Genomic DNA, 103,923 nt, shown 5'->3' on the forward strand with positions numbered 1-103,923 from the left:
GGCAATGGCAGTAAAACAGAGGCCATCTGAAAAAGGCCCCTATTGACAGGCTGCAAGGCGTGAACAATCTTCTCTGCCATAAAGGCACCAGCTCGCTGCATGGCCCATGGGAGACAAAGGGAATGAACCAGCCCAGAAAATGCTATTCACCCCTTTTACTTGCAGTGATTAAAACCCATATCCAAACCCTGTCTTCCCCCCTCCCCGTCGTAAACTCCTGGCCACTGGCACCCTTTACACACCAGCCCTGCAAACTCTCCGTGCAACAGACACACGCACACTCTGTTCCCACATCCAGAGCAATCCCCCAGACCACTACGGACCTGTCCACACCCAGAGCTCACTTTCAGACCTCTATGTCTCTATCCCTCCACACAAGCCCAGCCCTACGGCCTTCCCCATACAGGTCCCTGGCAAGGCTGCCCAGGGACATTTCCTCAGACTGGACACAAAAATCAATTGGTCTGTAGGTAACACCACTTGTGCATAGCAGCATAACCCACCTAGTGCCGACTAGTGCTCACCCTCTGCTAGTCAGTGCTCAATTTACAGTCACCACCAGCACTGCCCCAGTCACACACACTCTGAGCCCAGCTCACCACTGCCCTGCGGTTTGCACTTGTCCTAGTGCAAAAGGCTGCCTCTGCCTGTCATTCTGATTGGGCAGCATTTTGCACAGGCCTAAATGGCTGTGCAAGGCACAGAGCAACAGAGGAACTGGGCCCTCCCAGTCCACTCTTCTGCCTCCTCCTCACCTAGACAGACAGCAACTGTCCAAGCCAGCCTCTGCAGGCCTCTCCACTCCAGAGCTCCTCCTTTGTTCTTCTTGTGGCCTCTGCCTAACCCACACCAACCTCTGCCACCGGCACTGTGCAAAGGGGCCCTGAGCTGATGCTGGCTGCAGAAAGATGAGCCAGACAAGAATGCCCCCGGAGCAGAAGAGCTCCATTTGAGGCATGACAAGAATGGCTGTGTGATTATTAGGATGGGGGAAGGAAGGTGCGAGTGAGCCCGTTTCTGCAGAGGCTAGCAGGAACCTCTTCCTGCCCCATTTTGGGAAAGCCTGGAGACCACACTGGCAGCTGTAGGAACTGGAAGGCCAGGAGAGCAGAGGGAAAGGAGGCGGAGAGATGGAGGGGGCTCTGGGAAGGGGCTGCAACAGGAGGGTAAAGGGAACAATGGGTCTGCAACTGCCTGGAAGATGAATGGAAAAGATTTCCCCCGTCACTGGTGTGTGTGGGTCGTCGCCATCCCCCCCGCCTTTCACCCAAAGGGATGGTAGAAGCACAGCGCAGCATCTGCACTTTGCACCGGTGATCTGACCGCGGAGTGCACCGGGACCAGGGAGAACATGCACCCGGGGGCCTGACTGCACTGCAAAGTGGGGGCGTGCAACCGGGACCTGACTGCACCGTGCACCGGCCAGCGGGCCGCGCAGCTGGGGGCCGGACTGCTCCCTGCACCGGCCGGCGGGGCGTGCAACCGGGACCTGACTGCACCGTGCACCGGCCAGCGGGCCGCGCAGCTGGGGGCCGGACTGCTCCCTGCACCGGCCAGCGGGCCGCGCAACCAGAGGCCGGACTGCACCAGCCCAACGTGAGCCCGGGATCCGACGGCCACTTGCCCTAGGACCGGGGGAGCCCGCCACCGGCACCAGCACTGGGCCCTTCGAGGCACCTGGGGACGGCCCGCTCGGACTGCAGTCGAGCGGTGCCCCGCGGAGCAGGCGGCCGCCGTTGCCGGGCCGCGGGGTAGGAGCGCAGGCTGGAGGCGGAGCCGGCCGCTGGAGCGCATGGAGCCCGGGGCGCCGCTCGCTCCATGTGGCTGTTCCTGCCGCTGCTGCTGTGCTGGGGCCGCGCCGGCGCCGGCGGCGGCGTCCCGGGGGAGCCCTGCTGGGAAGCGCTGCTCCGCTGCCAGGACGAGCCGGACTGCGGCTCCGCCTACAGCCAGTCGCAGGCGGCCTGCGAGCCGGTGCTAAGCGGGGCCGGGGCCGGACGAGGGGAGCCCCCCGGCGGCTGCCCCAGCCACTGCATCGCGGCGCTGGGGCGGCTGAACCGCAGCCGGAGCGGCCCGGCCCTGGAGCGCTGCGAGTGCGGGCAGGACGCGCGCTGCCGGCTGACGAAGGCGGCCATCGAGCCCTGCCTGCCCCGGCCCTCCCGCAGCGGCCTGGGCTGCACGGCCGCCCGCTTCCGCTGCCAGCAGGAGCCCGCCTGCCGAGAGCCGCTGGCCGCCTACTTGGCCCGCTGCGGGCAGCTCTTCAACGGGCGGCGCTGCACGGCCGCCTGCCGGGCCGCCATGGGGCAGCTGCTGGCCGCGCCGGGGGGGCCCGCGCTGGAGCGCTGCGTTTGCGACGGGCCCGAGCGCCCCTTCTGCCAGGTGCTCAAGGCCAACATGGGCCGCCTGTGCTCCGGGCCGCCCGCCGAGCCGGGCCCGGACGAGGACTACCGGGACGAGGAGCGGCCCCTGCGGGAGGAGGACGAGGGGCCGGGCGCGGGCGGCGCCTGGGTGCGCTCCGGGGGCCGCTCTCGGGACGCGCCGGCCTGGCGCGCCCTGGCACTGGGAGCCCTGCCGCTGGGGCTCCGGCTCCTCTCCTGGCCCTAGGCCGGGCTGCCCGGAGCCTGGCCCGGGGCTGAGGCAGGGGGGTCGGAGCGATCTGATGCGCCGCCCCACGCGGAGGGGCTCCCTAGCGTTGGAGGCGGCCGCCGGGAGCTGGAGCAAGGGTCCCGGCTGACACTCAGGGACGCGAGCCACGGGAGAAGGGCCCCGCTTAGAGGCGCCTTTCCCGGGCCACGACTCCGGCTGCTTGTCCAGCATTTCTCCACGGGCTGAGGTTCCCACGGGGTAGAGGTGGCTGGAGAGGCCGAGATGCCACCTTTTCCTTGGACCCCGGCAACATCATTTTTTCTTTCGCTGAAGGAGACATGCAGCAGGTGACTAAAGCCTACCAGGGTGAGCCCTGCCAGGGACTCGGGCTGTTCTCTGTGTACTGATCCCCCTAAACTCTCAGCTCCAGGGGTAGAGCTAGTTTGAGGGGCACTGAAGGGATCAGAAAATGCTATAATCCCCACAAGATTCTTGCTCTTGTGTGTGGTTCATACCTGTGGACATAGGTATTCAGCCAGAGGGGAGCTCTCCATTCCAAACACTAGGGCTAATAGAAGCCGGGAAATCTTCAAATATCTGGTTACAAAGCACTAAATCGAAGATGGCCCCACACTGCCCCATCTGTTCAGGGCTCATGAGTCAGGCACCAAGAAATCGAGACTGGCTAGAAAAAATTGTGAGATTTAAAAAATTAGGAGTTATTTTTCTTTGCCTTTGGGTTTTGAGCCTTTCGAGGGTCATGTTTTTACACCCAGCCACAAGGGCTAGACTTTTCCTTCATTAAAGAAATGAAAATTTAGAGTCTTATGTGATGACAGATTTAAGAACAGCGCAAGAGTTGCAATAGTTTCGCAATGAGTTGGCAATACTGTGTTGGGAAGAGTGTGTCTTGTCTCCTGCTTAGACCAGAAGATGAGGAATCTGGATGCTTGGATTCTATTGCCAGCATTTCACTGGTGACCTTAAGCAAAATTACATAAATCCAACAGCAAGATTGAGAGTGGCTTTCAAAGCACAACGGCAGCAAAACAGAGTTAGCAGAGGCACATTTTCCAGACACAGGTTTGCAATGTCAATAAGGCCTGGCCCGCTCTCTGGCTTAGTTTACCCCATCTGTGAAATGGGTTTTATCTCACAGAGGTATTGGCAGAATGAACTAAAATAATTGACAACGCCCTGGCTAGGATGATTTAGTTGGGATTGGGATTGCTTTGAGCAGGGGGTTGGACTAGATGACCTCCTGAGGTCTCTTCCAACCCTAATCTTGTATGATTCTAATTACCTGGTTGATCCCCACTAGCAGCCTATGGCAAACCTGCTCTTGCAACCTCCTAGTTGCTGGGGCCTACAGGCCAGGGCATGAAAGGCGCTAAAAGCCCATCAGTGGTGAGCACCCCAACCCCTGTTTGGCCATCACAGATCTAGGGAAATAGGAGAAAGAGGAATCCAATAGTCCGGGGTGAATGTGAGCACCCTTTTGCCATCCAAGCTGAGCACTTCGCTTCTTATTCCCTCCTGCTCCTGTGTGTCCATAGCCTGGAAACTTCTTGGTATGAATTAATTTTAGCAGAATTTTTATAACCCTGACAGTAACTGTTCAGTGATCACACCAAGGCCTGCAGGTCTGTGTGGTAACCCTAGTTTCTCGTACCACACACCTACGGGGATTCTGCTGTTTCTCTGTAGCATGCTTCTTCCTTGTAGTCCTGTGCTTTCCAATGACTTCAGATGGGACGCTGGGTGTACAAGTAATACACTCTCCTGTGGCTCACATCCTGATGTGCCACAACAGGGACATCCAGACATACGGACCACTCCCCAAAGTGTGCTGGGAGTCTTAGGGTTATGCCCAACTTCTATATAAGCTCACAATTTGTTTTAACTAAAAAACGAATGTACTGAGTCTCAGAGCCTGGGTCAATTGACTGAGGATCGCAGGGCTTGGCTGTGGGGCTAAAAATAGCAGTGCAGACCTTTGGGCTCAGGGTGGAGCCCAGGCTCTGAGACCTACCTGCGCTCACAGGGTTTTTAGAGCCGAAATGTCCACACTGCAATTTTTAGCCCCACAGCCCAAGCCCTGTGAGCCCAAGTCAGCTGACCCAGGCCAGTCACAGCCATCTGGTGGGTCTCTTATTGCAGTGTAGATGTAGCCATAGACTCTAGAGCATGCCATAGGTTTGAGTTGGTCCAAGGGTCACCCTCTGGTTACTCATGTTTTGTATCTACTTTAAAAAATCCATCTGCCCTCTCTTGTAGGTGCTCCATCGCTTTTAATGCGTGCAAAGCCGCAGATCCTCAACTGCAACCAGACTTTGGCTAACCGTTGTGAATATGTATATTGCTTGGAACTTCCTTTCCTGAACACACATTTTGTACAGAAAGTAGGGGGCCAACCTGAGGTTATTTAAGTTGTAAAATAAGCATAACCCTGTCACTGTAAAATCTTTTTCGAATTCAGTGTTAGAACATGTATTTTTTGTACGATTTTGATAAAGTTTTTGACAATGTTAAAATTCTGGTTTGGGTGTCTTGAATCTCTTTAGAATTCTTTCTGGAGTTGTGGGAGAGGGGAGTGGACACAGAATAATTGCAGGTGCCCAAGACTGGCTTTTGTTTAAGGGGTTCCCCCAGTAAAGTTATTCTTGGTGGCTGACAGCAAATGTGGGCTGGTGGGTTCGCTATTCCCTCCCCAGCTCACAGAGCTGGGGCTGGGTCAGTACTGGGAACAGGGGCTGCAAGGTTCATTAATCAGACCCTGTGTGAACAGAGACGCTCATCACCTACAAACTGCAATATCTGGTCTGTGTTCAGCTGAATAAATGATGGTTCTGTGTCTGAGCTGGGCCCTGAAGAAAGGAACTGGGGACTAGAGTATTTGGAAAATTATTTAATAAAGCCAACAATAAATTACATTTTCTTTAAACGCAGCAGACTTTGAGAAAAGCTCCGAGCAGTGCTGGGCCCGTTCCCAGAACGCCGCCTCCTGCCAAGCAATTACTGCAATTTACATTTCCCTCCCACACATTTAAAATGAACAGTGCACAGAGCCAGAGAAGCTGCCCGTGGCTCTGAGGAGCTCACACATCAACCCAGCCTTCTCCAAGCAGAACAGAAAGAAAAATCATAACCAAAAATAAGAGATAAGGTAAGGGTCAGTTCAGTCCAAAATAAGGCTGGGGGTTTCAGGGTTAAGTGATGTCTATAAGTAAGATTGTCACAGGGAGGAAAGGATCAGTCAGGATTGTGGCTCAAAGCAGCTCCAAACAGCAAAACCCAATAAACCCAGTGCTAGGAGGAATGGTGGTTAGCAATTCAGCACCCAGGGATAGGAGCATGGGAATAAGGCCAAATCCTGATCCCAATCAGAATTTTGTCATGACCTCCAGTGGAATGAGTTTGGTCCAGGAGCCTGCAGCATTTCAGGGGAGTGCAAGAGCGGGGGAAAGTTGTCAGCATATAGAACATTATATATGATTTTATTATATCCTGCAAAGTAGGGGCGGGGGAGAAATGGAGCATATAGACGTATGAAAAGTCAGGGCGGAGGGCAAATCAAGGTCTGGGAGGGGTAACTGCCCCTTTGCCCCATAGCAAATGACTCCCCTTGTCTGGGATAGTCCAGGATCTACAGAAATAAAGGGCAGGAAAATTAGGATAAATTCAAGTTGGCATATTTGGCTTCAAACAATACAGTACACAGATGTAGGACCAGTGCTTTTAGGGTTGGCATGAACCATTCTGGTCCCCTAGCTTGCTTATTCTCTCCCCAGCCATTTCAGGACAGTGTTGCTACAGACTGAGAGAATGCTTGTTAGGGACACAGTATTACAGAAAGAGACTGTGGAAGAACACACGATGCACATAGTGAAATTCGGCTCCAAAACAGAGCGACTGGACTGATTGAGATATCTGATGTAGGAGCAAGGAGCTGACTGATCCATTGATGAAGGCACATCTGCAGTTCTCGAGTCAGGACTAGAGCTGGGCAAATCGATTTTTTTGGTTCACTAGCAAGTCTGGAAGGTCAACGAAAAAATGGTTTTGGGGCAAATGAAATTTTGTTTTGAGAAAATCAAAACATTATATTTTGATTCTGACCACGTTATAATAAAATTCAGAGACAGAATGGAACTAAAAGCAGTTTCAAGCCCATCCCCCCTTTTTAAAAAAAAAACAAAAACAATTCAGCAGAATCACCATGAATTCGTGAAACAATTCAGCATTGCTGAATCTGCATTTTTAACTGGAAAAAATAAAAGTTTCTTCACCCAGCTCTAGCCATGACCGACCTGGAGTGCTGCGCATGTCAGTGCTCGGTACGGTACAGCACATCAGCCTCCACTCAGAGATCCATTGCCCACCTAAGCATCCAGCTCATGGATCTCTCCCCAGCCCTCAGGAGCAACCTTGCACCGACTCAACTGCAGTTTTAGCTGTTGTTTGGCTTTCCCATACCAGTCAGTGTTTTCTAAGTGGCTGGCTGGATTTCCAATCCAGTCAGTCTTAAAAACAAGCTACTACTGACGGGTCTGTTTAACAGTCAGTTTAGGATTCAATTTAAAAAATTAGAGCTCTGAATAATTAAAACACAATTGGTAAAAGCTCCACCAAATAGATTCCAGTCGCTGGGAGATGCTCTGGTGTGGCTTTTACCAGGATTAAAGGTGCACAGTAGATAATACTAAGACTATGGGCCTGATCCATTGATTTGGATCAGGCCCTTCTAAGTGCTTTTCTTCCATAGATCCCAAGGGTCCTGATCCTCCAAGGTGCTGAGCGTTCTCAGCTCTCGCTGATTTCAGGAAAGATACCAGGACTCTCACAAGAGGTGCTCAGCCCCGTGGGGCCAAGGAGGGGCAAGCTCCCTCCTTTCTCTTCCCTCAGGTTGTGGACAGGGAGCCAAGTGCTGGCTGTACATCACCGGCCAATCAGGAGACAGGATTTTGTTAAAAAAGGTGTCCTAGAGGAGGATTTTTGAGGAGAAAGGAACATGTATGGCCCAAAGGAAAGATGGCACATGGTGCAGGGGATGATGGAGAGTTTATGGAGGGGGGCGGGGGAGGGGGAAGGAATCTGCAGGAGTTAAAATTAAGAAAACAATATTTATCCCGCTTTTTAAACAGCGAAGGAGATGCGAGGATGGAATAGGCCGTCTGCCGCAGTCACGGAGCCTCTGCTTGGAGGGATCGAAGCATGCTACTGGGGATTAGGCAGAAATACATTCATACCATCCTGCAGCCAGGGGGATGGGACTTAGACCCTTTTCTCAGATCCCCCTCAGACCTTTCCCAGCCCCTCTATCCACGACTCTGTTGCGGAGAGGCAGTGACTGTGGAAGGAGCAGCCACAGGGAGCAAATCCTTAAGGAAGGTACTGCTAAAGCCCCCTGCCTTCTGTTATCATGTCCCTCATGGGGTCCCTAAAGGCCAGTAGTCTACAGCAATACCATACAAATGCCCTGTTTGTATGATCAACCCTTTAAGCTCTAAATCTTGTCATTATCCCCTAGCTACCCAGGCAGGGGTCAGTAATGGAACTAAGGTTGTTCCTTGACATTAAATACTAAAAGCTCTTCTTTAATTCTCTCTTTGCTTAACATAGGACAAACCCATTTTTTACAATGATTTGTACATATGTACTGCATATTTACATACGTAAAATCACCAGACAGTGCATATAAGTGAAACCCTCTAGATAAACTCATGTTCTGGAACCAATGTGACAGCATGTATAGAAACCATCCAAGTGTCTGTTAATACATGTACACAAACCGCGATGCACGCACATGATTCCTGGATGGGAAGTCAGATGAGGAGGCTGATGGCAAGGAGGTCGGACAGTATCTGTTGCCTTGGGTGCCGTACTGATCCCCCGGAGATCCATGCTCACCTGGGGTGTTACTGCAGAGTACAGGCTGTGACACAGGAAACAAAGGGGGGGGGGCGGGAGAGAATGGAAGATTATTTACTTAGCTTGTGAACTCTTCAGTGCAGGCACTGGAGTGTCACATTGGGGCCATGATCTGCTATCACGGAACAACAAAATAATAAATTACATGGTTGAGACATCAGACTGAATATTTGTTCATTCCTGGCCTGCTGGACTCCAGGACAATTATTGATCATGCTTATTATGGTACTGCCTACAGACCAACCAAGATCGGGGCCCCATTGTGCTAGACATTGTACAGACAGTGCTCCTCTGAATTACAGAACTCAAAACTTTCTACAGGTTGTATGGATCTGGATTTTTAGCGAGGCACCAGAAAACACAGGCAAGCAAGGTTTTAAAACCAATATAACCACAAAACATCAGGGCCTTTCTAAATTATTTCCCAGCCTTGCTGATCATGGAAAGTTCTGTCTGCAATCAGAAGCTGTTGCCTTTAAAACTGAACCTCCAGCCCAGCTCCTTCAGGAAGAACGATTCTCAGAGCTACTCTTAAGCCTAGCTGTGCTCCCTGCTAATGTGGGGAAGGGAGCAGGAACCAGGATGGGGGAAACTGGACAGAGTGACATGTTGCATCCTTCTCCTCCTTTTCATTCTGTAGGGATAGGGGTTCACGGTCAGGAAGGCAGTGGGAGATAAGGGCCAGGGAAAGCCATCCCCACAACAAGGTTTAACAGCATCCAAGTGCAAGCCACGCTGGTGCTGAATCTGACCTGAAAGGGCCCAGTGATTAAGGGCCTTTGGAACGAACTAACTTTGGTGTTTTTTAATCCAGCATTGAACGGTGCAGGCTGCTAAACCAACAGGAAGAGCAACTGTTCTGCAAGGCCATCAGGAGCTCAAAGCTTATTGCTTGTGCAACACAATTCACCGCTTTCCATAAAGACGCAGCTAATTTCCATCGCGGCCCCGCTCACCTCATTTCAGAATCCTAAGGGCCTGTTCCAATGAGCGTCCATGCTCTGGCTTCAGCAGGTGTTGGATCAGACCCCAGATTTTCTAGGGCAGAAGGGAGAGCATGGCCAGGGTCACAGCTGCCCTCGATGACATGCTCACAGCCTGGCCAATAGCCACCTTAATTCCTCTCTGGGCACCAGGGGGATTTGGGAGCAAAGGAAGCTGCAGCCCCACAGCAAGCAGATCTCTGCAGAGATAGCTGGCTTGTTGCTCTTTGACAGCCCGGCTTCTGCCATTTGCTCTCCCTTCTGCCCTAGGAAATCTGTGTCTGATCCAACAACACCTGCTGAAGCCAGAGCAAAGACTCATGTGCTTCAATGGCCACTGGATCAGGCCCTTAGGATCTTGAAATGAGGCGGGATGTAAATGCAGTGAGTTGGGTTTGCATTGCCACGCCCCCACAATGGGAACAATCCCAGGAAACTCTGGAAGGTCGACCCACAAGAGCTGGGTTAAATCCAAATCATATGGGGCTTTTCCACTGATTTCACTGGGCTTTAGATCAAGTCAACAGCGCTGTTCCTTTTTTTAAAAGGACATCAACTTTAAAAAACATCACTTCTGTTGGAAATTGGTTTACTTGCAATTGTAAGTAACGTTTTGGAGTGACATCTACATTATAACGAGGCTTGGTGGAATTCGATTTTATTTTTTGATAATTTTGACATACGTTTATTTTAAAGGATTTTTAAAGATTTTTATCTATTTTAAAATGTTCTCACTTGCACAAAATTACAGGTTTTCAGCTTTTTTTTTTTTTTTTTTTTTACTTTTATCAATTTAAATTGTCCAAGTTTTGGGAAATGACAGCAGGGAGTGGGGAGAGACAGTAATTACTGAAGGATGAGAATTGTTGAGATTCAAAAAGTTAACAATTTAGAACTGTGAAAACACAAATTGTCAACATCACATTCAAATATACAAAGTAAATATCCCGGAGTCAAACTAACAATTGCTCATAGCAGCATTTTTGATTTACTTTGCCTATCTGTACATTTTGGTTATTATGGATGGAAATATTTTTTGGTTTGTGTGTGTACGGTAAAATTGATGCATTTCAACATTTACCAATAAAATTGAACCCTTCCAAGACTACTTCTTATAAGAGAGAAATAGCATTCTGTTTTTGTCTTCGCTTTGCATATTGTGAATAGTCAATTTCATTTTTACCCTGTTTCATCACACAGATTCCTCTGTTTATGTGGGTCTTACACAGCAAAGGAAGGGAAAAAACCAACAACTTAAATTGGGCTGTACGATTACTAACCAATCACAAAATCTGACCATGGGAACTAGGGGCAGGACCTGAAACCACTAAGTCACTTTAAAAAAAAACAGACAAGATTTCAAGCTGACATTGCTCCTGTAGGAAGTGAATTTTTAAGGGTGGTGAAAGGAAACAGAACACCAGCCCTAAAGTCCTCTGTTTATCTACAGAACAAGTACATCACATGCGGTGCAAGCTTCCAACACCCTGTTCAAAGGGATTCCTGTAGGAGTGACTGGATCAAGGTTTCTTAAACCATTCGATTCTTATTAAGGCTGCCAATGAGGCAGCTAGAGCCAACAGCGAAGGCAGGCTCCTGTCATACAGAGACCTATCTGTTAAGAATAGGACTGGAACCAACTTACTTCAGAATATGTAACCAGCTACCCATCAGGTGGAAAATGCTTTTGGTCACTTCACCACTGGGCTGAAGGTCAAGTGATCTTGAGCTTACGTGATCAAGGGGGCAGGGAAAGACTTCATATCTTCTTACCAACCCTAGGGCTCCCTGGTTCTCTGCTTTTAACTCTCCACACTGCATGTAAGATATGCAGATCCATCCATACTGATGAGACCAAGCAGTAGAAGATACTCCTATAATACAGCATCATTTTACCAGATGCCGAGCAGCACCGTCCTGAGTTTGCTAAGCAGATGCACCCAGGGGACAGAGAGCTCTTGTGCATGGATTACCCCAGACAGAAAGATGGACGGTCACTTGTAGTCAGTATGCCTGACACACAGGACTATCCCCACAGCTGTTGCAAGAGGAGCTTGGTTTATGGCACCATGCCCACTGCAGAGCACAAATGCCGGAATCCCATGGCTACCCCATTCAACTCCGCTCAAGAGCTTACTGCGGGGAAGATGTAGGATTAAAATAATCATCATCATAATAAAATGCACCCTCCAGGCCTCAGGAAGGATTTTTATGTCAAATGTGATGAGCTGAGCCCTTCATTTCCTACCCATCCCAACCTTATAATGTCTAAATCAAATCCCCACTCCCCATCTGCTCCCGTATGAGGAGAGCTGGTGGTACAGGGGCCTGCAGCCGAAAAGCTACTCTGCTCGCAAGCTCCATTAGCCCCTGACCTCCTTCCTCTGTTGGCATGTCAGTAAGGAGAGACGGAAGAAGAAAGAGAGAGAAGTAGAGGAAGGGGGTGAAAGCACTTCCCTCCATTCAGTGTTAAATTCACATGCCCTCATGTTCTAGGTGCTGATCAATGGCCTGGTCACATGGGGATTGAGAGACAAGGGTGCGGGGGCGCACAGAAAGGCTACAACCCCATTCGGAAGCCCAGCCTCCCATTTTGCAGGTGCAAATGATTGTGGGTGCAAACACATGGGATACCCACCAAAATATCACTTGTTCCTCTGAAAATCCTGGCCTTCACTCATGTCTTCAGATCGTAACAGACATCTAAGAGACCTCTACTGAGAGTCAAGCCCCTGTTCAGGTGAGCAAGGTGCCACTTTCCTCACTACACATACTGCAAGGACAACAGCTGGGTCCTGTCATTTATATAGCGCCTTTCCTTGGCCAAGGAACCCTGGGAGCATGAGGTGAGAGCCAACTAAACATTAAAGGGTTAAATCCTCTTGACACCCAGCCAGGCTTCCTGGACTACTCCTGGGGCTGCAGCAGAGCTCTCCCTCTGCAGTGCCAGGCTGTCATGCATGTCACAAGCTCACAGCCCCCCTCTTCCCCGCAGCCTGGGATGCAGCAGGGGAGAAAAGAGCTCGGGGGTGGGGAGGCGGTCGGCAGGTTTGCATGGCTGTGCAGAGCAAGGAGGAGAATCTGTGGGAAGGGGATACAGGTAAACCGGGGGAGAGCAAGTCCCATGGTAGCAGAGAGAGGGCGTCCCCTCCTGGCTCTCCATGCTGCATCCCGGCAGGGAGAACAAAGCTCTTATTTTTCAGCTCAGCGGATTACACAGATTTGCTGGACTCCCAAGTGCTGAAAAATCTGGACGACGGGTCAGATCAGCCAGTGCAGAAGTACTTGTAGGGACAGCACCCTGCTCCCCCCATCCCAGTCCCAACACATCACCTGGGCCGGGAGAGGCACTGAGCCATCCATGCCCCTTAGCTTCTGCCCCAGCCCTGTTGGATCTGGTCCATGTCCAGTGGCCAGGGGCCCGTCCTTATAGCACATTCTCTGGAGCATTATCCTTTCCAACTGGCCCTTCCCATGGATGCACAGAGCCGAGCGCCTCATGTCTATTTCAGTTCTAAGGGCTGCCTCTGGGGGCCCCTCTAAACACCTGCCCACCCCCCTCCGCCCATCCCCTCTGCTGACAGGACAAAGGGAGAGGGCATCCCCCTGTGATCTGTCAAGCGTAGGAAAGGGACGGAGGACAGACAGACTCCTGCCTCTCCTTATGGCTCCAGATCTGTTCAAGAAGAAATAAAAGGATCCCCACAGCAGCCTCCTGCCCCCACAGGAAGCTACCAGCCTCAGGGACAGAGAAATGATCCCACCCGGCAGCTTATTCCAATTAACCAGCCAAGCACAAAGAGGATGGGGATTAGCAGCTACCTGTGGATTCCCCCAAGCTGCAGAGAGAAGGCACAAAGGCCTGATTCTACCCCACTAAAACGGGGCGGGGACGATCGCTCCCCCTTCCTCATCAAACCGTTCCAAGTTCAGAGGGGGACAAGCACCAAGACCTTCCCTACACCCCATCCCCATGCATAGGGATGCCTGCCCTTCCCCACTGAACAGAGGGGAGAGGCTCAGCCCCTTCCCCACCTCTGATCCCAGGCAGCCAGGAACTGGGGAGACACGTGTAGGCTTCAACCTCTTCTCCATTCCTGGCTCTGGGTAATGCTGCTTCTCCTGATTCCAATGTAAGGATCCCAGGATGGGATTTTGAAAAGTGACACGGCGGGTCAGGAGCCTGGAGGGGTGGGGCTGGACGGGCACCTGCTCTTAAATCCTGCCATTCTTCACCACCTGGGCTGATTGTAAGCAGCACAAGGGAGGCGTGGCATTTTAGAGCCAGGCACAGACACCCCGTCTCTTCCCCACAGGGCGTACAGTCTAGATTAGATGCAACAGCCCGGGAGGACACAGCAGAAGGGGCACAAGACCTGTCAGGGGACGTGCCGATCGCTACGTGTGCATCTTGCGTGCCAGGCGAGGTAGATAGAGAGGAATGGCTTAAGCAGCATTAAGACATTTGGATTTTTGTCCATGACGTAGGAACTGGGAGAGTCGGGCGAGGGCCTGAGGGGGGTGGGCAGCGCTGAAGCTGTGTCTGGAGGCTGCAGAGAACCCAGGCCGAATCTAGGCTATTCCTGGTCTAGGGGGTGGTGCGAGAGGATGTGTGGAGCCACTGGGGGCGAAGGAGATCTAAGCTGAGGAGCTGGCCAGGCAGCAGATGGGAGTAGGGGTGCGGTGCGATCAGACAGGCAACGGGCAGGATGAACACACATGGGGATAGGACCGAAAGCAGGGACTATTGGAGTGGCTGATGCAGGGCTGAACGGGGGAGCAGAGGCATATCTGGAAGTTGTAGCAAGGAGTTGGCAATTGGTGGCGTGAGAGCGGATGGGGTCGCCCAGGGACGGAGCATGGCAGGAGCAGGAGGGGACCAAGGATGGAGCCTGACAGGAAACTGATGGACAGCAGGACATGGGGCCACAGAGAGAGACAGTGAAGGAGCATCTGGACAAACCCACAGAACCGGCCAGGAGCAGGTCACTGGCTGTCTCAGTGAGAGCTGGGCCAGTGGGGGCAGAAGCCAGACTACAGAGGATGCAGGAGAGAGCTGGGAGAGGGGCAGGAGCAGGCAGCAAGTTCGAGGAGGGGACGAGGAGGAGGAGAGCGGGTAGTTGCTGGAGAGGCAGGAGGGGTTGTGGGAGGACTTTAAGGAGCCATTCAGAAGTAGAAGGGAGACGGGAGAGAGGTGAAGATGGCGGGTGGGTGTGGATCTGTAGTAGGAGCAAGTGCAGCCAAGGCCCCAGGTGGCAGCTGGCGAGACAGCCAGAAGGTGGCAGTGGGTTGTGGGGAGCCAAAATCAAATGCTGAGCGGAGGGGTCAGGAGCCTTGGGGGGCAGAGGGGCTTAGCCAGGGAGATGGCAGCGGAGGACAGTCACATGGGTCCTGCACATTCTCCACAGAGGCTCCATGGGGTGGGAGGCGGAACAGAGGGAAGGGACGGGAGGGGAGACCCCACGGACAGGGTTAGCGGAGCAGACAGAGCAGCGAGAAGCTGGCGGAGCTGAAGGAAACACAGCCAGGTGGAGAAGGGAGGGCAGCTGGTATGGAGCTGAGAGCTGTGTAGGGACTGGTGTGGGGGGCTGGGGGGGAAACAGTGCTAATGGGAGGCAGAGGGGAGCTGGCGGTGGGGACTGGCAGTAGGGAACAGCGAGGGGAACAGGCCAGTGCTGTGTAAGGCACAATCACACTCACAGCTCCGGACAGACTCTGACAGCATCTCCTTGCCCATGAATTGCGCGTCCCTCATCTGGAACACAGAGGGGGGTTCTCGTCACACCTTGCATCCAAGAGCCAGTCTTTGTCTAGTCTCCAGACACCCCAACTTACCGCCCCCACCTTCCCACACCTGGCAAGTGCCCCAACATCCCCCCATACCACTCAGGCCATTCTTTTACGTTCCCAAGTATCCATTTACACCCCAGCCCCCACCCCACGCATGAATCCTCCCCCACAACCCCCAGCCCTGCTGTACCTTGATCTGCTCTTTCAGGTACTCAGCCCGGCCCATCAGAGTCTGAATCTGCGGGCGAGACACAAACAATCACTCGTCCCGCTCTGCGACTAGGAGTCACAGCTGAGCGTGAGCCAGCAGCTAAATGATGCTGGCTCAGGAGGATGGGAAAGGCTGGCTTGGCAGCTTAGTGGCAGGGAGCCTGGTTTGGTTCCCTGGGAGAAGGCAACATGGTTAGCCTCAGGAGAGAGCTGGGTCCAACCTTCCTCAGCCAGGAGGATCACCTGGGGAGGAATTGGAAGGTGGGGGAGGAAGGACAGCTGGGATCCAGGAGACTCTACCAGTAGCTTTGAGGACCACCATGGGAATGCAGCTGGGAGGTGAAGGGTCAGCGTTAAGGAGGCTGACTTGGATTAATTGAGCTTGTTTAGTGCAAGGGAGGCAGTGCTGTCTAGTGGTTAGGGCACCAGCCTGGCTCCTGGGGGCCTGGGTTCTGTTCCCAGCTCAGCTGCAGACTACCTAAGTGATTTCCTCCTGCCTCAGTTTCCCCATTCATAAAATGGGATGGAACGTGCTCTATAACAGGTGCTAAGTACTGTTATAATCCACTCTAGAGCAGTGCTTTTTATCTGAAAACAACAACAAAAAATTGTCCTGTGACCCAGCATATCCCACAGTCCTTTGCAGCTGCCAAGGTTTGTGGGCTTTGGGTGCCAGGAGGAAACCAGGGAAGGTGACGGAGGGCTGCTGCTGGGCTGTGGGGCTGTTCCTCCTCCTCTCCACCACTCCAAGAAGCGGAGGCAAGATGGGGCCTATGCGGCAGTTCTAGAACTGCGTAGCAGGTAGGAGAGGCAGCAGCCCCATGTGAGTTCTTCCTTCCATCTCCTGCCCAGGTTCCTGCTAGATCTTCCTGAGCCAAGGATACTGCTGCTTTCACACCTATTGGGATGTGATCCACTGAGCTCCCCCGCAAACCCACCCCTGGCTTACACCCCACTGAAAGCCTGATCTAGCTGTCCCCAGGGGGATCAGAGCAGGATTGTCCCTGACCCAGAACTTGGCCTGGAGTAATGAAACTTCTGCCACTCCCCTTGGCAGAGATCTCGCCACTGGCAAAGGGCTCTCAGTATCTGGCTGTGGGTCATCCCATCAGCCCTAGCAGGAAGGAATGGAGGCAAACGCTAAAACCAAGGGAGCCTATAACCGAAATCCCCATTGGACTGCTCTTCCGGGAGAGCAGGTGAAGGGAACAACCCCATTTCATACCTCAGAGTGAAGCAGCTCCCGTCTCCTGCCCACAGGTTCTGCTGGAGAGAGAGCAGGCAGCGTTAGCCTCCAGCGCTGCACAGAATAGCAGCATGCCCGATCTCTGTTACTAAGCAAGATTCCAGCAGCGCCAGCTGGAATCCCACTGCAGGCTGTAACTCACCAGCTAACATAAGCAGCAGCTCCCCCAGACTCTGTTGGTAGAGATCAAGTGTGTCAGAGTCATCCTTGCCCTCTTCCTCCTGGAACACAAACCCCAGAAGGTTACAGACAAGCTCCCGGACACTGCATAACATCAGTGAGGGGAGGCAGAAGAGAAAGCGCATACAATGACAGTACCAAGCTCTTATCTAGCACTACTCAGCAGTAGACCTAAAAGCACTTTACAAAGGGAGGGCTGGATCATTATTTCCATTTCACAGATGGGGAAACTGAGGCACAGGGCAGTGACGTAGCTTGCCCAAGGTCACCCAGCACATCTCCTGAGCCGTGGAGAGAGAAATCCTCAAATAGACAGAGATATGAGCACAGGCCATTCGCTTCTGTGAGCATGTGTAAAGGATAGGTTTCAGAGTAGCAGCCGTGTTAGTCTGTATTCGCAAAAAGAAAAGGAGTACTTGTGGCACCTTAGAGACTAACAAATTTATTAGAGCATAAGCTTTCGTGAGCTACAGCTCACTTCATCGGATGTAAAGGATGTTGCTTGTAATATTCCATGGCTATTATAAGTCTGTCTGTGTGTTTGTTTTATGATTACAAAAGGTTAACTCAGGCGTTAGTTTGCCCACTAGGCAGGAAAGCAGACAGACATGTCTAATAGCTCTCCATTCCCTGACACTTAAAGGGACAATGCAGTTATCAGTCCCTTTGAAGTTTGCCTCTGGCCATGCTGAATTCAACAGTCCCTGGACTGGTAAAGGGAAGGGGGAAATCCAGATGGGAAACTGAAACAAAGAACTTTGGAGTGGATAAAAACTGAGCCCGTGGGGCATGGTGGGGGGAGACACAGAGTTATGGGGAAGCAGATTAACCCCAGTCTGAGAAATGGGGGTGTCTAGAGAAGCTAGGCCTACTCAAGCCTTAGCTAAAACAGATATGCTTGTAAACTGTTTGTTGTCCTTTCTCTTGTCCCTTTGTTCCTGCTGTTGAGATTAAACAATACTTTGTTTTGAAAAGGCTGCTCTGAAGCATTGTTTTCACCACAGCTCCCGACGGGAAGTCCTAAAAGTTGCCAAGCCCAGTTGAACTTGCTGAGCAATTCCAGCTAGTACACAGGGGGCTGCAGCTGAGATCTAGTCTGAGTGGGAGACTCCAGGGGTTCCACCCCAGCCCCGGTGTGGGCAAGAGCCGGAATGAGAGGGATCAAAGGTGCCGCTAACCCTGAACCATGACACTACGTAACAGGGCGGCCAGGTGCCCACAGGTCTCAGCAGGGTTCAGACCAGGGATCTTCAGCATCAAACGCCCACCTCTCTGTTACTTAAGCTAAAGGAAAACTTCTGTAACTGTGAGTAAGGACGAGGCTGTCGCAGATGCTTGGGTAGCCACTAGAGGGAGACATCGCTTTCACACACACTGTTCTAGTGTACAGTAACTCCGCACTTAACGTTGTCCCAGTTAACATTGTTTCATTGTTACTTTGTTGATCAATTAGGGAATATGCTTGTTTAAAGTTGTGCAATGCTCCCTTATAACGTCGTTTGGCAGCCGCCTGCTTTGTCCACTGCTTGCAGGAAGAGCAACCTGTTGGAGCCGGTGGGGGGGGGGGGGAGGGCTTGGAACCAAGGTGGACCGGCAGCCCCCCCATCAGCTCCCCTAAGTTCCCTGTGCAGCAGCCGTCCAGCAGGCTACCAATTGCCGGCAGTTCAGCTGTCCATGTGCTGCTCCTGCCCTCTGCCTTGGAGCTGCTCCCGGGAGCCTCCTGCTTGCTGTGCAGGGGTGGGAGAGGTGCTAATGTCAGGATGCCCCCCCACCCCGTACCCTATTTCCACAGAGCAGGGGGGGACACGACAGGACTCAGGATGGAGGGAACTTGCTGGCAGCAGCTGCTGTCTCAACTTGCTGATCTACTTAAAAAGGCAATGTACTTAGAGTGGAGTCAGTGTACTTAAAGGGGCAAAAAGAAAAGGAGTACTTGTGGCACCTTAGAGACTAACAAATTTATTAGAGCATAAGCTTTCGTGAGCTACAGCTCACTTCATCGGATGCACGAAAGCTTATGCTCTAATAAATTTGTTAGTCTCTAAGGTGCCACAAGTACTCCTTTTCTTTTTGCGAATACAGACTAACACGGCTGCTACTCTGAAACCTGTCATTAAAGGGGCAGTGTGTGTGTGTCTCTCTCTCTCTCTCTCTCTCACACACACACACACGGTATGTGTCTCTCTCTGCCATGCTGTGTCTCCTCCCTCCATTCGTGCTGCTCTGTAGAACGTGAGGCTACATTAACAACGTGTTCCCCCTTGATGGCTCAGCTGAGTGCTAGTTCATCATTTAACAGCAAGGCATTCCCTGGGAAATATCCAACCCTCTGACTCCACCACCTCAACCAAGCTTCACAATCTTCATTGCTGTGTACAGTATTAAATTGTTTAAAACTTATACTGTGTATATGTGTGTGTTATATATATATATATATGTATATATATATATATATATAAAAAAAAATAAAATATAGTCTTTTGTCTGGTGAAAATAATTTCCCTGGAACCTAACACCCCCCCCCATTTACATTAATTCTTATGGGGAAATTGGATTTGCTTAACACTGTTTCGCTTAAAGTCGCATTTTTCAGGAACATAACTGCAACGTTAAGCAAGGAGTTACTGTATTACTACATCTCCCATCCAATGGAGCTCTGGGGTAGAATAATTAACTGGGTGGTCTCAGCTCTCGTTCTCTCTCTCCAGTCCTGCAAAATAAGACACAAATCAGTCTGTGCTGCAAGGTTACGTTCAGACCGGCTCAGATGGCCATCCCTGGCGTGCATCTGCCATGGAAGCAGAGGGACAAACCTGGCCTCTGCACTTCTGTTTCTGCCCCTCTCCCAAATTTAGCTGGGTTCATATTTTGCAAAGAGCTCTCTTAGGTCAACGCAGAAGTGTTGTTGTGTTAAGGGTGGAGCGTAAGGACTGTTGAGTGGCAACTGATTCCCCCACCTGCCATATAACCAACCAGCAATTCTGGGGGAGGGACAAGTGGGTGCCTTTTAAAGTGTAGCTTACACTATGTTTGATATGAAAGAACAGCTGCAGCAAGACAATGGGCTTAAAGAGGGTCTGCAGGCAAGACAGCAGTTTGTGGCTCTCAAAGCTGATCAGTTTTCCCCCAAGGCATGGAATACATGGAAGGGAGGTTGCCTTTTGGTTGGACATTGTTGCAAATCCTACAAGAGGAAGCGATGTAGTGGGTGATGTCACAGGAAGGGAATTTTCCCTATTGGCTGGAGGACTGGGCATTAGAACTCCTGGGTTCTTTTCCCGACTCTGCCACTTATTCACTAGATTACTTTGGGAGATATCTTTCGCCACCCTCAACCTTAGTTTCTCCATCTGTAAAATGAGGATAGCGATAGGGTTGCTTTGTAAAGTGCTGAATAAAGTATTATTATTGTTACTCCAACACCTATGGCCCTTGCTGATTTGGGATCCCAGTGCCCACCAATTCCTTCCTTGCCCTGGCTGGTTCCTAGCTTTGCCCCTATCCGTGTAGAGGTCTTAACTCTGTCTCTAGGCTCCTCCGCTGCCAGTGTATCTGGTGGCTAAGGAGGGACAGCAATGATCCAAAGCAACATGCCCTGTCCCTTAACCCCGGGACTCACCTTAGCAATGGCTGCGGACGCCACCTCCAGCGCGGCATACAGGCGGGGTTTGTCCCTGGACATCTCTGTAACGAGATGGTCCAACAAAGGGTGAGGACTCAGAGCAGCACGGACAGAAGGAATGCCCCGCTAGGGGAGGGAAACTAGGATTCGCTACTGCAAGGCGATGGGGCACTGAGCAGCCCTCTCTGTGTGCTACCAGCATCCCTGCAAGCCCCACCCTCCCAAGTGGAGTCAGCATTCTCAATCCTTTCAAGTCTCACCCGCTGCACTCTGGTCATATGGTACAGCCTCGATGGGATTCCCCCTACAGACAAGCTGTCTTGGGCCCATCCCTGGGGGTGGAAAGGAGGTTTTGCCCATCCAGTGTGTTACCTTTGAGGATGTCCCTGGCGGGGTTGCCCTGCTGCAGGAGGGTCTTGTTGTTGGATGTTACCAGTGTCTTTAGCTCCTCCGCTCGCGAGATGTACTGACCCACCTTAGGAAAGCAGAAGCAGTGGCAAGCTTTAGAGGTGCCCTAGCATGTTATCCCCCCCAGGCTGGCTCCAAGGGCACAGCACCCATAGCTGGCTCTCACAGGAGAGGTGTGTGGAGGAGAATGGAGGCAGCAAGAGACCCCCATACACAGGATCCCACATGAGGCGCCAGATGTACCTGCAGCTAGTGCAGGACCCACTGTTCTGTTGGTCAACCCTCCCGTCTCACCCTCACACAACTCCCAACCCAGCCCACCCTCGTTGGATGCTCCCTCTCACGTTCATGCCAGTTCCCAACCTTCTTCAGCCTGAGCTCCCATTTGACCTACCTCCCCTCCCAGCCTCACCCATCCAACCTGGAAAGATCTATGTAGCTAAGGAAATAATACAGCCTTCATCACTGCAGCATCTGAGCATCTCACAGTCTTTGGTGTATTTATCCTCACACTCACCTGGGAGGTAGGGCAGCACTGTTATCCCCACTGCAGTGGGGGAAACTGAGGCAAAGAGAAGCTAAGTGACTTGCCCAAGGTCACACAGTCTGGCTGAACAGAGACTTGAACTCTGGTCTCTCAAGTCTCCGGTTAGCACCCTAACCACTGGACCAACCTTGCTCTAGCATGGTCGGTCACTGACCTTTGACCTGATCGCTTCTTTCCTGCGAGCATCAGTTTCATCTGCGGAAGATAAGATAGGGGATGAGTTCACACTGACAACTCCAACCCCCAGCCCAGGGTGTCAGAGTCTCCTCTAGCTCTAATGACCCTCAGAACATAACTCCCCCACCCCACGCAGAACACTTGGGGGTCAGGGAGCCCAGCCAACACCTTGGCCTTTTCTGGGCCGCACGGAGCTCCTTTTCTTAAGGTGGTTTCCTGGCCTGGGGTGAATGGGGTGTGTGTGTGTGTGTGTGTGTGTGTGAGACCCACACACTGATTAGCCCCATCTGCTTCCAGCTTCCTCCCAACCCCCAAATAAGAGTTTCAGCAATCCTCAAATCCCCACTTTTCCCCTGAGAGACCATTCCCAGACTGGTGGGCCGGTCCCAGCCAGAGCAGAGTGGGGCGATGATAAAGGCCCCAGAGGAGAAGGGATTCAGGTGGAGGGATCATTTTACAGCGAAGCTACTTGGTGACATGCAACAGGCGAGCCCTTGTCGCCAGCGACTGTTGTGGGCAGCATTCCCGCGGGGCCTGGTACCATTCCTACCAGCCACGAGGACCAAGAGGCAGATGGGGGAGAAACAGGGTTAGTCACTCACAGTGCAGGGCAGGGACAAAAAACTCCAGGGCCTTGCAGTAGAGAGAGAGGGCAGCTGAGGGGTCTCCCTGCTGATCCTTCTTTACAGCTTCAACTACCAGCGCGGTCTGGCACAGATAAGAGGGCAGGGGAGGGGGTTAGAGAGGCGGACAAGGCTAGGATTTGCACTGCACCAGCAGAGCAATCAGGCTCAGATCTGGTATACACCAGGTCTACTGCACTGTGACCTCCTCTCACAGCAGTGCCCCGGGTCAGTGCCTGGCAAATCCAATGGGAGCTCCCCTCAGAGCCATGCCCCCAAGTGATCTCTTGGCATCAGTCAGACTCACCGCTTTGCATAGGCTCTCTGTGCTGGGCATGTGCTCCATGTCCACGAAGGGATGGGTGAAGAACTCCTCGAAAGAGATGCGCTGCAGCGGGTCCCTCTCCAGGAGGCACTGCAAGAGATCCCGGCACCCCTGGGAAAGCCGGGGCCGGCAGGGCAGCTGGGGACAGAGAGATACAACAGGCAGCTGCACATGGCGACTTTGAATGGCTGAGGCCTGGCCAGCTTGAAGGAGCCAGGGTCACCCCTGCAGATACAACTGCCCTTGTACAGGGGCCCAATGGGGACAGGAGGCCCCCTAGGAGATCTCGCAGCCACTCCTCCCCTGCCCCTCCTCTGATCACTTCTCACATCTGGACATGGCTCTCCAAGGTTATCAGTGTCTCCATCATCAGAGGCAGGGCACAGAACAGGGCATGACAACCTTGCAGTGGTGCCCGATGCAGACACTGGATCCCCAAAGCCCAGGCCTATGGATGGCTCTCCCCTTGCTCTGGGCAGGGCCTCTGCAGCCATCAACAACTGAAGCAGTGATAAAGTGCGCTCCTTCCCTGCAACCCCAGGGCTCAGCAGGCTGTCAGCTCCTGCCAGCCTGAGGCCAAGAACAGGAGCTCTATACCCTTTTGGGCTACACCCCATCTCTGGGCTTTTAGTTACACAGGTGTGATGCTGCTTAACGTCAAGTTTGCCTGGTTCCAGGGGAGTCCATGCAGAATTCACCTGCTGTGGGGCCAGCCTGCCCCCCTGCCAGGCCTCACTCACCCACCACCTCCTGTCTGAGGCATGTTCTCGCCTTCCACTGATTACAGGCCTACCAGTGGATGGCAGAGGCACAAAAGGTGGGGCAGGCGGCCTAGCAATGAAATCATCATCATCCCCTCATTAAAGAGAGCCTCTCAGGTAGCGCTGCCATGGGCCGTTAAGACAGCTCTGGAGTGGAACACAGCTGGAGTCTGCACTGCAGTGATGCGATTCCTGCCTAGAAGGCCAGCCAAGCGCTTCGTGATCCCTTCGGAGGACGGGGGCCGTAGGAAGGTGAGATGATATTGTCTCCATGCAGACGTGCCTGGTTACCATGACCACAACCACATCCAATGTTTGTGGGATTCATTTACCTCCCCCGTGGGACTCTGCTCTGCTTGTAACAGATCTGTTGTCTCTGATAAAGCCCTTGGGTTGCCCTCCAGCAGAGCCAGTCATGTCTTTTTACCCATCAGGGTCACAGGCTGAGGCTGGGAGTTAGTCTGGTTTTTAAACAGGTGATCACTTTGAGCAGCAATGACAGGGTAAGCAGGGCTGGGGCATGCAGCTTGCTCAAACTCTAAGACAGAGGTGAACACAGCACGGTCTCACTGAGACAACAGGCCTTGTCTCTCTGAAAGGGACACTCAGCTTTGCCAACTTTCACAATATTTGGTGTTTTCGTAAAGCCCCAGCACCTGAATCTGGACGATTATGTAAGAATCTCAGCTTTCATTTGTTTTAAAAAAAAAATAAAAATAAAAAAATCCAGCCCTTTGATAGTAGGGAAAAAAAAAGCTTGAAAACCCAATCCCTTCAAATCACCAAAGCCAGGGGAGAAACAAAAAGAACACAGCATTTATTATTGTTAAAAATCTCTTAATCTTCAAGCCAATCTCACAGTTTCTCAGGGTCTTGACTGGTGATTTTTGAACCTTGGGGGCTGGTGAAAACTGGACGTTGTCAAGCCAAAAAATTGCAGTTTGTTCCAATTGCCTTATTTGGGCTACACCCAAGATTATTCAGAGGATTTTGACGCTTCTCACTTGCACTAGGGCTGCCTTCGACTTTTCCTTCTGCTCAGCAGACTTGTTTGCTCTTCTCCTTCACCTGCCCTCTCCTTCCACCCTGAAGTCCTCTCTCTCAGACTCAGGACTGGAATGCAGACCCAGGTCTCTAGAGCCACACAGTGCTCCATGGAGCAGCAAGCTACGGCGCAAATCCAGATCAGCACAGATTGTCTACGTCCTTGGGTGGACACACACTCCTGCTGCCCGCGCAGGCTCCTTGGTGAAAGCAGAGTTGCCTTCGCCTGCCCTGATTGAGTCATATACATTAGAATAGTCATTGCTGCAGTGTGCTGGATCAGAGTGCTTCCTGTTTGCCAGTTCTACCTATACAAGCTCAGACATCACCCGCCCCGAGACACCCTGGCTGGCCCAATGTTACCTCGATCACCCGGTTGCTGTGGATTTTCTCCTCCAGCTCGGCAAATGATTTGGAGAAAAAAGGCGGCCTCCCGAACAGTGCCTCTGGGAAGGTGGAAAGAAACACTGGGGGTTAGTCCTTTCAGTACAGAATGAGGGGAGCAGCTGCTGCCTTATTCAGAGAGACAGTGCAAACACAGCTCAGACTTGGGATCATCTGATGAAGGGAGGTGAGGAGAGGAGGAAATCACTGTAAATTCTGAAGTCCCAAAGGCTGTTTCGGATGGTAAAAATTGGAGGAGATCTCACAACGACCTCGGGATTAAGGGCGGTTTTATGGCTCAGGCACTGGACTGGGTCTCAAGAGACCCAGTTTAGTTCCTGGTTCTACCACAGACTCCCTCCTGTGTGACATGGGCAAGTTATTTAGGCCTAAATCCTCAAAGGTATTTAGGTTCTTAACTTCTAGAGCCCTGCATGGATACAAAATTTGTATCCACATCCAATCCGCTCTCCACAAACACAGTACGTGGATATAAAGCAGAGATCTGCAGATTTGCAGAGCTCTACTAACTCCCATTGAAATCAGTGAAAACCTTTGAGGATCTGGGCCTTTGTCTCTCTGCATCTCTGTTCCCTATCTGTAGTACGAAAGTAATAGCACTTCCTTATCTTCTAGGGGCAAAATTCATCGGTGTTTGTGCGACAAACGCATAGCACAGAAACAACTACACAGAGAGTGGGAAGACCCCAGATCAAGTACTAGATGTCTGTTTCAGTGAGATTTTCAACTCTGACCCAAGAAACCCAGACTTTGGGGAGATTATCCAGACTGAAACTTCAGATCTCCTGGGGTTTGCCCAGCACTTGGTACCAGGTACGTAATGGCAACATTAGTAGATCCATGGCTCCAGCAGGTCCTGCTGTAACATACAGGCAGCTAGAAGGCAAAGACTGAAGAATCTCACTTATGCAAACAGAAACAGACCCCTTCACCCACCAGCCCAGAGGCAGGGAGACCCACCATAAAGAATGACCCCCACGGACCACAGGTCCACGCGGGCGTCATACTGCCGGTGGCACACCATCTCGGGGGCCATGTAGAGCGGGGATCCCCTAAGCATATGCTTCTCGTCCCATGGAGACATGTACTGCGCAAAGCCAAAATCTGCGGAAAGCAGAAAGAATAGAGAGGGGTACGGCCAAGGAGATGCAACAGGCCACATTAGAACAAGCTCACTAGGGGCAGGATGGACGGCTCAGGGGACTGGTAATGGGATATGGAGCCTTTCGCCCAGTTCAAATCCGGCCCAGGTCCAGAGTGGCTCAAAGTTATTACCATCCAATGGCGTGGGTGGAACGAGCTGGCAGGTCTGAGTCCAGCTACGCAGGACAGTAACCACCGGGCACCTTGCTGGCAAAGAATCCAAGGGCCGAATGGAAGCCAGAGACTGAACTCTCCTCAGCACGGGGGCGAGGGACGGCACGTGAGGAAGCCAGCACGCTACCACCCGTGCTCGGTGGAGAGTGGACGCAGAACCCGCAAAGGGGTTTTCACTTTACTGGAGTGGGAAGCTGAGGGCTCAGGCCCATTCCCCGTGGGGATCCAGAGACCTCCCTTCCCCTTAAATCCACCCACACCCACCCGCCAAGCTCCCCATTATAGCCATCAGCAAAAAGGGCGGCAGGCTACAAAGCTTGTCAAGGCCACTCATCAGCTGGAGGAGTGCCCCGAGGCATCTCCCTTTTCCCCTGCTCCTGCCTGCAATTCCAGGGAGCAAGGCCTGAGACTGTGACACACACCCAGCCACCCCTCCGCAGACTCCTGTCCCACCCAGACCCTGCCCACACGCTGACCTGCCAGCTTGAGATGAGGATTTTCCACGGAGCTGAGGAGAATGTTCTGAGGCTTCAGGTCCAGGTGGGAGATATTCCTGTCGTGAAGGAACTTCAGGGCGCATGCTGGTAGATCCAGCGTGAGATAGGAGGGACAGCAGAACATCATCTTCACCCCATTCTGCACCTCCCCACCTCCAAGATTCCACTTCCTTCAGCGACTCCACCCGACCAGTCACTCCCATTCCTTCTTACCCTGCTTTCCCTCCCCACCCTGATCCAAATGCCCCCTGCTTCCCCATTGCATTAGGGACCCCAGGGCATTTGACACAAGAGCAGAGCTGCTGCACCTGGGAAGCAGTGAAAATATCATGCAATTACCCCCCAAGGACGAGGGAGAGCTCAGTGGTTTGAGCATTGGCCTGCTAAACCCAGGTTGTGAGTTCAATCCTTGAGGGGGCCGTTTGGGATCTGGGGCAAAATTTGGGGATTGGTCCTGCTTTGAGCAGGGGGTTGGACTAGATCTCCTGAGGTCCCTTCCAACCCTGATATTCTAAGATTCTATGATCTGCAGCCAAGGGCTGGTGGGAGGGGAGGGGAGGGGTGGGGTGGGGTCCCCTCACCCATCTGCTGCAGAAAGAACCGCGCCACCTTCTCTGGGAGTATCTTCCGCATCCGGATGAAATGGGACAGATCCCCCCCAGCGCAGAACTCCATGATGAGGTAAATGTTGTCACTGTCCCACTGCAAGACACACACAGAGTCCATCACGCTGATGGGTGCTGGGTTATCTTGTATCCAAAAGTGACACAACAGGGATGGGGAGCGGGAAAACCCAACCTTTAACTCCAAGGTGGGAGTACCAGGCATTAGCCTGGCTGACTCCTGCTTCTCCAGGGCTCCAGGCAGGGGGCCTGGCTTCATCCACACTTACACCCCAGGGAAGCCAGTGAACTTGTGTATGTGGCCTAACCACAAGCATTGCCCAGGTGCCTCCCGCCAACCAGTCCATGGAAATGGCAGGGCAGCTGGCTCAGGAGGCCCCTTGCTCCAACACTTCAGTCCCAAGGCACCAACTTCCCCAGTTCCTGGGGGGTGCTAGACCCCCACTCCACCCCTTCCCCCAAGCTCCCATCCAGCTTCTTCCTGCCCCCACTCGCCCCTTCCTGCCCCATCCCATTCTGTTCCCTCCCCCTGCCCTCACTCCTCTCCCTGGAAGGGAGGGGAAAGAGCTGATCCGCAGGGCTGCCCGTGGGTGCTGAGCACCCACTGTTTTTTTCCTCAGCCCCAGAGCACCTGCAGAGTCGGCTTCAGTCACACATCCCCCCACTGAGCCCCCAAGCTAGCCCTCCAAGTCCTCAAGAAGCTGGAGAGACCCACTAGCCAGCCCGCAGCAACCCCCGCATCTTCTACAAAGCCCCAGTCAGCCCTGGCATTGCTGCTCTTCACCTGGAAGTCCTTCAGCTCCACGATGTGCGGGTGGCGGATGGTCTTCAGGATCTCGATCTCTGTCAGCAAGTTCTCCACCGACACCCGGTTCAGGCTCTTCTTGTTCACGCACTTGATGGCCACCACTTCCCGGGCGTTCTTCTGGAAAGGGAATGGAAACCATGCAGGCTTCCTGCATGACCTTGGGCAGGTCATTGAGGGTCTGTCTACACCACATTGTAAACCCACATCTGTAGGACACAGCATAAGCGCCAACTTCTGCTGGCACTGGTGGGTGCTCGACCCCCCTCTGCCCCCAGCCCCACCCCTTCCCACCCTTGCCCCACCCCCATTCCCCAAAGTCCCCACCCCAACTCTGCCCCTATTGGACTCCTTCCTCAAATCCTCACCCGGCCCCGCCTCCTCCCCCCCCCCCCGAGCGCGCTGTGTTCCCACTCCTCCCCCTTCCCTCCCGAAGTTTGTTTCACAGCAGCAAGCGCTGGGAGCTAGGGGGAGAAGTGGGGACACAGCATGCTCAGGGGAGGAGGCGGAGGTTAGGTGAGGCGGGGGGACAGGGAGTGGAGCTTGGCTGCCGGTGGGTGCTGAGCACTCACTAATTTTTCCCCATGGGTGCTCCAACCCCAGAGCACTTACAGAGTCAGCACCTATGGGACACGGGCTTGTGGACGCATTGTTTTCAAGCCCACGCTTGAGGGTCCACACTGCACTGTAAACCTGCGTTTACAATTCTGGACCCGGGTCTCATAGCAGTGCTACCACATCCGCCATACTGCACTACGCAGCCCTTCTGACTCAGGTCTGCGGCTTGAGCTGTGCCCACACTGCAAAATGACAGGGCATGAACCCAAGTCACAATGGGACTTGGGCTCTGACACCACCACCCCCAGCAGGATCTGGACCTCGATCTGACTCAAGTCAGACTGATTTGTGTGTGGAAGGAAGCAGGGCTTGGGCTCAGACCTGAGGCAAAGCCTGGGCTTAGCATGCAGTGGACATAACCTTAGCATCTCTGTGCCTCAATGTCCCCATCTGAGCAATAGTGATAATAACACCGCCCAACCCCACAGGGGTGTGTGAGACTAAATAAATTAGCGAGCGTAAGGTGCGCAGGTACTGTGGTAATGGGGCCAGGTAGTACCTAAGCGATTCAATCCCACATCAGTCGTCCATACCTCCTAAGTCAATCATACCACATGGCACCTGCATAACCCAGAGGAGCCCCGGCTCAGCCGCCCCTCTGCAACCACGGAAGATGCAGTGCTGGGGGGGGGGGGGGGAAAGATGGAGAAGAGGCAGGATTCAAGGCACTGCCTGGTTTAGAAATACAGCCTCCAAGAATGGGGCATGATGGGGCTCTTGACCAGGAAACCTCATGGGGAAGGAGAGCCCCTGACCCCAAGGAAAAGTAGGGGGGCAGCAAAATGGAAACACCTCCCCATAGGGTAATACAAGTGCGAATCACGCCAGGCAGGCATTCCTTTAAGGGGAATCATTACCCATAACACTCTGACCCGCTGTAGCCCCTTCCCCAGAAGCTCTCACAGGGCATGGCAGGCAATAATGATACTACACACAGCCGCCCCCAGGAGCGTATCGCCCTCCGCTTTTCACAAAGGGGGAAGCTGAGGCACGGGGCGAGGGCTTGCCCACAGTCACCCAGGAGAGCCAGGGGCCGAAGGAGCAGCCCTGCTCTCCCTGCCAGGGGGAAAGCGCTTCAGCTCCGTGCCAGGGAATGGGTCTGTACTGGCAGACCAGCTGTCAGGGCCGGGAAGGGGGGGGGGAGGTCTGCTCAGAGCCCGCCTCCTCGGTCGGGCCCCCGTGGCAGAGCCAGAGAGGCTCCCTGGGGAGACACGGCCTCTTCGCGGGGGCGATTTAAAGCAGGCTCCCTCCCACTCGTGCTCTTCCTCTCTCCACCCCCCCCCCCTTTGCCGATCCCCCTCCGGCTGTGCGCGGCAGCCCCATTACCTTCCTGTAGGCTTTGTAAACAGTAGCATAGGTGCCGCTGCCCAGCCTCTCGGTCAGGATGAACTCAGCCAGGCGAGGCGGCGCCCAGCCAGCCCCGGCCATCCCGCCTGCCCCGTGCACGGCCCCCGGAGCACAGAGCCCTCTGCACGCCGCTCCCCGCAGCGCCAGGCCGCTCGCTTCCGGAGCCTCTGCCCTGCCCCCAGCGGCCACCGCAGGGACTGCGAGGGGCCCTGCTGCAGCCCCTGGAGGGGGCCTGAAGCCTCACAGCTGGCGGGCAGGGAGGACTAGCCCCGTCCCCCGCCGCAATCGCAACCCCGGAATCCGGCCTGGGACGGGACAGTTTGCAGGATCAGGACCCAAGGGCCCAGTTCTGCCCCTGGGCCCTTTTACTCAGGCGTTGAAGTCAACGGGACAGATTATGTAACCGGCGTCGATGTTTGCAGGTTAGGGACTAACTGACAAGGGGGCGTGAGTGAAACGGACGAGACAGAGGGCGGGCACGTGCCCAATGTAAACTGGGAAAGAGGGAAATCTCCATATCATCTCTTGCGCTTGCAGTGGATGTAGGTGTTATTTGTAACAGCAGCCAGTAGAAAGAAAAGCAGGACTTGTGGCACCTTAGAGACTAACAAATTTATTAGAGCATAAGCTTTCGTGAGCTACAGCTCACTTCATCGGATGCATAGGACATTCTTCATTTTGCCTTGGTTGTGTCCCTTCAAGATTTTAAATGGACTGACATATTCAAAGACCCAAGCTTTGCATATTTAAATATGTTAGATGCCAGCCTGGCAACCTAGCTACATTGTTAATCCTTGAAAAATCCAGTTTTTTTAAACCATGCCCCCTTTCTATGTATATAGTGTCCTGTAAACGCCAACACCCGCCCCCCCCCCCAAACTCTGGACCTAAAACGAACAAGTGTTCTTGGATTAGAGTGAGAGGAAATTGTGCCTGCGACAGTGCATTGGGAGCAGGCAGAGAAGGGTTGTTAGGAGACAAGGAGGGATTCTGCTGAAATATTTTTGCAATATTGAGTAACCACTGTTTTCCCCACTGTTGCTTTAGAGCTTGCCCACCTCTCATCTCCACCACTAAGTGCAAAGCACTAGTGCTAGCAACCTGACTAGAAAGTGGTAAGATTAATCATAACCAACTCATTTAAAAGCCAGGAAGTGTCACCTTTTTAGAGGGGGATTAGTGCCAGACATAGTGCTGTAATGAAACAGGTGGGGTATGAAATCAATGAGAGCTGGTTACATTGGTACCCTTGGCAAGGATAGCACGTGATGCATTGAGCCATGGTATTTGCTCCTTTCTCCCAGCACCCCACCTGAGCAACTATGCTATCTGCCTTTCCTTCAAAAAGGCGCCGTCTTCTCTGCTCAGTCCTGTTGGGTGGGAAGTACTTTCCAGTCTCACGCCCAGTAGCACACCATAGACCTACTGCAGAGATGGTCCTAAAGGTCGTGGAGCACGTTTGTGCTCCAAGGACATCCACTGCTTACAACTGAGCAGTGACAGATATAAGCTTGAGACCCACTCTTTGGGAGTGGCCTGTTGGCAAACAGAGGGATCCCAGGACAAGGCACCCATGCCCCTGTAAGAAACAATACCCCAAGCTGCCTACTCTCTCCCCACACTTACCCCCTCTTGAAGGCATGAGGACTGTAGTGTGAGAGGGTTGGCCCCCTCCCCCTCAGCACTGAAGAGGGAGAGACTAATTTAAGTTTTCCTTGCATCTCCTAGCAAAGTTAACTTTTCATAGGCTCGTTAGACACAGACTAATAATACCGAGAACACTTCATTCTCCTCCCATGTTGCTAGGTGATTGTTAAAGCAGTTTTTAGAAATAAGCAGCCAGATTCAGATCAAAGTTAGGGGCTGGCTACAAATCTTCCTGGGAACCTTAGCATTTAAACACATGGTGTTCACATTTAGACACATCGTGTTCACAGCACAGATATAATGTATTTAAAGATGAGCAGATTACGCTCCCATCAAATGCTGTGTGGCAACCTCTTTTAGCTTAAATACTTGTATCCTCTATGTGGGGTCCGGAGGAGAAGGATCCAGTTCCATCCTCTCCTTTTAAATTTAGGGTCAGGCTAACTAGCATAGATTTAATCTCCTGTCTCTTCCCTTTTACTGATTCCTCAGCTAGGAGGAAGATGGTGGGTAGAAGTTTGGGAGCTCAAGGCCACATTATCCATAGGGCAACACCAGATCATCACTCACAATGCCATGGTTACATGGAAGAGGAGCTCTCGCTTTCTCAGACCAGCCCAACTCTTCATCTCTATGCCTCTTGTACAGCCATTTCCACCCATGCAAAATGGATGTTACATGCATCATATCGATTTGGCAGCACTTTGCACTTACTTTGGGCAGGTTTCAAGGAACACCCAGGAGCAAGGCCATGGAGCATAGGGCTGTAGAGCAGCAACTCCCAAACTTTATTGTTTGACGTACCATAAAGTGACCTTGCAAAGTGAATGGATGGAACATGGAGCTCACATACCACAGCTGGAGAAGCTCTGCTCTAGAGATCATGGGCCACTATGGCAGAAACAGCACTACACCTACTGAGTACAGCAGCAGAGCTGCTAAATCGGTTTTCATCGGAACAGTTTTTGTCCATGCCATTTTGATTCAACTGAAATTGTTCACAAACTTGATCGATTGACACTTTGTACAAAAAACAAAAACAAAAAGTTTCAAAATTGTTAAAATGTCCCATGTTGGTGTTTCAGAACAAAAAATTTTTGATTAAAAAAAATTTGACTTGAAGATCAAAAATCAAAACCAAAAAAATTGGATTGACCTAAAATGAATATTTTGCACTTTCACTTCCTGACACATTTCAGAAATGTTGGCTTTTCATTCCATATTGGGAGGAGAAAAATTTCAAGCCTCAACATTTTTTGTGGGGTGGAAATCACCACTCCAGACAGCATCCTACCCACTTATACCTTTTGCTCCTACATTGAGAAGGCAGCCTTGTGCATTTGAGGTGGTTCATGTGGCAGAAATGTTACACAGCAAACCCAAGTCACCACTGGAGCCATGTTCTGGCTGTCATCAATTAAGCCAGAATTGCTTGAAACGTGGGGTGGCAGATCAGAGGCGCTCAGGAGATGCCACATGGTGAAGCTGAAGCGAAGGGGACACAATCGGGGCTTGCCTACACGTGGAAGTTTACTGAAATAGATATTCTGGAATTATTTTGGTATAAGCCTCTGTGTGAACACTGTCTGGAGTTTTTCCTGAGACTTGTTCAGACGGGAATTAACTCAGGGAAGTCCTGGGACCTACGTAACACAGGCCAGACAAGATGACAATGGTCCCTTTCTGGTTGTAATCTATGAATACCAAAATTAGAGGGTTTATGCTACAAATAACTACTCCAGATACTCATTTGTATTATCGTAGCACCTAGCAGCCCCACTCATGGACCAGAAACCCATTGCGCTAGCTGCTGTATAGATACAGAACATTCATTCTGGAGTAGTTATCTTGATAATTTTCAAAGTGTAGAGAAGCCCTTGGTTTCATTGTCCTGACGGTGAGCTTGGCTTCCATAAACATGGTAAACCCTGAAGCAGAGGCTGTCTCAAGAGTGCACATGTGGACAGAGTAGGAGGAGGGTTTCATTCGCAATGGATCTCTGACACCACTTTGCTCTCTGCAAGCCGGCTCAGGAAAAATAACATTTCCACTTCAATTCTCACCCCATGACCAGTGTGCCAGAGAGGTGCCCACCCCAAAATGCACAGCACTGACAGCAAAATGCTTCAGATGAATCTTCATATGGCTCTCCTCTGAGCTAGCCTAGGACTTCTGTGGCTAAGGTATGGAATGGACGTGTGCGATCGCTACTAGTTGAAACACAAGAACGTCCATACTGGGTCAGACCAAAGTATGGGACCATCTAGCCCAGTATCCTGTCTTCCAACAGTGGCCAATGGCAGGTGCCCCAGAGGGACTGAACGGGTAATCATCAGGTGAGCCATTCCTGTCACCCATTCCCAGCTTATGGCAAATAGCGGTTAGGGACACCCTCCCTGCTCAATAGCCATTGATGGACCTATCCTCCATGAACATATCTAGTTGTTTTTTGAACCCTGTTAATAGTCTTGGCCTTCACAACATCCTCTGGAAAGGAATTCCACAGACCGACTGTGTGTTGTGTGAAAAAATATTTCCTTTTGTTTGTTTTAAACCTGCTGCCTATTAATTTCATTGGGTGACCCCTAGTTCTTGTATTATGAGGAGTAAATAACACTTTATTTACTTTCTCCACACCAGTCATGTTTTTAATACACCTCAATCATATTCCTCCTTAGTTGTCTCTTTTCCAAGTTGAAACGTACACTCTGCTCATACGGGAGCCATTCCAAACCAGCATAGATGCTCAGAAAGGTTGGGGGGTTAGTTTTATTTTGTTTTTTATTTAAGCACAAAAGTGTGACTTGACATATACATTTTTACATGAAAAGATTAGAGAGGGAAATATATCAGAAGGGGAGGGGGATTTTAAAGTCTAATTTTTCCATCATCATGTACATTCAAATGAGGAGAAGGCTAGAGGAAACTTCACCAGATGCACTGGATCAGCTCAAAAAGACCTGGTCTGCCATTACCCTGGAAGGGGGGTGGTTAATGATGAACCAGTCACTATTTCCATAACACACCCACACCATGGAAACTAACCCCACCTTTGTTCACATGAAAGTATCAAGCACTTTGCTCCTCCCAATTTTTCCCCTGCCCTTCATCTTCCTCAGAGCCCACAAACCAAATGGCCTGGGCCCTAATCTGATCAGGATTAATTAACTATGTTTTGATTGGTTAACCAGATCAAATATGGATGTAAGCAAACCCCCAAGGATCCCAATTCTACAGTAGACTCCCCCCGCCCCAACTTCACTTAATCCCTCTGCAGAAAGGGCAAAATTCTCAGACTGCGTGGCACGGATGCCAATAACAGCGACAGCAGGGAGCAAACAGCTCAGGGTCCTGGAGGCTGGCCTTTTTCTCCTTTCTAGAAGGAGAAATAGCTCCACGGCTGAATAATTACTTTGAACACACTTCAGACCAGGAGCTTCCAGATGCACTCAGCAAGCCCTGAAGAGTTTCCATAGCCACTGAAGAGAGAGACATCAAGGCTGAATCTGGGGAGGAGTTTCCGCACCGCATAGCCACATCGATGATGTCATCATCAATTATAAGCAATTTGCAAATGATCACACCATTATTTTCAGGGCTTTTACCCACTCTGTCCCAGAGTTCCTGGATTTCTTCAGTTCATAGGAGCGCTCCTGCTTTCCCCTCTCCTAATCCCTTTTCAGCCTGCTGGTGGAGAAGCAAACCTCCCCCACCCTTTTCCCTGTTAGAAAAGGGGCTTGTAAGACCAGGATACTAAAGATTCAACACCCATCAAGGGGTGGGGAGAGAGAAAGTAGCTGGTGAAGGGCAGGTATTTTTTTCCACTGCAAAAGTCACAAATCTAAAGAAAGAGCAGATTCCACACACACACCCCCCACCTCAAGAGCTCTCAGGACTGCACCTCAGGAACTAACCAGTTGCTCAAGGTCAAACAGAAGCAAGCAGTCCAGAAAAGATGGCAAGTGCTTCCAGCAACAGCCCCGAGAGGGTTTTGCGCAGACACTGCTTTCAAAACGGAAAATGCTGCAAGCAAGACTCCTCTCTCTTGAGAAACGTACGAATTCCCCCTGGAATCACAAAGCGCCATGGGAGATTTCTCAAATGTGGAGAACAAGATGGGCAGGGAAAAGGAAGGGCCAGCTGCAGGCATATGTAGTGTTCTGAACTCTGCACCACACTCACCAGGGGCTGAGCAAGCTGTATAAAGTCTAGAGCACTTCCTCTCAAAACTAGTTTGCTGGCTCAATTCACTGCACCACGTCCTAAACCCCATGGGACACATATCCAATCCCGCAGAGTCCCCCTGAAGCCGCTGGCCTCTCAAATGCTGCTACAGTGGCTGGTGAGGTACAGAGATTATCCCCACCCCCACAAGACTTAAGGCTATGGTGAAGGCTGCACTCCATTAATTAACCCTCCATGCATCTCCTGGGGGCTACAGGAATAAGATTCCATAATACAACCTTGAGTAGGACCCTCCCCCAAGGTGAGAAAAAACAGAAGCGGGAGGGAGATTTGCACCATGATGGGTGGCAAAGAGCAGTTCCCCAACAATACTCTTTATGCCACATGTTATTCGGACCCCATGGGAGCCAGGCAGTAAGAGGTTTCAAATAAAGGGCAGCTTTCTCCCTTATTATTAACATCCACCTCAGGTAAGTTACAAAATAAATCCTTCAGAGCAAAGCCCAATGAAAGAGTTGCTAAAAAGTGATGAGATTCCTCTATCACTGGAGCACGGGCAAGCAGGAGAGGTAGTAAAAGAAATGTCAAACCTGTCCTGGATAAGGAGAGCTATATTTGATTTAAGAGAATATTTCCCTATCCCCCCACCCCAAAGCAAGGAAAGAAGAACTAGTCGCCAGAAATGCAGATGAGCTGATGCTACAGAGACCTCTTCTCATCTTAGCAGTTGGTGTCGTGGAGTTAGCATGGTGCCCGTGGAAAGTGCATCTTAAGATCAGGTTGTGATGAAAAAGGAAGGGGAAGGGTGCACGGTGGAGATGCCTGTGGGAAGGGCTAGTTTCCCCGGAAAGCACCCTGCGCGGCTGAAGAAGCAGCCCCGGCAGCTGCGTTTTGGAAGTTCCTGTTGGTGAGGATGCCTTGGGAGAACTCTTCCTGGGCCCTTTGGAAACTGGCTCCGGTCCGGCGATACAGAGAGTGCACCTGAGAAAGGACAGAGAATCTGTCAGCCAAAGGACTCTCCCTTTTGCCCCAGCACCATCTCTCTACGGGACTTAAGGCCGCTGACAAAACTTCAGGACAGCACACAGGAAGCTAGCAAATCCCTCTCCCCCTAGTTCCATCGCTAGCTAGCCTTGTGGGCATGAAGGGATGCCACAAGCAAAAAGAGGCTGGCAGTCAAATCACATCCAGCACGAGCTGTGGAAGATTCAGAAGGAGGAGATCATCACTCATTACAAATTAGAGCACTCAACTCAGCGGAGGATGAATAACCAGGGACCTCCATGCAACTAAAGGAGGGCGTGTAAGCCTGACCCCTGAACATTGTGTGTCACACAAGAGACCTGGGTATAATGGTACTTGATGGCACAGAGGCGGACATCATCCCAGGAGTCATTTAGAACTCAAGGAGGCAGCGACTATGGAATTCACTCGCCCCCCTGCCCTCCACCTCCAAGATTCCCCAGGTATCAAATCAGTTGCCTTTGAGATCTGGCAAACATTCATCCAGATACTGCAGGAGGAAGGCTGATGGGGTGTGTTTGGAGCAAAACTGGGACAGCAGGAGGTAGATGCGTTTCCCAGACAGCAGGCTGTAGAGGGAGGGAACTGGTTTGTGGCTGCAGGGGGCAGACCATGGCGTAGTTTAAATGGGCACCATGTGGTGGTGATGGTTTTGAAGTATTTGGCAGAGGAATGTAAGAATTACTTTCCCAGGTCAGCCCAGTGTCCCATATAACCCAGTGTCCCATCTTCAAAACTGGGCAGGACCAGATGCTTCAGGGGAAGGTCCAAGAAGCTTCTTGATGGATAATTATGGAATAATGTGCCCATAACTGATGGGCTAGGAAGAAGCTAACAAGTGGCGCATTCCCTGAACCAGGAAGACTCACAGCCCTTATATATTTTATCCTATCTAGTGTAACTGTGGCTGTTCTCATGATCCATGCAAGTGTTTGATCTTTTCTGAAATTCTACTTAGCTCTTGGCCCGAGATCTTGGGACAGTGAACAGGTCAATTATGCACTGGATAAAAGTGTGATCAGAGAGAGATGAGATTTGTTCTCTAGCCTATTCGTTATTTTGTCTACCTCTACCACAGCCCCTCTTTAGACTAACCAATCCCCATCTTTTCACTGACTCTTGGTATGGAAGTCTCTTGTGCATAGCTGTAATCTTTTCCACCACTCACCCCTGCTGTACAGAGCCAAGCACAGCGCTGCAGGCCAGGCTGTACCATCTCTCTCATTCACAGAGTGGCAGGATTCTGCCAATGTTCTTTTTTTTCCTACGCTTTATGCATCAGGGTATCGTTTGCTTTTTTGACTGCCATTACACACTGAGCACAGGCCTTCAGTGACCCAACGCCAATGAAGCCCAAACTTTCCCAAGTGGTTGCTGGGTTCTAGATTAATTGTAATGTCTAAGACCAGTTCATGCAATTCCTGCTAGTTCCATTTCCCTGCATTTGTCAATGCTGAATTTCATCTGCCCTCATGCTGGCCAGTCTCCTACTGGGTCTGGGTCCCTTTGAACTTCCTGACCATGTTCTACTCTCAATTAACCTAAATGGCATCTGCCAATCTTGCCACCTCACTGCTCTCCCCTGCTTTTCTAGATATTAAATGCTGGCCTTGTGGTAACCTTTTGCCATATAGAAAACAGACAACATATTCCTCCTCCTTTGTTTTCAGTCTCTTAGCTAGTTTCTCATCCACATGATTATTTACGTTTCCATCACAGCTTCTTGTGAGGGACTTTTACAAATCCAGGAGGAGGAACAGGAAAACATGCCTTCCAAAAGCTCTTGACAAACTTGCTACTTTCATCTTTCCTTCGAAACTAAGCTGGTTACTAACCACAAAAAACTCTAGAAGAGACTATGATTCAATACCAGGAAATCCTTTGCTACTGGTGGTGAACTGCCCCTAGGATGCAGGATCTAAGTTGGAGCTGCTCTTGTCTTTCAGTAACTTACCTTCTTTAGGAGGAAGAGTGAGAGGACAGCACACAGCGAGAAGAATGCGGCCACCACCATCATGATTATGGACACAGCCAAGTTTGTTCCTGTCTCGCCCAGAGCTGCAATCCAACCACTGTAAGAAAGAGGGCTCATCACATGAAGAGTACCAGGTATACACAGGGACAAGACTCTGGGAGAGCACTATGTTACTCGGGTTATTTGATGACAAGAGGACTGAGGGACCACAGAGGACATGCAGCCAAGTGGAGCTGCTGCAGGAATATAAGACCACAGGAAAAATTCCTTACTGAATGCAGTCTCTTGCAGGAAGTTACCCACTCTAGATGCTAGACTACTTTCAAAAGGACCACTGAGGTGCTTTCCCGTTCCCTTGTACAGTTCCCTTCTCACAGTGCAGTATGGGTATGTCTACACAGCAATGCAAGCCTAGGGTTAGTGGGACTCGAGTCAGCTGACCCGTGTCAGGGAACCCTGGGCTTCAGTGTCTACACTGCATTTTCACCCTAGGTTAAGCATTTTCAGACCTGTGCTCAAACCTAAGACTCTGGCATTCACACTGCAGTGCATGGACAAGAGTCAAAGTAACCCTATCCCACAGGGCCTAGCCCCCGCCCCCGCCCCCACCCCGTGTCGACATTCTAGCCCTAGGAAGATGGTGCATTGTGGGAAAACTCTACTGCCCACCCTGTTTCCTAATTGTGGTGTTGCTATTGATGGGACTCAGCTGCCCATAAGGAGCACAAGTTCATCCGCTACATAATTAGCGCCTCTCAATAGAGTGGCTGCCGTGTGAGAAGGCTTTATATTGAACGACCATCGAATCTGAGAAGTGGGCTCTCCAGCTCTAGGCTGTCACAGTAGTGGGAAAATCCCCTGGTGTCCACATTCTGACGAGAATTAGGACATTAGGCTCCAGGGCTGTCAAACTATTAAACTGAAACTTTGCAATTCTTAACTTTTAAAAGGGGCTGTTCAATGAAGGCGTCGTTGGTTGGTTGGTTTTTTATTTGTTTTGAAGTTTGAAACCTACATTTTATGTCAGAGGAAAAACATGCCCCTCCCCCCCACCTGGCTGCTGCTGGCTGCAGAGCAGTGAAGTGCATCCCTAGGGCTTGGGATGCAGTGTGCTCCAGCAGCCCTGGGGATCCCTTATCCCTGTCTCTGCTGTGCCCCAGGAGGCAGGGATAAGGGCTCTCTGGGGGGAAGTTTGGGGGCTGGCTCCCACTCACTGCCCTCAAAGTGCATGCAGCCCAAGCGCCCCTATGCACACAGAACCAGGGAGGTCCTGGGAGCCACGAACAGAGAGTGCAGTGGGACCAAGCAGCTGCCGGCACGGAGGGAAGTGGCAGATCTCCTGACTCAGCATGGCTGGGAGGATGACCCCCGACATCCTGGCAGCTGGGAGCTGCCACCCACTTGTCAGCTTTGCTCCCTGCTCCTGGCAATCTCCATGCACCAGCAAGGAGCCATAGCAGGATCAGGGAGCACAATCAGCCAGGCAGTAATGGTGCTTCCGGCCGCTGCGCTGGCTGCCTGCACTGCTGCTCCTCTGCCGTCTCTGAACTCTGGGATACGTCTGAAGGATTTCTGGGAGCCAGGTCAAGATGGGGCTGTGCGCGCACAGAAAAGCAATAGGGCTTGGACCCTAGGTCCCAGCTTAACATGGGCTCGGAACCTCCAGCCCTGCAGGGTCCTGGGACCCTAGATCCAAGCCCTAAATTAGCACAATTGGTGTGTGGAGGCGGACGTGGGGGAGAGGGGGTGTCGGCTTGACCTGGGTTTACATTGCTGTGTAGACATACCCTAAAAGTAAACCCAATGTGGAATGCACACACACAAATGGTTCCTAGCTGGAAAGGAATGGCCAAAAGCACAATGGACTTGGGAAAGGAGAAGAATCACTGGGCTCACGGTCACAGAAAGGTACAAAATCCAACTCCAAAGAGTTACCATTGTGGGATTTGAGGCCCAGAATGTAGCTGGGGCACTTGTTTGTAGCAATTCTGACCCACTCATTTTCAGAAGCAGCCTGTCTGACGCCTGCACAGAGTATTATGCTAACCCTGCCTGCCTCAGATATCCTCTGCATATGGTTAGAGCCCCCACACTAGTCAGGTTCTGCTGCAATGCATGAATCAAAGCACTTGGGACCTTCATAAACACCTTTATGGAGAAAGTATTCTTGTAAAATTCTACTCGCTAGAATATCATGAGAAAGAACAAGCAAGTAGATTTCTAGCCTGGCCAGTATTTTCATGAGTCTTGCAAGGCTGGGGAAATATTTGTGAGGAGTGGAAGAAACAAAGAAAATAGAATGAAGGAGCACAGTGCAAGAGCTGATAAAAAGCTCCTTAGTAGATGCCAGTTCCTGAGATTAATCCCTGGAGTTCCTTATGGCCATATCCCTGATAAAGTGCAAAGGGCTAGGTCTACCAAGACACCTCGCTAGAATCCAGAGTTATCTATTTGGACAAAGGTCCTCCTCTCACCGTTAGAAAAGCGCATTTAATTTCAACTGCTAAATAAACTGGATCATCTTTTGCCAAAGGAGACTGAGAAGCAATTGGCGAGAAGGAAATATTTGACGTGTTTCATTAGCTGTGTATTTTCCACTGTGTTCAAGTAGCATTCAACACAAATCACACTATTTAGCCACTGATGAAAATACTGTCTACTTGGGAGAGGCTTTCTCTACGGATCAGAGGGTTCTTGGGAACCAGAGTGCTTGCCCAAGTCAGACTAAAAATGGAGTTCCGACTGTGCCTCAAAAGGCAGTGATAGGGTCAAAGAACCAGGAGAGGGAGGGATGACTTTGCCCAGGAGCCATTCTCAAGGCTGTGGGCAAAAATAGGCTGTGATTTCACTGCAGTTGCTATCTGAAGGTGCCCCCACAACTAACCTCCCAGCTCTGACCTTTTCACTATTCTTCACATGCATAATGTGAACTGTGGGGGGGAAGGGGGAAGAAGAGAGCTGGAAAAAAACCACCCCACTTCTGTCTCAGTTTAATTTGCAGCCAACACACTAAGAAAGCTCTGCTCTCATTTTACAGGGGATCAGAACTGCTGACAGATGGATTCTGGTACCCAGTCTTTAGATTATTAGCACATACTGATCTATAGAACATCACCTCCACCAAAGCAGGCTACGTGGATTTTTAGAGTAGCCAGAAAGATCTCCCTTGAAGCCGTGGCACCAAATAGGCATAGAAAGACATTTTGAAATAAAGAGAGCAGGAGACAGCACAGTAAGGAGTGATTGGGAACTGTCAGGCAATATCAGCAGAGGAGATACATGCCTTTGACTTGACTAGAATAGGGAGCGTGGCGGAGAAAGGCACCCAGCTGAACTCTGCAGAAGACATGCACCAAGAGAGAAATGGAAGAGAACAGACAGCTTTAAGAACAAAAAGCAAAAGAACAGAAACTCTTCAGACAATTGCAGTCCTGTTGAGAAGGTGCCAGTTCAGGGCTGCATTGCACACACTCTAAGTCATGCTTACCTGTCCCCCCAGCCAGGAATGCCGACTGCCTGGATGATGTAGATTGCAATTTGGCAGAAAAAGACCAAGAAGAACACAAAGAAGCTGAAGGAGCTGTCAGACCTGCAAGGTGAGAGATGGGGTGAGTGAAATCCAGGAACCCCAGGACAGATGCACGATACAAATCACACAAAAGCATTTCGTAAATAAATGGGCAACAATTGCAATGAACCCTCCTCCAGCTGACGATTGCATGAGGGGTAGGGATTGCGGCACCAAGAGGAAGGCATGCAGCAAGAGAATTAAACACAGCGGCAGCAGTATGCACTCACTCATTCCATATGGGATGTATGACGGGAAAGCCCACTTCCTCAATACTTGTCATACAACCAGTCTGCTTTACTGGGCTACTACTGTCAAGAATTTTCTGAACATGAATAGTAACTAGGACCAAATAATTAGCTGGGGTTTGGACACTGGATATATGTTAATGTCTCATTGGCAGGCATTTCCGAGTTAGTTTAGGTTTCTACTGTGTCTAATATGGTACATTTAGGTGCAGTCAGATGATCTTTCACTACATTCATCTCAACAGGTTATAGATTTTAAGGTGAGAAGGGACCATTAAGATTATCCAGTCTAAGCTCACCACAGTGAGCACAAGAAGATCAATCTCTCTTCCACACCCCCAGCACATACCCTCAACATTAAGTCTGTAAGGGAGGTTTTGGTCTACCTAATGTACTGAAGACTTGGAAAATCCCCCAGGCATACACATTATGATCATATTAAACAGCACTTCCTCCCAGTAATGGTCATATCCTTGTTAAACTGAAAAATTGTACTTGCCTGAAAGCCTTGTAGATGGGTCGATACCAACAGAGGAAAGCACAAGGAGTGAACAAAATAAACCACAGGATTGAGAGACCAAAGTCTACTCCTCTGTGGGAGTGGATGGTGAACCATGCCAGGCAAGCAAGCAGGTTTAGAAGCAGGGTAACTGAATGAACTGTTCAGGATGGGAGAAGAAAGGAAACAGATTAATAATCTCTCGGAAAACCCACAAAGTACCAAAGAATCACTGCCCTCTCATGGACCAAAATGCACAACATTGTCTATAGAAACTAGATAGCATGTGAACCATAGTTTCAGTATTTCCCTTCCCTATCAAGGGCTGTCTGCATGGAAAGGTGGATCTTACTATAAGGGTCCCATCTGACACTGCTCTTTATCTCTCCAGCCTAAAGTCTTAATTCTTCTTAACTGGCTGCTGGGGCTGTGATTACAATATCCCACATGATTACTACTTAAGGTGGAAAATAGACAGGCTGTTAAACACCAAGAGGGGAGCATAGCTTGGGTTCTCTGATGCATTATAGTTAAACACATCCACCATCCTTTCAGATTCATAGATTTTATAGTCCAGAAGGGACCATTATGATTATGTAGTCCTACATAACACAAGCCATAGAATTTCATCTAAAAATACCCGCATTGAGCCCAATAATTAGGCGTTGAACTAGAGTCTTTTTTAGATCTGTCTTTAAAAAGCAGAGGACCAGGATTTTACAGCTACAAAGGTCACCTACAGATGACTTCAGCATCAGTAGCTACTATGGAAAAGCATTTGATAGAAAGCCTCCTGAGAAAGAGCCATTCAGAATTTTCCTTCCAGCTCAACACTATTTCCCCAATTGTGCCAGTTATAGGTGATTACTCACGCATCCACAAGTAATACAGCATCTTGCATGTTCGCTGGTAATCAGCTGGGATGTCTGCAGAGAAGTCCTGATAAAAACACGGCTTGATTGGACACCTCTTGGGAAAGGGTGGCCAATTGTTCTGTCTCGCTATAAAAGGAAACAAGGTGAGATCCTTCAAGAGAGTTCCCTAGTTCGACAGACTCCCTAAAGCACGATAATTCACAAGCAAGAAGACTAGTAGTCAGTATATATTAAGACTGGACTCTTGGAAGATGATGTAGCAACCAGACCATGGCAAGAAATTTGATTTGAATAGTCTGAGCCTTAGAAGTGAACCGCATCAGGGGCTTCACTCATGGATGGATAAACACTGCTAGGAACCTGATACCCAGTGAAATGGGTCAGGTGTTGTTTTAGAGGCCTCTGATACCATGGGGGTCGGGCAGAGACTGTGGAACAAACCCTCACAGGGACAAAGGACAATCACAAACCTCACCATCTTCCGCTCCAAGTGCGGAGCGCACTTCTTGGAACTGCCTTCTTTAACACACATAGCAGGGAGCACACACACAAAAAACCCTACCAGAATCTAAACACTATGATACACTACGCACACAATTCTCATCCTTAGCCACGCGTGACAGATGTCACCCACTTTGCGTAGTGTGCTACTGAAAGGTACTCAGATGAGACTATATCAAATTACATAAAAAAAATTCCAATAAAAGAATATTAAGGCTGCAGAGTCAAACATCCGAGTTAGGAAACGTCAGAATTAAGGTTACTTGTGCAACCTTAATTTGGCCTTCCTGTGTGTATGTGTTACAATAGTCTTTAATTACATGATCATACTATTTTTTCCCCTGCCTCATTCAGTGAATATTACTTTGTATCGTCCTCATTCAATGTGTGGCTGTCACATTGATTTATCTGCACAACATCCCTGTGAGAAAAGATGGTGGCATTATTTCCATTTTACAGTTTGGAAAATGAGGCAGAGAGATTAAGGCTAAAGTTGTCAAAAGTGTCCAATAATTTAAGGCGCCTAATGTGAGACACCTGAGGCCTGATTTCCCAGAGTACTTAGCATTAGGGCTGTCACGCGATTATGAAGATTAATCATGCTGTTAAACAATAACAGAATATAATTTATTTAAATATTTTTGAATATTTTCTACATTTTCAAATACATTGATATCAATTACAACTCAGAATACAAAGGATACAGTGCTCACTTTATATTTTTAATTACAAATATTTGTATTGTAAAAAACAAAAGAAATAGTATGTTTCAATTCACCTAATACAAGTACTGTAGTGCAATCTCTTTATCATAAAAGTCGATCTTACAAATGTAGAATTATGTACAAAAAATAACTGCATTCAAAAACAAAACAGTGTAAAACTTTAGAACCTACAAGTCCACTCAGTCCTACTTCAGCCAATTGCTCAGACAAAGAAGTTTGCTTACAATCTGCAAGAGATAATGCTGCCCACATCTTGTTTACAATGTCACCTGAAAGTGAGAAGAGGTGTTCGCATGGCAATGTTGTAGCTGGCATCGCAAGATATTTATGGGCCAGATGCGCTAAAGATTCAGGTGTCCCTTCATGCTTCAACCATCTTTCCAGAATATATGCGTCCATGCTGATGACGAGTTCTGCTTGGTAACGATCCAAAGCAGTGTGGACCGACACATGTTCATTTTCATCATCTGAGTCAGATGCCACCAGCAGAAGGTTCATTTTGTTTTTTGGTGGTTCAGGTTCTGTAGTTTCCACATTGGAGTGTTGGTCTTTTAAGACATCTGAAGGCACGCTCCACACCTCACCACGCTCAGATTTTGGAAAGCACTTCAGATTCTTAAACCTTGAGTTGAGTGCTGTAGCTATCCTTAGAAATCTCACATTGGTATCTTCTTTGTGTTTTGTCAAATCTGCAGTGACAGTGTTCTTAAAACGAACGAGTGCTGTGCATCATCCAAGACTGATGTAACATGAAATATATGGCAGAATACAGGTAAAACAGAACAGGAGACAAACAATTCTCCCCCAAGGAGTTCAGTCACAAATTTAATTAATGCATTATTTTTTTAACGATCATCATCAGCATGGAAGCATGTCCTCTGGAATGGTGGCTGAAGCATGAAGGGGCATATAAATATTTAGCATATCTGGAACGTAAATACCTTGCAATGCCAGCTTAAAAAAGTGCCATGCAAAGGCCCGTTCTCACTTTCAGGTGACATTGTAAATAAAAAGTAGGCAGCATTATCTCCTGTAAATGTAAACAAACTTGTTTGTCTTAGCAACTGGCTGAAGAAGAAGTAGGGCTGAGTGGACTTGTAGGCTCTAAAGTTTTACATCGTTTTATTTTTGAGTGCAGTTATGTAACAAAAAAAAAAATCTACACCTGAAAGTTACACTTTCACAATAAAGAGATTGCACTACAGTATTTGTATGAGGTGAACTGAAAAATAATATTTCTTTTATCATTTTTACAATGCAAATATTTGTAATAAAAAAGAGAAAATGACCACTGTACACCTTGTATTCTGTGTTATAAGAAAAATCAATATTTGAAAATGTAGACAAACATCCAAAAATATTTAATAAATTTCAGTTGGTATTCTATTGTTTAACAGTGTGATTAATTGCGATACATTTTTTTAATCGCAGTTGCTTTTTTTTAAGTTAATCGCGTGAGTTAACTACATTTAATCGACAGCCCTACTTAGCATTAGATAGCACTTTATATTAGAGCCAAGGAAATAATTGTTATTTTGGTTCCGTGGCTGAACCAAATTAAAAAAAAATAAAAAATAAATAATTTAGTTTCTAACCAAAACTCAATTTTTTGTTTTTTCTTGACACGGGAAAAAAAAAACTGTTTTGATTTAAAAACGTCAATTCAAAACAACATTTCAAAATGAACCATCGTTGATGGTTCCAGATTTCTTCTTCAGGGTTTTTTTTTTTTTTTTGGCTAACACTATTCACTGAATTTGCAAATAGCTTTGGTGCCCCCAAAAATGCATTTTTCAAGGAATTTACTGCACCACAAAAATTTCAGTCAGCTCTACAAGTGTGTCCAAAGCACAATTCTAGCTGGTTTCAGTTGCAGTTGTGAGTGCTCAGCACTTACGTAAATCTGGCTCCAGGTGTCTTATGTTGTGCATCTAGAAAGTTGAGGAACACACAATTAGGGGGCAACTGTGAAAAGCTTGTTTTAAGTGATTTGACAGGCATCACACAGGAAATCTATGGCAGAGGCAGGGATAGAATACCACTATGGAGAAATGGATTGTATTTTCTTATCAATAAGACTCTCTCTTTTCTTCTGCAATTCTCTGCCTCATTCACTACACATATACAGTGTAGTTGTAGTCTGTTGGTCCCAGGATATGAGGGGGGAGGTGTGTGAGGTAATATCTTTTACTTGACCAACTTCCGTTGGTAAGAGACAGCTCTGTAGCTCAAAAGCTTGTCTCTCTCACCAACAGAAGTTAGCCCAATAAAAGATATTACCTCACCAACCTTGCCTCTCTCATTCACTACACACATTCCAACTTCAACAACAAATAAGGCAAGTGTCCCAGACAACTGTCTCCTTAATTACACACAATCCTGCTGCATTCCCAGGGCACCATCTATCCTATACAGTGAAAGGGGCAGAGGTTCCGTGGAAGAAATAGTACGTGATCATGTAATTAAAGACTATCAGTGCGTATTCACAAGGGGGCTGAATTACAGTGACACGGGCAACCTTAATTCTGGCATTTCCTAAACTGAATGCTTGACTTAGCATTTAAAAAAAATTGTTAAAAGATTAAGGCTACAATCTCCTAATTTTTAAAAACACTGCAAAAAATCCCATTATGCGGAACCATACTGACCACCAGCTTGAGTCATCAGCAGGCTTCAAACCTTTAGATCTGCAGAACGGACCACTACCACTTGAGCTAACAGTGTAACTGGAAGTAGTAGCAGGCTGTTATCCTCTGTGTGGACCAGCTACTAGAAGGGAATGAGACAGACACTTTGCCAGTGAGTTCTGCAGTTCTTTGCAGACAGCAGAGGAACAGAAACTCAGAGCTCCTGGATGTGAAGTCTAGTGGTTATAGACTCTTCTTTCCCTGTGCCCTCTGACTGCCTTCCTCCTACGCCCTCTTTCTCTCTGGGCTGCAGTATGCTCAGTAGACAGACAGACTCAGAATTTTGCTGCCAAACAAACAAGGGCCTACTGAACATGTGATAACAGCCTTTTCAGAGGCTCAAAATTGGCCAAATTTAGTGAATTTTATGACTGACACCAGGGCAACTATGCTGCCAAAGCATGGAGCAACAGAGCTCCATAACAAGACAGTTGAAAGAATATTTTAACATGGGTAAAACAAGGAATTTTTCCTGAACCTCATTCTCAGAAATCACTGAATCATTTTAGCTAAAACTTTCCAAAAAGAAGTTAGCGTTAGGCATACATGCAGCATGGACAATTTTAGCCTGAACAGTAAAAGTTTGGCAAAGTTATAAGCAACTGAAAACAGGATCTTATAATGCAGGCAATCTTAACTGTGGATGGTACCACAAACTCCACCTATAATAAAACAGCCACTTACAGGCGAGTGCCTGAGAAAATCAGCATGTGTATGAGACAAATGGGTAAGAGGTGTCACATGGTCTAAAGGATTGAGTATGGGACTGAGCTAGGTAGCAGTACCCCCTCCCCCCCCGACACACACACATAATTATAGGAAAAATGAAGCACAAAGTCCAGTTGGATCAAGGTAACACACAGCCAGTCTCCTGAATCCCAGCCTTTAGTTTTTATCACTCTCCCCCTTGTGGGATGCCTCAGAATTGCATTAAAACGGTGTGTGTAAGTTTCCATTGCTGTGGCACTTAGACGTTTCTCATGCAAACTCAGCCCCAGCACAATATAATGGGGTCCGACACCCTTCAGAACGCACAGGACAGGGGAACTCTTGTACACTCTGGCTTAGACAGGTGTGATGCACAGTATGGGTTCTTAGATAGGGAAAGAAACACTACTCACAATTAAAGTTTGCTGCATTATTCTGCAACTCTCGCTCCTTCCTCTCCAACTCTGCTGCTTTCCTCTCCAGCTCCTCCTGTTGCTGAAGGAGTCCATCCTGGGCTGCTGAGACTACAGCCTGCATGGAGAATCACCGAAAAGCAATCAGAACCAAAGAGCAATTCAGTGGGGAGAGGGTCCCTTCCTAAGGGAAGTGGGGGATGCACACACACTAATGAATGTTCCAGCAACATTCAGAAGGCTTAGGACATCTCAGAAGCAGAACATTCATGGTTGGTCTGAGACCTTCTTCAACTTTCTGCCTGCATCGTGGTAGGATGTTAGTAATAGATTTCTACAAAATCCACCAGCAGCTCCCTTCTCATTGCCCATCTCTTCCGTGAGGGTGACTCTGACAAAGTGGGAATCTTCTGGAATATTTTTATGAAGCCTGTGTGCGCGCCTCAGTTTCCCTTTATACTTTGCATTGCTACCCAATGGGGGCAAAAGGGTTAACAATGCTGCTGGAACTGCATAGGAGACACAGGTGCATGTGGCACCTCGCTGTCTGGGAGGAATGAATGGAGTAGGCAAGGAACTGTTTGAAACCGATTCAGATTAACAAGGGGTCCAGAGAGATAATTCAAGCTCCATGACTCATGCATGACCCTGCCTGGAGAACAAAGACTGGGGGGTGACCAGCAAGGAATACAGCGTGAGCTTCTGGTTCTGGCTGCTCTCCTGGGACCGACTATGGAGGTCAGGGAGAGATAGAGAGCCTGCAATGGAGCTCACTACAGCTTAGCTGTGAATCATGCTGGTTTGGCCAGAATGGCTTATCCTTTAAACCTTCATTTCTCTATGCTAACGTAGGGACTTCTAGTGCCGTGTTCCAGCCAACTAAAAAATTCTACTCTGTTCTGAAAATGCTGCTTGGGTGTCACTGCAAATACTGGCTTGGGTTCATTAGTCCCTGAAGACAGGACAAGTCTCTACACAATCTACTTCAGTTGGACTCACTGGGCAGAGCTCATGGTGTGAAACAGGTGGGCTGGAGCCCAGACACTCAGTCTAAGAGATAGTGAGGCTGCATGACCAAGCCTCAAGGAAAGAGTGGGATCCTTTCGGGTTCTGCCATGCTAAAGGGGCTCTCCAACAGTCGGTTTAAAGGCTCAGCACAGAACAGATCCTGTGGATCTGTGACTCCACAGCTTCTCTGGCAAGTTATTCTACTGTCCAGTAAACTTCATTCTTGAGAGTCTTTTGAGCTACTTCATCCACTTTTCCTCTTTCTTTAAGGCCATTACTTTTTGCTGTCCTCACATTAACTACTGAAAATCTCAGCATGCCCAGAGGCTTGTGATTCTGGACCAATATCCTTTTGCTGCTCTAGTTTAGCTGTTATGCTTTCTTCCTGGGTCTCCTAGAGGCTTTCAGCCCTAAGTTTTGGGTTTAAACTCAGCCCAGGCCAGCTATGACCAAATCACTTTCCCATGAAATCCATTTTGTGGTCTCTGAAATGTGTTGCTCAACGAGGGACTAAAGGGAGACAAGCACCTACACCATGACCCCCTTCCCCAGTTGACTCAGCAGAGAGGTCAAAGGCTGAATGAACCATAAGACAGTCTCCCCTTTAAAAGGGCACATTGGTGGGGAAAGCTTGCACTGCTGCTGCCCCCCACCCTCCCATGGATAACTAGAGGGCTTCAGAGCTGCTAACTGGGACCTTTCACCAGCACTAAGATAATTTAAACAAAACAAACAAGATAAGAACTCCCTCTTCCCAAGAGTCTCTCTCATTACCCATTTTGGATCCTTTCCAAATTAGCACCAATTTGTTTCAAGAGCCAGGAGCCCGAGTCTGCTCAGGCGGTGAGGTGTAAAGGCAAAGCTAAGAGGTCCTTACAATGAAGGGTAGACAGTGGGCTCCTGGGATTTATGGAGTATGGCGATAGCACTCAGACTCTAAAGAGAGGCAACGTCGTTTAGGAGATTTTGGAGGTCCAAGAAAAAGGCCGTGAAGCCCTCTCTCTTCTCTGTACTTTGCCTACCTTCCCCTGGATCTCTTTTACCTTGTTGCTATTCTGAGAACTGAAATCTTCTCCTAGCAGCCTCTGTCTCTCTGAATTCTTGCTCGCTGAGATGAACCTTGGCGGCTGGTACTTGCTGGCCTGTCTAAGCAGCAGCTGCAACACACAACTGCACTGTGTCCACACTCACAGAGCTGAGTGTGGCTATTCACTCCCTGAAACTAAGCTAACACCGTTAACAAGTTATGGGTGGTACTGTGCGAAAAGCCAAGCAGAATGGGACAAAAAACAGTCAGTTTCAGTAGCAGAGGGAAAGACATGGGGGCTTTATACGGTCTACTTCTCTGAATTATTTGCAAGGCTGTTAAATATTCCGCATTGCAATGCCAATCAAAGTAATAAATACAAATGAGGGCAGAGCTGGTCAGCTGCAGCCTCCCATACCCCACCCAAATGAATCCAATCCCTATAGAAAAGTCTTGTTGATAGCCTGTAAGACGCATCAAGACTCATTTGTATTCCAATAGTTTTGCTTAGCAGAAGCCAAGGTATGAGCTCTACAGACATTCAGCAGAAAGGTGGTGGCTGGGTATACTACCTGTGGAGTGGGTTCCACAGATGGCTGTAGGACAGCAGGTTGCGAAGGGCCAGCGGGCTGTGTCACTGGAACTGTCTGAGCTCCATTTGTCTAGACAAAGAGAGACACAGCAAATGAGCATTAGACATACTGCTTCAATTAGCTCTGGGAACCGCTGAACACCAAGTGCCTTCAAGTAGGCGTGTGCCAAATTGGAAGGCAGGTCTGGAGTCCCAGGAACACCAGGCACCATCCTGCATAAGCATCTTTATTTTATGTTTCTGAAGCATGGATTGTGAAATCTGATCTCCCCTGTGAAATCTGGCTAGTGTAGGAAAGGGGCAGGGCTGGGGGCTCTTACCATGCTCCGGTCTCCAAATGCTAGTCCCAGCAAAGCTGGGGAGGGATGGGACTTCCTCTTCCCCATAGGGGTCGCTCCCGGGTCCAGGTCAGACCTATCTCCGAGAACCTCCCCCAGCTGCAGGTAGCTCTGCGGCTGCTGGCTAGGAGCCCATCTCTGAAGGCAGAGCTGCCACCAGCAGCAGTGCAGAAGTAAGGGAGGCAATACCGCAACCCCTACAATAGTCTTGCAACATCCTCTATGGCCCCCTTTTGGGTCAGGACCCCCACAGGTACACCACCATGAAGTTTCAGACTTAAATATCTGAAACTGAAACTTACGATTTTAAAAATCCTATCACCATGAAATTGACCAAAATGGACTGTGAATTTGGTAGGGTCCTAATTATGTCCCTTGGCATGAGACTTGTTCTGCTTCACACTTTGGGATTGCATTGGCCGTGAGAATTCCTGCAGGGAGCTCACGAGTGCTCTGTTCTTGAGATCTCCTGAGAAGTGTATTGTACATGTATGTAACACTGTCCAGTAGGGACAGATCTATGAATGCCTCATTCATCTTATAGTCCCCTCTATCAGAGGACCTAGCTGCCTGATACAACAGGTATGTAGATATTTGATGCAATCACATGAGCCACATACCAGCCGGGAGTTCTCAGAGAAGGGATTGAATTCATCCAAGCTGCCTTGGTTAGCATGTGTCAGCTGTGTCACTGAGGGATCCTGAAAGAGAAAGCGGAAAGGCGCTTAAGACAAAGATAGGAGTTAAAGGGAAAAAAAGAGACAGCCTCTAGACAACCTGTTCCACATGTTCCTTACATTTGTTAAGCTAAACAAAACCAGTGACTGATCAGAGCTTCCGAAAGCAGTACCACGTTGCAAACATTTAGTGCTTTTTACCCAGTTTACAGATAGTGAAATTGAGGCAGAGAGATAAATTTACTAGAGATCAGTCTGCAGCACAGTTGCAATTAGGACCCAGATTTCCTCTCATCCCTGAACTTTACCCACTAGATAACAGCTACCCTGAAGCCTTTTGTAAAGCTGAAGAAACTGGTAGTCCATGCTGAGATGATGCTGCAGTCTGCCTTTGCGTAGGGCTCCAGTGTCCTCAGGATGACAGAGTCTCAATCAAGGGCAGCAGAGAGCAACTGAACCGATTTTCGGGTAGAAAGGTGTGCTAGGTGACAGACATCTGCTACCACAAACTGCTTTCAGGCAGCCCTCTTCTGGACTACCGAACTCTCCCCCAAAGCAGCCATTCTGACAAAGCAAAAAAGCTATGAAGAGTGAGCCTATGATTTCAGGTTAACTGATTACACTATCATACTTGTAAATTTAAATCCAGATTTCAGCTGGAGTGTCAGTTTCTCCTTCCTCCACTCAGTGCCAGTCTCCTTTTGGTCCCTTCCCATAATCATACTGCTATGCAAAACCTGTCTGTATCTCTTCTGAAGACAACTTTCTTCTTCCCTCTGTTGCACATTATTTAACCTAAGTCTCGTGTGATGCAGTTTGTATGAAAGCAGGTATACAAAACAAAGCTGTGCTTTGCTAAAGGTTCTCCCTTTAACAGCCAGACACTGACTTCTGCTGACCCTGAAGCATCCTTTCTCCTAAAGGTAGAATTAGGTACAGTTGCTTCTCTGTAGAAGCCTGGCTCACAAACTGAACAGCCATGTAATTTTACCTTTGGAGTTCTGCTTAAGCAAGGTGCTTTCTCCTCTCCAGCAACAAACGTATCTATCAGCACAAGCCATTTTATTTTTATTGTTAATGGGGCAAAAAGTAATTGCTAGGCTGGGCAGGGGAGGAGGAAGAGCGAATTCAGATATGTAGAGGTTGGCCAAGTTTCCTGTTGATTAAGCTCCATAACATCAGAGCTGTAAACCCTGGGAAAGCCAACTGACTTGTCTCAAACATACTATAGACAGGTCTCTTGCCTTCCAGTACAGCTTTCTGATCAAGTGTATATAAAAAAAAGCTCCATTTAATGAGCAACTTTAGACACATCTAGAGATTAGACACTCGCTGCCTAACTGGTTACACAAGTTTATGAATCACTCCAGGATGAAATCTCAGAAACTGGTATAGGTTCTTAGATGTTGAATTGAATTCACCAGGCAGAATAGGGTTCCAGAAACATTCCAGGGAATCTATATGTCAGCAATTCTGCAGGCAGGGGATTCTCAGAACAAAAGGTGCATGTTCTACTCAACCACTTCATCCATAGGCTGAAACACATGTGGAAGAAAAGCACCAGTTTAACCAAGTGTGCCGACAATCCACCTTCATTGGAGTTAACCACAAATGGCCTGGGAGATGGAGGGGTTGGGGGAAGGAAGGACCCTAAGCCATCAATTTCTTAAGAATTTAGCCTTTTTTAAAATCAAAGTTCCAAATCCTATTCCTTTGTAATCCTAAGAAAACCTTCCACATGTGAACTCTGACAGTGCTGTCTTCCTGAGTGCATGGACAGGTAGTCCTACCCTCTCTGCATCTGTTCGTGGCTTTCCCAAGTAGCAAAGTGAAGCTAACAAGAATCTGGTCAGCTTCTACCCGGAGAAGGAAAAAGAAAGGTTTCTGACTTGTCTTTCTTTTCCAGACACTTCCTCCTTTCCACATCACACGAAACTCAATAGCCCTCTTAAACCCTGCAAGAGCATTGTCCTTTTCCTATCAGAGACATGGATTCTTGTCTAGATTAGAATTTAGATGTGACATGAGGATGCGTTAGCTCCCCCCACACTTTAACTTGACCAGTTTTGCACACCTTGAAGGCAGTATGCCTTGTCTACATTAGGCTTTTAAAACATGTTAGTTAGAACATGGTAGCTACTGTGGAAGAAAACAAATCCTCTCTCTCTGTTTGGATGCAGTAAGTCAGAGACAATTTTTATTTCAAGCAATTGCAGGGGGAGACTGCAAGGCAGGAGTTACTCTGGCCTTAGACAAGTCTCCGAACAACAAGCAGTTTATCACAAATATTTGTAGTTTTCATTACAGGCATTGACGAATAGCAATTGCCCTTTGTTCATACATTTTCCTTCCCGATATCTTATTATTATTATTATTATTATTGATTTTCTGCTACAACTACATTCTATTTTGTCTAAAAACAAGGTCAGACAGCTTAGCAATTTTCCATACGCTTTTCCCAGTCCTGCCTTTGCAAGTCTCGCATTATTAGGGTTATAGTTAGCCTAACTTTTGCTCCGTTTCTAACAGAACAAAGGTGGCTACACTTAAATCTCTCTCATTTCCTACTTCCACACTGCCATGTGTCAACAGCTAACGCAAACTAACTAAAAGGTCCAACAGATGGCTACCACATCAGGAACAAATAGGAGCACCTTTTTTGTTTTTAGGTTTTAGGTTTTTTTTGTTTTTTTTTTAGTTTTTAGGAGCACTGGAAGGTAAGACTGTTCAAAGAACCTGAGCTATCCAACTGGAAAAAACTTCCTATACCTCAGAAGCCCTACCTGGGCAGTAAAAAGTGTTGGGGTTCCTGTCACCCACCCAAGGCTGGAGGGGCTGTAGTGCTGCAAAGGGAACTGAGCTGCCTCAGCATAGATTAAGAGTTAATGTAAAAAGCTACAAGTTTGATCACTTGCTGCCGCAAAACAGTTTGATTCAATTTTGAGAGAGAGAGGCTCTCTAATATTTTATAGCCTTTAAAAAGTGCATACTTAGGGCTGGTCTACACTACAGGGGTGGGGATCAAAGTTATGCAACTTCAGCTACGTTATTCACGTAGCTGAAGTCGATGTACTTAGATCTACTTACTGCAGTATCGTCACTGTGGTGTGTCGACGGGAAACGCTCTCCCATCGATTCCCTTGCGCTTCTCATTGAGGTGGAGTACCAGAGTTGATGCTACAGCGATTGGCGGTCTACTTATCGTGTCTATACTAGAAACGATAAATCGACCCCTGCTGGATCGATCGCTGCTCATGGATCCGGCCGGTAGTGTAGACAAGCTCTTAGTTGTGGTTCCAGGCCAGGCAGTTTAATTTGCAGATCAGAGTTGTTTAACAATTACAGATGTGAAGATTTGGCTGATTTAAAATAAACTGTAATGTGTTTGGGTTTTAGGGGTGAAAAAGCTATTAGGCAGAGGATACCACTGAGGGCACTGGCTCCTAAAGCACATGGCACAGTGGAGCATTGTTAAAACCTGTTAAAAGTACGAGATATTTATACTAGAGGTTCCCAAACTGTGGTATCTGAGTTTGATGTTCCGTCAATTCACCTGAATTTTTTAAGGTGGTATGTGAATCAATAAAGTTTGGGAGCTGCTGATTTAGGAAACACTTTCTAGAAGTCATTGTAAGCTATCCCTAGGTTTTACATCCGAAAGATGAAATGCTTGGTAGTTCCCAGAAAGTACAAGAAGAATTTGATAATGTCTTTTGAAGCGAGAGTAAGATCTTTTCATTCCTCATATGTTGCTCAGGTGAAACGCATGGAAGCAAAAAGTGTTACTTTGTTCACAAGATGCATATTGCTAGATTGCTCTGTGAGATGCCATGAGGAGACTCACAGATTTACTACCTTGTTTAGCTTCCCATATACAGTCAGTAAAAAGGATTTTAGCTCTTTACTTCACGCTGCAGTTTTCAAGCCCAAAATGGCCTTGATCTTGGACCAAACTTTACTAACACAAATTAAAAAGCTTTCAGAGACTCAGTTGCAAAGACTGTGTGTTTCTTTTAAAGGCAAGCATCACAAATACATACAAAAAGCTAGTTTTATTACTGTGCTAGCTGATAGAGCCAAAAACTTCTGTGGCTGAGCAAGAATTGGAGTACATCAGGTTTGTGCAGGATGGGAAACTTGTACTCTTCTGTTAAAACCTGGAATCTGGGTCAGCTGTTAGAATCACAAAGGTAATAAGACAGCTTTAGGAGTTGTGGAGATCAAGACAGAAGAGCTCACATCTCAACTGGCTGGCTTGAATGTAGAGGTGTCCATGTAGACAGTGCGCAAGCTCAAGTAAAGGCAAAATCCTCCCCATGCTGTTATTGACCATGGCATCAGTCAAAATTTTGCACTTGCTATTCTGTATCTCAAAAGATTATCCCACCCTCTTAAGAAATTTGAATTTATTTTGACTATAATTTAAAATGTTATTTATGTCCCAAAGGATCCTGGAGATTCAAGCTCTTATCTGCACCTTTGAGGCAAACATGCGCTACTCTGGAGCTATCTGCCATGTATACTGGGTTGCCGGGGAAATTAGCAAAAGTCATTTGGCTGTCATTTTGTGGAATGCACCACAGAATGAGTGTCAGATTTCAGGAGATCAAATCAAGCACATCTATGAGTGTACAGTGCATTTCATGATTGACCTTATCAGTATTAAGAATTAAATCTCCTACTTATCAAGGAAAAGATACTTTGTTGTTTGGGGTTGTTGGGCGAGAACCAGAGCAATAGACAGTGCTGAACCTGACTCCCGAGGCCCAAAAGGTACCCTTTGGCATGACAAACCCGAAGGGTAAATACACTGCTGTGGCTTCAGGGACAAAGCTGCAGAAAATTCAGGACTGCGTGTCCAAAGCTGCTATCAGTCAACCACCACCATCATATACCTGGTTTCAATTATCTGAATCCACATACTGGCTAAAGGATTAAAAGTATGCTAAAGAATTGGCCCATTAATACAATATGTGAATTGTCAAAATGCCAAATGGATTAGTGCTATTCTGCATAACCATGATCTAGATTTCAAATCAAATGGACAACGTCTATAGCTATTCGCAGTGTTGTGGAGCAGTGTTAGCCCCAGAATATTAGACAGATAAGGTGGATGAGGTAATAACTTCCACTGGACCAACTTCTATTGATGAAAGAGACAAGCTTTCAAGCTACATAGAGCTCTTCGTCAGGTCTGCGCTCTGTGTAAGAACTCTAGGTAGTTCCAAAGCTCGTCTCTTCCACCAACAGAAACTGACGCAATAAAATATATTACCTCACCCACCTTGTCTCTCTAATGTCTATAGAGTTATTTAGCCATTCGAGTTTTTACTTGAAACTGAAACAGATTACATAGGCTCTCTTCTGAGTCCATCAGACTGCTGGCGGCAGTGGTATTTTCATCTATATTAAAGCAACACTAAATTGAACATAAACCCAAGTGAGAATCACTCACTTTAGAAAACAGAGAACACGAATGAGAAACCCTGACCCCACAGTTCAAAACAGAACATGCAGAATGCAAAGAAATGTTGTTAGACAACTACAGCAACAACTGTGAAGATATCTGTACCCTTTCTTTTAATCTGTAACAGGAAATCAGATTGGATGAGGGCCAGGGAAAGTTGTAGTTAGAAGCTATAGACAAGCTTAAGTGATAATGCTATTTTTCTGATTCCAATAAAGCTCTTTGTTCAGTGTTAGAAGAAAGTGACTTAATTCTTTGCTACAGTCATGCTACAATATTTTGTTTTAATTTACTTAATGATATCAGACCTAAAATTAGAATGAGCACATTTTCTTGCCAGACAACCAAATTTGAAGCCTCAGTTGCCCTTGCACAAGTGATCAGAATCTTTTCCCCCACTTGCTCACTACATTAGACACAGCATGTCCAGAAAAGTTCATAGTATACTAGTCACATAAGACAGAACCGACCCCAAAAAAGGAGCCTCACAGTGGATGAATAAGAACCCCACTGGAAAAACAGAGAATTGAAGCTATCTTTGACTGCAGGGAGAGAAGGAATGTAAGAAACTGAAGTTATTCAGCAGGAATAGAAAGCATTCCTTTGGCATACACCAAGCGCAAATACACACCTCTGACTTCCTCTCTCACCTGCTTTACGTGGATTATTGAAAAAAATTAGAAGACTGCCATCCTAGAGTCACCTGCCTCTAGGTTATATCTGATTTTATTGTTTGAACAATGAACTAAACTCAAGCACAGCCCGGATTGGTCAATGATTCTGTGGCAGCATGATGATGCACAAACCAACAGAGTATTTGCGCGCCCCCAGTATGCAAATGGACGATATCCATATTTCCAAGCCACTAAATGTGCCCAATAAAGTTGATTAAAAAAATCAAGAGCCACTTCTAGCTCTCAAACACACCCCAGCAAATACTTCTGTTTTCATTTGAGTATTCACAAGATTATTTCTGCTTCCTACTCCTCTTGTGTTTATAATGAACTCAAAATCTTAAGATTGTAATTACTGCTGGCTCACCAGATTGCAATATCACAAAAGTTGCCTATGAAATAAGAGGATATGCACCAAGATGCAGCTTCCTGTTATGCCCTGACACTTCTCTGTCATGTAATAAAGGTAAAGAACTTTTTATAGAAACAAATTTCTGAAATGTGAAGTGTTAACATTCATCTTCACATCTATAGCCATGTTACTCAGGGTCAACAGACTGTTTTTGGAGCCTTCCACCAACTCCCTAGGTAAATAAATGCAGGTTTCAAGGCAGCACACACAGACATCAACTCAGCATAGAAAGAATCCAGGCAACATCTAGAGTGTGTGCAGGATCCCAGAACCTCAGAAAAAAGTCCTTTCTCTTAAGCTGCCAAGGCTAAACCTCTGTTAGAGTATGCACTTAACTCTGAATGCTGAGCAGTACTGCCAGAGGAGGAGGACCCCTAGAGCAAATGGACATAACATTGAACAAGCCAACATAGAATGTGAAGCAAACCAACAGCTGCTATGCCACCGTGCAGCAATGCAACTATCTGACAGGAATATTTAACACACTTACAACTCTCTCCTGACACTTGCAATCCAGTGTTGCTAAAGCTTCCTCCTGTACCACTGTATCACAGTAACTGACACCATGTCACGTACACCCAGAGAGATTTTAATGTCTCATTCACTAATCAGAATAAGTTTTGCAGAAAGAAAGTGTGCGCTCTTTGAACCAAGAGCATGGTATGCACATTTACCACAAGAATATGCATGTAGACCAGGCAATGCTGGTACACTATGAGCCTCGATGACTACAGCCTAATACTGTCCCATGATTGACTCCCATTCACTTGCACACACTCATTCAATGGACCTGATTCTCCTCTCACTCACATTGCTGTGTACGCTTCAACGTAGAACTGGTTACAGTAAGTGGAGAACGTGGCACAAGGAGTCTACGACAGATCTTGGCCAGTTACAAACCTTATTTTCAAAATATGGGGGGTGACTGCCAGCGTAACTGAATGGGAGACAGCCTGCACTCGTTGGTACAGCCAACACATTAACCTAATAAGTGCAAATAGCTGCTCAAAAAGATTGGGAACCACTAGTCCTTAAAATACAAAGGAACAGTGATCTTTCCTAAAAGGGACCACAGGACATGGATGCCCTTGTAATACAGTGTCTGTTCTTAATAAAGACTATTTCCCAAGATTAGCTTCAAGAAGGTAAAAGAGGAAGGACAATCTTGTGGTTAATACACTGGACTGGAGTTCAGTTCCCAGAATTCCCACAGACCTCCTGCATAACCCTGGGCAAGTTGCTTAACACTCTATAAAACAGGAGTGATACTACTACTTTTCTCCCACACTTTGTCTGTCTGGTCTATTTAGATTGTAAATTCTTTGGAACAGAGAGCATCTCTTATGTGTATGTAATATCAGCGAGCACAATGGAGGCTCTCCTCTCAGCAGGGACCGTAATACAAATAATGCGGTCTCAGATTAATTTAGATCATTGGTTCTCAAACATTTTGCTCATCTATACTCGTGCACGAGACTAAGGCCTAATCCTGCCCTCCCATACGTGGTTGCAACACCCAGAAAAGCCAATGGGAGCTGCACCTGTGAATCACTGGCAAAACCAGGAGCCCATCACTGTCCCAGCCGGTGCCTACTTCTCCCAAGGCACTGGGCATGCCCTAAACCAGCAGAGCTGCGACTTGGAGCAGTGTCCTGCTGGGTTACGGCTGCAGGAAGGGGGGCTGTAAGTTGCATGGTGGGTGAGGTGCATGGCACTGCTAGGTGGGTGAACCTGGCCCCCCAGACTGTACAGAGCGGAGCGCACAAGCAGCACGCACCAGGCAGGCTGTGGCGCTAGGGGAGGGTGGAGCACGGCCAGGGACGCCGAGGAGGGAGTGGGAGGAATGGAGAGCTGATGGGGCAGACATTGAGCACTGGGGTGGGGAGGGGAGGGGAGGAGGGCAGGGCAGGGCAGCGTTAAGCCTCCCCGACTTGTTGCTGGGTCCCGCTTCCCCCGATACGCGTCGCAGACCTGGGACTCCCCCGGGGCTGACACAGCGCCACAGGATCGGGCCTCCCCGACGCCCCCATCAGTCCCGCCCTCTAGCCCGATTGGGCGGCGCGGGTCAAAGGGGCCCCACCATGGGCAGGCGGCCCCGCACTCGGCGCCACGTCCCGGCGGTGGGGCAGGGGACGGGGGGCCGCGGGGCTCGGAGGCGCTCTCCTACCTGGAAGGGATTCACGTCTACCGGGTCGGCGAACGGATTGGTGTCGTAGGCCGACATGGCAGAGGCAGAGGCAGCGTCCGACTCGCTGCCTGCGCCGCCCCCCGGCTCGTTCGTTGCTTCGCTCGCTTCCTGCTCCCTAGGAACTGGACACTTCCGGGAGCGAGACTGCGCGTGCGCCCCGCTCGCAGTCTGGGCGGGGCATCGACTCGTCTCTTCTACGTGACAAACGGAGTTTGTGACCTCACAGGCTAGGTGAATCCTGACGCATGCGCCGCGAAGAGAAACAGACGCGGTTACGTTCGCGCTCGCGGGCGGGGCCAGTTGTGACGTCAGTCGGAGAGCCGCGTGGGAGTGTGCGCGTGCGCGCGCCCTCGCCCTCTAGTGCTGGAGGGAGCGCGGGTCGCGCGCGTGGGGGGCACATGTACACATGGGGGCGGGGCCTGGCGTTACATGAGGGGCGGGTGTGATAGGACGGGAGGTTGCTATGGGAAGGGGACGGTGCCCCTGGGAAGTTGTGTATACCTGGGGAAGGGGGTGGGCTGCACAAACAATAGGCTACCAATAGTGGGGAAAGGGAAAGGGTTGGGCAGGTCGGGGTTTGCACACATGGGGCGGGTTGATATGGTGCGGAAGGGGGCTGCGCGCACTGGGGGGTTGCATAGCCTCTGGTGGAGCGGACTGTGCACAAAGGGGGTTGCACACAGACTCCACAGAGTGGGGAAAGGGCTGCGCACGTATTAGGGGGGTTATACACATGCTGGTGTATATCGTGGGGAAGGGGACTGCACACGAGGTGGTTGCACACATGCTACGTGCTGTATATAGTGGAGACGGGGGCTTTGCACACGGGGTTGCACACATGGGGGGGTGTATAGTGGGGAAGGGGACTGCACACGACAGGGTAGCCTATGTGTGGAGCGGGCTGTGCCCACGGGGTTGCACACATGGGGGTGTGTATAGTGGGGAAGGGGACTGCACACGACAGGGTAGCATATGTGGAGTGGGCTGTGCACACGGGGTTGCACACATCCTTGTGTATATAGTGAGGAAGGGCGCTGTGCACACCGGTTGCACACGTAGAGGTGTATATAATGGGGAGGAAGGCTGTGTACAAGGGGGGGTGTATAGTGAGGAAGGGGATTGCATATGTGTCAGACAGCTGCAGCGGCACAGGAGCTAGCAAACAGAGCTCTAAACAGGGGAGTTTGAGTGGGAGTTTGCAAGGGGAGTTTGTATTGTGGTGCTTGTTTGGGGTTTGCTTTTGCTGGGGGGGGGGGGGTCTTTTTGGTGTGGCTTGTGTTTCCCAGATAAACAGGATTTAGGTGGGAAGGCGATGACAGATACAGAGGCAGCTGTGGGAGTGACTCTTGTAGTGAAAAGAAAAGGAGTACTTGTGGCACCTTAGAGACTAACAAATTTATTAGAGCATAAGCTTTCGTGAGCTACAGCTCACATGCATCCGATGAAGTGAGCTGTAGCTCACGAAAGCTTATGCTCTAATAAATTTGTTAGTCTCTAAGGTGCCACAAGTACTCCTTTTCTTTTTGCGAATACAGACTAACACGGCTGCTACTCTGAATCCTGTAGTGAAAGACACATTGAGGATGACTGGATGTGGAAGCTGTGGTATGTACATGATCCTGGAGGGGGGAACCGGTAAGAGTTTTTTCTGCATGAAATGTCATCTGATAGAGCTGATGGAGGAAAAGATCCGAGGTTTGGAGATGCAGGTGGAAAGTCTGGTTGAGTTTAGGAAGGGGTTTGAGCAGATGATGGAGCAAAGATATGAGGTATCTGAAGGGAAAAGCTCAGACTCACAGATGGAAGCAGGGCTGGGGAATTTTGAGGAGAGACTGGGTGAGGAAAGTGGTCAGTGGAAACATGTGACTCAAAGAACCAGGCAGAGAAAAAGACGGGCTAGTGAAGGAGAAATAGAGCTTAGGAACAGGTTTGCAGAGTTGGAAAATGAAGAAGGGGCTCAGCAGGTACTTGTTGAAGGTGGAAGGGTAAGGAAGAAGAGAAGAGAGGCTAGTCCTATAGAAAAAGGGGAAGAGTCAAGGGAGACTACACCAAATATGAGCCCCAGGAGGATACAGGATGGGTTGAAGAGGATTGTAAGGGAAAATAGGAATGGAAAGAACTTGCAGCCAGAGGGAACAGGGGAGAGACTGGAGAATAGCACTGTCACCAGGAAAAGGCAGGTCTATGTGATCGGGGACTCTTTATTGAGAAGACTAGACAGGCCTGTAACTAGAGCTGATCCTGAGAATAGAAGGGTGTGCTGTCTTCCGGGTGCTAAGATACGGGATGTAGACCTGAGGTTGAAAAGGATCCTAAAGGGAGCGGGAAAGAATCCCCTAATTATCCTTCATGTGGGAACAAATGATACAGCCAGATTCTCGCTGGAAAGTATCAAGGGAGACTATGCTAGGCTGGGGAAGACACTTAAGGACATTGAGGCTCAGGTGATCTTTAGCGGGATCCTTCCTGTTCCTAGAGAAGGGCAACAAAGGCCTGATAAGATTATGACTGTCAACAGATGGCTTAGGCAGTGGTGCTATAAGGAGGGCTTTGGGATGTATGGCCACTGGGAGGCATTCACGGACAGAGGTCAGTTCTCTCGGGATGGACTTCATCTGAGTAGGGAAGGAAATAGACTTCTAGGATCGAGGCTGGCACAACTGATAAAGAGAGCTTTAAACTAGGAATTGGGGGGAGATGGATGGGAGATGTCCAGAAAATCTCCACGCCAGATTTTAGCATTGAGAGGGAAGAAGATGAAGTAAGAAAGGATACAGCCATGGGTAGGAGAATGTATATAAGGAGCGAGGGCGGTGTGGATACTAGTCTAATAGGTTATACTGGCTGTAGAATGACTGTGCCTAATAGGGTACAAAATGTGAGCGAGGCCAAACAGCAAAAATTAAGATGTTTGTACACCAATGCGAGGAGTCTAGGTAACAAAATGGAGGAACTAGAGCTACTGGTGCAGGAAGTGAAACCAGATATTATAGGGATAACAGAAACATGGTGGAATAGTAGTCATGACTGGACTACAGGTATTGAAGGGTATGTGCTGTTTAAGAAAGACAGAAACAAAGATAAAGGGGGTGGAGTAGCATTGTATATCAATGATGAGGTAGAATGTAAAGAAATAAGAAGCGATGCAATGGATAAGACAGAGTCCGTCTGGGCAAAAATTACATTGGGGAAGAAAACTAGTAAAGCCTCTCCTACGATAGTGCTTGGGGTGTGCTATAGACCTCCGGGATCTAATTTGGATATGGATAGAGCCCTTTTTAATGTCTTTAATAAAGTAAATACTAATGGAAACTGCGTGATCATGGGAGACTTTAACTTCCCAGATATAGACTGGAGGACCAGTGCTAGTAATAATAATAGGGCTCAGATTTTCCTAGATGCGATAGCTGATAGATTCCTTCATCAAGTAGTTGCTGAACCGACTAGAGGGGATGCCATTTTAGATTTAATTTTGGTGAGTAGCGAGGACCTCATAGAAGAAATGGTTGTAGGGGACAATCTTGGCTCAAGTGATCATGAGCTAATTCAGTTCAAACTAAATGGAAGGATTAACAAAAATAAATCTGCAACTAGGGTTTTTGATTTCAAAAGGGCTCACTTTCAAAAATTAAGGAAATTAGTTAGGGAAGTGGATTGGACTGAAGAACTTATGGATCTAAAGGTAGAGGAGGCCTGGAATTACTTTAAATCAAAACTGCAGAAGCTATCGGAAGCCTGTATCCCAAGAAAGGGGAAAAAATTCATAGGAAGGAGTTGTAGACCAAGCTGGATGAGTAAGCATCTTAGAGAGGTTATTATGAAGAAGCAGAAAGCATACAGGGAGTGGAAGATGGGAGAGATCAGCAAGGAAAGCTACCTAATTGAGGTCAGAAGATGTAGGGATAAAGTGAGAGAGGCTAAAAGTCGAGTAGAGTTGGACCTTGCAAAGGGAATTAAAACCAATAGTAAAAGGTTCTATAGCCATATAAATAAGAAGAAAACTAAGAAGGAAGAAGTGGGGCCTCTTAACACTGAGGATGGAGCGGAGGTTAAAGATAATCTAGGCATGGCCCAATATCTAAACAAATACTTTGCCTCAGTCTTTAATAAGGCTAAAGAGGATCTTGGGGATAATGGTAGCATGACAAATGGGAAGGAGGATATAGAGGTAGATATTACCATATCAGAGGTAGAAGCGAAACTGAAACAGCTTAATGGGACTAAATCGGGGGGCCCAGATAATCTTCATCCAAGAATATTAAAGGAATTGGCACCTGAAATTGCAAGCCCATTAGCAAGAATTTTTAATGCATCTGTAAACTCAGGAATAGTACCGAATGATTGGAGAATTGCTAATATAGTTCCTATTTTTAAGAAAGGAAAAAAAAGTGATCCGGGTAACTACAGGCCAGTTAGTTTGACATCTGTAGTATGCAAGGTCCTGGAAAAAATTTTGAAGGAGAAATTAGTTAAGGACATTGAAGTCAATGGTAAATGGGACAAAATACAACATGGTTTTACAAAAGGTAGATCGTGCCAAACCAACCTAATCTCCTTTTTTGAAAAAGTAACAGATTTTTTAGATAAAGGAAATGCAGTGGATCTAATTTACCTAGATTTCAGTAAGGCGTTTGATACCGTGCCACATGGGGAATTATTAGTTAAATTGGAGAAGATGGGGATCAATATGAACATCAAAAGGTGGATAAGGAATTGGTTAAAGGGGAGACTGCAACGGGTCCTACTGAAAGGCGAACTGTCAGGTTGGAGGGAGGTTACCAGTGGAGTTCCTCAGGGATCGGTTTTGGGACCAATCTTATTTAATCTTTTTATTACTGACCTTGGCACAAGAAGTGGGAGTGTGCTAATAAAGTTTGCAGATGATACAAAGCTGGGAGGTATTGCCAATTCGGAGAAGGATCGGGATATTATACAGGAGGATCTGGATGACCTTGTAAACTGGAGTAATAGTAATAAGATGAAATTTAATAGTGAGAAGTGTAAGGTTATGCATTTAGGGATTAATAACAAGAATTTTAGTTATAAGTTGGGGACGCATCAATTAGAAGTAAGGGAAGAGGAGAAGGACCTTGGAGTATTGGTTGACCATAGGATGACTATGAGCTGCCAATGTGATATGGCTGTGAAAAAAGCTAATGCGGTTTTGGGATGCATCAGGAGAGGCATTTCCAGTAGGGATAAGGAGGTTTTAGTACCGTTATACAAGGCACTGGTGAGACCTCACCTAGAATACTGTGTGCAGTTCTGGTCTCCCATGTTTAAAAAGGATGAATTCAAACTGGAGCAGGTACAGAGAAGGGCTACTCGGATGATCCGAGGAATGGAAAACTTGTCTTATGAAAGGAGACTTAAGGAGCTTGGCTTGTTTAGCCTAACTAAAAGAAGGTTGAGGGGAGATATGATTGCTCTCTATAAATATATCAGAGGGATAAATACAGGAGAGGGAGAGGAATTATTTCAGCTCAGCACCAATGTGGACACAAGAACAAATGGGTATAAACTGGCCACCAGGAAGTTTAGACTTGAAATCAGACGAAGGTTTCTAACCATCAGAGGAGTGAAGTTTTGGAATAGCCTTCCAAGGGAGGCAGTGGGGGCAAAAGATCTATCTGGTTTTAAGATTCTACTCGATAAGTTTATGGAGGAGATGGTATGATGGGATAATGGGATTTTGGTAAGTAATTGATCTTTAAATATTCAGGGTAAATAGGCCAAATCCCCTGAGATGGGATATTAGATGGATGGGATCTGAGTTACTATAGAAAATTCTTTCCTGGGTATCTGGCTGGTGAATCTTGCCCATATGCTCAGGGTTTAGCCGATTGCCATATTTGGGGTCGGGAAGGAATTTTCCTCCAGGGCAGATTGGAGAGGCCCTGGAGGTTTTTCGCCTTCCTCTGTAGCATGGGGCATGGTTGACTGGAGGGAGGCTTCTCTGCTCCTTGAAGTTTTGAACCATGATTTAAGGACTTCAATAGCTCAGACATGGGTGAGGTTTTTCATAGGAGCGGGTGGGTGAGATTGTGTGGCCTGCGCTGTGCAGGAGGTCGGACTAGATGATCAGAATGGTCCCTTCTGACCTTAGTATCTAGGAATCTATGCATCTATGAGAGGGGCTGTGCACCCAGGGGGTTGCCCCACACTAGGGCAGGACGTATCTGGGGGGAGGGTTGCCCCCCTAGGAGCCCGCATGCACACAGGAGGGTGTTCCCACGTACTCATGCGGACCCTGCCCGGGCTGGGTGAACAATGGGTCCGGGCGCCACGCCTCCAACTCGCGCCCTGGCTGGGGGCCCGCGTGGGCCGAGGACACCGGGCTCCGCCCCATCCTCCTCCCGGCGCTGCTGGGCTTCAGGCGGGGAACTACCTCTCCCAGCGTGCCCGGGCCGCCGCTCCATCCCGGATCTCCCCTCGCTCGGCCGGAGCGGCGGTGCAGGCTGGGGAAGCGGGCACCAGGCGGAGCCATGGCGGAGCTGAGAGGTGAGCGGCGGCCGGGGCCGAGCCGCCCTGGCGGGGATGTTGGGCGGGTGGGTCCTATGGCCTTGGGGAAGGGGTTGGGCTCGAACCTGCCGCCGCCGCTCAGACACCCCCGTCCCGGGGATGCGCCTTCCTCGCGGCGGCGGCCGGCTCCCCGCAGAGCGAGGCACATGGCACCTCCTACGCCGGCAGGCTCCTAGGCCAGGCGTCCCTGGGGCTGGGGCAGGACCGCCCTGGCTTCTGTGCGGGCGGGGCAGGACGCCTGGGTTCTATTCCTGGGTCTCGCATGAAAGGTGTATTGATGGGGGAAGGGCTGAGAGGCGGGACTCCTGGCTTCTATCGGTGGGTGGGAAGGGAAGGTAGAGGGGCAGGACTCCTGGCTTCTATTCCTGTCTCTGGAAAGGGATTGGGGTCTGTTGGTTTGTGGGGAGGGGCTGGGGGTCTGGACTCTTGGGCTCTATTCCTGCGTGCTGCTCATTTCCACGTGTGGTGCTGGTGCAGCATCTCCTCTTTATTTCCATTTGTGTGTGGAAAATGGGTATAATGGTCTTTGCCCACAACTCTGCCATCCCCAAAACTGCCAAGTGAGAAACAAACTCTGTAGCTCGCTGGTTCGGGCACCCTGCAAGAAGGTGGGAGGTCCCGGGTTCTGGTCCTCTGCTCCAATCACTCTTTAATTATTTATCCACTAACGCGGCTGCTACTCTGAAACTTATCCACAGTGGAACAGCTTGAACAGGAGAGACTGAGGGAGGCCCTCGATATATATACATGGGGTATATCAGACTATCCCATAGCTCAGTGCTTAGCACACTCTCCCAACAGGTGGGAGATGCCTGTTCATATCATTTCTTGTCAGCATCTCCCATTGATAGTTGTAGGCGGCTCCTCGCCTAGTATGCTGGCTTTTGTGGATCACATTCTAAGGTGCTTATCTCCACTCATTGTATAGGAGCCTAGTGGCCCAACAGCTGTGTGGATCACAATGTTGTTCCTGTGATTTTCTAGGTGCCATGACGATCAGTGTGGCAATGTCTAAGTTCCTTTGTCGCTCCCACCCTCTCTGTCTGTCCAGGCTCTCCTGTGGTCCCCATCATTGTAGCATATGAGAATTAAATAAGGGTTTGGTTGGTTTTGTGTGTTTTTTTTTTTTTTAAACGAAAGCTTAAATTCTGCGGAAATCAATAGCTTTGCTTACTCCACCCTCCTCTTCCTTGTCCTTTTCCACTTGTTAGGGAAAGTTTCCTGCTTAGCACTGGCAAGTAGAGTTTTCGAGGCCTACCAGGGATACCAAGCCCTGCGTGAGCACTTGGTGAGTCCAAGAACGCAGGTTCAGCCAGGCCTGCAAAGTCTGCTTAGGACCCCGAAGATCAAAGATTCTGCCGTCAGCAATGTGACTGACGCATGAGGAGGAGTGGAAGCCAGCTTACCTTCCCACAACTGTGTGGGCTGTGCAAATGGCAGTGTAAACACATTTTGGTCTGGCTCAGCAGGCGTGACTCAAAGACGAGGGGGCAGATCTGGGGTGTGAGGATGCCATATTTACCAGTCACACTTTAAACCATGTTGGGGAGAAGGTTTGACCAGTTTTGGAGCTGGAGGCTCTTGGAATAGTTGAATGTCTTACACTGGGGCACAGATCTTTCACTGACATTTGTGGCTCTAAACTGAAATTGTCTTGTAGTGAAACATAATGGACTTGAGGTAGTGTACATGTGTAGAACTGGACTGTGTGGTGCTAGACCAGAGCATGTGGGTTTGGACTGGAGGATATTGAGAAAACTAAGGCTCTAAAATCATGAATGGTGTGGAGAAAATGAATAGGGAAATGTTCTTTACCCCTTCATTTACCACGAACCAAAGGTCATCCAGTAACATTAATAGGCAGCAAGTTTAAAACAAACAGAAGGAAGTACTTCTTCACACAACACACCGTCACTTTGTAGAACTCATTGCCAAGGGATGTTATGAAGGCCAAAAGTATAACTGGGATCAAAAAAGAATTAGATAAGTTCGTGGAGGATTGGTCTTCCAATAGCTATTAGCCAAGATGAGCAGGAATGCAACCCCATGTTCTGGCATCCCTAAACCTCTGACTGCCAGAAGCTGGTACTGGATGACAGTGGGTGGATTGCTCTATAACTGTTCTGTTCATTCATTCCCTCTGAAGCATCTAACACTGGCCACTATTGGAAGACAGGATACTGGACTAGATGGATCAGTACGGCCGTTCTCATGCTTTTATGAGCTGACGTGGAGAAGCTGTAGAACCATGTCATTAGCATGTGCTCGATGCTGTGCAAAACGCATCATCACAGCTCCAAGGATCGTGGGTCTAAATTAGAGACGCAGGACCGTTCAGACGTATGAAAATGGTCTCTCCTGGGCCTCTAGTGGCTACTGTAATCCAACTAATCCTGATGATCCATCGTTTTCTCTGGTGGATGTTGTTTAAAAGTCTTAATGGAAGAAGTGAGTTTTCAGGAGGGGAAAATGGTTGGGTGTATGGGAGAGGAAGACTGTTCTGAGTATGAGGAACAGCATGGGAGGAAGCATGAGGATGAGCGTGGGAGAAGGACACAGGGCAGTTAGGGGTCAGGATAAGTTGTGCAGAGACCTAGAGATGGGGAGCTTGAATTTGATGGAGGAGCTGAAAGAAGAATGCGGATGGGATGGTGCGTTAATCTGAGCAGCAGCATTTTGGAGGGGGCAGCTTCCCAGAGGGGAGAAGGTGGCAGCAGTGGAGGCAAGAGGAGGGTCAAAGTACGGACAGGAATTTCAGCCGGGGGAGCCAGGTGGCCGGGAGTTGGCGATGTCAGGCCATTTTCTGAGCTGGTGATTTTTGCCTGCCGTGTCCTTGGATAACCTTTGTTTTTGTGTGTTTGCTTAGTGTTTCCCCTGTCCTGCGTTGTGCAGAAATATGCCTGGGGGAAGATTGGCCTGGACAGCGAAGTGGCCAAGCTGCTGGCTAGCAGTGATCCACTGGCACAGATCGATCCAGACAAGCCATATGCTGAGGTAAGCCCCCAGCTCCCTCCCTCTGTCCTTCTTCTGTGATGCAGGTTTTGCTGAGATCCCAGAGACAGCCACTTTTCCTCCCCTATCTCCACCCTTGTGACCTGAGGCCAAAAGTTGGCTTCTTCCTTTGGAACGTTGCAGCTATTACGCACATGAATAGGATCTATAGTGGCAAGTATGCTCTTGATCCTCATGCTTCAGGGCATAAGCAGATCACCAGCTGGGGTCAGGCTGGAATCTCTTTTCCTTGCACTTCGTTGCAGTGCAATGCTGACAGAGTCTGCAAAGGGGAAGGGGTGGGGGGGGATGTGGGACCTGGTCTTCGTTTGAAACATTGCATATCTACTGCTGCGGGAGGCAGGGTACTGGACTGGATGGAATGGTGGTCTGCACCACTGTGGCAATTCTTGTGCTTCAAAAGGTACTGAGGAGAAGATCAAGATCAAGCCTGGCAGATCAGACCTCTGTATGCTTTGACCTAGCTGGGAGATGAGGAAATAATTGTAGGTGAGTGGATGTGAGAGATACGCTTAGAAACTAAGGGGGATGCTGATATTCAATCTGAACTGTAGCAGGAAGCAAAAGCTGAGAATTCAAATACAGACAACCCTATCTCCTTTCCCCCTCTCCTTGAACCTGTCTGTTTGGCCTGTCTTCTAAGCCTGTTGAGAACCATGCTGGAGATGCTAATGGCTTTGTCTGGTCTCTCTTTTTCCATTCCACAAATGCCTGTTCCAGCTCTGGATGGGAACCCACCCCAGAGGCGATGCTGTTATTCTGGATAATCGAATTCCCCAGAAGACTTTAGGACAGTGGATAGGAGATAATCCTGGATGCCTGGGAACCAAGGTCAAGGAGACCTTCCAGGGCCAGCTGCCTTTCCTATTCAAAGTGCTGTCGGTTAACACAGCCCTGTCCATACAGGCCCATCCCAATAAGGTAAGAAGCTGTTCTGAACCCCCCATGAGTGCACTGCTGGGTCCTTGCAGGCAGCCTCTCTGCAGATGTCCCTGATGTAAGCTGTGCTGCTGAGCCAGGCCTGCTTTCGTGGCATGATGCTCAGGAGTGCACCACGTTTATGGTCCCCTACCCACTGAGTTCTGGAACGGTTGCAGATGCTGCCAACACCTGGCTGTTGCACTCCATGCCCAGAGGCTGCTTGGTACCTGACAGAGCATAGCTAAAGACAGACCTTGCTCCAAAGCCAGTGCAGATACAAAAACAACCCCCCTTTCAACTTGCACTCATTCAGCACCCCGGGATGAGACGCATCTTGCTTCTCACTCGCATGGGTGCCCCAAACGTGCTGTGGTGGCTGGAGGGGAAGAACATGGCATGGCCTCTAGGTCTTGAGAAGGAGCCCTGCCATGTCACCATCAAATCATATTGTATTTTGACCCCATTGGTCTCAATTGCTGTGACAAAGCATGGAGCACATGGCAGAGTAGCTCTATGTTAGAACAGGTCATTCAGTAAAACGCTTTCACTGCTTCTCCCAAGTTGCCTCCCTCAGTATAGGGACACCCCCAGCGCTATGCACAGAAATAAGAACAACGGGAACATGTGTCTGTTGTGTCCTCTGCCCCATCTAGAGTCTACACAATAGGCTGCAGTTGAAATAGCACCCATCCAGGTGTAATGTAAGGGTAAGGCCTAGGTGTCTACTTCACACCAGTCTTCTTTGAGCTTTCGCCTGTTACAACCGGCCCAGTCAGGCCCCCTGAGCATCTAATGCCAGTCTGGCATGTTGAGCAGTGAGCCTGATCTGGCTCTAGCAGTGCTCCTGTGTACACTGCTGCTTTGTATGACTGTGAATTGTAATAGCTTAATGCAGATCAGCCAGTGCATGTTGTGTACAAGGGGCTTTAAACATAAGGCAGCAGTTCTGTTGGTCATAAACTTTTGTTAAAAGCTCTTTGTACAAAACCTAAATGCTGGGCTTGGATCAGCCACTGGGTGTCGTGGCCAGCTCTGATTGCTTGTTTGAGGAGCTGTTGTATTGCTCTGTAACAAAAAGAGGGCATTAGGGCAATAGAACATTGTTTTTTGTGTCATAAGGCAAGGCCCTCCCCCCGAGATGTTTGTTCTCCACCCATTTCCTGGGGAGGAAATAACTGAATGAAGCACTGGAGAACTACTACACTCCTCTTGGGCAGAGCATGGGGCTGGAGCTCTCGCTGAGGGAATGTTAAGTGCTATGATCTCAGCAACTGGTTCCCATCTGATATCAAAAAGCAGCTTTAAATTAGAAATGCAGAAAGAGTCATTTGACAGGAAGCCTTCAGCTCAGCAGCAAGTGCCGCTGCCTACTGCCGAGACTCCTCTATTCAGCCTGGTGAGAAGTGCACAGTGGACTAAACCCAGGGGACATAAGCCCAGCCCTTGCTAGCATGTGCTTGTATCCCAGATCTCCTTGGTGCTGCAGTCTTGCCGTGTCTGCTGGCTGCACCTGCATTTCCTCAGCGTCCTGTGTTTTTAAATGTGCAGTCGCTATGCTGAAGTGTCCTGGTGGGGGCTGCAGCAGTGGGCAGAGAAGAGAGGTAGATGGGGGGGGGGATTCAGTGGGAATGTTTCACTAGTTGGACATTTGGGCTGAAGCCTGGTATGTAGCTAGCCGTAGCCCCTCTCTGGGAAGCCACGAAGATGGTGCAGTGAGGGAACCAAGGGAGTGTGAATTCTGACAGGGGTGAGTCACTCTGACCCCTGGGGCGGGACTGACTCTCCTCATTGAATCCATTTGCTGGCGTACCCGTAGCTCTGTGGGATCTCTTTTCCCCAGGATGTAGCCTCCCAGTGCGTGAGCTGACGAGGAGGGACCTAGTTGTTAAGGGGGGATCGCCCGGGCTTTGACTCTTTTTGTCCTCGTCTCCCCTCTCTAGGAGCTGGCGGGAAAGCTTCATGCCCAGTTTCCTGAGCACTACCCAGATGCCAATCACAAGCCAGAGATGGCCATTGCACTGACCCCCTTCCAGGGCATGTGTGGCTTCCGGCCCGTGGAGGAAATTGTGGCTTTTCTGCAGAGTAAGCACCAGGTGGTGTTGCTGGCTGGGGATGTGCTGGGCAGGGCAGGAGAGGGGGGCTAAAGAGATCCCAAGCTTGGGACTACCGACTAAGAGGAAGGGTCAGATGCTATGGTGGGTGGAGGGCTGAGCACTTGTAGGGGTTAATAAGATCCCCTTCAATATATTTCTGAAGCTGGGCTGGGCATATCATCCTCCAGCCCCTGTGGTGGTCCATCAAGCAGAGCCCTGCAGGGAGGAGAAATGCCAATGTATAAGGTCCCAGGCTTGCTTCCCTCTCACTGGGTCTACCTGCAGGGCCCTGATCACTCTGACTGACCAGCCGTGATTATGGGGGCTGCTCCATTGCTGAGCCCCTCGCCCCCTAGGGGAAGCTGCCCTCTGTTGGATGGCAGCAGCAGCACATTTGCTGTCCTAGCTTCGTAACGGAGAACATCACCTGGGATAAGGCTCAGCGGAGCAGCTCGGAGACACTAAGACAGCCTGGACCTGGGGCTGGCACCTTCATGTTGGCAGTTACTTTATCCCTTCTACAGGCTTTTCAAACACGGGTGCCTAAAACAGAGATTTAAATGCCTAAGTGTGCACCAGAGTGCAAAGCTGGGCCCTGGGAAGGCAGGGATGGGGCAGGGGCTCCTGGCTTCTATGGCCAGCTCTGTGACCATAAGCCAGATGCTTTTAAAAGGGGGCATGGTGTTAGTAGCCCATCCCTGGGGGGGTAGCTGAGTGGGTGGGTTTGCCCCTGCTATCCTACCCCACCCTGGGCCCCTGACAGGCATCTGCTCTTTGCAGAGGTCCCCGAGTTCCGGGCGCTGATCGGCAACGTGGCAGCGGAGCAGCTGGAGCGCAGCGTGTGCAATGACCCCCGGGGCGTGTCTGCTGCGCTGCGGATCTGCTTCACCAGGATGATGAAGAGCGAAAAGAAGGTCTTTGTGGACCAGCTGAACATGCTGGTGAAGAGGATTTCCCAGGAAGGTTTGTTCAGTGCCTGCTCGTGACATGGAGAGCCCCGCGTCCCCGGGGGGGAGATATGCGTGTCAGGGATGTGGATGTCTCTTCTTCCTGTTGGTCCAGGGGGAGGAATGTCCCTTGGATCTGGGATGACTCAGAGGCTACCTGCATGGATCCTTGCCCCGCTCTGGCCCTGGCAATGCCCTGGATTAGTGAAGAGGATGGAGCTGCCATGGATCTTTGGTGGCAAGTGGGCATCTTGGAGTGGATAAGAGAGGGCAGCATCTTTGTAGTTACTGACTGGCTCTCGCTGTCAGGGCTTTTAACAATGCCCTGGGTGGGTGGGTGATCATATTGGATGTAATGTCTGGGTTCGCTAGGGGGATGCTGCAGGTGGAGAGGGCGTGACACACAGGACAGAGTGCACGTTTCACTGCTAGCTCCTCCCCAGCTCCAGTCTTCAGACCATCCCTCCCACAGTGCAGCAACCCAACCTTGCTCCAGAATAACTAGGGACTATGCCCTTTGCTTGCTGGTGTTTGGTCTCGTGGGTGCTAGCTGAGGCTGTTATATTGTCAGCCTCCTCCCTGCAGGAACAGCGCAGTGATCTGGCACCACCTCCCCCTGCTGTTCCAGTCCAGGCAGAGCGCCTTGGGGAAAGCAGGTTTGCCATCAGAGGCAGGAAACGTCCCCTGAAGTGCATACAACCTCTGAGCTCTACGCTGCTTTGTTCATGTAGGAGAGACCTAGCTGTCTGCTGATTGGCTAGTGATAGTCTGTGAAATGGGGAGTGGCTACAGGATGCGCCTATCCTGCTAGCCCCTGCTAGCCAAACGTGGCCCTGCTGGCATTCCCTGCTTCAGTTTCCATTCACCAGGGTTTCCTGTCTGTCCTGGACATTCGTGGATTAATCCTCTGGCTGGGTCACTCTGAGTTCATTCCCCTTCTGGGGTAACCAAAGTCCAAAGTTCTTTTGCCTAACTTGGGCTCCTCTTCAGCCTGCCTTCCGGGCTCCCTTTATCCCCGAGTGGAGAGACCCAAAGTGCTGACTTCTGAGCCACTTCCCGGTGTCCTTCCAGCCATATGTCAGGACTTGCTCCCTAGAGTTCTTTCACCAAAATAAATTCCCTGCCCCTTTGTGAGGCCCGGTGTTTATCAGGCTGCCACCTGACCCCCACTGGGAGGTAGCTAATTGTGGCCTAGGCAGGGCTGATTGAACAGGGCTGGCTAGCGCCTGGCCTTTAAAGGGACAGGCCATCCTGGAACAGGAGCTTTATGAGACAGAGTCCCCGAGCCTGACCATATTCCCCATCATACAACCCCTGAGAGGACGGATCAGCTGAGTGCACCGTGGGGTGTGAGGTCCCTGACTGCTTGGGGGTGTTAAAGATCCTAAGTCACTTGTAAAAAGAAAAGGAGTATTTGTGGCACCTTAGAGACTAACAAATTTATTTGAGCATAAGCTTTCATGAGCTACAGCTGTAGCTCACGAAAGCTAATGCTCAAATAAATTTGTTAGTCTCTAAGATGCCACAAATACTCCTTTTCTTTTTGTGAATACAGACTAACACGGCTGCTACTCTGAAATAAGTCACTTGTGAGACGCATGTGTAGCCCTAGCATCCTGACTGCTATTGGTCTTGGGTAACTATGCTCCACCCTCTGATTTTTACCTGAGTGTGACACCTCTTCATTGTCTGCCCTGGGAAGTTTTGCTGGTGTTTGCACTCCCGAAGTGGCTGCAGTTCAGCCCCTCCCTCTGTATTTGAACCGGTGCCATGTAAGTTGCCCTGGAGCGATACCGCCACGAAAGGCCTCTGATTTGTGAGTTCAGCACTGAACACGAGTAATGTTATGGCTTGGGGACAAAGCCAGGGGCTTCAGATCCCTCCCTGTGTATAGTTTATCCAGTAAAAATAAACTGAGTGGAGAAGGCATTTCGGCCTGGAGGGCGCATGTGTATTTATAACCGAAGAGTAACAAGCATGGAGAGGATTTTGCCTCCTGCCCTCCCTGCACCAGCAGGGCAAAGCTCTGAGCATTCTTGGCTGGAGCTTGTTCTATCCCAGCGTGGTCTTTCCCATCAAGGCTGATCTGCTCCTTGAACCAACCCAGCGAGCGTTGGCCCGACAAGCAGTAGGAGAGGAGTGTCCGTCTGTGTGGCATGGCCCACGACCATGAATGAGGGCAGACTGTCAAGAAGCAGGGCACAAATCCCAAATTAGCTGTGAGTTCTATACATAGATTTCACCAACCACCTAACAAGTGTGAACTCATAAAGCCCTAAAACAGCCTTAACGTGGAGTCTCTCACAGTCCCCTGGGCACTCCGGTTTATCTTGCAAACCTGTCTTTGTGATACAGGCTCCCTTATGCCCAAAATCCCAACAATATTCAGGTTACTCCCAGTCACTTATCCCAGGTCAGTTGTACCTTAGATCTCTTACCGGAGGCAATGCTTGTAGCCAGTCCTGTGATTAACTAAAGATTTATTAACTAGGAAAAAGAAATTAGCTATTTACAAGGTTAAAGCAGGTAAACATACACACACAAGTTAGTTTTAGGTTTCAAAAGGTAACAGGCGCGTGCTGTAATATACAAGCTCTATATGTCCTTTAGGGCTAACCCAAGCTAAGCATAGCAGGCTTGTGCTTATGCTTAGAATTATTGCCCTCTCTGAATTCCAGACAGCATAGTGATAACAATTCCTCCTTGGCAGGGATTTTTATGCTCTTCCCCCAGCTTTGAAGCTGTGATGGGATGAGGGCTCGTGCCCATCCCCCTCTTCACGGGTGTCGGGGGAGCAATCACCAAAGTCTTTTGTCGACTGATGTTCCACAATGGCGTGTCTGGTGTCTAGAGGCCAGGCTGGGGAGAGATGACACCTCTTGTGCTAAACTGGCACTTCACTTTGGTGATGTCTCTCTCCTTACTGTTTTTTTACGCTTTTAGCAGACACTTACTCATTACCTTATACCCTGGGGTACAGATCTACAAGTAGGATTAATGCAGGCATCAGCCTGCAAGCATTCCACACAATCTAAACACTAACCTCATTCTTATAATTCTAGTATCTGTTTTCACTATCGTAACCCACAGGGAGCCAGACTGGTTTCCAGCTCTGCATTTGTCAGTGTGCAGTGAGGCCTGCACCTTGGCATGAATTGGCACCTGGTCTGCCAGGCTCACATCACCCTCCCCCAAGCTTATGCCAGATCTTCGGCGGTCTCTTTCCTCTGGGTTGCTGGGGCTCTGTCGGGGAGGCTCCCAGAGCGGAAATACAAAGGAGCCCTTTTATGCCAATGGAGGGGAAGCGTGAACCAAGCCAACTTCTTTCTAATGAAGAAGCTTCAGGCCAAGTGAGGTTGTCCCAGTCTCTGCTCCAGCGGGAGGAGGGAGGAGGAGGATCAGCTCCAAAAGGCCATTCTTGGGTGGGGAAGAATGCCCCTCCTCACCTGCTGCTCCCCACTGGAAGAGGAGGGAGGGGCTGAAGTGGGAAATGTCAGGGAGGAAATATGGAGATGAGTATCTGTCCCTGGATGCCCACCTTCTTCCTCTCCTTCCCTGGGAGGACTGGGACATGGGAAGGAAAGGATGGAGCTGCTGGATGCTGGGGAGAGTGCGGCGTGTGTGTGGAATGGGCAGGTGGGTAGAGGGCTTTGGAAGTGGAGTAAAAGGGTGGGTCCAGGTGTGTGGTGATGTATCATAGCTGGCAGGGTTTGTGTCTGGGGGGGTGGAGAGTAAGCATTTCTGCTATCCAGGAGATGCCCTGTGGGAGAGAACCAGCCACTAGCAGCCTCTCTCCACCATGATCAATTGTTGGGTTTAGTGAGACAGAGTGGGGTGGGTGGCCTGTGATCTACCGGAGGTCAGGCTAGGTAATCAGTTCCTTCTGGCCTTATACTCTGACTGTATGATCCTGCTGTCCCCAGGCAGTGGCTTGGGAAAAGCCAGCCAGCTCACCCATCTCTCCCCTAGAGCAGCCTGGGGACATTGGACCCTGTGTCTCCGGAAGTGGATGGATCTGGTGAGGCTCATGTGGCTAATCAGGTCTGACTCATAACCACACCCAGGCAGGTTGGATCCCTTGTTGGCCAGCTGTCCTCGCTCGTCCCATCTCTGGGGATCTGGAGGGACTCAGATGTGCAGCCGGAAATGTCTAGGCCTGCCCTGGCCTCCTGATGAGGAGGGTTTGGGGGAACCCCAAAGCCATTGACACCTGACCCTGGGCTGGCAGCACTGTGCTGCCCTGGCTAGAGGGCTGTAAGCAAAGCAGTGGCTCTCGCAGAAGGGACTAAGTTGTGGGGCTGCTGCTAACCTGGCTTTGCTCTTGTCCCCCACAGTTGCTGCGGGGAAGGACACGTCGGGAAGCAGCGGGAAGCTGCTACTGCAGCTACACTCGCAGTTCCCGGGAGACATCGGCTGCTTTGCCATTTACTTCCTGAACCTGGTGATGCTGCAGCCAGGAGAGTCCATGTTCCTGGGAGCCAACGAGCCTCATGCCTACCTCCATGGAGGTGAGTTCGAGTGCCGGCTGGGCGGGTGGGGCGAATGCTGTGTTCCCGTGCCAAGCCAGTGCTATTGAGACCGTTATGAATAATAGCATTTGTGATTCCACTCATCGGTTGTTAGTGGTTCCTATAATGGGATGGGCACTTTGTAACCCTGGCTACGGTAAGGCTGCCGCTGCCAATCATCACGATCCATGACTTATGCTGATCTCCAGGTTACACCTTATCTCAAGCACCCTGCCTTGGCCATTGTGGGACCCGGGATACCAAAGTAGGTGGCTCGTTGGCCTTTTCCAGTGAGGTCGCCACTAAGTGTCTCCCCGGCGATGGAGTGAGAGGCTGCCACTCGGATTGTGCTTTCTGATGCGTTGTGGAGGGAGGTGTTTTCAGGCTCAACATTGCCACCGGCTCCCCTACCCAGTAGGTGCCCAGCCTGGCGTTGACAGCAGCTGTTTGTGGGGTGTGAGGAGGAAGTGTTCTTTTACTCAGTATCTCTGAGATGATGGGATAGCACGTTTCCCTGAGCCAGGCATCCCTAGTCTCTCCTGCAGTGAAGGGACAAAGGCTTTTCCTCCTGCCTGGAGCCTGCTGGAGCTGAGTTCAGACACCTGGCTTCCGATCGGGAGGGTCCCACCTTCTTGCACTGACACTGAGCTCCTTGCTCCCCAGACTGCATCGAGTGCATGGCATGCTCCGACAATACCGTGCGAGCTGGCCTGACACCCAAATTCATTGACGTGCTCACCCTGTGTGAAATGCTGAACTACAACCCCGCGCCCAGCAGCTCCAAGGTCTTTGCCCCCACGCAGAGCCGCTTGGATCCCTGTGTCTACCTCTACGACCCGCCTGTGCCAGACTTCACCGTCATGAAAATAGAGGTGAGTGGGGACCCTGGATCAGCAAATTAATGGGGGAGGAAGGGGGTCTAGTAGCAGCATCAGACAGACTGCCACATCTCGTGCAACCGGAGCAAACAGAGACAGCATCCTTGCCTTTGGATCTCTCTAGCAACTTCTCTATTCCTCTCAATGAGCAGCAGTAAGTGGCTTTGCAAAGAGCTAGAGCTACACCTAAGCCTCCCTTGCCAAAGGCCATGTCACTGTGATGTGGGGTGGGAGGGAAGAGACTTCCCAGTCAAGGAGTGGAAAAAAGCAAATACATCAGTTGGGCTGCCCATTAACATCTGACTCTTATTCCCTTCCCCCCAATGCTTTGACCTGAGATGAGATCACTGCATCCCCTCCCCAGCCTGTTGGAGTTCCCCCTTCCCTCCCACCTCCTGTACTAGAGATAGGATCACGGGGTCAGCTGAACTGGGACAAGCCACACTGTGCTACTTTGAGACCATAAGGCGCTGGGATAAGGAGATCACCGGTACTCAGACCTCAGTGGTTCAGGACCCACATTAGTGACCAACATTACCCAAAAGACCCACAGTAGTATCTGGCTATAATACTATATTTAAACAGTATGATGGGAAATATTTAGGTTTTTTTAATGTATATTATTCTCACAGCAAATAAGTTCATAACTTAGTGCAAGTTGATAACTTAATTGGTTAATAACATAGTAAAAGCATCCTGATTGGTTAATAACTCAGACTGGCTAATAATTAAATCAGTGTTTTAATATCAGGCCCTGTAAAGAGCCCCTGGAGACATGAAAGAGACACTTGCAGCTCTTGAGTATCACTGGGCTCAGCTAGCTGGCTCTGGGACAGATGATGGAGTGTGTCTGCCCATCCTGCCCCCTGAAGCCAGAGTGTCCCATGTCCTCCAGGGAGCTTTGCCTTCTATGCCTCCGGGTCCTGTTCCGTTTCCCCCTCCCCGATCCTGCTGCTGCGGCTGGTGTTGGCAAATTTCACTTTGCTTTGAATGCAGGGCTGGGGGAGATGCGCCCACCCCTTTCCTGGGTCACATGTTATCAGCTCTTCTGCCCAGGCCTGAAAGCTGCAGCCAGAGGGGGAAGCCAAGCCCCAGTCTGAGCAGCACTAGGAGGTGCTAAACAGAGCAAGCAGCTCTCTTTGCTCAGTGCTTGGCATGGTGTCAGAGCTCGAATGCCGCGCAGAGCTGAGACCTGGGGGTGTTTAGCTAGGCCTCGTGCTCGCGGTTGAGGGAGGTGATGACAGGCAGCACTGCGGTTGGTTTTCCCCTCTTCCTGCTGTGCTCTACCATTCGCTTGTCTCCCTCCCTCTCCTGGTGCTGTCTCAGCTGCACAGGCATCGCTGCACCATTTTTGGCTGCTCACCTCTCAACAGGGTGGTGGTGAAGGAGCTAGAGACTGACTCCAACATCTGGAGCTTGGCTGCTCTCGGTTATGCTGGGATCTCCCAGGGCTAATGGGGCTTGGGCTGCTGTGAGCAGAGGCAGGCTCCAGAGTTAAGTCCCTGTGCCATGGGTCATCTGAGATATGAGTACAAGTGCCTCCTGCGTCCTTGAGGAGGCAGAAATTTGGATCGGAATTTGAGCCAGATTTGGTTTCCATGGCGAATGTGTTTTCCATTGCAGATTCCCTCCTCTATTAAGCTGTACCTCATCTCAGCCATCGACTCTGCCAGTATCCTGCTGGTGATCCAAGGCACGGCCGTGGGCACCTCCACCGCTGCCATTTCTGAAATGACCCTGCGCCGGGGCTCAGTGCTCTTCATCTCTGCCAACGAGAGCGTCTCCCTGCACCTCTCCTCCCTCGATGGAATGCTGCTCTTCCGAGCCTGCTGCCTCCTCTAGCCTGGGACACTTGGCACCTACCCTGCTGTGACTCCACTTAGAATAGATAGAAACTGGTCTGTGCAAACTAGACTTGCGCATGATGGGTTAGCTTGAAACTTGCCCACAAACCACTGTGTCCAAATCCAAAGCAGCAGGGTCCCAATCTGTAGAAGCAGCAACTCTAACTCCCATCCCCCGACTTGCCTCTCTTCAGCTCCCAGCATTAAATGAAGTGCTGGGAGGAAGAGTCCATTTCCTTCCCCCCTCCCATTATATAACACTGTAGAGGCAGCTGCTCTCATGTCTGCTTCAAGTGGATCTGGAGAGCAGTAGGTGAGTTTCCCTAACATAGTGCGTCCGGTAGTGCCAGCAGAGCATTACCTGCACTGTGACATCTGTTCCTTTTGGGCTCAAGTGGGCCATGGAGTTGTAGCTGGAAGGGGGTGGGGGGAGCGTGGTTGGGATTTGTATGGTGATAAGATAGCTCCGAAAGGGACTCCTACCACAAGCACAGTACTGCAAGGGAATGCTGGTGAGTTCCTGCTCAAGAGATGCTGTGCCAACCTGCCCGGGGGGAAGCTATAGAATAAGATTGTTCGGTTGTTGCAGGAAACTCTCCGTGCTTTTTCTCCTAGCTCGTCAGTTTCCATGCCTAGTGATGCAGTTTCAAGCCCCATGATCCACTGTTAGCAGTGGAGCCCTTACCCTTTTAGCTGGGAGGAGACTGTTCCTCAGCCATAAGCAGATTTCTGTGCTGTGCAGGGGAGAGATGCTCAAATGAACTCTGTTGAAAGGTTCCATCTCAAGTGGCCTTGATCATCTTGCTGTCTTGTATTTGAAATAGGTGCTGGATATAATGGAGAACTCGTGTGGCGCTCACCCCAATCTGTCCTATGCAGTTCCTGCAGCAGATAAGATGACAATTGGGATTGAATCTGTGGCTTGTCAAAGTCTCCTCTGTGCCTGCCACATGCTAGCATTGACTCATTTTCATGAACAGCAAGTGCATCTGCAAACCCTCTCTCCCATGTGCCTACTTTACTGAGCCCCCTGATCTTTGGCCTAAAGCCTTAGTTTGGAGATGGGTATTAGACACTCCACAGCTGCTCTTCCAAAGGCTGCAGCACCTGCCCCATCCAGTTGTTTCTGGGGATGATAGTTATTCCATTGTGTGCATGTGCAAATTTGACATTTCTCCTATGTGTAGAGGAGAGTCAGGGATGGAGTAAGGCTTATAGAGGGCCCAAAGTGACCAAATACGGTTTTTGGCAATTAAAGGGGAAGAGAGTGTGTGTGTGGATGTGTGTGGGGTGGATCAGCCAGCCTCTTCATTCAGGCCTTCCTCTACCACTGACAACAAAATTGCCTTGGGCTTAAATTTCCTATTTTCATAACAACAAAAGGAGAGGGGGCTGTGAGAATTCCCCTCCCTCTCCCTGTAAATTCTGCCAGAGCAAAGCCCATTCCTTAAAGCAAGACAGAGGGGGAGGGGGTGAACTATGCACTTTTAAGACTAGCAAGGGGCTATCCTGCTCTGAAACAGGCATCTCAGACAGTAGGTGGATGCAGAAGCTGTGGTGGTGAGGAATTAGAGCAATGGTCAGCATCAGAGCTCCTGAGTTTTATTCCTGCTTCTGCCTCACTGTAGGATTGTCAGCAAGTCACTTAACTTTTGTACCTCCATTCCTTTACCTGCAAAATGAGAAGAACTGATCTACCTCACAGGGATGTTGAGGCTGCATGGATGAATGTTTGAAGTGCTTGGAGCTCCTTGGCTGAAATGTGCTATGAGTAAAATGTTATCCTTGCCCTTCACTGGGGCATGGGGAAACAGTCTTAGCTGGAACTGTGTTCAGCTTGCTGGAGCTAGTGCTGAAGGGGGAAGCTCAAAGGGTGGTTAGTTCAGTTTGTTGGACCCAACAGGCTGCTCTTGCTAGATTTCATTCTGTTGGTTAGCCATGACTTCCATGTTCATATGCTAGTGCTATCAGTTATATAGGGCCAGGCTTTCTACAGCCCATTACTCTGTCCTGGCAAGATTGTGACACTACCAAAGCCTGGTGCTATTTCAGTGTGCCTACAGCTATAGATATTAACTGGATGTTCAACTATAACAGGAGAGGTCATCCCTGCAGCGAGTGGTTGGCTTATGCTTGCAGGTGGCAGTTGCTGGCATTTTTGGTGGGAAGTGACCTGGTTGCATCATTCCACAAGAGAAGAGATGTGCACCCACATTGCTAACATTAAGGGTAGCTTAAGTGTGATTTGTTCACATCTTAATGGCAGTCCCTATGTGTAGCCCTTAAGCTGCCTTTGCTCCCATTGTGGTGTCTAGGTCAGGCAGCACAACAGTGACATCAGTATTAAAGAATTCACTTTAGTTTTCCAGTCCCAGAATGATCTGCTGTGAACACACAGGCTGCAGCAGCCAGGCATGGTGATAAACTTCCATTTGTGGAGTTAATCCTTGTTCCTTCACCTGCCTGTTGCTCATTTCAAAGTTTTAACCCTGGAGACACAGCCAGGACTCTGTCCCTCTTCAGTTCCATGGGCGTGTGGTTCATCTATCACTTATCAGAATAATCCCCCCTTTGTTTGGCTTTAAGGAAAAGCTCCTATTTTGATGTAATATTTTAGGCAATTCCTCTGTTGAGAGGGGAACACAGTGTTGTTGTAGAATGAAGCTGAGCTCTTAACTTGATTCATTCTGGAGCCCCAAGAGTTAAATAGCTTCAGAGGGGTAGCTGTGTAAGTCTGGATCTGTAAAAGCAGCAAAGAGTCCTGGGGCACCTTATAGACTAACAGACATATTGGAGCATGAGCTTTCAGGGGTGAATACCCACTTCGTCAGATGCATGGAGTGGAGAGTTAAATAGGCTCTGCAGGGGTGGGGAAGGAAAGCTGAGGAAAGAACTGAACCCCAGGAGGAGCTAGCCTTAGGCATATAATCTGTATTTATGAACCAGGGGTGAGTGAGACTTTTCTTCCAACACAGCTGGCTGTGCTGGTTTGACTTGTCCACCATGTGCTGCTCTACCCAAGAGCTATAAATCCATTTAGCAGGGTGGCACGGGTGGGGCACCAGTGACAAAGAACCATGCAGCATGGTATGTCAACAGCTAGGATATATTCATGGACTGGAATGTTGTACCATAAAGAGGAATAAATAAAGAGTCACTGCAGAAGACAAGCCCTGGGCATGGTCTGCACTTTATTTCAAAATGGGTGTTAGGAAGATAACCAAAATGTGCCTGTGACCCCTGGGAAGAGTAGGGTATTCTCTCACCCAGGATCAAAGCTCAGAGCAGTCCCCCACCTACTCCTTGCTTATAGTACTTCATGCCAGTCATAAATAGCTTTCAGGAGACCTAACTCTGGCTGAATTCTGCCAAGTTCTCTATTAAAAATCAAACCAGGAACTCTTGCAGTTGCACCAAAAACTGTGTAAAAAGAAAAGGAGTACTTGTGGCACCTTAGAGACTAAGATTTATTTGAGCATAAGCTTATGCTCAAACAAATTTGTTGGTCTCTAAGGTGCCACAAGTACTCCTTTTCTTTTTTGCGAATACAGACTAACACGGCTGCTACTCTGAAATAAGAACTGTGTGTGATTGTTCCCAACTATAGCAAGACACACTGCTTGTGTAACACAAGATCAAGTTTATTATAAACAAAACACTTCCCTTGACCAGGAATATACAAAACTTTGTCATAGTTCTCTATAGCAATACTTAAGATGTTAGATTTCTTTATAAGCTGGTTGTCCTCTGCATCTCACAGCAGGACTGTTTAAGGCAGCTTTTTAACTTCATGTCAGATAGATTCCCCCTTGTCTTCTGTCCTTGCCCCAAACCCACACATATGATCTCTCACAACTTAACCTAGAGATTCTGAACTAAAGACTGCTTCATAGCCACAACTCTCTTGAATTGTCTTGGTGGTTGAACAAGCACCATTAAAGCAAGTTAGACTAGGACAGATTAACTTTTAGCTAAAACAGCTCCCTGCAATTGACTGGGAGACTATTTTGCACAGCAAAAGGATACGTAATTCAGGCCCTGAGATTTAGCAGGAAAGGGCACAGCATCATATTCCAACTCCCTGTTTTAACAAGTGAAAGGCAAGCAGGAAGTTAAGCACAGAACCAAGCAGCCAAACCTTTCAGGCCACTACTAATGCGAGTGTACCTGTATGCTGATGGAGAAGTAAACCCTCCCTAACCTCTTCACTGCTGTCAGCCAGACATGGACCTTAGTTGCAACATACAGCCCTAAGTAAGGCAGCACACTTGGTGTGGCCCACATTTTTAGAGGCGATGTGAAATCCAAGCTCCTTTGTTCAACTGCTGGGATCAGGAAAGTGGCACTGAAAGCAGCCAGAGTCAGCCAACTTCTATGCCCAGGTACCATACGGGTACTTCCAGAACAACCCTCTCCTCGAGGAGGAGATGTAAACAGAATGGGCTCAAGTGCACTGGTCTGGGACCATCCAGCTGAAAAAAAAGGTCACAAGGGGAGAGAACAAGACACTTCATATATAAATAAATTTAATCAGCTTCAGCCAGCAGAGACAGGAGCCTCAACAACAGATGGCGATATGTCCCATACGAGATTTTGGCATCAAGACATCCTGTCCTTGAGGCCCCTATTACATCCAGGAGTCATTCCAACACTGTAGGGTGTGAAGATCTGTCACCCAAACCAGCATGCCCTCTAGGCTGCAGCATTAGTGTCAGACTATGCTCAGTTCCCCAAGATCTACATGATGACCAAAAGGCAACAGTAACGTGGAAATTGCTCCTTCCTCTGGCCGTGACACCACATTCTGGACAAGAATACTCAGTCACTTCACACAGCTGAATACTAATGAAGACAGTGTAAGGGACAGGGCTAGGACAGTGGTGATACAGAGACTACACTCCAGAGCTCGAAGCCTCACTGCCATCTGACTAGCAGAAAAAAAAATAAATAACATTTAAATATTAACCAAACAGCCCTTCAAGTGCTTCCATAGCATCATAATCTCTGCATAAAACAATCCACTACAAGGAATTACTGTTAGTGTGCATAGTAAGCCCATGGCAGGGAAGTCACAGTTTTGGTTGCTATTCCTGTCCTGGAGGGCAAAGAATTCAATGGAATTGAAACCAACTAATGCTAAGTATTGTGGGAGGAGCCTCAATCTTCAAGCTACATTGATGCAGGTTTTTTTTTTTTTTTAAAAAGAATTAAACTTCCTTCACTTTTAGGACAAAGACCAAATCCATCTTTATGAATTTTGTCCTCTTGGAGGAAGTCAGTTCCTTGTATCATAATGCTCTAGGAGATCACATCAGCACAACTGATATTTCAGGACTGTTTCAACAGCCCACCAAATTTGGGATTGGCTCACCAAAAAAAAAACACATGCATGGAGGGAAGCAATCCTGATTGTATCCATGATGCACAGATTCATAGTCAGCAGCATGAGTAAGAGCAGCACAAGACTCCATCCTGATTTTGTATTTTTGTAACTAAAAGGTTATCAGCCAATTCACACTAAAACTTCTCACTCCTAAGTTCAGACCTTCCATGGCAGAGTAAACCCAGAGTAACACCACTATGACCTAGTCAGAAGCCCCTAAACCCCACTAATAACAGAAATTGACATGTCCTGCAAGAGATGTTAGCGGTATTTCTATATAATACCATGTGCCACAGGTCCAGTCAGACAACTAGAAACCAGTCACCTGATTAATCACATCAAATGCATGGAATGTAGAGTGCTCTCAACAGGCAACATGGCAATCTTTAGCAGACAGCCTCTCAAATAAAGCAGCTCAAGACCCTGCCCACACCTGCCTTAACCCTCATCTCACCCAGGTACTTCACAGTGCCTGCCACAGTACTCAAAAGGAGTAGCAAGCTTTGGTTTTGATCACTACGTATAGATTTAGTTCAAAGCAAACCCAGAGCAATTATAGATGCATTACATCCATTAATCTAACTAGACACTTATTAGGCAGCCCTCCTCTGTTAACCTCTGCTGTTTCCCCAGAGGAATTCCATCTCAGCTGGCCTACCTCAACCTCTGCCCCAGAGGGGGGCCCCCCCAGACTTCAAGCCAGGACTAGTGAATACGCCAAAGAAAAATAAATAAATAAATAAATGCAGAGAATTTGTTAGGTCACCTCTACAGAAGTGAGGATAAAGGCCAGGGCCTGAGGTTGCTTATGAGATACACTCAGAAAGCGTAGTGCCTTGGCAGTAATGCTACCATCCTGGATCTCACAGCAGCTCTAACCAAGCCCCTAGACAAAGGTTTTTTGGTTTTGGTTTTTAAATAAAGGACAGTCAATGCTTTAGTTATATAATAAAAACCACCAGTTAAAGAGATGAACCCCAAAGAATGAAAGCAAACCATTTTAGATCCCACAGGATTAACAGAACATGTGGGAAAACTGGATCAAACCATTCAAGAGCCTTTCAAGTAGCTTGTTTCAACATGGAAATACAAGTTCCTTCTCTGCTTACCTGCTAGATCCTGAGTTCAGAGTCTATAAGGACATGGCAACCACCCAAGGCAGCACCAGATCCCAAACCCCGGCGTTGGCAGATGAGGAAAGGGAATGATTGTTTGCGGACACTCAAGTGCCTTCATTTGCATTTCTCCAGCTTGTTAGATTACTGACTTGAGACCTTTGCTGTTCTTTGGAGTTCTCCTTTAAGAGTGGAAGTACCCATATGTTCTCTTCTCCCTCCTCCCCCAGCCAGCATGAAGCATCTTTCCACGCTCCAACAGTGCGTGAGGTGAGTTGCATCCAAGCAACCTGAACAGCTACACATAATATCTATATATTATATCACTATATGTAACAAAAAGTAGCTTTGGAATAATCAACTGTTGCTGCTCACTGCAGCAGTGGCAGCGTCCAGTTCTCCAGTCACTGAGCCCATTTCAGTTTCTGCCAATGTTCAGTACTGAATGTAGTTGCCTCTATCAGGCATGCTAATGTCCTAAGAAACAAGGTAGAAAGTGCTGGCCCAGTTGAGCAGTGCCTACTGGATTGTGCAGGAGAGAGACTCCCCAAAGCAACAGGAACAAGGTGACGAGGCAACGGGCTTTGGGGGAATGAGATCTAGGTCCTCATCGTCCGGGATCTCATCTAGGTGGTACCCGTCCTGCAGAAGCTGACGGCTCAAATCCTGGTTCACCTGCTGAGTGGGTGACAGAAGAGATAAGAACTCCTGAAGCAAGTCAGTCAGTTGGGAACACTGAAGCCCTCCACTGCTCCAGACCCAACGAAAAGATGTTCCCTGTACTATCTGATGTCTATCATACCCTCTCATGGTTGGGGTTGTAGTTTGTAAGTTAATTTCACTTGCATTCTTATTACACACACACGCACCCCCTTCAGGAGCCAAGCAATCAAGATGGGCCTGCTTAGAGGGGTGAAAGGAGGAGAGGGTTGATTTAAACTGAAAGAGACTTTTAAAACTAAGATCAAGTCTTAGCAAAAAAAAAAAAATACTGATTTAAATTCAAAGAGCCCCAAATTCCCTGCATTGCTCCTGATCCCCAACTCCCACCCAGCAGCCTCCCACAGAGGAAGCAACACCAGCTGAGCAGAGAAGGTGCACATTTGAGGAGAGAGCTTTAACTCTTGGATTGCAGACACTGATGAACACCCCACAGATCAGTGTTAGGGTTACCACTCAAAGGCCTTTACAAAGCTAAGGTTGGGACAAACTGCTTCAGGATCTGGAAAGAGACAGGGTTTACATATCCTAATAGGAGATGAATAGGAATTTTTAGCAGTATCAAATAAAACTGTAGTTGATTTGTTTTGGGGTTGGGGGAGGAGAATTAAGCATCCCCTTGCAGCTTTGGACACCAGAACGGCATTATGCTATGGCAGGAGAATCAGAAATTTGAAACTGACCAGTCTAGTTAACTGTCCAAGCTCAGTGAAGTCCACAAATAGCTTTAGAGGAGTAAAGTAAATTATACTGCACATACTGAACTCTGTGCCATCAAATACATGGCAACTGGACAAAGGGGATAGTTAGGGGTGGGGTAGACTGAGAATGGATCCATGTGAATCATACAGCGCGAGAGATACAACAAAACAAAACAAAACACTCTGGACTTGCCTCTGCAGAGGAGTATCCGGAGGAACATCTTGACTCCAGCTCCCCATCACTAAGAGAAAAATGCAACAGGCAGGTAAGCAAGAGAACGTGTGAAGCGCATCAACTGCTGCATCAGTGGGGTGTGCATGGAGTCTGGTAGAGTATACGACCTCCCCCGCCCTGCAAGCAGGTAAGAGTATCTAAAGTGAAGGAGAGGATGTCAGCTCCTGGGGATTGAGTGGGGAATGGTTCTTTACATTTGCACAGCTAATGAGTGTTTCAGCAGGGACCTCAGTGTCAGCATAGACCTGCTGAAACACTCATTAGCAGTGCAAATGTGAAGAGGGTCCTGCATCACCCTCTCCAACAAGTGCCCACGTGAGCCTAGATTACAGGTCAACAAGGCATCAGCCTCACAAAGATTGGAATAGAATTTGCAGCTCAGGTTGTTAACATGTCCAACTCCCTTGGGGTTGTACTGCTGGGAGCAAGCAGATCAGTCACAAAGGTGACTAATCAGCCACTTCCCTTTACTTTACAGCCCCAGGTCAGCTCCCTTAATGTAAGTGCACTTCTCTCCCTTCAGAAAGGAATCTCCATATAAACAGAGGCTGGCACAGCTAAGTCAGTTAATAACTTGTGTCTTGAACAAAGTGTTGCTATGCAGGGGCTCAGATCCACCAAGCAGGCATCACTCAGTACCCCCGAGTACACCTACCTCAAAGCACCAAGCCATTGACACACACACAGCTCTCACCTGTCTGAATCAAGGGACACCAGGTTCTCATCCGCTGTCTGGCTGAGAGCAGCATAGCCCTTGTTAAACTTCACTGACCTGAAGAGAGGTGCACAAATGAGCCTGCAACAATCATCTAGATGGGGAAGTGTGATAACAGATCTGACTGTCTGCCAGGCTAAGAACACAGGACAGGAGGTACAGCAGTGGACACTAGAGATGTCCTTTCTCACTTTACCTAGCCTAGGTCAGGGGTAGTCAATAGTTGGACCACGGGCCAAATCTGGACCACCAGATATTTATGAATGGACCCTGAAATCTTTTTATTTACTTATTATCATTATTTTTTATTTTCTTCTCTGGATTCTGGACCTTGACCAAGAAATCTGGACCGCAACAAAAAATAATTGACTAACCCTGGCCTAAGTATTGCTAATCTGAAGAAGGAAGACTCTCACAACCACTATGGGCTAGAGCAGCTGGAAATTAACTCTACCTCCAACTCCAGGTGCTGCAATAAATTTAGCTGATTAATTCCTCAAAGCCACACTATCCCCTGGACTGAGAAGAGAAATACATATCTTGTTAAAAGGATTTAGTGTTTGTGAATGTACTGGATTGACAGCTCTAGGGCAGCATTTCCCAACTGTTGGCAACTCCTCATTCAAAGTCAACAATTTTCATGGCCTGCTTTTTTACTCTTCCGTTTACAATACATGGATCAATGCTAACAAATTATAAGCTGATATAATGTGTGTGTTGTGTTTTAAGAGGCTAACAGGAAGGATAAGGGTGTGCAGGGAGAGGGGGAAGTGACATTTTCTTTGCTTAAGATTGTAATCAAGTTTTCAATACTTTGTGACCCCTCTGATTGATTTTTGTGACCCCATGGGGATTGCAACCCACCAGTTGAGTTGTTCTAGAGAGTGATGTCCTCTGTTTAGCCACAGAACAGTTACACCATAGGCAGCAGCATCACAAGCTTCCTTATGCTGCCCCTTGCCAATGAGCCTCATGCCTGACCAGGAGGGACCACCTCTAGGAGCAAGAAGGCAGTTCAGGCAGTCATTTGCCTCTTAGCTGGGGCTGTCAACAAGGGGGTGGGGAGAGGAAGGGATGGGGCAGTACACAATTAGTGTGAACAGTGATCAGTGGTTTGTGATGTGAACACACACACTGGGAACTGACAGGAGACACTAACTCGTTTCACATATTCTGCTGACCTATCAGTCACTATACACCTGAGCTGAATTAGAACGAGTGACCTAGAGGTCAAAAGACCCCATATCCTGCTCCTAATCCTCTGAGCCATCCAGCCTCTCAAAGACGTATTTGAAAATACAGCTTGTCAACAGTGAAAAGAAATGGGCTCAAACCTCTTTGCTGCTGGCTTTGGTTGCTGTAGAACAGTTGCCCCCAAAATGCCTTTCCTCCGCAGCACTGCCCTTGCCATTTCTCGATGCCTCTCTGAAACCCAAACAAGGATACTTACAACTCTGAATCCAACTGACCCATACTCCTGAGGCAAGTTGTCATAAGTCATCGCTAACAAGAGTCCAGCTGCTTTACAATGCCTTTCGCATGCAATATATGGTACAGAAACTCAATTCCAACATGTCTAGTCTTATCATTTTGATTGAAAGAGACAGTTGATTTTGTTATCCATGTGGTCAGACACACACTGCGGTGTTTTCCATTTAATTTAAAAGCCCCCTCTCCCCTGCCAGTCACTAATGCTTTGGTGCCGAACCATATTAAAACACATGACTTGTTGACTAATGCCAACATTAGAAGTATCAACTGCCATTAATCTACATGTCGTCCTCAGAAATATCCTCCACCTCTCCCCAGGCTTTTGCAAACAGATTTGCCTTCAGGGTTTAATATAAAGCCTGAGAAAACATCAGACCAGGGTGGGTGAGTGGTGGTGAAGCAAGTTCTAGAGTCAAGAGCCTCCACCAAGCATTCCCCATCTCCAGTGCCCACATGGTCAAATCTAGGGATGTCAGCAAAAGCACCTCAGCTGACTTCATGGGCAGTAGATAGGGCTCAGCTAGCCAGGATCCAACCTGTGCAAGGTTTTGGCAATCAAAGAAAATACCTTGAATTGCAGCCAAAAAGCAAGCAAGGAGCAGTCTGGAGAATTAGCGCAATGAGCTCCCTGCAACTCAAGCTGCCCAGCAATCAGGCATTTACATTCTCCACCATCTGTAACTCCTAGGTGCACATGGCAGTTACCTAGCCTGGAAGTTACAAAGGACAACTCTAGAAAGATCCACATCAGAGAAATGGTGGCAATCACTTAGCCAGATGGATGTGAAAGGCACTTCTGGCCACAGACGTTTCTGAATTTTTAGACAGCAATTGGGTTCAAAGCCCCCAGATTTGAAAGCCTTATGGACAAATGGTGGGTGAAACTATCACAAGAATTTCAAAATGTTTCGCCTATATTAAGGGCAGTCAGCTTTGATTTTATCTTATGTGGAAGTCTTGAGCTATTTCGTCCCATTCAAATTATAATCCCTTCTTTAGTAATCCAACGGCAATATTCTATAGCCAGTTACGACAGAATTATGCAATACTACTTGCCTAGAGCAATTCAAGTTGATCATGATAAAAGATAGAAGTTCTCTTTGTTTTAATACAAATGGTTTAATTTGATCAAAACTTCTGGCACTAAACAGAAGATCCAGCTGACCAGTTTTTCTAATTAAAGGGAAAGATCTAGGCTTTAACTTCTGATTTAAGGAGAACATTCCTTAATTTTTTTCCAATCTATTACCAAGCAGTGCAATGCATAATTTGAACTCCCTCAGTGCAAGGTTTACAACGTGAGGGACCCATCAAGTCTCTGCAGTGGGCTACTCATGTGCTTTTCTTTTAAGACATATTTTGAGCTGGCATTGGAATTGGGAAAGAGCCAGACTGAGAGGCCTGGAGACAGAAGGCTTCAGTCACAAAACAGGTATGGGACAGGCAGTGCTAGCTTCTGCCATGCTGTCCACCAATGGATTGTCACCTGTCCCAAGCACAAACACCTCCAACGGAGGCAGGCTCCATGACCCATTCAGTCCCTGGCCTCTCTGCTAAAACTGTCATTAACCATAGCAACTGCAATGATAAAAACCACAAAATGTTTACTAAACCTAGATTAATTTTCAATTCAACTCATTTCACACAGATGGTACAATTTATAGTCACTACTAACCTGGGCTGAGTTGAACCATTATCCTCCCCTGACCCTCAGATGGGAACTTGCTAGGGAGATGGGGACTCTGTGACAGCCCAGGTCATTACTTACGCAGTTTGGCATGAATGGAGGAAGCTTTGGTCATGATGTATGGGCCCCTTTTTTCCACTACATCACTCTCCCTGTTTGTCCTCTTGTTCTCCATCTGAGCCTGCAGGAGAGAAAACAAGCAAGAGCAGAGCAGGTCAGCCAGCATCACTAAGATACAGATGCTGTTCAAGGTGTCTGCAGTTACTTTCAGAATTTCTAGAGCACCCATCGCTTTAACAGCATACTCAATGACCACAGCAACCTCTTGCCACAGCAATTCAAGAAAACTGAAAGGGGGAAACCTTACTCTCTTCCAGGCCCTGTGTGTGCTGTGAAACTGGAAAGATGGGAGAAGTGTGGGAAATGAGATTTTTGGGAGGGGATTGGAGATGTTAAATTAAAGACAACTCATGACTGTGATAATAAGCTTCCTTGTAAATGTGTCTTCACGCAAAAATATAGAAAAAGGGATTTCACAATTGCACTGTTGCCAACCCAACCATTCAAAAATGATGAGATTTTTTTAAATATAAATGACTTTTAAAGCCAATTTGAGGTTTTGGGTTTTTTAGCCTTTTCAAGCTTATCCCCACCCTGATAAGAAAGCTAAGCTTGTAGATCATTTAAAAAACAAAAATGAGATTCTCATGTAATCATATGACTTCAGTACCAGGGCCTTAAGGAAAAACACCAAATATTGTGAGATTTGTGACAAAAATCGTTAGAGTTCACAACAAAAAGAAAACTTTGCAAAAATAACTTAATAAAAAGCAAGTAGAGAAACACTTGGAAAATGTGATACTTATAAATCAGCCAATCCAGATTATATACATATCCTATTATATTAAAGGACCCAGCAGGGCCATTCTTATGTTCTTATGAACTGACTAATGCAGGGGTTCTCAACCTTTTTCTCTTTGAGGCCCCCCTCAACGTGCTATAAAAATTCCAGGGCCGAGTGTGGGCAGAGGGGCCTTGGGGCAGGGGCCTTGGAAGTAGGCGTAGTGTGACTTCTATTTTGGGTGAGGAGGGGCTAGCAGGGCTCAAGCCACCTCTGCATCACGGGGTCCAGAGAGGTAGCACCACCTCCCCCCCCCGACTCACCTCAGCAGGCCACCCAGCCTGTGGAAGTGGGGGGGTGCGCACACAACCCAAAAATTACAACTCAAAAGTGGAGGGCTTAGCTCAAAAAGTTTGAAAACAGCTTAGGGTGCAAGGTAGGAATACTAGGGGCTGTGTGCACACAGAGGGGGGCTGTGGGTGCAGGAAGGGGGGGTGGCTAGGGGCTGCGTGTTGGCAGGGGATAGTTCAGGGTGCACGGAGAGGGGTATTAGAGGCTATATACTGGGAGGACTCCCCGCTGGTCCCTGTTCCCAGAGGGGTCTGCCAGCTACGGAGCAGAGTCTCCCCACCCAGGGAACTCTTACTGGACTGGCTGCCTCTGTGGGAGCAAAGGGGGCTGGGAGCAGAAGAGCAGCTTCAACCTGGGGCACCAGCAGGAGAGGAGGGAACGCTGCCGCTGCCTGCTCCATGGCACTAGCCAGAGCAGCAGCTGCCCTGCACTGCCTGGTTCCGGCTTCCCACCTCTGACCTGACCAGGGGGCAAAGAGAGGAGATGGCGAGAGGTGTGGAGCTTCTCCCAGGACTGCCATGCTCTTGTGCTGCAGTTCTTTTTTGGGGAAAATGTCCTCCATGTCCCCAACTCTTCCCACGGGCTCAGGGCTTCTGCCCCACAGGGAGCACCAGGGCTCGGGAATCCAGGATTCAGCCCCGCACCTTCTGGCTTCACCCCACAGGGGATGCTGGGAATTGGGGCTTCAGCCCCCCAGGGGCTGCCAGAGATCAGGGTTTCAGCCACACACCTCCCAGCTTCCCAGAAGCCACTAGGGATTCTGGCTTCAGCCATGGGGCCCAAGAGCCCCTTGAAAGGGCTCACGGATCCCCAGGAGCCTGCAGACCCCCAGTTGAGAACCACTGGACTAATTCATAAAAACGTACAGTAACTATGAGTTTTGGTAGGGAGATAACATTAATTCTTGATGTAACTGTGGTTTTTGATGCTAGCTCTGCAAACACACACATGAATATCTTTAGGCATGTGAACAGGCTTGGGAGAAGCTGTTTTTTTTAAAAAAAAAAAAAATAAATGTTGATGGATAATATTGATAGATATTTTAAAGCATTCCCTGCCCCCAATTTTCATCCACTTAAATTTTCAGCATTGTTGGCAATTACTGGGGGGAGGTCAGGCAATTATTTAATGACAGTAGCGAATGAGATTAAAAAAACTAAAGCTCCGTAACTTAAATATACAACGAACTAGTCTTAAACCCAGCTCTTGGTCTTGAGCAGCGTTTTCCCTACTTTGCCTATGGGTAAGTTTCGATTCGTATTTGGAAGCGAATGTGACGGTTACGGGCAAGTCTAATCTCTCCAGGCCTCCGCAGAGACCGAGCCCCGCTGAGCTCACGACACCAGTCGCAGCACAAACGGCCGGTAGCTCCACTGGCGCCCCAGCCACGTCCGATGGGGAGGAGCCCGGGCCCCCGGGAGACGCGAGCCCGTGACGCCCGCGAGTGACCCGCGCGGCGGCCTGTGCGCGGGGCGGGAGGCGGAGCCCCCGCGCGGCGGTCACCGAGCCCCGGCCGCTCGGGGAGGGGCCGCCCCGTGGGCTCGGACTCTCCCCTCAGGCTCCCCAGGGCCGCGGCATCTCACCGTCCCGGCGCTGGCTCCAGGCTGCATCCCGGGAGCCCCCGTCGCCATGCTGGTCGGGGGCGGAGCCCCACCGCCTCATTTGCATACTCACGAGTCATGAATAATTAACCAGCCGCCCGTCTCGCCAGATCATCCTTGACGTACGGAACCGAAAGCGAGGCGGCTCATTCGCTTGCCCAGCAAAGTCCCGCCCCCTCAAACCAATGGCTATTGGCTGCTGTGGGACAAACAAGCCGATCCCAGATGACCAATCGCTTTCCCTCGGAAATGGAGGCAACGTTCTCCTCTCCCCTTCTCGAGAGGCGGGGGCGGGGAAGGATCCCAGACTATCTTCCCGGCGCTGCGGTCTCTATGGTGCGTCTCCCATGCCCTTCCCGAGCTGGGACACGTGCGTCCCTCCTACGAGGCAGCAGGTGGCGCTGCAGGCCCTGGCTGAGGCTGGCTCCTCCTCCTCACCCCTCCCTCGGGGCTGCCCGTGGGGGAAGTGAGCAGGGGCCCGGCAGGTCGCACGCGGGGGCGCTCCAGGCTGGCTCCTGGCTGCGGCTTGGCGGGTACCTAACGCCGCCAGGGACAGTTGGGGGCGGGGCGCCAGTGGGGCGGGGGCATTCTGCACGAGGCAGGGCGTCAGGGTTCAAGGGGTGTAGGCACGGCAGAGAGGGACCAGCAGCCGGCGAACTGCCAGGCTCCTCGCCTCTCAGCTTTTCCTGTCCTGGGCTGCTCTTCACTCCCCCTTATCCAGCTGCGAGTGAGGGCAGGCCGGGACTTGAATTTCTAATGTAAACAACATGCGGAAAAGGTTCTTCTCTATACATTATAAAGTAGCACCAAAAAGGGGGGAGGGGGAGAGGTCCTTTCATGGTTTCAGATCCCCATTACTCTGCTCCATCCATCTCTAAGGGGACCACCCTCTTCTGGGGTATAGATGCACTTCAGCTTCCTTTTTTTGCTCACTTCTAGCCTTCTCTCAGAAACGCCCGTAACACTTACATGGAGTAGAAGGAATGTATCCTTTCTGCAATAGTCTTTAAAGCATAGCACACATTCTGAACTAGATAGCCTGCTATCCTGCAGAAATGGGCTTCTTTAACAAATATAGAAATATATTATGATTCCTGCTGGCTGCCCAAGTTTCCAGAAAAGTGGGGGAAGGAGAGAGAATGGAGAGAAGAGCAGAGCTGCAGAAAGCCTACTGAAAGCCCAGGGTAGCATAGAAAACAAACCATCATGCCCAAAAGGATTGTTACTGCCCCATCAGTTAGCAATATTACATAAATATTTACACAGAGGGCAATTACGGTGCAGCTACCTAAGGAAGCAACAGATGCTTCAACCCATGAATGTATCATACAAAGTTTGAGATGTATTTGAAGAATTTGGGGGGGAGGGATATCCCAGTGGTTTGAGCATTGGCCTGCTAAACCCAGGGTTATGAGTTCAATCCTTCAGGGGGCCAATTAGGGATCTGGGGCAAAAATTGGGGATTGGTCCTGCTTTGAGCAGGGGGTTGGACTAGATGACTCGCTGAGGTCCCTTCCAACCCTGATATTCTATGATTCTATGAAAGAGACACAATAGGCTAAACAGCTGGATAAAGATGTAAAAGGACTGTGTGACCTCATTTGTCTTCTCCAGGAAACCTTCTGGTTAAACAGGATTATGAGAACTTGTTAACTGACAATGCTGATTGTGACCAGAGGTGGTCTCCCCCCATCCTTCACGTCATGATGGTAGTTCATTAGATTTCTGCAGTAATGGAAGGAAACAGCAATATAAGCATTTTCATATTTTCTTTCCTATGAAAACTGCCATCATAGAATATCAGGGTTGGAAGGGACCTCAGGAAGTCATCTAGTCCAACCCCCTGCTCAAAGCAGGATCAACCCCAACTAAATCAACTGACTGAAATGCATTTGTGACCGGCCGCTAAAAGGGTGGATCTTTATTTAACTAGCCCATGGTTCTGTTTTACAAAAAGTGCCACTGGATGTTCAGATTATCCAGGGGGCTTTGGATGGTTAGGCTTCATAGCAGCAAGCAGAACGTTACTGTTACTCACACCTTCTTGTCAACTGTTGGAAATGGGCCATCCTGATTATCACTACAAAAGTTTTTTTCCTCCTGCTGATAATAGCCCACCTTAATTGATTTTCCACTCCATGCATCTGATGAAGTAGGTTTTAGCCCACAAAAGCTTTTGCCCAAATAAATTTTTTAGTCTCTAAGGTGCCACAAGTACTCCTCGTTCTTTTTGCTGATACAGATGAACATGGCTACCACTCTGAAACCTACAGAAACTGTGGTTCTTTGAGTCAGTGTAGGTCCTAGTTTAGGATGGGATGCACACAAGATCAGATTTTTTAATAAACCTTGCTTGTCAGGGCTGTGCATGTCCATTGCGTCCCCTTGTGGCTGAAGAGTAAAGTGCCCACAACCCTTCCCATGTTTCCTCACCATTCAAAGACCAGGGCAAGCAGGGACTCCAAGGAAGAGGTCAGGTCATGGGATCCACACTGACCATCTTGAACTAGTTACCATGTGATAGTTCCCTCTTAGCGCTCGTGTTAGTGTGGATTTTAGTGTAGGTTACTGGCAAGCAGTATCCCCTCAGGGTGGTGGGAATGAGGAGTTCCAGCTGCATCAGTTTAACTGTGATTGTAGTATTGGTCTACCAAACTTGGCATCTGACATAGCCACTAAGTTCAAGGTACAGCACTTGGCTTAGGTCAGCAGGTTACATCATCACTGATCAGATCTCCCATACTGGTGCTTTTCTGGAGCAGGTGGAGGATGTTGCTTGTGACCTGGCGGAGTAAGCCTTGATGTTCTGTAGGAAAGGTGCAACAGCGGGCTGGTAGCACAGTGAGATACATTTGTGACATGTCATTCCATTTTCTTTATGAAAATGTGCTTATATGAATTACATAAGATATACTTTATGCAAGATGGCTCATGTGAGATATCATTGGAATCATTATGATTTACTGAATGTGATAACCAATTTGTATGCCTGTAACATTTCTGTATCTGTATCTGAAGTTAGAAATATTGACTTAGGAATTTATCTGCTTTTCAACTATGCTACTTTGGGTAACGCCCCCTGCCAAACACTTCAGGTACAACAATGGAAAAGCCAATCAGGGCAGATGGTCCATCAACAAGGACAATGGACTGTAAAAGAGCTTAGTCTTCCTGTGAACATGTGGGTCAGCTTGTGAAAAATGGCTACAAGGGCCCTACAGGATCAGGTGATCTTGTCACCTGATACTAAAACATTACCCAGGACTTCTTGTAACTTTCCACTGTAAGGGAATGGGGGGGAGGGTCAAACTAGGAAACAAAGGACTCCCACCTTATGCAAATCCTATTTAAGGGAGGGGAGTGAGGTAATTCTGGTCTCGAGGTCTCACCTACTACTGCACCCAAGATGACTGCTGGAAACAACTAAGATTGAATGTGAGAAAGAACTGGACCCAGGCTGGAAGGGCATCTGGCCTCTGAAGATGATTATCAGAACCACATTTAGGGTGAGAACGCACATGTAACGAGTTTCTTTAGTGTATTAAGCTGAGTTTGCAGGCTCTGTTTTATTTTCTTAGTAATCTGCCTTGTTCTGTCTGCTGCCTCCTTAACTACTTAAAATACACCTGTTATAGTTAATAAATTTATTTCCGATTTATAATATAACCCAGTTTATGTGATATCTAACTGGGAGGCTAGAAATTGTGCATACCCTCTTCCACAATGAGGGAAGAGGTGAATATATCTTTGGGTCTGTACTCCAAGGGAGGTGGACATCTGAGTGCTGGAGAAAGTCCCTTAAGCTGAGTCTTCCCAGAGCTGATCTGAAGCTGGGAGTGTGGCCCTGCCTGTGTATGTGTTAGAGGAGGTTTTAAGAGCCTGGCTCAGCAAGACAGGTAAAAGGGGGCTCATGCATGCAGATACCACTGACTCAGTGGTATCTCAGTACATCAAGTGACTTCCCAAGAGGTCCAACCCATAACAACGTTATCCATTGTGACCTTCCTTGTGAAGAGAGCGCTTGACCTTTAGGACACCCAGCTCTGGTTATAGACAGGGCCACAGCCTAAATGGCTTGGTCCTGATAATATAATAAAGCAAAATCCTGACTACATATAGTGCGTGTAATTTCTTTTCACCCAGAACAGAGCATGGCTTTGGGAAGAAAACAGTAGGTTGACTGGTGTGTATGAAAATCTGAGACCAACTTAGGAATGAACTTTGGGTAATATCTTTGCACCATCTTGTCCCTATGGAATGTCACATGAGGGTTTAGCCATAAGAGCATGCACTTTACTCACCCTTCTGGTTGGTGACAGCTACCAGAAACAGACTGTAGAGTGAGGTGTGGTAACGGACATTCTGAGAGAGGTTTGAACAGAAGCTCCATGAGCCTCAGGAGGTCCCAGGTGGGTGTGTAACAGCCCTTTGAAAAACTTCAATACCAAGAAGAAAGAGATGACCAAACAACTGTACAGGCAGATGGCAAGCTAAGACTGCTGCAGGGTGGTCATTAATAGCACTGAATGAAAGGCCAGCCTGTTTTAAGTGTAGTAAGTAGTTGAGGATCTTTAGTATCAAGACCTGGGCTGGGTCCAAACCACACTGGGCTGCCAATATCGAGAATCTCTTCTATTTAGATGAATACATTCTCCTGGTAGATGTTTTCCTGCTCTGTGTCAGGATTTCCTGGATCTGTAGGGAGCAGTTCCCGTCCATAGTACTTAACCACCCTGCAGCCATGCCATGAGGTGCTGTAACTTTGGTCTGGATACAGCATTTGGCCATGGTGCCGTCAGATCAGGTCTCGGTGGTCTGGGAGCTGCATTAGAGGCTGAATGGACACATACTGCACATCTGTCAGACAAAACTGTCTCAACCAGTATGGACCTATAAGAATGATTGTGGCTTTCCCTCTTGATCTTGGAGATTACCCTGGGAATCAACGGAAAGGCATAAACAGGCTTCTGCTCCACCGCAGGAGGAAGGCATCTAGTAACAACCCCGGACCCAGACCTCCGCTGGAGCAAAAGTTGTGACAATTGGCATTGTTTTTGTGCGAAGAAGTCTATTACAGGGAATCAGCAACAATGGAGTATCAGTCCCATGATGAAGCTATGCAAGGATCATTTGTGATTGGTCACAGATCGCCTGCTCAGGAATTCTGCTAAGCTGTTGCTGACTCTCAGGAGATGAAAGGCCATCAGGGTTGCCCCATTCTGATGGGGCCAAGTCCAGAATGTACTGATCTCCAGGCAGAAGGGCAAGAAGTGGGCACACCCCCCCCCCCCAGCTTGTTCAGGGAGAGCATAGCTTTCATGTTGTCTGTGAAGATTTTCACTACTCAATTCTGGAGGACAAGTAGGAACACCATAGAGGATAGTTTGATGGCCCTGAGCTCCAGGATGTTTAAGTGTAACCCCATGTCATCCAGGGAACAATTTCCTTGAATTTGCAGGTGGTCCAAATGAGCTCCCCAACTTGTCCCTGAGGTGTCTCTTTTGGGGAGGGGACTAAAAAGGGTACCCCTTTCCATGCATTTGTAGGATCCAACCACACAAGTTCTCCAGTTACTTAATGGCGCACTGACACCTTCCTATTTGATGTCTCACTGGAAAATAGACTACCCTGAGCCAGAGCTGAAAGGATCACAGGTGAAGTCTGATGGAATATTTCCATGAGTATCATGATGGGTACTCTGGCTGATTGGTTACTGGTATGTTCACATTTCCCAACAATACAGAGCTTTTCATTATTCTCTCAAAAACCAGAATATGATTGAAATCAGTGACTTGCATTTCAGGTATGTTACTTCAAGCCAGTCCCATTACAAGCCTTCTACAGTTCATAGTGGTTTTTTTTTTTTTTTTACACACACACAGAGAGAAGAAAAAACTCCAGCTTTCCTCCCAGCCAGTTGCAAGAGCATATGTAATGTGACTTTTCTCTTGAGGACTTCATAGATATAGTAAAAAGTATAGATAAGTAATCATGATTGGTTACTGGCATAGAAGACAGTGGAGGTCATTTGCTTGGACAGTGCAACTTGAGAAAGCTAAGCTTTTTCTTAACCCAATGAGATTGTCTTATCATTAATAAGGTAATATTCCCACTCTGAAGGATTGTTTGTCTTGAAATGTTTTTGATGCAATTGACTCAGAACTGGCCCTTCAATAGGACCTCAAGTGGCCAGCCACATGAACTCTGCCAACCCAGGAACTCAATCTTAGTAAAGCTAGCTTATAACCAGTAAACCTGTTAGCAGTAAAGCTGTTCACATTTCTGTTCTGAGAGTCCTAAAGAATGAATAACCAGAGATGTGTGGTTTGGTGCTTTAAGAAAAAGACATCTGAATTTAATGTTCACAAGAAATGAGACGCAATATCATCTAGCAACAGACAGGATGAGTATGGTGTTTCGGACAGCATGATAGTTTTAGACTCTTCCTAGATGAGGCTACAGCCAATAGTGGTAAGTTTTATTGTGAACAAACTCATTAGAGAACCCCCTGAAATTATCAAAAATGATATTTCATCATGATAACATCTGAGCTGCTTCTAGCAGTGGAAACTTGTGTATTAAGCTTATTTCCCCCCCATACTAATAATTCCCAAAAGGTGGAAGTCAGTAATGAGAATACAAATAGCTACTAGTAAGAAACTTGAGACCCCGGGAATGTCAAAGGGAGGATTAATTTTCATAGTCTTCCTTTATCAGTCCTGTTCCTTTTACAGTTAACAGCCTTAATGGGGGGTTAGGTTTGCCATTCACAGAAAACAGCCATCCCTACTCTCCCAAATACACTGAGCACTGAATTCATTGGGCAAGGCTTATTCATATAGAGCCTTTGGAAACAAGGGAGCAGACTTTCAAAGGCAC

General features: G+C 48.7%; 5 protein-coding genes across 12 annotated transcripts; 2 read left to right on the top strand and 3 right to left on the bottom strand.

Moving 5' to 3' along the window:
- The first annotated feature begins 822 nt into the window (after positions 1-822).
- LOC119862101 (growth arrest-specific protein 1-like) lies at positions 823-5,117 on the top strand. 2 transcript variants are annotated; one of them, XM_038418099.2, is made up of 2 exons: positions 823-2,949; positions 4,861-5,117. In XM_038418099.2, the coding sequence occupies exon 1, from the start codon at positions 1,819-1,821 to the stop codon at positions 2,599-2,601; it is 783 nt and encodes a 260-aa protein (XP_038274027.1). In that variant the 5' UTR covers positions 823-1,818; the 3' UTR covers positions 2,602-2,949; positions 4,861-5,117. The 2 variants fall into 2 exon arrangements, with proteins under 2 accessions (XP_038274027.1, XP_038274028.1); XM_038418100.2 differs by having other exon boundaries at positions 823-2,930.
- Positions 5,118-6,771: 1,654 nt separating this feature from the next.
- On the bottom strand, positions 6,772-30,202 carry ULK3 (unc-51 like kinase 3). Of its 4 annotated transcripts, none has more exons than XM_038418108.2 (16): positions 30,022-30,202; positions 28,057-28,197; positions 27,231-27,351; positions 26,629-26,733; positions 25,796-25,939; positions 24,794-24,876; positions 22,608-22,763; positions 22,280-22,385; positions 21,655-21,695; positions 20,918-21,020; positions 20,543-20,607; positions 16,886-16,964; positions 16,723-16,763; positions 15,478-15,525; positions 15,198-15,252; positions 6,772-8,518 (listed from the first exon to the last, which is right to left on the bottom strand). In XM_038418108.2, the coding sequence occupies exons 1-16, from the start codon at positions 30,121-30,123 to the stop codon at positions 8,502-8,504; spliced, it is 1,407 nt and encodes a 468-aa protein (XP_038274036.1). In that variant the 5' UTR covers positions 30,124-30,202; the 3' UTR covers positions 6,772-8,501. The 4 variants fall into 4 exon arrangements, 3 of the variants coding, with proteins under 3 accessions (XP_038274036.1, XP_038274037.1, XP_043349364.1); XM_038418109.2 differs by having other exon boundaries at positions 16,723-16,760; positions 30,022-30,192; XM_043493429.1 differs by having other exon boundaries at positions 28,057-28,228; positions 30,022-30,184.
- A 4,238-nt stretch (positions 30,203-34,440) lies between these two features.
- SCAMP2 (secretory carrier membrane protein 2) lies at positions 34,441-61,982 on the bottom strand. Of its 2 annotated transcripts, XM_043494235.1 has the most exons (10): positions 61,459-61,713; positions 52,682-52,762; positions 51,704-51,793; positions 51,127-51,261; positions 49,097-49,214; positions 44,060-44,188; positions 43,188-43,347; positions 42,360-42,461; positions 38,852-38,969; positions 34,441-36,855 (listed from the first exon to the last, which is right to left on the bottom strand). In XM_043494235.1, exons 1-10 carry the CDS (start codon positions 61,513-61,515, stop codon positions 36,709-36,711), a joined length of 1,137 nt encoding a protein of 378 aa, XP_043350170.1. In that variant the 5' UTR covers positions 61,516-61,713; the 3' UTR covers positions 34,441-36,708. The 2 variants fall into 2 exon arrangements, with proteins under 2 accessions (XP_043350170.1, XP_038274039.1); XM_038418111.2 differs by lacking the exon at positions 51,127-51,261 and having other exon boundaries at positions 61,459-61,982.
- A 5,669-nt stretch (positions 61,983-67,651) lies between these two features.
- MPI (mannose phosphate isomerase) lies at positions 67,652-85,374 on the top strand. The gene is made up of 8 exons (XM_038418112.2): positions 67,652-67,980; positions 70,868-70,995; positions 71,734-71,934; positions 73,875-74,016; positions 74,808-74,990; positions 79,309-79,482; positions 80,146-80,354; positions 81,984-85,374. Exons 1-8 carry the CDS (start codon positions 67,965-67,967, stop codon positions 82,200-82,202), a joined length of 1,272 nt encoding a protein of 423 aa, XP_038274040.1. The 5' UTR covers positions 67,652-67,964; the 3' UTR covers positions 82,203-85,374.
- A 450-nt stretch (positions 85,375-85,824) lies between these two features.
- Positions 85,825-97,162, bottom strand: FAM219B (family with sequence similarity 219 member B). 3 transcript variants are annotated; one of them, XM_038418115.2, is made up of 6 exons: positions 97,118-97,162; positions 94,333-94,432; positions 92,408-92,498; positions 91,053-91,130; positions 90,317-90,365; positions 85,825-89,380 (listed from the first exon to the last, which is right to left on the bottom strand). In XM_038418115.2, exons 2-6 carry the CDS (start codon positions 94,424-94,426, stop codon positions 89,222-89,224), a joined length of 471 nt encoding a protein of 156 aa, XP_038274043.1. In that variant the 5' UTR covers positions 94,427-94,432; positions 97,118-97,162; the 3' UTR covers positions 85,825-89,221. The 3 variants fall into 3 exon arrangements, with proteins under 3 accessions (XP_038274043.1, XP_038274042.1, XP_038274041.1); XM_038418114.2 differs by having other exon boundaries at positions 85,825-89,377; positions 97,027-97,141; XM_038418113.1 differs by having other exon boundaries at positions 97,027-97,123.
- Between the last annotated feature and the right edge of the window lie 6,761 nt (positions 97,163-103,923).

The sequence above is a fragment of the Dermochelys coriacea genome, chromosome 10 (assembly GCF_009764565.3).
Source record: "Dermochelys coriacea isolate rDerCor1 chromosome 10, rDerCor1.pri.v4, whole genome shotgun sequence".
NCBI classification, from domain to species: Eukaryota; Metazoa; Chordata; order Testudines; family Dermochelyidae; genus Dermochelys; species Dermochelys coriacea.

Coding starts and splice junctions, on each gene's coding strand:
- LOC119862101 (XM_038418099.2), top strand. CDS start 1,819: ATGTGGCTGTTCCTGCCGCTGCTGCTGTGCTGGGGCCGCGCCGGCGCC.
- ULK3 (XM_038418108.2), bottom strand. CDS start 30,123: ATGGCCGGGGCTGGCTGGGCGCCGCCTCGCCTGGCTGAGTTCATCCTG. Junction 28,198..30,021: donor TTTACAAAGCCTACAGGAAG/GTAATGGGGCTG, acceptor TTCCCTTTCCAG/AAGAACGCCCGGGAAGTGGT. Junction 22,386..22,607: donor CAGAGAGCCTATGCAAAGCG/GTGAGTCTGACT, acceptor TATCTGTGCCAG/ACCGCGCTGGTAGTTGAAGC.
- SCAMP2 (XM_043494235.1), bottom strand. CDS start 61,515: ATGTCGGCCTACGACACCAATCCGTTCGCCGACCCGGTAGACGTGAAT. Junction 38,970..42,359: donor ATTCCTGGCTGGGGGGACAG/GTAAGCATGACT, acceptor TCTTTCTTACAG/TGGTTGGATTGCAGCTCTGG. Junction 36,856..38,851: donor CACTCTTCCTCCTAAAGAAG/GTAAGTTACTGA, acceptor GTCCTTTCTCAG/GTGCACTCTCTGTATCGCCG.
- MPI (XM_038418112.2), top strand. Junction 74,991..79,308: donor GAAGAGGATTTCCCAGGAAG/GTTTGTTCAGTG, acceptor TGTCCCCCACAG/TTGCTGCGGGGAAGGACACG. Junction 79,483..80,145: donor TCATGCCTACCTCCATGGAG/GTGAGTTCGAGT, acceptor CTTGCTCCCCAG/ACTGCATCGAGTGCATGGCA.
- FAM219B (XM_038418113.1), bottom strand. CDS start 97,074: ATGGCGACGGGGGCTCCCGGGATGCAGCCTGGAGCCAGCGCCGGGACG. Junction 90,366..91,052: donor GTGTCCCTTGATTCAGACAG/GTGAGAGCTGTG, acceptor TTTTTCTCTTAG/TGATGGGGAGCTGGAGTCAA. Junction 89,381..90,316: donor CCGGATACTCCTCTGCAGAG/GCAAGTCCAGAG, acceptor TCACCCACTCAG/CAGGTGAACCAGGATTTGAG.